Source organism: Miniopterus schreibersii (assembly GCF_964146895.1).
Source record: "Miniopterus schreibersii genome assembly, chromosome: 19".
Classification (NCBI taxonomy): Eukaryota; Metazoa; Chordata; class Mammalia; order Chiroptera; family Miniopteridae; genus Miniopterus; species Miniopterus schreibersii.
The window spans coordinates 26,012,459-26,148,210 of NC_138119.1; the positions used below are offsets into that span (position 1 = coordinate 26,012,459).

The 135,752-nt window shown below is 41.5% G+C and overlaps 3 protein-coding genes and 1 pseudogene across 5 annotated transcripts; 2 read left to right on the plus strand and 2 right to left on the minus strand.

Moving 5' to 3' along the window:
* Positions 1 to 9,120: 9,120 nt before the first annotated feature.
* NENF (neudesin neurotrophic factor) lies at positions 9,121 to 18,240 on the minus strand. Its single transcript, XM_081120800.1, has 4 exons — positions 17,964 to 18,240; positions 11,401 to 11,461; positions 10,561 to 10,664; positions 9,121 to 9,659 (listed from the first exon to the last, which is right to left on the minus strand). The coding sequence occupies exons 1-4, from the start codon at positions 18,186 to 18,188 to the stop codon at positions 9,483 to 9,485; spliced, it is 567 nt and encodes a 188-aa protein (XP_080976926.1). The 5' UTR covers positions 18,189 to 18,240; the 3' UTR covers positions 9,121 to 9,482.
* A 5,623-nt stretch (positions 18,241 to 23,863) lies between these two features.
* On the plus strand, positions 23,864 to 54,138 carry PACC1 (proton activated chloride channel 1). 2 transcript variants are annotated; one of them, XM_081121789.1, is made up of 8 exons: positions 23,864 to 24,039; positions 28,060 to 28,156; positions 46,125 to 46,334; positions 47,323 to 47,474; positions 48,895 to 49,037; positions 49,374 to 49,518; positions 51,985 to 52,092; positions 52,585 to 54,138. In XM_081121789.1, exons 1-8 carry the CDS (start codon positions 24,004 to 24,006, stop codon positions 52,744 to 52,746), a joined length of 1,053 nt encoding a protein of 350 aa, XP_080977915.1. In that variant the 5' UTR covers positions 23,864 to 24,003; the 3' UTR covers positions 52,747 to 54,138. The 2 variants fall into 2 exon arrangements, with proteins under 2 accessions (XP_080977915.1, XP_080977916.1); XM_081121790.1 differs by lacking the exon at positions 23,864 to 24,039 and adding an exon at positions 24,144 to 24,297.
* On the plus strand, positions 38,346 to 38,830 carry LOC308549280 (large ribosomal subunit protein uL11 pseudogene; annotated as a pseudogene). The gene has a single exon. The product of its transcript is annotated as a large ribosomal subunit protein uL11 pseudogene (transcript).
* Positions 54,139 to 55,047: 909 nt separating the features above from the next.
* PPP2R5A (protein phosphatase 2 regulatory subunit B'alpha) lies at positions 55,048 to 120,955 on the minus strand. Its single transcript, XM_081121808.1, has 13 exons — positions 117,822 to 120,955; positions 86,997 to 87,193; positions 84,235 to 84,336; positions 75,241 to 75,333; positions 73,372 to 73,502; positions 71,994 to 72,053; positions 70,945 to 71,053; positions 70,249 to 70,302; positions 65,231 to 65,281; positions 64,878 to 64,997; positions 64,671 to 64,798; positions 63,822 to 63,923; positions 55,048 to 56,207 (listed from the first exon to the last, which is right to left on the minus strand). The coding sequence occupies exons 1-13, from the start codon at positions 118,000 to 118,002 to the stop codon at positions 56,075 to 56,077; spliced, it is 1,461 nt and encodes a 486-aa protein (XP_080977934.1). The 5' UTR covers positions 118,003 to 120,955; the 3' UTR covers positions 55,048 to 56,074.
* Positions 120,956 to 135,752: the final 14,797 nt, after the last annotated feature.

Genomic DNA, 135,752 nt, shown 5'->3' on the forward strand with positions numbered 1-135,752 from the left:
TTCAGCATTGATTCGGGCAGTTCTGGCAGGAACAGAAGCACATGCAAAACAGAGGGGCTGACGGGTTTGACGAAAAGACTCTACACAGAGGCGTGGTCAGAGTCAGGGACCAACAAGGGCTGATAGGCCCCCAGCAAAAGCTGTGCCTCCCTAGGCCTGATGGGATGAAGAAAGGGGCAGTTTCCAGGATCTGGTGTGCTGATGCCCTGAGAGAGGGCTGCCAGTGAGACCTGGGGGTCTTCGGGAGAGAAAGCAGCCACTGCCACCCCAGCTCAGCAGGCAGGGAGGCAGGGCTGTAGACACTGGGACCTCCTGTCACCCAGCTGAAGCCAGAAGAGGGGAAGCCTCCGCTGGTGCCGCTTCAGGCCAGCTTCCCAGGGCTGACGCAGGGTGGGGAAGGAAGGATGGGTTAGCGGGGCGATGCTGAACAGCATGAGCATCTTCCTCGAGGTCATGTAGCCAGTGCAGCCGGTGTCACACTGGTTCCCATTAACCTGAAGGCAGGGATGTCTGGCCTCCTTGCGCTCCAGATCATTTCATGCTGCGGAGTCCCCACTGCAACTTTCTCACCAGTGCCCCTGCCAAAAAATAAAGCACCTCTGGGTTCAGGCTGTCCACCCAACTCCACTGCTTGGTTTGAACTCAATCCAAATTGGACTGCATTTCATCCAGGTGCAGGTGTGTCTAGAAGATGAACTCTGCCACAAACAGGAACTTGTAAAATCAAACTGTGCAGCCCACAGTGACGAGAACTGCCTGGAGTTCATCTGTTGCTTTGGGTCATCTCAGTCAGGTGCCCAGGGTTGTGGAAAACCAAGCCCTGAGTTTATTTTACATGCTTGGAGTTAGAGTTGGGGACTGTCACATGGAAATGCAAGGCCCACACCCACAGGTAGAAGGACATGTAAATAAACGTCCTTGGCTTTCCCAAGTTCGGAACTGTTTTGGGGGTCTGACTTCAAAAGGGGCCAGAGGCGGGGAGAGAGGAGACTCTTCCTTTCCTTTGTGTGTTTCTTGCTTAAGCTGTTTTTTTCCAGTAGGAATGATTTCTGTGACTCAAAGCTAGTCCTAAGACACCCAGTGTTCAGGCAGCCTGGGGCTCGCTGCCCTCCTGACCCCTGTCCTTTGTAGTGTTGACAGGCCTTCCTGGCGGGCAGGTGAGGGTGTGGGTGGGATGGGAAGAGGAACAGGCTAGAAGGGACTGCACGTCCACAGCTCCCTTCCTGGGACCTGCAAACCTGTTGTTCCACATTCCTCAGGCAGGTCACTCTGACTGTGAGTGCAGCTTCCATCCTTTCCTGCCTCTCAGGTGCATTTCCCACCCCACCACTAAGGAGAGGTGTCCCAGCTTCCCCTGTCCCAGGCCTCCCACTCAGCTGACAGTCCCAGGCCAAGCAGGCCACATCTGGCCCTGCTTTCCCTGGGACAGAGGCCTCCCTTGGGATGAAGGCTGGGTCTCGTGCCAGCCCTCAGGTGTCCAGACGGAGGAAGACGAGAAATGATTCCTGTGCTAGGAGTTCCCAGTCTGATGGGGAGAGTCGGGGGTGCAAGCAAACACACACACACACACACACACACACACACACACACACACACACACACAGGCGCACAAGCCAGTCCAAAAGAGAAACCCCATACCTGCAAGCCCAGGCTCCTCCAGCTGTGCGGAGCAACACAGCTCCATGAGTGGCTGCTGGAGTGAAGGCAGTGGGGGAACCCAGGCATGTCAGTCCCCATGTCCTCAAGGGAGAGGCATGGAGTGAGACAGGCTGCCCCTGCTACCAGGAGGGCAGGTCATACCCCTCAGCCAGGGCCAGCCAGGGCCAGGAGAAGGTTGGGCAGGCTGTGCTTGATGCCTGCGGTGGGATGGGGCACTTCACCCAGGTGGCCCCTGAGATGGTGGTTTCAGTGGGGGGCTGTGTGTGAGGGGAGTAGTGGGGACCTGGCAGCCAGCCAGGAGGGACCCACAAGCAAAGGCATCAATTTGTGGCAGGAACCAGCATGTACCCAGCCCCTGGTACACTGCAGATGTTAAATAAGTGAAGTTTGAAGGCAGGAAGGAGGAAGGAGGCAGAGAGAAGAAGGGACCCATTTAGCTGGGTAATTCTTGTCCTAGAGGGAGGGAAAACAAACATCAATGAAGAGCATTTAATTGAATCATTTTACTGAATAACCTTTCGAGCCTGTAAATATTAAACCCTCTATGAAGAGACAATGAGGTGAAGTTTGGAGAGTTTTGTATGTGTCACAGTTCCTGACAGGCTCTGAGTAAGCTCCTCACCCCCTGCCCCCTCACCCTCCCTGAAGCCACAATAGCCCAGCGACAGGGCTTTCCAGAAGGCCACCTCCCCTCTCACCCACATAGCTGGGAGCCTAGCGAACTGGCAGGGTGCGCAGGACCCTGTGAGGACAGGCCCAGGTGACCCGCAGGCAGTGACTCTCAGTCCTGGAATGCGAAGCGCAGTCCACGACCCCCTTCCCTGGGCGCAGCTGCGGCCGGCTGACTGTCACCTCAGCAGGAAAGTCCTGGGCCTACCCGGGTGCTTGCATCAGCCACCAGCCACCTGAGGCCATTTCCCAGGCTGCCTGGAGGCACCCACGTCCTACTCTGAGCCTGAGCTCAGCGCTTCCCGGAGCTGCAGGACTTAACTGTGAACCCTGTTTACCCCTTTAGAGCAGGCTGGGTCAGGCCTCCACCCTTTTCTGTCAGGTGGCAAGCAAGGGATCAGGTCAAACCAGGGTGCTCCTAGTGCAGAAGGCTGACGTGCCTCTAGTAAGCAATGTGCGTTAGATAGGCTTCAATCTCACGTAAATCAAGGGTGTGTATTGACTGGCAGTCTGTATCTTTTGGGCCCCACCCCGTTGCTGTGTCCACTGCTCCTTCAGCTGGACGTGAGGGGACCTGCAAGCAAGAGTGTCTGAGGAGGTGGGGTGTTCAGTCCTATGTCAGCTCCAAGAGGAAGAGGGGGATCCAGCAGACCTAGGGTCCCCGGCTTTGCCCCTGACTGAGAACTTACAAAGCTGGGCAGAGTTTGGCCTCAGCTTCAGGTCTAACATGGGTTGGGTAATACACCCCCACCCCTTCAAACACTGTGAAACTTCTGCAGAGCTGCTGGGGTCTGCTCCAGCCCATGCCCGTCACCTTAGAGGATGTCCACGACAGAGCCGGCAGCAGGTGCAGGGAGGCATGTGGCTGCAGAAGGCCCCCCCCGGCCTGTCCTCACAGACCTGCTGTCCAGTCCCTGCTTCCGTCCCCACCCCAAGATGCCTGCACCCCTTCCCCACTGAAAACACTGACCCTGGTTGTCACCCCACCTCACAAAAGACAGACATCTCCCTGCCTGCCCAGGACACCTGTCCTCACGGTCCACCTGAGACTACCCTTGAGGGTCCCAGGAAGAGCAGTGGGGACCCCTGTTCTCAGCCTGAAGCCCCAAGCTTTGTGAGGAAGCTTGCTGGGGTGGGGAGCTGTGGTGAGGGCCTGGGCCTGGGCTCCGCGATGCCACCGCTTTGAGTGTGAAGCAGGCCTCTGTGGCCCAGGCTGAGAACCAACCCACCACACGATTTCTGTGGGTAAACCAAATTCTGAATCCTGGCCCCCCAGCGTGCAGAGGTGTGGGAGCCCAGGATTGGTAGAGATTTGGGTCCTGAGGGGAGGGCAGAAGTCAGAGCCCAGAACCTGCAGTGGCTACTCGGCTGGCTTTGAGGCCCTCCATGGGCACCAGCCCAGGCTGCTCCCCTGACCCTCCATGGCAGCCCCCTCGCCCCTCAGTCTGTCCTCTGTGCCTTCCATCGCCCTCCCAACTTCTGCAGCCAGGGGCCGTGAGACCCAGCATGTCTCTGGGCAAACAGAGCTTCGAAAACACAATCAATCCCCACTATTCCTGGATTTCCTACTTGCAGATTCACTTGCTCACTAAAACTTGTTACCCCAAAATCAACACTCGGGCCTTTTTCATGGTCTCTCGTGGACACAGGCACAGTGCTGAAAATTTGAGTTGCGTGACGGGACATTCTCAGCTGAGGTCACAGGTGACGCTCTGCCTTGTTTTAGCTCCCATCCTGGAAACAAGTGTCCTTTTCACGGTCTAGTTAGTGCCTTGGTTTCCAAATTCTTGTGCTTTTTCTTGGTGATTTCGCAAGGGTAGTGCTGGACTCTGTTGACGGTCCTACGCACCAGAGGCTGTGATGTGTGTTGCGGGGAAGAGATGAGTGTTAGATGAACTGGATTGAGGCATGAGTTAGAGTGCTGCTGGGCAACGTTCATGAAGCAACGAAGTGTTTAAATAAAGGGTCTTCAAACAGGAGCACACATAAAACAAGGTTATGTATTGATCAGTTAATGAAAAGTTTGTGTCCAGAGGCTAGTGGGAACCTAACTCTGCATTTCCCGTAGGGGCAAAGGCTCGGTGTTTGCCAGAGCACGTTCCCGTTGACTTTATAGAACCTAACTGCCGTGAATGGTGAGAGTCTGCATCCAGGTGCACGCATGGGCCCCGCTGGATCTCCTAGGCTTGGGCCCTGGCATCTGTGTTTTCCAAAGCTCCACCGGTGATTCTGATGTAGGGCCCGAGTGGGAGCCACTGCAGACTTGCATGGCTGGGGAAATGGAGGTCCCAGATGCTTGAGAATCTACTGAGTCGGTAGCTATGAAAGATTTTGAAGCTGTGCAAAAAGAGCCTGATGAACACAGGGTGTTTTATATCAGTCCTTTCAGAAATGCCCTGGCAGGGTGCCTCCTCTGTGAGCCCGAACCCAGGGGATCTGTGGGCATCTCTGCAGTGAGCCTGCCCGTGGAAGAGGTATGCCCACTGACCTCCAAGGACAAGCTGGCCCTTCTTTCTCAGGGGAGAGCAGTAACTACCCACCTGCAAGGTTAGAAAAAACAGCTTTGGTCTTCCCTGGGCCCAGGACACAAAAGGCCTCCAGAGGCCCAGAAATGCTTTAGGCCTCCTCACACTAATCAGGGAACCCTGAGCATGTATCGTGGAAGGGGCAACTGCGGGGAGCACCACCGCTTCAGGGCCAGTGAGGCAACAAAGCAAAGCTTTGGAGTTACTAAAACTTAGAAATGGGAGCATCCTGAACTGGATGGGACATTTGAAGTGAGGGCACCTGCCGGCTGGTGCTGACGTCTCTGGAGTGAGTGGGGGCCTCGAAGTTGGTTCTATAAATGTTGGAAAACTGCAAAGTGAGTTTAGCTGCCGCTGCGGGGACGGAGAAGTGCTACAGGACCGCTGGCAGGAGGGAGGTTCACAGGAGCTGTCTCTCCTCTCGCACTTTCCAGTCCTCTTCTAGCACCTCCTGCTGGCAGAGTCTAACAGAGCAGCTGGCAAAGCCAAAAGTGGTTGCCCAGTGCCAGCCCAGCACCACAGACAGGAGACGAGAAGGAAGACCTGTGCACCCATGGGCTGGAACTGGAGCCTGCTCTTGTGCACATGTGCACACACACACATAAAGATATACTCACACAGATATACACACAGGTACACACACACACACAGAGAAATACACAAATACACAGATATACACACAAGTACACACACAGACACACAGAGACACACAGAGATACACAGAGATATACACACACACCAGGACCACAGACAGACTGGATTGTGAGTCCTGCCCCTTAGGTGTTAGAGCTAAGTGAGCAAACCTCGTGGCCCTGACTGGTGGCACTTCACTGAGTCTGAACCACCAACCCTTGGGTCCCACAACCACCCCACCCCCAAACAGCTCCTGGTTTGAGATTCTTCTGTGCAAAGGAAGCTCAAAATTCTCAATCTCTGAGGGCCATCTGGGCATTTGCGGGCATGCACATGGACCATACACAGTGCTGGCCCCCCTGTCCTGGAGGAGAGTCTCAGAGCTCAGAGAAGAGCAAGCTCTGCACTAAAGCGCTGGGCATGCAGGAAACACAGTAGAACTCCTTTACCAATAGAGGTTCACGCCAACAAACGTTCTTCCAGGCTCCATTCAAATGTCACTGCCTCAGAGAGATCCTCCCAGCCCACTCACCCAGTTAGGTCCCTTGATCACCCTACTGTTCTCCATCACTGTGCATTGTCATTTCCCTCAGAGCGCATGTCATGTGTGCAGTTCTGTTTTCCCTTGGTTCGTTTATTGCCTGTCTCCTCCCATAGAGAGTAAACTCACAAGAGCAGGGCCAAGCCTGCTCCTTCACCTCGACAGACTCAGGACCTGCCCAGGGCCTGGCGCATAGTAGTCCCTATAAGGGTTTGTCAAATAATCAACTTAAAAATATAAAACGGTTCTAGACAAGTTGTGATAAGCGATGGACGATGGATCTCTGAATTAGTGGTGGATGTGGCATAACAAACTGAGAAGAATGTTGTGGAAGGCAGCTCCTCTCCTCTCCTACAGAGGAGAGCATCGCAGGCGGGAGAACTATCTCCCCTCCGTGACCCTTCTGCTGTGCTATGGTCCTGGAACCATGGGGATTAGGACCTAACCCAGGCTAATCCCTCATCACAACTTTGCTTCCTGACCCTGTGAAGTCATTGGGTCCATGGAATGTTAGAGCTGGTGGGACCCCATGGGTTCCATCACAACCACCTGGGGGAACATTTAAAGACACCAGTTTGTGGACCCTACCACTAGTTTCTGATTCTTTTAGGTCTGTAGTTCAGTGTAACATAGTGGGTGTCCAGGGACTCAAGCTTAAGCCCTGACTGCCACAGACTGTGTGAATCTGGAAAAGTTACTTAACCTCTCTGTACCTTGATTTCTCCACCCATAAAATGGAAATAATAACATCCCAACCTCAGGGGTTTGTGGTGAAGATCTAAGTCAACAATGTGCCTAAAGCTCTTGGTGCAATGCCAGACTCAGAGGAAATACTGAATAAAGGTAGCTATTCTTGTAATTATTGCCTCACCACTAGTTAGCGGCTGACGTGGGGCGGGTATCCAAGCCTCCTGATCCTGGATCCAGTGTTCTTTCCAACACGTCACTCTGAATGTGCACACAGCCTTCCCTCTGAGGCCAGACTCAGTCCTTGGCAAAGAGAGTATGTAGCCGCTGCCCTGGGACTCTTTCATCAAGCCCAGTGGAGAGGAGCCCTGCACCTGAGACCCAAGAGCAGCTCTGAGCTCTGAAGCACAGATAGCTCGGAGAACAGGGGAGTTCAGCAGTGCAGTTTTCGGGTCCTTTGGGAAGCCCTCTGGCTGCTACTACTAGCATTTCATTAAGGAACTACTGGGAACCAAAAATAGAACTTCTTAGGGGAGCTTAATCCTCTGGGCTTTACAAAATAGCCTCTGGAGAATTCCAGGCATCAACCACCAGAGGGCACTGTCGTCCCATGAACGTGGTCGCTGATGGGCCAGAAGTGTTCAGTAGTTTCCATGAAAATCCCAGCAGCCTTCAGCAACCTCATGCCCCAGCCTTGTCCTGCTCAGAACTCTGTGGCCGGTCCCCGCGGATCACCAGCTCCTGGTCCTAGGGAAACCTCTGGCAACTCAGCCCACTGCCTCCCTCTGGGGCTCAGCACCTTGAACCCCATCGCACATCCCTAGTCCAAAAGAGTCTCTTTCAAGAGAGGTTCAGGATTTGAGAGTCTCTGCCACCAGCCCAGCATGCTGCGTTCTAATTCCTGCCCTGGGGTGGGCCTCCTCTAGCAGACTCCATCTTCGAGTGTAATGAGGCAGAGTGGAAAGGACATAGCATGGAAGTAAGACTTGCATTGGATCCCAGCTCTAGGACCTATTAGTTGTGAGAGGCATGGTTTCCCTCTGTGGCAGCACCGATCCCACTGCTCTGTAATTACATTTTAACTTGTCCCTCTTTCCATCAGGCTGGTATGCATTTGCCCTGTTCGCAGCTGTCTCTCCACCACCTAGCACAATGCCCAGCACCTCCTGTGTTTGATAAAATGAATAAATGAACAAATGAATGGATTGGTGCTCCCATACCCAGGTCACCCCTCCGTTTGTTGGCCTCCTTCCACCCACACTCAGGGACGTGGGTCTGAATCCTGGGCCTCTTCCTGGGCATCACAACAGCTTCCACCCTCCTGCCAAGTCTCCATTTGTTTGGGGGGCAAAATGTCCTAGTATGGAATACCGTGGCTACGTGAACAACTTTGGCCTGAATTCCAAGCCAGAGAATCCTGTCTGATAAGTTCTAGGCGCATTAGTCTTGGATGGCCATCAAGCTCTGAGCCTCCTCGGTGGGACCCAGGAATTCACCCTCAGACTCTCTAGTCTGGAAACCTTAAAGAGTAAAGCAGAAGTCAAACCCGGTCCTCAGAAAGTTCTCCCGAGGGAACTGGTAAGGCAAAAGGAGGTGTTTCTCCAAGTACCTCTGGGCCCATCTGCCACCTGGGAGCCCATTAAAAATGCAGATCACAGGCCATGTTCTAGAAATACCTGGGTCCCAGGCATCAGCATTCTGAACAGTCACCCTTGGAGAGTCTGCTGCTCAATGTACAAATTCTCTCTTGGGGGTAGCTGCTATTTATTTTAATAAAAGACTAAGTTTTATGTCAAAGAAATTCATCTCTACTGTAAAATCTCCAGGACGAGTCTATGACGCAGGGATCCTCAACCTCAGCACAACTGATATTTTGGACCAGATAACTGTTTGTTATGGAGGGCTGTCCTGCGCACTGCAGGACGTTCAACAACATCCTGGACACTGGAGACCAGTAGTATTCTATAGCTGTGACAACCAAAGATTTAAAAATATCTCTAGACGTTGGCAAATGTCCATTAAAGGGGAAAATCCTCCCTCAAAAGGGATTTCCTTATGAAATCTGACCTGAGCCCAGTGTGCTGGGTGTCCTTCACCACCCTGGGGATGACCTCCAGGCCAGGCTCTGCCCATACTGGACCCCGGCCCTCCTCACCACTTTCCAGGTACAAGTGGGGCTGAAGCCAGTTCACACCATCACTGTCTCCTGGCTGTGGTGGCAAGCCAGACCCTTTCATATCTCCCTCTCCCTTTCCCTTTCTCCTCGGGCTCAGCCGCAGCACTTGGGTGCCCCTTGTGCTCACCCCCCCACAGCAGGGGAGACAGACAGCAGGAAGCGGGACAGCACAGGGCTGCCACTTATAAGCGGTGCTGATGAGGCTCCAAGGAGAGGGCATATGGGAAGAATTCTCCTTTTGTGAAAATAAGTTTATTTTTGTGTTCATTCTAAAGCAAACATAGTCACAGTAGGAAATTTGGCAAGTACAGAAAAATATAAAGAATAAAAATCATTCGTTAATTCAGTCACCCAGAGGGTCAGTGTTGACCCCTACAAGGCTGTTACTACCACCCAGGCTGGTGTGCAGGCAGGATACCCAGGTGGATAGAACGCTTGACCAAGGACAATAAAGGCATTCGGCGTTCCAGGTCAAACGTCTGCTTTATTCAGACCCGGGTGACCAGAGACCCAGGCAGCCTAGGTTATAGATTTTGGCCCCAAGTGTCTCCCTGCCTCTCCCTCCCAAGAGCCTGCTCCTACAGACAGAACATCAGAATTCATCCTTTATGTCAAAATGGGGCTGGTCTTCAGGCTTGAAGTCCAGGTTGGGGCTGCCATCCTCATTGAGAATCCTTCGGGCCGTGTAGCCAACGATGGGATATTTGGCTTTGTACACTTTGGTGAAGACATCATCCAGGGATTTCAGCTCCTCAGCCGTGAGGCCCGTCTTGAGGAGAAAAACCCAAGAAACACAGAGGGTGGGGATGAGGGAATCACGCTTGGCACGGCCTCTCGCCACCCCCACCCTACTCTCCCCACACCCTTGGGGCAAGAGAAGAAATACCTCAACAAGTCCAAATAATGGACAACTGACTTTTTAAGAAACAACCCTGTGGGGTAGGGTTGGGTGGGGAGTGATGTAGGGGAGCAATGGCTTTATCGTGTTTTGCTGTTTAACTGATGTAGGAATTCAAGACTCCAGAAAACACTCAGCCTGGGACGGGACAGGGGTGCACCGATTAATTCCACTGCTCTCTACACTCCTCTCATTATAGATGTATACACCCTCCCCACTCCTAATTTCTTAATTTGTTTCTGTAATGTTGGGTCTTAAGAGTCTGACTTAGCTGAGCACAGCTGGGGTGAAGGCCAGCCTTGCTGTTGGGATTAGACACTGAGGTGTTTTAGTTCATGCTTTCTGCTCCTTCACAGATATATGAGCATGGGGGAGACTCGGCTTCTCAACCCTGCGCTTCCGAGAGTAGCCTGGGGAGTGGGTCACAGGGGCTAACAACCGATCAGCAAGAGGCGGGCGTGGCAGGTACAGACGGTAAGAGGGCCAGGGCTGCCCACGCAGGTTGGAGCCAAACTGTGAATGAAGCTCCCTGAATCTCATCGCAGGTTCACAAGAGTTTGGCCATGACCCTGGGGAGCCATGGAGGGTTTTGGACTAGGAGTGGCACCGTAGGATATCTACTTCAAGAAAACAGTTGGCAGCCACACCAAGGGGACTGGAATGTAGGCTAGTTAGGAAGCTTTGCTGCTGCCCAGAGGTTAAAAAAAAAAAAAAAAAAAAGGCCATGGCCAAGTGTGTGGAACATTTGACAAAGGCTCATAATCTGGCTCACGGTGTCATGGGTGAGGTCTGCAGGATCCAGGGACATCTTGGCTACCCCTCTGGTGGAATCCTTCCCGGTCAAGGCATTGTAGGGGGCTCCTCGTCCGTAAAACTCTGAAGTGGAGAGGAAGGAACAGGATGTGAGTGTGGACATGCATGCAGAGCAGCCAGGAGCCTGTAAGTGGCGGCAGCCAGGGGATAGGGGATGGTGTCTGAGATCCAAGCCAATCCTAAAAAAGGCTCCAGGCCCTAGGAGAGGGAAGGCAGTGAAGATGTGAACTTACATAAGCACCAGCTACCAGTGTGGATTCCACGAATTCAGAATATGGAATGAGTCGCACATGCTGGGCTGAGAAGTGATTTTTAAAAAATAATCTCTTAATAATATTTAAAATCCAAACAAGAAAAATGTTTATACTTCTTAAATGTTGGTAGAAGCTAAGTTTATTTCCATTAGACATCTTTTGTTTGGTATCAGACAAAACAATGAACCATTACAAAACTGCTTCTATCTCATTTGTAGTTACCAGTTGGGAAACCATGAAATGGAATTAAAATGTTCCATAATGTTCTATGATCCCAAATCTTTGTGACACTTTTCCCCTCACTGATTCAACAAGGGTAAATCATCAAATATGAATTTGATTCAATAGGAAACAGGAGCCATGGAAGGCTTTGGAGTAGGAGCATGACATTATTAGGAAACAGCTGTACAACACTGACAAAGATTGTTCACTCCATCTGCGGGAAAAGAACTTGCCCAGAGTTCCCTCCCTTTCCTCACCCCTCCAGTGCCCACTCTGGCTGCTGAGCTCCCCAGAAAGCAGGACTCATAAAGTCAAGCACTTACCCTTCCCAGAAGTGACATCAAACACCACTCCCTTCACCGCCATGTAGATGGGCTGATCTTCCTAGAAAGCAGGAGAGAAGCTGTGAGGAGGAGACGAAGAGCCCGGCTTGTGCAGCTCAAGTTAGTAAAACCTCCCAGGCGGGCTGTGCAGAGCGCGGTGGGAGCCCCAAAGCAGCCTTCCACAAGCCGGTCCTCGGGGGCTCACCCGGCCTGCACAAGGTGCCCACGCGCAGAAACCTGGAAAAGTTAGAAATATCCCGACAAGCCCATGGCTATACCATTGTTTTTTAAAAAGTCAGGAACTGAAAGAAGTCTATGTAGATGAAAATTCAAAAGAATATTAAATGGGGACTTATTTAAATCATTCCAAATTTTCTTTCATCAATGTACGTACCTGGGTGTAATCAGTGTAAGCGATCTATTTTATGTTTTGCTTCTTTTTAAAAATTTTATTGATTTTTAGAGAGAGGAAGGGAGAGAAAGAAAAAGAGACAGACAGACATCGAATTGTCGCTCCACTTATTCATGCATTCATTGGGTGCTGCTTTTATGTGCCCTGACTGGAGGTCGAACCCGCAACCTTGGTGTATCAGGATGATGCTCTAACTGACTGAGCTACCTGGCCAGGGCCTATTTTGCTTCTTGTAGGTAACATTACTTCATATAAACATCTCCATGTATTGAAATGACCAAAATGGCTGTCACTTAAACAGCTACATTTTGTATTCGTGATACTGTGCACCTGTCTGTTTAGCTGTTCTTCTATTTTGGGTATTTGGGTTGTTCTCAATTTCTTAGAACTATAAACAGGAGCATCATTAATATCTTTCTACAAGTTACTTTCTAATTTGGTGAGTTGTTTCCTTGAGGCCTATTTCAATATGTGGAATTCCTGGGCCAAAGTATATGAACATAATCATCTTTTATACTTTACCAGTTTTTCCTTCAAAAAACCATTCACTGTGCTAGAAAAATACAACTAAATGCTATTTTCCCACAGTCCTAAGAAAGTGTAGAATTTAATTTTTGCTGTATTCTTGGGTATACAATGTTGCCTTAATTCCCTCCCAAAAGAGAGCCCGGCTTGAGCAGACGGTGTGGATTTCCTAACTTCCACGAAGTTGGGCTTAGGTTGGGGCGACAGGCTGTTCTAGGATGCCCAGGATGTGGTCTTTCCATTGTTTGAGCCCCATCCAGGTACAGACACCAGCCAGGTGAGGGGAGGAGTCACAGTGGGTGTATAAGAATTTCAGAATCTTCAAGTACATGCTGCTTGGCCTTCTCTGGGGTGGGCCTCAGGGTTCTTGCCCTCATGGAGCTTAAGGTCAAGTGCTTTCATGACCACATTTAACAGATAGAGAACCTGGGGCTCAGAGAAGTTAAGCAACTAGGCCAAGGAAGCATATCTCACTGTCACATAACTTTTTAGGCCTCAGTTTCTCTAACTGTTAAATAGGGGTAACACCTACCAACCTTGCAGATGCTGAAGGAAGGTGTGTCCGTGAGCAGAGCAGCACAGCACAGAAGCCCAGTAACGGGTGGTGGTTATTTCCTAATTAGCTCCCACAAAAAGTCCCAGAACTTCTGTTGACTTGATGGACGCTTGCTCTACCTCGTCTTGTTTTACATGGCACTACTTACCCAGCTGGCAGACTGCATTTTTCTTTGGGGTGATTTGCTGCCTTTCCTTCACTTTGATTATCTGTTCCCCAACTTCGATTGCTTATCAAGTGGGATTATGTATTTGTCCAGCATTACAGAGCCAGTGAGAGGGAGAGCAGATTCTGGAGCCCGAAGCCTCGGAACCCAAGCCTCAGTCCACCTTCTGGGCTGCCTTACCAGAGGACACACAGCACACAGACAGCGCGCTTGTCTGTGACCGGGACATGGGGGGTGTGCCCTGGAAAATTCTTCCGAAAGACCCAGGACCATGAGGAAAGACACAGGGAGTGGGTCAGAGGTACCCAATGGAAGGGAGTCAGAGAACCACCTGCAAAACGGAGCAGGTTATCTTTCCTCTGGGTCTTAGGCTTCCCTTCCCATCCGGCTTTCCTCCCTGCCTGTCGTCAAGCAGGGCCACATGTGCGACCATGACAAAGGGATACAAGAGCAGCAGGCAGAGGAAGGAGGGCTTCTTCCACAGCTGGGAGAGAGAGGCCTGGAGCCTGGGTGCAGGCAGGAAGGCGGGGCCCAGCAGCTGGCCCTCAGACTGCACCAGGGACCAGGGACAGAGCAGAAGCTCCTCACTGATGACTTTTCTCCTTGGGAAAGAGGAAACCTGCTGTGGATGGTTTCTTTTCTTTTAAATATTTTTATTGATTTCAGATAAAGGAAGGGAAGAGGAGAGAGAGAGAGAGAAACATCAATGATGAGAGTCATTGATCGGCTGCCTCCTGCATGCCCCCTGCTGGGGATCGAGCCCACAACCCAGGCATGTGCCCTGATTGGGAATCGAACAGCAACCTCCTGGTTCATAGGTAGATGCTCAACCACTGAGCCACACTGGCCAGGCATGCCGTGGATGTTTTCTTCCACAAAACTAACTGGCCCTCCGAGGGCCTAAGGCCAGGTTTTGTTTTTGTTTTTTAACTTACGTGGGCATTGGTAACCTATTAATAGACCATGGAATCAATGTAGTGATTTATCCAATAAGTATTTTTTAATGAAATAGAAAAAAAGTTTAAAATAGAACAGAAAATAGAAAACATCAGAGTTCATCACACATAGAAAGAATAAGCCCTGTTGCATGGAACTGCCGTTTCAGCATCATGTGTGTCCTGGGGTACGAGGCCTGGCCAACAGGTCTACAAGCCGTCCTTCTATTGTATAACTGGAGGGGTGGTTCACCTCTTTATTCACCTGCCTCTACCCAACAGCCTTCACTGTATTCTTTGTGGAGGAAGTACAGTCCTACTCTTCTCTACTGTTCCATTTTAGAGGGGCAGAAGCCAGTGTAGTCCCATTCCCCCTCCCCGGCCAGCACAGATTCTAGGAGAGCGGGTGACTGAGCACAAATTCTGGGACAATGGGCTCTGAAGAGGTACCAAGGAGGCCAGATTTTCAGCAGGTATTCCAAGAGGACGCATTTATGTCAGAAGGACAAATATAGCTCCTGCCTGTGAGTGACTCAGGGAGCCACGCTGTGGATCACTCTGAGGACCTAAAAGGCCCCAAAGGAGGAAACTGGGTCAGGGCCCCGTGTGGAAGATCCAGAACCAAGTATGGCTCTATGAAAGGCCCACGCCAGGCCCCCGTCTTTCATGATTTACAATCTGGAAGCTTCCACTGGAGTCACTATGCAGCTCCCCATGTGGGTGCCCCAGCTCTGACCACAAACCACACAGCAGAAAGCAGGATGGCACAGGTGGGTCTGCCTGCCTTGGCTCATCCAAAAAGGTTATAGTAGAAATAAGACATTCACTGCTAGATGTTTCAGGAAGACTTGTTATTCAGGTCCACGATCCCATAGCAGAAACTCTTGGGGGTCAGCTATGTTTGGGAATTCAGAACTTGTCAGATTTTAGAAAGGTATTATGGGGCACAAACTATGACAGCTACAGAGGGTCCAAGGCAGCACCCCATAATTAACTATATTAGTATTTCCACATAAAGCATGAACACACATATTCACACTAAGTAGGATAAATCAGACTATAAATAGACTTGTGTTGGCTCCAACAAGGCCCCATCACCAAAGGAGTTCAGATGAGGTCAGGTTTTGTTGTCAAATGACTCACTAGAAAAACCTTCTGGTTTTCAGAGCTTATTCAATTTCTGAATTGCGTAAGAGGACTGTGGACCTGTTATACTGCCTCTTGCTTATATCTCTAATAATAAGCTAATAAAAGTAATAGCAGTTAAGATTTATTCAGGCTTACTATGCTAAGACTACACCAGGTCTATGCTAAGCACTTTGCAGATCACCATCTCAATTTATTCTCACAAAAAGCCTATGTAGAGTAGGAATTCTTACTGTAGCCATTATGATGGTCAGTTTTATGTGTCCAGTTATTCAACCAAACACTTATCTAGGTGTTGCTGTGAAGGTATTTTGTAGATGTGATTAACAACAATCAGTTAATTGTACGTAAAGGAGATTGTCGTGGATAATCTGAGTGGGTCTGATCACACTGTTGAAAGGCCTTAAGAATAGACTTGAGCCTGGCTGGGCGTTGCTCAATGGTTGAGCATTGACCTAGGATCCAGGAGATTACAGTTCGATTCCCGGTCAGGGCACACGCTCGGGTTGCGGGCTTGATCCCCAGTTGAGGGCCTGCAGGAGGCAGCCGATCACTGACTCTCTCATCATTGATGTTTCTCTCTCTCTCTCTCTCTCTCTCTCTCTCTCCCCCCCTTCCTCTCTCTGAAATCAATAAAGATACATTTAAAAAAGAAAAAAGAAAAAGAACAACAACAAAAAGGAACAGACTTGAGGTTTTTCTAAGGAAGAAGAAATTCCACCAGTGGACTGCAGCATCAGCTCCAGCTCAAGGTTTCGGGCCTGCGCTTCCCACAGCCTGCCCTACAGATTTTAGACTTGCTCAGCCAGCTCCCACGATCACATAAACCAATTTCAACTGCCCCCTCCCTCCTTTCCTCTCTCCCTCTCTCTGTCTACAGACATCCAATGGGCCCTATACCCAAAATATTCTTTCCTTACCCTGTTTCAATCTCAAGCTTCCCTCTCTCCTTCCCTCAGTTAAGTATCAATTACATCAGCTTAAAAAACCAAAGATCTTTTCTCAGCCCCCATCCTGCAGCCCTTAGGTTCTGTGCTGGGGGCCCCCAAGATCACCCCTTTGACTGGAGATTCACTAGAAGGACTCAGGCGTCAGCATAAGTTTGTAATCAGATAGGACTGATTACAGTGATGTAAAGGTACACAGCCTAGTGTAAGGACAAAGGACACAGGCGATCTCAAGTAGCTGTTTTCAGCCTGTTTCATCTCGTGGCACATCAACTAGTAACTAAACTTATGTGGGACACCAAAAAATACATATTTTTGCCAACCTGACAATAAAAATAGGTATAATTCGGATTCATTCACACCAGACAGTTATTGCTATGTTGTCTGTTGTCATTTTTTTATTTGGCAGCCTACGGGAAAAGAGGTCAGTGCTCCTGACTAAACAGTCAGATACTGCATGTTTTAAAAATGCCTGTAGCACACCAGTGTGCCTCTTGCGACAACACGGGTTGAAAATCACTGGTCTAGAAGGACCTGTGTGCAGACTTCCTTATGCCTTCTCCCCCCTGGAAGGGTCACACAGAACACACTCTCCCCCAGCAAAAAATGCAGCAACACGTGTGCCACGTTTCTGCCCAGGGAAGCCCATTAGAGACTCGAGCCCAAGGTTCTTACTGTGCCTTGGCCATGTAGGCGCTCTGCCTGTCAGTGTTCATCATAAACACGCTGTTCATAAAGAGCCCAGACTGAGCCACCCTTATCCTCTAGGTAAGTGTGGAACACCTGGAAATCCAGACACCACCGAAGAGCCACTTCTGAGGAGGGCCAGCCTGTTAACTCTTTCTTGCAGATTCCCTGACCCTATACCATCTGAACATCTTGTCATCCCTGTCTCCCTCCCTGTGTTCTCACTGACTCAAAGTTTCTTCTAACCCAACCTCTCTTTACAATGATGCCCAAACTAGCATCACTGTCTAAGGGTCAGGTTTCTAGGTCGCCTTTCAAACCTAGTCTGTCTAAGGCTACTTAACTCAGGGGTGAGGGAAAGCCCCGGCCAGAGAGTTTTAACAAAAGAACACTGGCTCTCTTCCACATTCTGCGGCGAACTGGTGGCACCCCTGAGTTTCCTCATGAGTAAAAGCAGGAGGATGGTTTTGATCAACTCTGAAATGCTATGGTGCCATGATCTCCCACCCAGCTGTTCCCCCATGGCCCTTCTCATGTGCAGCATCTAGTTCCCACACTTCGAAGCCATCGCACTGGGCCCTCAACCCAAATGGACAGGTGATTGTGAGGCGTTTCCTAGACACCTCCAGACTACTGACTGATGTGGGTATGTTGGGGGAATCTGTCTCTCACCTCCATCTCCCCCCCCCCCCCCAAGATCCTGCTCAGCCCTATGGCACAGGAGGGTTTGAGGAGTCAGCTGCCGAGGAGGCCAGGGACACAGCAAAGTGCAGGAAAAGCCTGGATCATCCCTGGGCGAACCCCAATTCCCGCCTGACCCAGAAGCAGGTTTTGCTTCCCTCCCTCCCTCCTCTGCCACTCCCCCCAAAGAGAAGGCAGAAGTGTCTACCCCCCAAAATTCTGAGGTTCCTTACAGGTCACCAGCCAAAATGCGTCTCAAGGGGGCAGCTCGAGGGGAGAAAGGGAAGCGCGGGGTGGGGTCTTCTGGTTTGGTGAGGAGGGAGGCAGGGCGCCCCATTGCTGAGGACTCCTCTTTATTCCTGGGCGGCCATCGGGGCCTGGAGAGAGGTGGCCCAGCAGGCCGGCGCCCAGCTCCAAGCTCGGGCTCCGGGAGGGGGCGCCCGCCGGGCCCCGGCCCCCTCCCCGAGAACGGACGCGCCCCGGGCCTCGGCCCGCGCTCCCCGCCTACCTCCTCCCCGCCGTAGTGGGCCAGCTCCTCCTCGGTGAAGAGCCGCACCGGGGGCCCCCGCTCGGCGGGGCGCGGCGTCTGCGCGGCCCGGACCGCGGGCAGCCCCGGGGCCAGCGCCAGGGCCAGGGCCAGGGCCAGGGCCAGGGCCAGGGCCAGGGCCAGGGCCAGGGCCAGGGCCAGTGCGGCCGGCGGTCGCAGCCGCCGCCCAGGCGCCGGGCCCGCCATGCTGAGCTCGCCGCGCAAGGCCAGGGCCGGCCCGGGTGGCGGGGCCCGCGCGCGCCCGCGCCCGCGCCCCCGCCCCGCGCGCGCCCCCGCCGGCGGCCCCGCCGCCCCGAGCTGGAGGCGGCCCGCCCCGCGCCGCTGGGAACGTGAACCGGGGCCGCGGCCCCGCGCGCCCGGCTCCACGCGGCGGCCTGAAAGTGGAGCAAACAGCGACGCGGGCCCCTCGATTAGGTCCATAGCTGCCGCGGCCCGACGACCCAGCACCTGGGAAGGCTTACACGTTTACGAACGAGGGCTCGGCTTTATTAACCCGCCTGTACCGCGGGCAGATTCTTTTTCTTCCCCGTTGTGTTTATTTTTATTTATTTATTTATTTATTTATTTATTTATTTATTTACTTACTTACTTACTTATTTATTTATTTTTTATATATCTTTATTGATTTCAGAGAGAGGAAGGGAGAGGGAGGGAGAGATAGAAACATCAATGATGAGTCATTGATCGGCTGCAGCCTACAACCCGGGCATGTGCCCTGACCAGGAATCGAACCCTGATCGCCTGGATCCTAGGCCCATGCTCAACCGCTGAGCCACGCCCAGCTGGGCTTCCCTGTTGTGTTTAAATTTTGGGCCCCCAAAGGGATTTTTGCAAAGGGTAGGGCGTGGCTCAGATGTGCACTGAAATAATAGTAACGAACATTTATGCAAGGCCTTCATGAGTTTATTTAGCAAATACTTTCTGAAGCCCCTGGGGACACATCCCTGAGCAGGATTGATCCATGCCCGCATGGAGCTTCCATTCTATGGGCCAGATAGACAAGATTAAGATACATAAGCAGTGTGTTAGATGACAACGAATACTAGGGGGGAAATTAAACAGGGCAAAGCAGTAGGGAGCACTGCGGATTGCAATTTGAAATTGGCTGACCAGGCAAGGCCCCACTGAGGTGGTATTTGTATAAAAATCTAAGGACGGGGAAGGAGATGGTCTGGAGGGGAGAGGAGTCCCTGGGAAGGGAAAGTCGTGTGCATAAATGCTGAGGAAGGAGAGTGCCCTGCTTGATGGAGGAACGAGGGAAGAGGGGGGAAGGGAGTAAAGGAGACACAGGAGGTGGGCAGATCTCAGGGGGCCTCACGGCTTGTTAAAAGACTTTGGCTTTTATGCTGAATGACTGGAACAGAGGAATTAGCTAAAATGTTAGCAGAATGACTGGTTGTTGTGTTGAAAATAGACTGAAGCAGGGGCCTACCGTAATAAGCCAGATGAGGGATAATTGAACAGGGTGGTAAAGGGGGGCAAGGGAAAAGTGGTTGGATTGTCGTATGTTTTAAAGGTGTGGCTGATAGGATTTGCTGACCGATGAGGCTTGGGTTCCGAGACACAGAGAGGAGTCAAGGATGACCCGAAGGGTTTTGGCCTGGGCTACCTGGGAAGGATGTGGTTGCCACTTACTGAATAAGGAGTGATGGTAGGAGGAGCTAGTTTGGGGGGAGAAGATCAAGATCAGGCTTGTTCCGTTAGAGACACTTAGATATCTAAGTGGAAGTGTCAGACTGACAGTTGGCTACATGAGTCTGGAATTGGGGGGAGGCGTTCTAGGCTAGAGATATAAATTTTGGGATCACTGGCGTATAGAATGTATTTAAAGCCATAGAATGAATGAGATTGTTAAGGAAGTACATGTGGATAGAGAGAAGGAGGGGACCGTGGACTGAGTTTTGGGGACCCGCCAGCGTTTTGTGGTTGGGAAAACTGGCAAAGGAGACCAGTGCAGGGCTTACTGTGTGCCAAACACTAGTTCAGCACTTTTACATGTATTAACTCATGCCATCCTCACTATAACACTATGAAGTAAGAACCATTATTATCACCCATTTTACAGATGATGAAACTGAAGTACAGAGACCTTAAGTACCTTGCCCAAGGTCACACAGTAGGTGATAGAGCCAAAACAGAGCACAGGCCTGTGTCCCAGAGTCTGCCTCTAACCAGCAGGTGACAACCCCCCTCCCCCCTCCCCCCCCAGAACTGCCCCAAGTTTTCTTATTCAACAGAATGGGCTTCTCAGGCAGAGTGACCTAAACAGGTCTGTCCACAACCCTCTGAATCTCAATTTCCACATTAGTAACAGGCTGGCCTGCCTCCTTGATAGGATTGTGTTGAAACTAAAAACGGAAATGGATATGAAAGGCCGCGTGAGCTAGGGTGTGCAGTATCTATGTCACACTGTGTCTCAGGAGCTCCCGGATAGAAGAGGCCCTTCTAAACCGTGAATAGAATACCATCCCCTTCTTGATGCATCATGCTCCCGGATAACATCCCAGGCACACCCTGTGCTATTTTTCTGCTTGAGCCCTTTCTCCAGTTCTATTTGTTAGGAACCCCTTTGAGCCAAAAGATACTCCCTATAATTTCTACTGATCAGATCTAGCTTCCTCCTCCCTGAGATGCTGAGTCCAAGTCTGTAATTTAATAACATGCTCACATGCCCTTGGCTTCCTCCAGGCATCTCCCTGATTGCTCTTGTCTATTTGAATCAAGGTTCATTTTTCCAAACAAATCAGCCCCCTGCAAGGAAAAATAGAAACTATTCTGAGTAAAACCGAGTGGCTATAAAGCAGGGAGTTGGTTACACAGGTGACAGAAGAGGTTGAGAAGCAACCCTGAGATTAGGAACGGGGAAGATTAGCAGCATCCTGCCAGTGGAAGGGAAGAGGTGATGATATTGGATTCTGGGGGTCTGGGTCACCTGGCTGGAGCTAGAACCACAGAAAGCCTTTGCAGCAGGGTCTGGAGCCATGGAGGGAAGCTGCTGGGGCAGACAGCAAGGGAAAGAAAAGCCTGGCTTCTCCCTCACCCTGACCCCCTCCAACCTCCCAGCAGTGCTTCCTCTTGACTGAACCCAGTGGAAACCCAGAGCTGAGAGGCGAGGACTGGATCTGAGAACAAACATGCCCAGGATCAGCACAACCCAGCCTCCACCATCTAGCAGCTGTCTACCCCTCTGACTCTGTCTCCTATGTGGCCCTCCATTGGTCCCCTCCAGCCACCTTGCTTTTTGCTTGGGTTCCAGCCTGGACCTTTGTACTGTACTGGTGCCTTCTGCCTGGGGTGCAAGTAGTCATGTGCTGGTCCCTTCTTGTCATTCAGGTCTCAGCTCACAAGTCACCACTACCCTGAGGCCTCGCTTGACGCCTGCGAGATAGAGCAGCACCTCTGCACAGTTGCCCCATCACTATCGTATATCCTTTTTTATTTTCTTTAGAGCTTTTTTCACTATGTGGAATTATTTTGTTTATTCAAATGACTATTTAAGTACCAATAAATGTCAGGCATTGTCAGAGGCACTGGGATACAGCAATGAGTTAAACATGTAAGAACTCTACCTTCATGGAAATTACCTACTAGTGGAGGGAGACTGGAAATAAATGAAAGTCAGAAGGTGGTGCATGCTCAGGAGAAAAATAAGCAGGGTAAGGGGATGTGCTGACAATGGGGCTTGCTGTTTTAACCGGATGGTCAGAGGAGGCATCACTGATAAGGTGATATTTAGAGAAAGAACTGAAGGAAGTGAGGAAGTGAGTCATATAGATACCCAGGGTAAGAGCATTCCAGGGATAGGGAACAGCCAGTGCAAAGGCTCGTAGGCTCAGCACATTGAGGCTGAGAGAGGGAAGGGACGAGTAATAAGAAAGATGGGGGCTTCGGGACAAATCCTATTGGGCCATGTAGGCCCCACTGTGAGGACTTTGGCTTTTTGGGGTTGGAGCAGAGAAGTGACATCATCTGACTTTGTTTACTGGCCGCTGTGCTGGGAATAGGCCGTAGGGTGCAAGGGTGGAAGGAGAGAGAGCAGCTAGGAGGTGACTGAAAACGCTGGTGGTGTGTACCATCACCAGGGTGGTGACAGTGGCGGTGGTGAAATATGGTTAGATTCTGAATTAATGTTTAAAGTAGAGGCAGCAAAATTTGCTGATTTAGCTGTGGGGTGTCTGACAAAAGAGGAACCGAAAATGACTACAGCGTTTGGAAAGAGCAGATTGGATGGAATGTATGCGAAAGACTGGGAGGGGAGCAGATTTGGGATTGGAAGATCAATGGCTCCATTCTGAGTGGTGCTTGGGGGAATGGAAGGAAAGGACCTGGGGACAGCACCTACAGAAAATTCTACTTGTGCTCATGGTCTGTCTCTCTACTCTCGCACAGAAGAGCCATAAGAGCAAGGACCTTGGCGCATCCCATTCATTCGCTCTCCTGGTGCCCCGCACATTGTATCTATTAAACCATGCTGAATACTGTGCTAGTCAGTATCTCCTTCAAATACAGGGGCCCATCGTGTTCCAGTTTGGCCATATCAGCAAAGAGTAGAGGGAAATGATAGGGCTGGGCTAGATTTCTCTGGTTCCTCCCAGCTCTAAAATTCTATGATCGTGTGACTTGTTCCATCATTCACCCTTGTATTAATACAGTAAGGAAATTAATGGTTGTTTGTTATTTGTTTTGGCAAGCAAGTGTTAAATGTAATGGCTAGAATAAGTGTTCCAGTCATAAATTTAACAAATGTTTGTTGAGTGCCTACAATGTATTAGCTGCTATATAGATTGTCTCACTTAACAGACCTAGGAGAAGAGAGCCTGGGGTGGGGGAGGGTGGTCAGGAGAGGCGATGGAGGCCTTTCACTGCTAACTCTCTGGGAGGTCCAGGGTGCTCTGATGCGGCTGGTGCTTCTGTGGTTGCGGCTGAGGAGGGAAGAGGCCCTGAGTGGCCTGGGTGCAGCGGGTGGCAGAGCTGCAGCTGTCGGTGACACAGAGCAGCGTTCGCCAAGGCATGAGCAACCCAGGGCGGCCGCACAGAACAGCTGCTCAGGCAGCGGGGAGGAGGGGGAGATGTGGTTCTCAGGTCCACCCGCTGCAGGGAAAACACCCAGTCCTCCACCACGTTCAGGGCGCGAGTCTTCTGTGGTGAAGGGCCCCTTCGTTTTTTTCTGTCAGATCTATTTTGGTTCTCTTAAAGCTCTGTGAAGCAGGGCAGGGGTAGCTGCTGCACTCTAAGGCGAAGAGAGGAGCGCTCAGAGCGTTGCACCAGCTCTGGGAGAGGGCCAGAGCCGGGACTGTAACCTAGAGGTTCTGAATCCAAGTGTCTGCCCAGGAATAGTGGAAAGAACTGGGACTCTATAGTTCATTCCTGGATTAAATAATCTTCACTTGACCACTGCCTTTCCCGACATCCTTTCTGAAACAAGGCACCTCAGTTTCCTCATCTGTAAAACAGGGAGAAAAATGCCCCCTCTTACAGGGGGTCCTTGCAGGATCAAGGGCATTATGTGCGTGAAAGTGCTTTTAACCTATGAAGTGCTCTCCAGATACTTACTACCGTTATAAACCACCAGGGCAACCTTCCTCTTGCCATTACAGATTAGGCTCTCCTACCCATCTGATCTTGCCCCCTTGTTCCACTTTCCACTAATTTTCTCCATTCCTCCCCCTTCAATAAAACGAGGAAGTGAGAGATGAAGAGAGCACGCGCTCCTAACGCCGGGTTAAGCCCCGTGGTGGGTGAGCGCCGGCTTCGCCCCTGCTCTGCTGCTGAGCAGCGCCCTCCGCGCAGAACTACACTTCCCAGCAACCCTTTCGCAGTTCCAGCCGCAGCGGGAGCCAGGCGCATGCGCCAAGGGCCGCCCAGCTGGGTCTCGGCGCCGCCCCTCCGAACCCTGGAGCCTCGCGGAGCCGGCCGGTCGGGGCGCAGCGGCTGCGGTCCTCGCCCCGCTGCTCCTCCCGGGCGTGGCGGGCTCTGGTGCGCCTTCGCTCCGGTCAGTGCCATGATCCGGCAGGAGCTCTCCACATCCTACCAGGAGGTACAAAGCTTGGAGGCGGGGCGGCGGGGCACAAAGTTTCCCGTGAGGCGGAGGAGCGGGGTCCCGGGAGTCCGGGCGGGAGGGGTGCGGGGTGCGTCGGGTCGCGCTTGGGAGGAGCGGGTGAGCGCGTCCGGAGAGGGGTCCCCGCGCGCGGAGGGGCTGCAGCGCAGGAAGGAAGCGGGGCGCCCAACCTCCTCCGGATGCTGCCGTCGCTCGGCTGGAGCTCGGGCCCCCGGAGCCGCGTTTCGTGACCAGCAGGTGAATGATTAAAGCCTCGTCGGACCCGGGCAGCGCGGGCGGGCGGCGCGGACCCCGCGTGGCCCTCAGGACCGGTGTTGTTTGCCACAGGGGGAAGCGCCTGCGCCCTGCTCGCGGCGGCAGCGTTTGCGCGGCGGGCATCAGCCCTCCCAGCCCCGGGCCTCGTGGCCCCTGCAGCTGTTAATGATAGGGATAATTACATCTTGTTTTGGTGGTCGCCTGACTTGGAAAATATCCTTCACCGACATAGCTCCTCTCGCTCCACTCCGTCTTTCTCTCCGGTCTCACCTCCTCCCACGACTTTAACTATCACTTTCCAGTTCTTTGTCTCTTTCCTGTCTGTCCTGAGCTACAGGCTGCGGTGCCAGCTTTCCCCTCAGACCAGCTCTTCCTTCTGACTCCTGCTGCAGCTGGTGAACTGCTCTCCCCCTCCTCTCGGGTCCCAGACCTGGGTCATCTCTGGTAACCTTACTCCTCTGTGCCCCTCGCCGTGCCCACCTCACTTGCCAAGTTCAGGCAGCACCACATTCCCAGTCCTCCGGCCTGTGGCCCTGCGTCTGCTCTAACCACCTGAGTGTGACCGTCACCACCTCTCTCTCGGGTCTGTGCCCACGCTGTGCAGATGCGCTTTGAGGCCCTGCCTCGATCCCGGGGCATTCCTTTTTTTCATACACCTGATGCCCTTGGTCTACTGAGAACAGTCCAGACTTCTCAGCAAGCTTCTAAAGCTCTGCACAGCTCAGCAGCTGTATCCCCATTACTTCACCATCTCCTCGCCCGCCTCGCTTCTGGCTACACTTGGAAGCTCACTCTTTAAAAATGTGCTGCTTCTTGGCCTCTCTGCCTGTGCTCACACATTTCTTCTCCTTTAACCCATTCTCAGCTCCATTGGTTAAACACCCCCCCCCCCCCCTTTATTGAAGAGGAGAATCTCAAGTCCCACATGTTCCATGAAGACTGACTTCCCAGACTAGTCTAGCATTCTGCTTGTCCTTTTCGGGTAAACTTGCTGTCTTGATCAATCCCGATCTGCATGATGTACATTTCTCCCTTTGTCAATGACAGTATGGAGTATACAGAACAGGTGGCTTAGCTCCACAGTAGAAGGGGAAGCTGAATTGGAGTCAGATGAGATTTGCTTGAGGCTGGCTCGCCATTCTTTAGTGTAGGACCTGGGCTGGAATTTGACTTTGGGACAACTTTTTATATTTTTATTACCATCTTCTTTATCCCATTTCTTTATTCTATCCAAAAGGAGCCTGTGATGGGGTTTTAACCAGTGCTGTGGATTCTGTGGCCCTAGATTTCATGTCCTGTACAGTGGGGGGAACCTTGGGGAATACATTGTGTCTTTCCCTGACTCTGAAAGTTTTCAGGTTTATAGGGAGGAGACTATAGTGGGTAAATACTAGGATTTTGAAGTCAAAACGCCCATTTCTATTCAGGCTTTGCCTCTTGCTGTTTGTGTGACTTTTGTCAAATCATTTAACTTCTCTGAGCCTCAGTTTCTTCATCTGCAAATGAAGGTAATGATAGGCCTTATCACCTAGGATTTTGAGGGTTAGATGAGCTGGTATGTGAAGAGTGCTTAGCTCAGTGCCTGGCAGGTGAATGAAATAATAGCTCTTGTTTGTTTTCTGTTAATCCTCACCGGAGGATATTTTTTCCATTGATTTTTAGAGAGAGTAGAAGGGGGGGGGGAGAGAGAGAGAAACAGCCATGTAAGAGAGAGACAGTTTGATTGGTTGCCTCCTCCATGCACCCCGACCAGGGCCGGGGATCGAACCCGAAAACTAGGTACATGCCCTTGACTGGGAATCGAATCCTCGGGCTGACACTCTAACCACTGAGCCATGCCAGCCAAGGCAATAGTAGCTCTTGTTAACAGGGTGTGTGCAGCTCCTGCTTCTAGGGAGCTTTCGTGTCCCTGGTTTACAGGATCATGTCCCTCACCATCCACATGTAGCCTGCAGTATCTCCTCACCTAGCAGGGCCCCTAAAATGTTTATTAAAATTTAGGTGGTTATCTTCTTTGCAGGGCAAGGCCAAAGGTGGAGTCAGTTGGTATTTGGGGGCACCCCCACGGTTCAAGGCACTGGAAAGACCCCTCCCCTTTCTTTAGTGGCCTGTCCTGCAGTGCCTATCTCGCTTTCAGAAGAAGGCAGCTGCAAGAAAGAGTGGCCTGTATCTTTCTTGCCTGAATCATTCTGAGAGTGGACCAAGCTTAGAGTTAGGTTTCTTTGCTGAGTGGGGATTTCGGCTTCAGGGGATGGGGCGTGCTGAGAATTTGGCTTGGGCAGGCCAGAAGGTGAGTTCATCACAGCTGCAGGTAGTCAGGAGGGGAACGGGGTGAGGAGAGTGTTGCCATCTGGGTTAGGCTGCACCTAGGTGAGGTTTGGATCAGAGAACTTTGGACCTTCCTGGGACTGACATCCTCTCTCCCCTTTGGCCGTTGAAAGCTCCGAGGACCTCCTGATCTGTGCTCCCACCCTTCTTCAGCCTTCCAACCCTCTCCCACTTTTTCTTTTGGGACTGGAGGGCTTTAAACTGGGTTTTACCTGATTCTAAGGGGGCAGGAGTGGAGGCATAGAGGGGGACCTGCAAGAAAAATAGATGCATAAGGCTTTATTTAACTCAAATCTTTTGGAGGTGAATTTTTAATGAAAATGTCTTGACACCTTAGGTATTTCCAGTGTGGATCTAAGAAAATATTTGGGATAGTTTTCCCCTCCTCCTTTCATCCCAGTGCAGTGATAGCTCTTCCCGTATCTCTGGTCTTGCCCACTCCTGCCCTCCTCCTTAGTGCCACAGAGACTTGTTGGCTATCATCGTATCCTTTCTGCCCATCTGCTCCCCTCGGTAGCATCATTTTCCCCATTTGACAGGCCAGAACACTGATGGAGTGTGGTTGAAGTTGCCTGCTTACTGGCTGTTAATTAGTATCTGTCTCTGAAATGGACTGCCCCCCCCCCCCCTTTGTTCTGCCATTTGCAGCCTGAGTCGGTGAACTTTAGCCAGAGTCCTGGAGAGCAGAGACACCCACGTCACTGTGCCCTCTTCTTGCTCAGCAGACTCTAAGCCACATTTCCTCTTCCTTTGGGAAGTGGTTAAGATCATGGGCTTTGGAACCAGACCAGCTTGGGTTTGACTCCTGCATCTATGGCCATGGAAAGTGTTGTGTTTAGTTGTGTCCCCCCTAAAATAATGTTGAAGTCCTAACCCCCAGTACCTTAGAATGTGACCTTATTAGGAAAATAGGGTCATTGTAGATGTAATTAGTTAAGATGAGGTAATACTGGAGGAGGGAGGGCCACATCCACTGTGAATGGTGTCCCTGTAAAAAGATGACCATGGAAGATGGAGGCAGAGATTGAAGATTGGTGCATCTACAAGCCAAGGAATGCCAAGGATTGCTGGCCATTACCAGAGGCTAGGAGAGGGGCATGGAAGAGTGTCCCTCACAGCCCTCAGAAGGAACAGCCCTGCTGGAATGGAACTCTGAGGGAATAAGTTTCTGTTGTTTTAAGCCACCCAGTTTGTGGTGCTTGTTACAGCACCTCTAGGAAACAGTTATATAGGAAGTTACTTGAGCTTTCTGAGCTTCAGTGTCCCCATGTGTAGAATTAGTGTAACACCCTGCACCATGTGATATGTGTATGTGTGTGTCGATTAAAAGAGAAGCAGCTTCTGCTTTCTTATTCTAGTCTGGAAAAGCAAGGCTGATGTAGCTGACCTGTTTGCCCTCTTTGTTTCTCCTTTTAGCTGAGTGAGGAGTTGGATCAGGTGGTTGAGAACTCAGAGCGGGCAGACGAGCAGGAGAAGGAGACAGTCAAAGTCCAGGGTTCAGGCATCTTACCAGGTAAGTGGGTTCAGTGCTAGGGTGGAAGGGTGGCAAAATGGTGCTGCTGCTGCAGCTGGAAGCCCCAGCCAGGCACCTCGCGATCGGGTGGAGAGGAGGAGCCTTGCGCCTTGGTGTCAGATCTCAGGCAGTGCCCTAGTTTTAAAGCTATACATATTTAACCAGCCTTGGGACAGAGGGTGCGCCCGGCTGGTGGCTGCTCTTTTCTGTACTCCCATTTGAGCCAGTTCCTGAGGCCAGCCCTTTGGATACAATAGCAGGGCTTTGGGTGTCTGCTCTTCTGTTAGATTTTCCCTCAGAAGCGGGTAGCGGGTAAGCCTCTAATATCTGGATCACTTCCCAGAGCCTTCTGGAAGAATATCTAATAGGCATCACTTTTCGGATATCAGACCTCCAGTATAGTTGCCCAGCTGGGTGAGCAGAGTCCTGTCAGACAGGTGGCATCTTATGGAGCCTTGCAGTAACTTTTGACACTGTTGACCACTCCTTCCCCCCCTTGCTCGCATGTACCTGCCATGTTTACATTCTAGCTAAGAGGTGCCTTATAAACCCGGACTTATGTATCCTGTGTATCCAAATGCCTGGGTGATAGCTCTGCTTAGCTCTTCCAAAGGGACCCTAAACTCCACACACCCAGAATTGCCTCGTGATCTCCCCACTTGACCCTCTTCCAGTGTTTTCTGTTTCCTGGAATGGGACCACTGCCCACCCAATTGACCCTGGGAGTTATTCTTTTTTCCTTTCTTCCCTTCATCATTTTCTCTGCCTCTTAGTGGTGCTGCCTTCTTTTATCCTGCTCTCACTCCTTCCCACCATAGGAGGGAATTCCTAAGCCTGGAGTTCTCTTCCCTCTATCACCTAGTTAATGCCGAATTATTCTTCAGCTCACTCATTTTTTATCTACAAAGCCTTTTGTGACCTCCCAGCCAGATCACTTTCACCCTCCAACGGTGTCACTTGTATAGCCTATGCACCTCTCCCTTGTAGCTGTCGCTGATGGGATGATGTATTTGTTTGCCTGACTGATTGATTAATGTCTATTTTACTGGAATATAAGCTCCATGAGGGTAGAGACCATTCTGTTTTGCTCACCACTTTAACTCTGGCCATGCAATAATGATTTGTTGAATGAATGAACGAGTGAATGGAGGCCCAGTCAGACTCCAGCTTCTTGGGTGGACTGAGGGAGGTGGGATTCTGCTCCTCTTGATTCCTGTATTTGTAGGGGAAGAGAATGGGATAGGAAATTCTGTGACTGTGCCTAATCCTTGGAGAAGACTGGAGAAGGAAGGAGGCTGGAAGGGCAGCTGATGTTGACTGACTGCATCCTCTGGGCCAGGTGCTGTCAGAGCCATTGCCCCAAGGTTAAAGTGTGGGAAGATCACGTGGCTGGTAAACAGACAGACTGGGTCAAGCTCTCTCTGACCTCACACTCTTTCTGCTGCACCAGTGACTTTTAAAAAATATGTAAAGCATCCTTTTACTAAAGCCCAATATATAAAAGGTAGTAGCATGACTGCCCCCCACTCTGACTCTGGGCACTGCCCTGGGAGAACAGTTTAAAAGCCTTGAATGTTAGTTTCTATGTTTCTGTAACAAATTACCACAAACTTAGTGGTTTAAAACAATGCAAATATGCCCTGGCCAGTGTCGCTTAGTTGGTTGGAGCATCGTCCCCTGCACCAAAAGGTGGCAGGTTCGATCCCTGGTTGGGGCATGTGCAGGAGGTAGTGGATCGATGTCTCTCTCTCTCTCTCTCTCTCTCTCTCTCTCTCTCAAAAATCAGTAAATAAATTTAAAGAAATAAAAATGTTTCATTAAAAAACACACACAAATATATTATCTTACAATTCTTGAGGTCAGAAGTCCAAAATGGGTCTGACTGAGCTAAAATCAAGGTATTAGCAGGCCTGCCTTCCTTTCTGGAGGCTCTAGGGGGATAATCTGTTTTAGTGGATTTTCCTTGGCTGTTGGCTCTTCTTTCATCTGCAAACCAGCAGTGGCAGATGGAGTCTTTTTCACATCTTACCATTCAGCCATTGACTTCTGCCTCTCTCTTCCACATTCAAAGAGCCCTTGTGATTACATTGGGTGTACCCATATAATCCACGATAATCTCCCTGTTTTAATGTCAGGTGATAGGCAACTTTAATCCCATCTTCTGCCGTAATTTCTCTTTGGCATGTAACGTGACATATTTACAGGTTCCAACAATTAGGACTTAGACTTATCTTTGGTGGGCCATTACTCTGCCTACTGTACCCTGTATTGCCTGCCCTCTTGCCTCTAATTAGAATAGGAGAGATGCAGGCAGCAGCAAGAAGAGGGAGGGCAGATGTTGAAAGATGAAGTTTTCTTTATAGATAAATACACAGATGATTGATAAACATGAAAAGATGCTCAGCACCGTTAGTCATCAGGGAAATAACAGATTTAATCCACAAGGAGATACTACCTCACACCTACTAGGATGGCTACAATCAATAAGATGGACCATAACAAGTTTTGGTGAGGATATCAAGAAATTAGAACCGCCATACATGGCTGGTGGGAATGTAAAATGGTGCAATTGCTGTTTAAAACAGTCGGCAGTTCCTCAAAAGGTTAAATACAGAGTTATCTGTGACCCAGCAGTTCCAATCCTAGGTATATACCCAAGAGAAATGAAAACTTATATCCACACAAAAAATGTAGAAGAATATTCATAGTAGCATTATTTATAATAGCCAAAAGATTGAAACAACCCAGATGTCCACCAACCAATGAATGGATAAATAAAATGGTATATTAGTATAATGTAATATTACTTGGCAATAAAAAGGAGTGAAGAACTGATTATGCTACGACATGACTGAATGTTGAAAACATCAAGTGAAAGAAGTAAGACACAAAAGGCCACATGTTGACTGATTCTGTTTATGTGAAATGTCCATAATAGGCAAATCCGTAAAACAGAAAGTAGATTATTGGTTACCAGGGACTTGGGGGAAGGAGGAGCGACGACTAAAGGGTATGGAGTTTCTTTTTGGGTTATGCATATGTTCTATAATTAGGTAGTGGTGATGGTTGCCTACCTTGTGAATATACTAAAAACTATAAAATATATTTTAAAAGGATAAATGTTATGGTATGTAAGTATATCTCAAAAAAATCACTAAAGAGAAAGAGATAGACCAAGAATTCATTCCTTCTTTGCATTTAGAATGCATCTTTGCCCAGTCCTTTCTGTAAGGTTGGGTTTCACAGGGTTGTGATAGTCAACCAGTTCTGAACAAAAGACCCAGGTAGTTTCAGAAACTGAATTGCTCTTCACAGATCCTGTTAATGGCCTGACTTACAAACTGGGGCATGTGTGGGTTTTTGAAGCAGTTGTGTTGTAGATTTTGTAAAACTTCTAAGTTAACCTTTTTCAAGAAAATCTTGTGCATTATTTTTGTCTTTCCACTACGTTTAGTATGTATTCATATAAAGGATATCTACTTTTTTAAAAATTATTTTTCTATTATAGTTTGCATTCAACACTATTTTGTATTAGTTTCAGGTGTGCAGCAGATAGACATTCATATAGGTTACAAAGTGTTCCCGTACGTAATTCAAGTGCCTACCTGGCACCATAGGTAGTTATTATAGTACTGTTAACTATAATCCCTATGCTGTATCTTATATCCCCATGCATGTTTTGTAACTAGCAATTAGTACTTTTTAATCCCATCACCTTGTTATACCCTGCCCCCCAACACTCATCCCCTTTGGCCTACGTCAGTTTTTTCTCTATATAAGTGTTTCAGTTTTGTTTGTTAGTTTATTTTGTTCTTTAGGTTCCACATATAAGTGATTTCATATGTTACTTGTCTTTCTCTGTCTTGCTTATTTCACTTAGCACAATACCATGTAGGTCCATCCGTGCTGTTGCAAATGGTAAGATATCATTTTTTTTTATGGCAAAGTAATATTCCATTATGTTTATATACCACTGCTTTTTTATCTATTGGTCTATTGATGGGCACTTGGTTGCTTCCCATGTCTTGGCTATTGTAAATAATGCTGCACTGAACATAGGGGTGCATATATTCTTTTGAATTAGTGTTTTGGGTGTCTTCAGATATATACCCAGAAGTGGAAGCACTGGGTCATAAGACAGTTGTTTTAATTTTTTGAGGAACCTCCACATTGTTTTCCATAGTGGTGGCACCAGTCTGCATTCCCACCAACACTGCGCTAGTGTTCCCTTTTCTCGCTGTCCTCGCTAACACTTGTTTGTTGATTTATTAATGATAGCTTTTTTGACAGGTGTGAGGTGGTATCTCCTTGTGGTTTTAATTTGCATTTCTCTGATAATTAGTGCTGTTGAGCATCTTTTCAGATGTCTACTGGCTATCTGTATGTCCTCTTTAGAGAAGTATCTCAGGTCCTCTGCCCACTTTGTCATCAGGTGGTTTGTTTGTTTTTTGGTGTTGAGTTGTCTGAGTGGCGTGGGAGAGGGACCCAGCACAGGGACACTTGCTGCTGTCACTTAAACCGTCTACCCGCAGCCACACCACTCAGTCTTCCCCTGTATGACTCTGGTCCACTCCTAGCTGCCTTCCCTCTGCAAGAGCCCCGAGTGAGTGCCATGACGGAGATTCTGTGTACTGGCCCTTCAAGAGAGCAGTACCTTTCTCACCAGGGCAGGCGGAATCCCCGCTGATTTTCACAGTCAGATACTATGTTGGCTTTTCTTCCCCCCTGGCTTTAGTGCTCCAGCTAGGGATCCAGGCTTGGGGCTGAGGCCCCTGGCTCCTCTGCAGGGACCTCCTGGGCCAAGATACCCCTCTGGATTCTTAACCGCAGCCCATGGGTGCGGAGCCAACCCCTTTTGTGTGTCTGCCCTTCCTGCTGGTCTGATGAGGGTTCCTCTGTATCCTTAGTTCAGCTAGTCCAGATAATTATTGGGGTTGATTTTTCAGTACTTTAGCCTCCACTCTGATATGATCCTGGGAGGAGGTGAGTGTAACTTTCACCCACGCTGCCACCATCTTGCTGTCGGGAAGGGTATATACTTTTAAAATACATTGATCCAGCTTGCCAGTGTTTGCTTTTCTGACTGCAGAGTGCATGGGACATTTTGTCAAATATCCAGCATCTTTTTTTTTTTTTTAAATGGTAAAATGCAGTGGTGTCTAGTTTCAGAACTGGAGTGACACTTTTAGCACATGTGGATGATAGTTTTACAGTTTTTATTTATATTATATATGAATTTGTGGATCAAGAAAAGGCCTGTAAAGATGCTATAAACTTGGCTACTGTGAGTGAAACAGAGGAGGAGACTCATGGCCAGTGTTCCCACGAGAGTAGTTTGTCCAAATACCTCTGCTAAACAAACGAATCCAAGTGATGCAATTGTCATCTGACCCTTTTGTGCCTTAGATTCTTAGAATTTTCAAGAACATGGAGGGAGAGAGCCATTTCTTTTCCTAACCGAAGGCATCTTGAAGGTAGAGCCTTTCAAATCATGTTTATCCGGCTTATGGTAGAGTGGCCCTTGCCCACAGATGCCCATCATTGTTTATCTTCATTATGTGATTCAGCTGAATGTGATACGCAGTTTGTCTTAAAAATGTCCCAGAGTTCTACTTGTTAATGAAGTTACATTCTTTCAATCAGATTTTCTTTTATCGTCATTAGTAACTGGAATCTTCAGTACTAACACTCACCCTGTCATGCACGGAAAGCATTGAGTAGGAGTCAGGACTCCAGGACTCTTAGTCTGATTGCGCCAGTTATGGGCTGTGGGACCTGGATCACTGCATAAGGAACAGGGTTGGACCAGATGGCCTTTTAGTTTCCTACCAGCTCTTAAAAATTCTATTCAGATGTTATGCACCAAATCAGTCACTTCGGAGTTCTTTCAGTTTCGTGAGCTTTTCAAACCTTATTAGAATGTAGCAACCTGGTACCTGTGGCCACTGCAGCTATGAGCAGCTTCTGACAGTGAATGTGCCATGTTTTAAAGTGAACCCTTGGTCCCACATGGATCAGGGGAGCTGGGACTGCCTTCCAAGCAGAACAGCTGTGGTAGGTCCCTGTGCTCAGACCACCGTATTTTGGGTCCTGTGGCCCTGTAACCCTGTAGCTTAGTTACATGTAACTGGTCAGCACCTGAGCCATCTATGGACTGGGCACGAAGGAGGGCCGTGTCTTGTGACATGTCTCATGGGGCACCCTATACAGGATACTCTGGGAGGAGATCTGAATGCAAGACTCATGGGGAGGGACTTAGTAAAATGGAGTAGGGTCATGAGAGAAGCATGGAGAGAAGGCAGATGCAAAGCCCCGAGGGATCAGGAATTGACACAGTCCCTAATAACAATAACCAGCAGCAGAAGTAGTATCAGAGACAAAAGTTGAAAAAGAGAATTGCTTAATTCTTTTTGGAGAATTAGAGCTGCTGTGTACCTTGGTGGCTTAGCTCTCAGCTGCCCAAGGGGTTTTCTTGGGGCTTCCTGGTTCCTCAGTTTTCTGTGTAGCTGTAAAGGAAACGTCATTGCCTACAGTAACCTGTTCTTGCGGCCTGAAGGAGCCTCACACACACGTCTGGGACTTTGCACTCCTGTGTAAAGTAAAAACTTTCTAGAGTATTTTGCCAGAAATAGCAAGACACACCAATTTGTTTATAGTTTTACATGCCTGAAAGGCACTAGTACTCTGACAGATTAAGAGTAGCTAGTTAGCATTGCAAGACTTAGTTCATCTGTTATGTGGGTTATTCATTCATTTAACAGACATGGAAACACTGCATGCCTGCTGTGTGGAATACACTGTATTCTGCCCACCTCCATTTTATTTTCTCTCTCTATTTTTTCTAAGTTATTATTGAGAGATTCTAGTGCCACTTGTGGAGCTTCATCATTGAGGGCTTCTCTTTTTTTGTGGTGTGGAGGGTACTTCCTGTTTCTTCAGTAACAGTAATTCACTGAGCAGTCACCCTGTACTGTGTGCATTCTCTCCTATACTTCTCTGAGGCGTCCTATAAAATTGAAATGATTGTTTCCTTTTCATGTGATGAAAGTGGGCCTTAAGAGTATTGGGTGACTTGTCCTGGGTCACAGAATAGTAGCAGAGCTATAACCCAAATCACCCTGACTCTACATCTCATGCTTTTAACCACTGGGCTAGATACCTGGTCTTTCAGTTCAGAACATGAGTGAAAATGAACACCAAATTACTTCTTCCTCAAAAATCCTCCTGGTGCTTTAGGCACAATGCCATGTGCCCTCCTCCACAAAGCCTTTGCTGATCTCTGCCTTTCTCCACACACTCTCCATTCTTCTGAGCAAAGGAAGCCTCACGCTTCACATCCTCGCATCGTTCTGAATTCTCTAGCAGTTGTAGCATCAATCCTTGTCTCCCGGTATCTCCCTGAAGGGCCTAGCACAGAGTCTTGCATATAGAGTTGGTGCTTGATGGGTGTTTGTAGAAGGATAGAAGAAATGATTTCCTTACCTCCACCAACCCAGGACACTGATCTGTGCTGATCCTGCTTTTGTGCTTTTAGATAAAATAACATGAAATAATTGTGACTAATACTAATATCTTTAAAGTTTATATTTTCAAATTAAATTTATTAGGGTAACACTGGTTAATAACATTATATAAATTTCAGGTGTACAGATTCATAGTATGATGTGTGTACAGTATTGAGTGCTGGTTTCCTGTCACTGGGTGTTTTGCCCCCTTTACCCTCCTAGTCCCCCCTCCAGCTCCCTTCCTCTCTGGTAACCACTGTTCTGTTGTCTACATGAGTTTGCTTTTGTCTTTGTCTGTTTCCTCTTTGTTTTACATCCCACATGAGTGAAATCATACAGGTCATGTCCTTTCCCTTCTGACTGACTTCACTTAATACTCTCAAGATCCATCCATGTTTATTTTTTATTTCTAATTTTGTTGATTTTAGAGAGAGGAAGGAGGGGAGGGAGGGGGGAAGAGGGAAACATTGATTTGTTGTTTCACTTATTCATGCATCATTGGTTGATTCTTGTATGTGCCGTGACCAGGGATCAAACCTGCAACCTTGGCGTATGGGCACAAGGCTCTAACCAGCTGAGCTACCCTGCCAGGGCCAAGATCCATTCATGTTGTTGCAAATGGCAATATATACATATATGGTTGAATAGTATTCCATTGTATATATGTGTAATATATTCTTTAATTATCTGTTGAAGGACACTAAGGCTGTTTCCATGTCTTGGCTATTATACGTAATGCTACAGTGAACATAAGGGTACATACATCTTTACAAATAAGTGTTTTCCCCCCCCAATCGTTGGCTTCCTTTTTTTTTTTTAATTTTTCAATTACAGTTGCCATTCAGTATTTTACTAGTTTCAGGTGTACAGAATAGTGATAAGACATTTAAATAACTCACTAAGTGATACCCCTCCCGGTAAGTGTAGTACCCACCTAAGATCATACATAGTTATTACAATATTATTGACTATTTTTCCTATGCTGTACTTTACATCCCTATGACTATTTTGTAATTGTCAATTTATACTTCCTTAATCCCCTCACCTTTTTCACCCAGTCCCCTAAGTCTGTTTCTATTTTGTTTCTTCAGTTGTTTTCAAATTAGTGTTTTGGATTTCTTCGGATAAATACCCAAAAGTGGAATTGCTGGGTCATATGGCTGTTCTATTTTTCATTTTTTGAGGAGCTGCCATACTGGCTGCACCAATTTGCAATCCCACCAGCAGTGCAAGAGGGTTTCCTTTCTCCACATTTTCGCCAACATTTATTGCTTGTTGATTTACTGATAATAGCCAATCTGACAGGTGTGAAATGATATCTCATTGTGGCATTAATTTGCATTTCTCTGATGATTAGTGATGTTGAGTATCTCTTCATGTGTTTGTTGGCCATCTGTATGTCCTTTTTGGAGAAATGTCTATTCAGGTCCTCTGCCCATTTTTTAATTGGGTGGTTTATCTTTTAGATGATAAGTTGTATGAGTAGCTTATGTGGTTTGGATGTATCATTGGTGAATATCGGCTCCCATTTAGTAGGTTGTCTTTTTGTTTTATTGATGGTTTTATTTGCTGGGCAAAAACTTTTTAGTTTGTTGTAGTCTCATTTGTTTATTTTTTTGTTTATTTCCCTTGCCCAAGGAAATATCCAAAAAAAATATTACTAGAGCGATGTCAAAGAGTTTACTGCCTGTGTTTTCTTATAGGAGTTTTATGGTTTGGATTTAGATTTAAATCTTTAATCCATTTTGAGCTTATTCTTGTTTATGGTGTAAGAAAATGGTCTAGTTTTATTTTTATTTTTGCATATTCCTGTCTAGTTTTGCCAATACCACTTATTAAAGAAGAGATTGCCTTTGCCTATTGCATATTCCTACCTCCTTTGTCATAGGTTAATTGACCATATAGACATGGGCTTTTTTTCCTGGGTGCTCTGTTCTGTTCCAATGATCTATTTGTCTGTTTTTATGCCAGTGCCATGCTGTTTTGATTACTATACCCTCATAGAATAGTTTGATATCAGTTAGCATGATACCTCCAACCTTGTTCTTTCTCAAGATTGCTTTTGCTCTTGGTCTTCTGTGGTTCCATATAAATTCTAGGATTATATGCTCTAGTTCTATGAAAAATGCCATTGGCATTTTGATAGGGATTGCATTGAATTGCTTTGGGTAGATGGGCAATTGAATTATGTTAATTCTTTCTCTCCATGGTGTATGCTTTCATTTATTTGTATCTGTCTTACAATTTTCTGAGTACAGGTGTTTTACCTACTTGGTTAAATTTATTCCTAGGTATTTTTTTTTACTCAATTGTAAATGGGATTGTTTTCTTGATTTCTCTTTCTGATAGTTTTTACTGATATTAAAAAATGCAACTGATTTTTGAATATTAATTTTGTATTCTACTTCATTGAATTTATCAATTCTAATAGTTTTTTTAGTGGAATCTTGAAGGTTTTCTCTCTGTAGTAGTATATCTGCAAATAATTACAGTTTTACTTCTTCCTTTCTAATTTGGATGCCTTTTATTTCTTTTTTTTTTGGTCTGATTGCTGTGGCTAGAACTTTCAATGCTATGTTGAATTAAAGTGGTGAAAGTGACTTTGGGCCTGGATAATTCCTAAGTAATACAACTTTCTTTGGGCATCTCAATTCTGGGTTCATCCAATATCCACTGCCTCCACCATGCTGCTGAAGTTCATCCCCAAAGAGATCAAAGTCATGTACCTGAGGTGTATCCGTGGGAAATTGGTGCCATGTCTGCCCATGTCCCCAGGATAGGCCCCCTGGGTCTGCCTTTAAAAAAGGTTGGTGATGACATGGCCAAAGCAATCATTGATTAGAAAGGTCTGAGGATTACAGTGAAACTGACCGTTCAGAACAGACAGGCCCAGATCAAGGTAGTACCGTTTTCCTCTGCCCCATCATCAGAGCCCTCAAAGAACCGCCAAGGAACAGAAAGAGGAAAAAAACATTAAGCAGAGTGGAAATACCACTTTTGATGAGATTGTCAACATTGCTGGACAGATGTAGCATCAATCTTTAGCTAGAGAACTCTGGAAACATTACAGAGATCTTGGGGACTTCCCAGTCTGTGGGCTGCAATATTGATGGCTGCCCACATCATAGATGACATCAATAATGGTGCAGTGGAATGCCCAGCTAGTTAAGACCTATCAAGGAAAATATTTCAATCAAAGATCACTTGACAACTGAAAAATAAATAAAGTGGTAAAAGCTTGTCTTGATCTTGAAGGAAAGGCTTTCAGCTTTTCACAGTTTAGTATGATGTTAGCTGTGGGTTTGTCATATATGGTCTTTGTTATGTTGAAGTATGTTTCCTCCCCACTTTGCTGAGAGTTTTTATCATAAATGGATGTTGAATTTTGTCAAATGCTTTTTCTACATCTACTGATATGATCATATGACTAATATGCTTCATTTTGTTTATGTGGTATATCACATTAATTGATTTGTGGATATTGAACCAACCTTGCATCTCAGAGATAAGTCCCATTTGATTGTGGTGTATGATCTTTTTTTATTTATTGATGAATTCAGTCTGCTAATATATTGTTAAAGACTGTTATATCTATGTTCATCAGTGGTGTTGGCCTATAATTTTCTTTTTTTGTAGTGTCTTTGTCTGGTGGTGTTATCAGGGTAATACTGGCCTTGTAAAATGAGTTTGGTAGCCTTTCCTCTATTTTTTGAAATAGTTTGAGAAGGATAGGTATTAATTCTTTTTGAATGTTTGGTAAAATTCACCTGTGAAGCCATCTGGTCCTGGACTTCTGTTTGTTGGGAGTTCTTTGATTACTGATTTGATTTGGTTAGTAGTTATTGATCTGTTCAGTTTTTTGTTTCTCCTTGATTCAGCCTTGAAAGACTATGTTTTTAGAAATTTATCCATTTCTTCAAGGTTGTCCAATTTGTTGGCATATAATTGAGTATTTCCTTATAATCCTATGTATATCTGTGGTGTAGATTGTTAATCCTCTCTCATTTCTGATTTGTTATTTGGGTCCTCTCTTTTTTTTCTAATGAGTCTGGCTAAAAGTTTATTAATTTTGTTTATTTTTTTCAAAGAACCAGCTCTTGGTTTCATTGATCTTTTCTATTTTGTAATACTTTAGTTTATTTCCACTATGATTTTTATTTTCTTCCTTTTACTCACTTTGGACTTTGTTCTTCATTTTCTTAAACCTTTAGGTTTAAGATTAGATTGTTTAGTTGAGTTTTCTTGTTACTTGGGGTAGGCCTGTATTACTATGAATTTCCCTCTTAGAACTGCTTTGACTGTGGCCCGTAGATTCCCGCCTCCCTTTGGTTTTTATGTTTTCATTTTAATTTGTCTCAAGATAGCTTTTGACTTCTTCCTTGACCTCATTATTAACCCATTTATTGTTTCATAGCATGCTATTTATGTGTTCTTTAGTTTTCTTATAAATGATTTCTGGTTACATGCTATTGTGATCTGATAAGATGCTTGATATGATTTCAGTCTTATTAAATTTATTGAGACTTGTTTTGTGGCCTAAAGTGGTCTATCTGGAAAATGTTCCATGCACACTTGAAAAGAATGCATTTTTCTTCTGCTTTCGGATGAAATGCTCTAAAAATATCAGTTAAATTCATCTGCTCTAATGTGTTAAGGCCACTGTTTCCTTGTTGATTTTCTGTTCAGATATTCTGTTCATTGATGACAAGGGGGTGTTAAAGTTTCCTACTTTGAGTGTATTACTGTTGATTTCTTCCTTTATGTCCATTAATATTTGCTATGTATATTTAGGGCCCCAATATTGCGTTTATAAGTGTTTATAAGGGTTATATACCTTTGTTGGATTGATCCCTTGTCATAATGAAATGCCCTTTAATCTTGTTACAGCTCTTGCGTTAAAGTCTATTTCGTCTGATATAAGTATTGCTACTCCAGCTTTTACCCCCCATTTAATTTGCATGAAATATATTTTTACAACCCTTTACTTTCAGCCTTTGTGTGTGTTGATCTGAAATGGGTCTCTTCTAGGCAGCATATATACAGGTCTTTGTTTTCTTATATATTTAACCACCCTATGTCTATTGATTGGAACATTTAGTATATTTACACTTAAAGTAATTATTGATAGGTATGTAATTACTGATAAGTACGTAGTTATTGCCATTTTATTGTTTTCTGATTGTTTTTGTAGTTTTCTGTTCCTTATTCTCTTGCTCTGTTTTCTTTTATGTTGACTACTTTCTACAGTTTTGTATTTATTTCTTTTTCTTTATTTCTTGTATATATTTTGTAGATTTTTAGTTTGTGGTTACCATGTGCTTCTTATATACCAAGCTGTGTTTCTAGCAGTCTATTTTAAGTTGATGATTGCTTAAGTTTGAACACATTCTAAAATCATTACAATTTTTACCTCTCCACGTTTGTTTTTTTCATTTTTTACTTATTTTGTTTATCTCTTATTTTATTGTTGTAATTACTCGTGATCTTCCTACTTTTGTCTTTTGACCTTTGTATACTAGCTTTTTAGTTGGTTGATCCACTGCTTTTACTATTTGCCTTTGACAGTGAGAATTTTCTTTCTTTCTTATATTTTCTTATTCATACTTTTGATCTTTTCTTTCCTTCTTAAAGAAGTTCATTGAAATACTGGTTTAGCGGTGATGAATTTCTTTCACTTTTTCTTGTCTGGGAAATTATCTCTCTTTCAATTCTAAATGATAGTCTTGCTGAGTAGAGTAATCTTTCTGAAAGGTCTTTGTCTTTTATTTCTTTAATATTTCACGCCATTTCCTTCTGGCCTGCAAAGTTTCTGTTGAGAAATCAGCTGACAGTCTTATGGGAGCTTCCTTGTATGTAACTCACTGTTTTTTTATGTGGCTGTTAAGATTCTCTCTTTGTCTTTAACCTTTGCCATTTTAATTATGATGTGTCTTGGTGTGGGCCTCTTTGGGCTCATCTTGTTTGAGCCTCTCTGCGTTTCCTGGACTTGTATGTTTTTCTTCACCAGGTTAGGGAAGTTTTTTATCATCATTTCTTCAAATAGTTTTTCAGTGCTCTTTACCTTCTGCTACCCTATGATGTGAATGTTGGCATATTTGACATTGTCTTAGAGGTCCCTTAAACTCCTAAATTTTAAAAATTATTATTTTTTTCTGTTCTGATCAGGTGTTTCTCACTGCTTCTGCTTCATCTAATCTGATGTTGATTCCCTCTAATGTTGTCTTCATTTAAGTTATTGTATTCTTCATTTCTGACTTTTTTAAATGTTTTCTGTCTGTCGAAATTTTCGTTGCGTTCATCTATTTTTCTCCTAAATTCATTGAGCATCTTTATAACCAGTGTTTTGAACTCTGTATCTGACTTTTTGGTTTTGATAGAAGAGCTCCTTTAGGCATTTCTTGTAATGCAGATCTTGTGGTGGCAAATTCTCTCAGCTTTTGTTTGTCTGGAAAAGCCTTTGTTTCTCCTTCATATCTAAAGGATAACTTTGCTGGATATATTATCCTTGGCTGATGGTTCTTTTCTCTCAGTATTTTGAATATTTCCTTCCACTTTTTTCTATCTTGTAATGTTTCTGCTGAGAAATCTGATGATAATCTACTGGGAGTTCTTTTGTAGGTTAGTCTTTTTTACCCTGGCTACCGTGAGAATTCTTTTTGTCATTAATTTTTGACAGTTTGCAAAAAATGTATCTTGGAAAAGGTTGTGTGTGGTTTTTTTTTTTTTGCAATGATATAATTGGGTTATGTTTTTAGCTTCCTCTAAAGTCCATTTTCTTTACGTAGGCTTGGGAAGTTCTCATCGATTATTTCTTTGAGTAGGCTCCCTGTTCCCTGCTCCCTCTCTCTTCCTTTTGGTATACCTGTTATCCTTAGGTGGTTCTTTCTAATGTAGTTAATTCTCATAGAGGGGTTTTTTCTTTTTCTTTTTTTTTAAAACTCCTAGCTCTCTCTTTTCTTCCACCTGGGTCATTGCTGGGCTTCTATCTTTGAGTTTGCCGATCGTCTCTTCCATCTGACTGCTGTGTTTCCAGTGTGCTCTGAAGCATTCCTGATCTCATCCATTGAGTTCTTCACCATCAGGATTTTCTTTCTGGTTCTTTTTTATAGTTTTAGTCACTTTGATAAAATACTTCTTTTGCTCATTAATTTTATTTTTTAGTTCACTGAACTGCCTTTTTGAGTTTTCTTGTATATTTCCTTGTATAGTTTTTTTTCGTAATTACAACCTTGAATTCTTTCTCTTGTCATTTAAATCACAGTCTTCCATAACTTTGAGTTTGGTTTCTAGAGTCTTTTCATTTTGTTTCTGTGTTCCCAAGTTACCTTGATTGATTGTGGTATTTGATGGATTGTTTTCCTGTCTGTGCATTTGAGGTAGTGATCTCTTTTTTGGGTAGATACTGTTTTACTCAACAATTCATCAGGTTTATAGGTAGGGTACTTTCTTTTGTTTTCCAGTAGATGGTGCTGTAGCACAAGTTTTTTTGGTTTTTGTTTCATGTGTTTTTTTTTTTTACCTGCACTATTTGTGATTCTGGGATCACAGTGAAGTGGTGTTTTGGTTAAGGAAAGTACTGTGTATCCAATGGGATGGTGTTGTCCTCTCTGTGACCAGCTCATTTTGGTTATGGAACACTGCCACAGTGTTGGGGGAATATTGTGGGTGTTGGAGAACTGTGAGCTACCTCCTTTCTTCTCTATTTTTGTCTTTACTGATCTCTGCCAAGGCATGTGGGAGAGAGGAGGCAGGCTGTTAGCTCCACTGTTTTGTTTAAAGCTTCCCAGCCACCTCTACCTGGTTCTGCCACAATGGGGAGATACCTTTCTGGAGGGAAACTGCTTCTGCCCCTCTTACACTCCAGGCCATAGTGTTAGGGCTACAGCCCTACTCCTCCCCTGCTACCACACTTTCTAGAGCCATGGTGGACACCTACCTGCATCTGCAGCATATTTGTTCTTTCCTTCTCCCACGTGTCTTCCCTGCTTGTTCCAGTATGCCCATCTTCAGACATCTGAATGTGTGGATTTTTCAGGCGTGTTTGTGTGTTGAGCAGGGATCTTTTCTTGAGTTATAATTGTTCAGCTTGTAAATTTAAGGGAAGAAATAATGGAGTCTTCTCACTATTCCATGATGCTGATGTCACTGAAGTTCATTTTTTATAGAGAGCATGTAGTTGGATCTTGTTTTTAATTCGGGCTGACAGTCTCTGCCTTTTAATTGTAGTGTTTGTTTTATTTACATTTAGTGTAGTTACTGATGTTGGATTTGGTTCTTTCATTTGCTGTTTTTTGTTTGTCTCATTTTTGTTTCTCTGTTCTGAATTTTCTCAAGGTACAAACTTTACGATATTATTGTGTATTTTTGCTTTAGACAATCTTAAATTTAAGAAAATATAGCTTTTTATATTTACCCACCTATTTAACATTTCCAGTGATCTTTATTTCTTACTATACATTTGAGAGTTACCATCTAGTGCCATTTCCCTTTACCTTTCGGAATTTTCTTTAGAAGGCCTTGTAGAGCAGGTCTGTTGGTGGTTTATTTCTTTAGTGTGGGTCACATTTTCTTGCCTTTTACCTGTCTAGTGATTTTTGATTGAGCACTAGACGTTGTAAATGACGCACAGAGCTTCTGAATTCTGTTATGATCCTCTGAAGAAGAATTTTTGTCTTAGCAGGTAGTTAATGTGGGAAGACTGAAGTTCGACACTTCTATGTCCTCTGCATTAGCAGCAGCTGAAATCTTCCCTCAGTTTTTTCAGTTATCACCTGCTGCTTTTTTGCTGGGCCCCCTAGAGTCTCCAGTCAAGAATTTAAACATTTTATTTGCAGGTTTGAGGGTTCACTCCCATGTGTTTCCCTCCCTTTTCATGTTTCCCCCATAATTGTCTGACTGCTCTGCCAGCCCTGAACTCCTGTCTACTGTTCGTGAGTGCCCTCAGGCAGAAAGCTGCAAATTTACAAACCTCTTTCCCCTCCCAACCCCCTCTTTTCCCTCCCCTTCCCCCTCCTCTTCCTCCTCCTCCTCACTTTCTTTTCTTTCAAGCGTAGATTGTCTTCCAGTTTCTGCTTGCTTTTGACCATTCTCCAGTGCCTTCAAATAACATTTAACTATTTTGTCCAAGTTTTGTAATTGTTATCTGTAGAAGGGTGGTGTAGCCAAGCTCCTCTGTCACTGGTGGAAGCCATAAGCCGCCCACACATCTTTCTGGACTTACATTCCAGTTCCCCATCATCCTAAACCTTGTGCTCAGCTGCTGGAGGATACAGGGCTTTTCCTTGGGGAGCCAGCCTCTCCTGGGTAGAGGAGCATGGAGCATGGTGGGAGTGTCTTGGTCAGCTCAGGCTGCTGTAACAAAGTACCACAGGCTGCGTGGCTTAAACAAGTTTTTTCTCAGTTCTGGAGGCTGGAAGTACAAGATCAAGGTGTTAGCAGATTTGATTTCTCCTGAGGCGCCTCTTTTTGGCTTGCAGATGGCAAACTTCTCCATGTGTGTGTCCTTATGTGGCCTTTTCTCCGTGTGCTTGCATCCCTGGTGTCTCTTCTCCTTCTTATAAGGACACTAGAACTGCTGGATTAGGGCTCCACCCATATGACTTCATTTGACCTTAATTACATCCTTAAATACTCAATCTCCAAATATAGTCACATTGGGGGTTAGGCCTTCAATACATGAATTTTAGGGAACAGGACACAATTCAGTCTATAACAGAGTAATCAAGACTGGGAATGGTTTGAGAGCAGGCAGAGCTGTGTTATAGGGATGGCATCAGAACACAAGTAATGAATCTTTAGTCATTCACCATGTAAACGCAGAACGCTTGCTCTGTTCCAGGTACAGCATCGAAGGGCTAGTTCAATATGGACAAAACTAGCCCTCGTCCCCACCCTCATGGAACTCAAAGCCTAGGGGGATCAAAAGACATGTAGACAGTGACATTGCAGAGTGCTGATAGGGGACACATGGGTGCCCTGGGATCTCTGAGGAAGGGGTGCTCAAATAAAGTTAGGGGTCAGGGAAGGCTTCCTTGAGGGAATGCCTTTCTAAACTGGAACCTAAAGGATGATTGGGAGCCAGCTGGGGGAGAAAAGTGTTCAGGCCGGGCTTCAGCGTGGAGGGCGCGCTGGCGGGACAGGAGGTGGTTTACTGGTGCTGGGAGGCGGAGAGGGGAGAGCTGAGGGCTAAGGCCAGAGGGTAGGTTGGGGCGGCTCCCTTGTTGGAATATAACTGTCTGTCTCTTGAGAGAGGAGCCTCCTCCAGCTCGGGTCCCCTTGCTCACAGAGTAGGTGCGTAGTGAATGTTGATAGGTGCCGTGTGTTATGATTTGTGGGTGGAGGCCGAGGTGGGGAGGTCAGATGTGCAGTTACCTTGCCTCCTTGCTAAAGCAGGTAAGGGCCTGGAGGCTGCCCCCCCCACCTGCCTCTGCGCTCTGGGTCACGTGTGTGTCGTTGTCCTTCAGCCCTTGACAGCGAGTCTGCATCCAGCAGCATCCGCTTCAGCAAGGCTTGCCTGAAGAACGTCTTCTCGGTCCTGCTGATCTTCATCTACCTGCTTCTCATGGCCGTGGCTGTCTTCTTGGTTTACCAGACCATCACAGACTTCCGCGAGAAGCTCAAGCACCCCGTCATGTCTGTGTCTTATAAGGAGGTGGATCTCTACGACGCCCCAGGTAGAGCCTGCTAGGACAGGCATTAGGGCCCAGGTTTGGGGCACCCATGTGCAATACTCCCTGTGCTGCCACTGCACTCTTAGCCCCATGTTGAACGCGACGGGCAGGGTGGAGGAGTCTGAGCACCGTCTGGGTGTGGGGTACACACCCAGAGAGCTGCTGTTGGTACCCAGTCTAGTGTGGCCTATGCCAGGGAGGGAGGTGGACAGAGCCTGGAGTGGCCCCTGTAGAACTGGGGTGGGCAAGGAGCCCTTTGCACAGAGGCAGGATTTGAGCTGGCCTCTGACAGGTGGGAAGAGAGTTTTTCTGGGAGGAGGACCAGCAGGGGCAAAGGTGAGAGTGGGGAGGTTGAGGGTTTCTCTGAGAGGCTGAGTCTAGCCTGGCTTTGCTCTCTTTATCTATAGGCTACTCTGTTTCTGGTTTCCTGGTCTCTCTGAGCTCTGCCTGGGTCTGGTGCGTGTGCTCCTTGCAGTGTTTCTCCCCTGAGGTTGGAACAGCTACCATCAGTAGAGACATGAATGAGGGCCCTTGACTGGGGCGAGGGCAGGACTGTTGGGAGGTGCCTTGCACATGTGGAGCCCCACGCAGAGCAGGAGATGAGGGACAACATGAGATCTGGGGGCCCCACGGTGGTGGCCTCCCAGTCACTCCACAGGGAGGGTGCCAGTCCTGGGGGTTTGGCTCAGTCTCGGAGGCCCCCTTGGTGCACAGAGCAGGGTTCTGGTGCAGGCCCAGGGGAGGCTGCCTCACAGGCCAGGAGACAGGCTTCTTGAGGAGGGCTTGTGTCCTTCATTAGAGTAGGGCTTTCCAGGGCAGAGGATGTGGCTTCTCACCCTCTGTAACCTTTTTTCCTCCCTCCCCTGCAGTTACCCGGGGAGTCCTGAACTTAGGCTGTTGATGGGTGTGAAAAAAATATATGTGACTTGATGTTAGGAGTGTGGTCAGGGACTGTACCTTTTGACATTCACTTTTTCGTTTGTCCCCCCAGGTATTGCCCTGTACCCCGGTCAGGCCCAGTTGCTCAGCTGCAAGCACCATTATGAGGTTATTCCCCCTCTGAGGAGCCCGGGGCAGCCTGGAGACATGAACTGCACCACCCAGAGGATCAACTACACGGACCCTTTCTCCAACCAGACCCTGGTAACTCTCTGGGCCTGTGCAGCGTGCTCTGCCAGCCCACACCTGAGGGCCCCCGCTGCTTTCTGCCAGTGGCCTCTGCCACATTGTTGGTGTGGGCCTTTGGCTCCAGCAAACACGAGGCTGTCCTCAGTGGGTCGTGGCCGTGCCTGGCTCACCTGCACTCAGTCAGAGTGACTTTGGGGCATTCTGTCCCTCACGGAAGGAGGACAGGCTACCCCAGCAGGGTGGCTGTGTTCTGGGAATGTCTGGGATTGGGGAAGTGGCTGTAGGTGTGCGGGAGGAAGTGGATAATGGAAACCGAGGACAGTTAGCATTCTCAGCTGCCACTTACCATGCCACGGAAGGGTTGAGACTAAATAGACGGGCAGAAAGAGATCTCTTGGGATAATGCAACAGTAACCAGAAGTGGAGTGACAGTGTTAACCTCAGTCAGAAAGGAATTTCAGATGCAAAGGGTTAAGAGGGATGTTTAATGTGGATAAGAGGGTCAGCTCCACCACTGTCCACTGAGAAGATTGAACAGTCATCAATCTATCATTATGTGCAAAACAGCACACTAGTTGTATATTTTAGCCAAAACCTGTTGGAAATAAAAAGCCCCATTCCTGAGAGCGTATGTAAGCTCTCAGAAATTCACAGGTCAGGTAACGGTTGAAAAGCACAAAGCGCTTGGAGCGCGTGTCTCACTTAGCGCCTGACAGAGGACTCCCTCCTCAAATGTCTTTGAGCGCCTGAAAAAGTCGATGTTAAGATATTTTCCCCAAGTTAATCTGTCAACCTGGTATTATCAGGTTAAAGTCCCAGTTGATTTTTTCATGGAACTTAAGCTAGCTTTTAAGGGCATGAGAAGAGCACATGTACAAAAATAGCCCTGCCAGGTTTGGGGTGGGAGCAGGGACTGCAAGGGCCCTGCTCAGCCCGAGGTCACAGTGGGAACCCTCAGGGATGGTACCTGCATCTCCAATGTGAGGGGAGTGGAGTCAGACCCCTGTTTACACCATACACAAACTACCTGAGTGTGAAAAAGGTTGAAAAAAGATGCTATAAGGAAATACAGGAGGGTATGGCTATAAGTTGGGTTTTCGTTAGCAAGCAAAACCCAGAAGCTGTGAAAAAGGGATTTACAGATTTCACATCAAGTTTAGAGCTTCATAAAACAAATGACATTATAAGCAAAGTTAACAGGAAAGAGACCGCGTGGAAGAAACGTTTGTACATGTCACAGGGAAGTTAATATCCTTTCTCACAAAGAGTATCTATAGCGCAACGGGTGAGAAGAGTGGCCGAGGCGCGGCCCGGGCCCCCGGAGCAGGCGGGGTGGCCGGCTGCCCCCTCTGCCACCTCTGGTGTCTGGGCCTGAGGGTCAGGAGCAGCCAGGCAGCTCGCCCACGCTGAGGTGCTGGCCTTGGTGTGTCTGCAGAAATCCGCCCTGATCGTGCAGGGGCCGCGGGAAGTGAAGAAGCGGGAGCTGGTCTTCCTCCAGTTCCGCCTGAACGAGAGCAGCGCGGACTTCAGCGCCATCGACTACCTGCTCTTCTCTTCTTTCCGGGAGTTCCTGCACAGGTGGCCTCCCGGGCGGCGCGCCACCCCCCGCTCCAGCCTCGCGCACCGGGCGGGGCGGGCCCTCAGGACTGCCCGAGTCCCGAGTCCCCTGAGCAGCCCCGAGAGGAAGGGGGCCTTCTCCCGTTGGGGGCGTGGGGACCGGCTCCTGCCTTGAGGGGGCGACCGCTCCCTCTCCATTTGGAAACCGAGCAGCAGAGCTTGGAGGAGGCGGGTGGGAAGCATCCTGGCGATGCCAGCAAAGAAACCAGTTGAAGTAGGGGCTGGAGCGTGAGTGTGGCCACCTCGCATCCTGCCGTCGGGTCTCATGAGCTTGGATCTTCCTTCTCTGCCCTCCAGCCCAGACAGGGTGGGCTTCATGCAGGCCTGCGAGAGCGCCTCTTCCAGCTGGAAGTTCTCTGGGGGCTTCCGAACCTGGGTCAAGATGTCCCTGGTGGAGACCAAGGAGGAAGACGGGCGGGAAGCAGTGGAGTTCCGGCAGGAGGTGGGTGGCGCTGGGTCTGCTTCGAGCTGCTGGTGTCGTCCAGCTGAATGTGGGGTGGGAGCTTCGCACGGGAGAGGGCCTCTGCACAGGGTCTGAAGGCTGAGAGTGGATCCACGCAGGCGTTCGCGCGTCTGTAGGCAGCGCCCGTGCCTGAGTTACCTGGGCCTCGAAAAACACAGGGAAACAGATTCCTGTGCCGTACAGACCTGTACCTGAGCCCGTGTGCTCAGCCCTGAGTCCACCCCAGTGTGGCTGGAGGCCACCTAGAAGGTTGACTATTTGCAGGGAAGAGAGACTAGATATAATGGCCTCTGAAGTGTCCTGGGCATGATGATCCGTTGGGACCAGGAGTAAACTACTAGATACCTTCCTCCCTCCCTTCCTCTCCCTCCCTTCCCCACTCACTCTCTCTCTTTCTCTTATAAAAATACATTGTTTTTATGCAGGTTACTCTTTTTTAAAATGTTTTTGTTGACTTGAGGGAGGAAGGGAGAGGGGGAGAGAGAAACATTAATCGCCTCCTGTACTTACCTCAGCTGGGACTGACCCACAGCTTGGGCATGTGCCCTGACTGTAATTGAACCCACAACCTTTTGGTGTCTGAGATGATGCTCCAACCGAGCCACACAGCCAGAGCGAATATTTTATTTTTTGATCAATTTAAGAGAGAAACATTGACTCGTTCCACTTACTTATGCATTCATTGGTTGGTTCTTGTATGTGCCTTGCCCGGGGGATTTGACCTACAACCTTGGCGTATCAGGATGACGCTCTAGCCATCTGAGTTACCTGGTCAGGGTTTTTTTTGTTTGTTTTTTAAAGAGTTTATTTGAGTCAAACTGACATGTCAGGGAGCAGGATCTCAAATGCTCCCTCTCTTTGTATTTTTTAATCTCATTTTTCTGTTTTTCAGTGTTTTATAATGCATGCAACATTAGAACAATAATGATAATGTTACATCACTCCTAAAGTTACAAATATGTTGGGTGCATGCTCAGAAATTTTCCTAATGGGAACTGTGATCCTAAAGCTTTCAGCCCTCTGGCCTGGCACCAGGAGATATTGGATCTCCAGCCACAATCCCTGTGAGAGACTAGAGGACCTTAGAAAAAGGCATGGCAGTGGGGATCGAGGGGTGAGAGGCCTGTTTGTCAGTGACCACCAAAAGCACGGCCACGCCCTGCCTTTGGGCTTCCATCGTGGCAGTGGCTCTCTGCCTCCTGCCTGAATCCACCCCCAGAGCCTGAATCCACCCCGTGTGTCAGTGGCTGGAGCCTGTAGAGGCAGCGAGGAGACTGCCAGGGCTCACACCCTTTGCTCCTTCTTGGAGGAGTTCCCTTTGGGCTGGGCTCGGAGGGACAGTGTTAGGAGGGGGCTGGGTTGGAGTAGAAGGACCCACTCCAGTCGATGGGGCCGTCGCTGGCCAGAAGCCACGTGCTAGTCCAGGTCTGACCCTTCCTGCGCCTGGCTCCTAGGACTGCTCCAGGCAGAGCTTTGGGGAGGGCATAGAGCCAGCTTTCTTCAAGGGGACAGGCTCTTTTCCTGCCTTAGGATGTAACAGCTCGCATCGCATTAAAATATTCGTATTTTGTAAGGTAACTGTCATCTCCTGAATTTTCATTCCACACTTTTCTCCAGGAACACCAAGCCTTTCTCGTCTGGCCCCCTAGCAGCTGAGAAAGGAGCTTCCATGTGTGTCCCCCCCCCCCCAGCTCTGAAACCACAGAGGCCCAAACCCCAGCCAACCTCTATGTTTCACAATGTTTTATGTGCTTTTTATTATAGTCTCCTTTGGAAGTCTTGGCAGGGCACACGAACTCAAAACTTTAAGTGTTTTTGTATCGCGTTTTAAAGTTTAAGATACTTTCATACTTTGATCCTCACGTCCTCAGAGAGGTCGGCATTTTGTCCCTGTTTTATGGGTGGCGGAGCAGAGGCTCAGTTCAGATGATAAGCCCAGCCCCAGCCTGAAGGTTTGGGTTCTGGGGCTGGGCTTCTGCCTCTGGAACCTGTGCGCTCTCCGTGACACCACACAGACATTCCCATCTTCCCAAGCATACCTACCACCTGTTTACACCTTCTGTTTACAGGGACACGCAGCAGCGTGGACCCGAGACTGCACTCTGTTCCTATAGACTCTAAGGTTAAAATACTCAGCTCTTAAAATTGAGAATTTTGAAATTTAGGATTTTTATTGCTTTTGTGAGTCTTACACAGTATTTTGAACATAGTTTAATCGGTGACAATCCAAAACACTTACTGTACATCCCACATCCTGTTCATTTCCCCAAAGCACTATGGAAACCAGGACAGGGCCTGGGCTCTGGTGCCAGTTTCAGGGTGTTGTATATATAGGATTTGGGGCTCTCCTTCCAAGATGGTGTGAGGAGAGCCAAGACCTGAGATCCCCTAACCATGCTTTCCTGTGGCCCAGGCCAGGTGACACTGCTTTCTCTCCTGTTCTAGACAAGTGTGGTTAACTACATTGACCAAAGGCCAGCGACTGAAAGAAGTGCTCAGCTGTTTTTTGTGGTCTTTGAATGGAAAGATCCTTTCATCCAGAAAGTCCAAGATGTGAGTATTGAGATTGAGAGCAGACTCCCAGCCCTGAGGCATGTGTGCTCATCCCTGCAGGCTCCATCTTTCCTAGCACAAAGCAGTTTGTCATTTGTATTTGTGACATTCATATTCTTTATCATTTGTTGTTATTTGGTCGTTTTCATCACTAGACTGTGACCCTAAGGAGGTAGGGACTTTGTCTTTCGTTCATCATTTATTTGGTGTCTGGCACAGTGCTTAGTACAGAGGAGCTGCCTTAGTAGTAATGTTAATTGAGTGAGCTAAGTAGAAGGCATTAAATGTTTTTTTCTTTCAGAATCACTTTATTATGGGGAGGGCTTAGTATTTTCCTCCTCAGACTGAATTATGGACATTAAAGTACGGCTGAAGTGTAGAGTTACGACAATTTTGGAACCCAGATGTTTTTCTTGTCACCCTAGTGATACTAGTGTGACCTAAGTGAAAACTGAAGCAAACTAATACACTTGAGTTGGTTCTGTTTTGCAGATAATCACAGCCAATCCTTGGAACACAATTGCGCTTCTCTGTGGGGCCTTCTTGGCATTATTTAAAGCAGCAGAGTTTGCCAAGCTGAGTGTGAAATGGATGATCAAAATTAGGAAGAGATACCTTAAAAAAAGAGGTCAGGCAACGAACCATATAAGCTGAAGTCGCCTTGTTCATAGAACTGCCCATGTTGACCGAGGGTCTCATCACTTCCACTTTGAGAAACTGAGCTGCCAGCACTCCTGTACTCACCTGAAGCTGCCCGCCCTGCTGGGAGGCACAGCCTGACGGGACAGATCCAGTGGATAACCTCGAAGTTATTTAAGTACTTAAATTATTAATGAACAGTTTTTGACTATGACATGAGTAGAGTTTGCGGATGATGGAATTAGACCTGGTTTCTGAAGGTTTGTCGAAGCTGCCTTTCTTCTTTGGCTGGTGAATAGTTCAGCTCTAACAGGAATTAAGGCTTTGTATTTACCTTGGGTTTTTCCCCCGAGGGTTTTAAAGTGGATGGGAGAGTGTGTGACTATCCAGATGTGTAGGTCGAGCTTTGAAACCTGTGCATTTTACACAAAGGCAAACAAACACCCTTAGTCTCTGGCATTGTCTGCCATCTGTGTCATCCAGTCTCTGACAAGCTTTCTCATTTGTTAAATGAGACACTTAAAGTCAATACAGTAATTAGATATCCTGTGGACTGACTAGCCACCTACCTGTCTGGTTGGAGTTCTTGTTGATGTAGGTGTAAGAGTTTAGAGTGATTAACACACAAAAGCACTAGTATGAATGTAGAGTAGGTGCCTATTCAATGTATTTTGATGACTTCATTAACAGGTAAATAAAAGCTAGGTTAATACAAAAGGAATCAGTGTGCCAGTATGAATGTGTTAAATCAGTAGGCACCAGTACACTTTCATTCAGTGGCCTCCAGATAAAAGGCAGCCTGAGCCTGGACTCCTCGGATCATCTGGACTCCAAGGCACGTCTAGACTGTGCCCAGGGAGGGGAAGGGTGGCTGGACAGTAGATGCGGGTGGTCAGGAAGATGGTGCCTCAAGCTCCATGAATGAGCCGTGGCGACTACAAAACCACCCCTCTGAGTATTTTTCACATGGTAGCCACAGGCTGAGTGAAGGTTATGAAATTGCTCCCAGAGTTTTATATTATTGACAAGCCCTTTGCATCCAAAGGAGCTTGGTAACATTTCCTGAATTTAACCTGCCTTTAGGTAACTTGGAGAGAAACTCAAATGTGTGAGTGGTTTGTTGTTTTTTTTTAATCTCATGTCTAAGCAGCAAGAAACTATATTTTTTGGTTGAATTATTAAAAGGGAACTTGTGTAAAGAAGTCGTCCCTGTTGCTCTTCCATGCTGTTAAGAGCATGCAATTCAAACTTTAGCCTAGGTCTCATCTCTCAAAATCTTGCTGTAAGGCAAATGCAGAGCCAGGCATAAAAGCATACATAACAGGTGTGTATTTGCAAAGGATCTCTAAAAATAACACACCAGTTTAATATTTTTATTAAATGCTTCATAAAATTTGCTCCAATGAACAGTCTAGAACTGTATTTTCTATATTGTGGAAAGTTGAGACCTCTTAATTGTGCTTTAGAGTAAGTAGATAATTAGGAAGTGAGCACTTTTAGCTCATCCAAAGAAAGAACTATTGGCTGCAACCTGCCAAATTCCACTCTGGCTGCTGTTCAGTGGAAGACGTGTGCGCCTAAACCCTCCGCCACACAGGCCTTTCGCCCCGACTTACTTTCACTTTCTGGAAAGGGAGGAGCTTGCCTTTCGTTCTGTCTGCAGTGGCTCACCCTCTGCCTGTCGGCCGAGCTGTGGGCAGCACCGGCGGCCTCGGGTCAGTGTGGAGGGTCCGGCGCGGGCCCCTGGATGTGAGGGCTCAGGTACGGGGCCGGCTGTTGAGAGCACCAGTGAAGCCCGGGCCGTGCACTGAAAGGAAGCGGTTCTCCTGGAGCCGCGGCGAGCGAAAGGAGTTCCTTTCCGTGGCCTCGAGCACTGCAGAGCCTGTGCTAGAGCTGCGCGTGTGAAAGGGTGGAGTCGGACAGCAGTCGTTGCAAACTTGATGAGAAAGCCTGACTTCTGGCTGCTGCGATCTCCCCGCCCCTCACGAAAACAGTGCTGTCATTACAGGTTTTGAGATTTACCCTCCTGGGTCTATTTTAACAGTTAAGGTAAGTTAAATCCATCCTCTGAACATAAAGGGACGTGAAGGATATCCTAGAACTTAGAATTTTATGCAAATATTCTATAAAACAGATATACTTTAGAAAATGGCCAGGACACTCAATTTGGCACAATCTTCCTATTTTTTAGTTAGTATATGTGTCACAACTTGCCTTAAAGTTTTCTGTATATACACACATATGTAAGTATATATATATATGGGGGCAGCTTCTTCTGAATGCCTAAACTTAGAGCTGAAAAAAGCAGTGATGAGATAAGGCAAAATACAAACATAGACTTTATTAAATGCTGCTCAATCCCCCAATGAAGATCTTTCATTACAAAACTGTTTTCCACACAACTGCAAGAGATTGGAATGGTACTCTGATAACAAAATTTGTGAGAAATACTTGACCAAGTAAAAACATACAAGACTCCTCTATAGTCAACCTTCTTAGAGCTCTACAGAAGCCGACTGCAGTTCCTTTAAATAAAGCTAGGCAGTGACAATGAACACTCTGCGTCACCACACTGTGGGACTCTTAAGCCTCTGTCCCTGGGTCAAGAGGGACTGGAAGGGCCCTGCCTTCAGCCTTGGGGGGGATGAGCAGAGGCAGGCTAAGTCTTTACCTGGGCTGCCTCCGCTCATCTGGGCTCATCACTCTGGGGAGTTGCACATTAAGGAGGATATTCATGAGGAGCAACCTGAAGAATTTGGTTTACTTTCCCAGCTTTTATTTGTATTTTGTGCTTTAAAAAGCCTGGAGATTTAAGTTTTTTTGCTCAAATTCCAGAGTACAGTAATATTTCTAATGAAGGCAGGCTTAGGGCAGGTAATTCCCCCATCATATTTCTGAGAGGGACAAAGGGGAAGGTAAGGGTTATACCTTAGTTTTATTTTAGGAAATACTCTTTTTCTCCTAGGATGTAACTAAGGTCTGCAGCAATGTGAAAAGGGAAGAATATACAGAGCAGACTACATCTATGTGCAACACAATCAAAGTAGAATTCAAGTCATAATTCTTACCACTCCCATAATTATCTCACTCATATTATAGATGATCAAGTTCATTCATTTCTGTGAAACTTCAGATGTGACACAATAAATCAATGGTTAGACAAATGTTACAATATACTGTGGCCATGATATAGCACAGGGCTATGTTTAGTCCACATATTTTTTCATTTACAGTTGCCAGAAAAATATTGGCCTTTTAATTATACTGATGAGGTTTCGTAATTTTTACATATTTCAAAAAAGTGTACAAAACTGTGCCTATCCAACAGAGGTGGCAGGCTTTTTTATTCATCACTTGTATTGCTGAGAATACTGTGCATGTTGTAAGCGCTGTTCTGGTTTTCTAGAGCTTTCTTTAGTTTTAGCTCCTCTAATTTTTTCCATAATTCTTCACGTTCCAATTCCTTCTTTTTCTCCCTGTAAATAAAGCAAAATTTTATTTCAGAACCTGAGGAACCTGCTGTTTGGCAGTTTGCTAGAAAACACATTGTTCATCCACATTTCACTTAAATCCCTCTACTAAGGTGTTTGAGGACAATTACCTGGAGCACCTTTACTCCTTGTCACTCTCCTGCATCTGTGCGTCTCCTGTACCAAATAAAAGTTACTACTTGCTTTCCCTCCTCTACGTATCACCTGTACCACCGCCATGCCCACTATACCACTGGTGCTTCATGGCTGACAAAATAAATTGAGGAAAAAATTTTAATTATTAATTACAGTTGACATACAGTATTATATTAGTTTCAGGTGTACAACAGTGATTGGACTACAAATAACTTACGAAGTGATCAAGCCGGTAAGTCTAGTACCCACTGGCACCACACGCAGTTATTGCAGTATTACTATGTTCCCGTAACTGTTTTTATCCTGCCCATTGTACTTCTCAGTCCCCTCGCCTTTTTCACCCATCCCCCAACCACCCTCACATTGGGCAAGCACCCATTTGTTTTCTGTATCTGTCAAACTATTTGTTTTTTAGGTTCCACACATATGGGGAATCAGCTGGTATCTGTCCTCTGACACAATTCACTCAGCATCATACCCTCTAGGTCCATCTATGCCGCAGATGGTAAGACCTCACCCTTTTTATGGCCGAGCAACATGCTACCGTATAGGACGCCCTTTTCCGTTTGTCTGTCAATGGACACGCAGGCTGCTTCCACAGCTTCACTATTGTAAATGCTGCCGCATTGAACATAGATAGGGGTGCATATATCCTTTCGAATAAGCATTTTGGATTTCTCTGGATACTCGAAAGTGGAATTGCTGGGTCATATGGTAATCCTGTTTTTAATGTTTTGAGGAATCTCCATACTGTTTTCTACAGTGGCTGCACCACGGTTCCCTTTTCTCCACGTCACATCCTCTTCAGCATTTGGTTGTTGACTTATTGATGACACTTTCTGACAGGTGTGAGGTGATACCTCATTGTGGTTTTAATTTGCATTTCCCTGATGAGCATCTTTCCTGTGTCTTGGCCATCTGTATGTGCTCTTGAGAAAATTTATATTCAAGTTCTCCATCCATGTTTTAATCAGATTTTTTTGGGTATTAAATTGTATGAATTCCTTATGTAGTTTAGATAGTAACCTCTTATTGGGTCTATCATTGGCAAGTATCTTCCATTCAGTAGGTGATTTTTTTGTTTTGTTGAGTTTCCTTTGCTGTGCAAAAATGTTTTGTTAAATGTTTTGTTTTGTTCCTTTTATTTTTTCTTTTGTTTCTCTTGCTAGAGGAGATGTATTAAAAAAACATTACTAAGGAAGTAAACCCTCTGACATTGCTCTGTTTTCTTCAAGGAGTTTTATGGCTTTGGGTCTTAGATTTAAATCTTTAACCCATTTTGAGTTTGTTCTTGTATATGGTCTAAGAAAGTGACCAGTTTCATTCTTTTGTTGTGTGTGTCGTTTTCCCAGTATCATTTTTTGAAGAAAGTGACATTACTCCATTGCAAATTCTTGCTTCCTTTATTATAGATTGGCCATATAAGAGTGGGTTTATTTCTGGGCTCTCTAACCTGTTTCTTTGATCTATGTGTCCGTTTTCACGTCAGTACCATCCTGTTTTAATTACTATAGGCTTGCAGTATAGTTTGATATTAGGCAGCGTGACACCTCCAACTTTATTCTTCTCTCTCAAGATTGCTTTGGCTATTCGGGTCCTTGTTGTATATTAATTTTAGTATTATTTGTTCTAGTTCTGTGAAAAATGCCAGTGGTGTTTTGATAGAGACTGCTCCTCTATGAGCACAGTATATCCTTCCATTTATTTGTATCTTTTTTCAATTTTGTTCTTCAATGTCCTAGTTTTCTGAGTGCAGGTCTTTTACTTACTTGGTGAAATTTATTCCTAGGTGTTTTATTCTTTTTGATGCAGCTGTAAATGGGATTTTGTTATGCAACTGATTTCTCAGCATTTTGTATCCTGCTACTTTAGTTCCAGTAGTTTTTGGTGGATTCTGTACGGTTTTCTCTATATAGTGTGTCATCTGCAAATAATTGTAGTTTTACTTCTTCCTTTGCAATCTGGATGCTTTTTATTTCTTTGCTTGTCTAACTGCTGTGGCTAGAACTTTCCAATATTATGTTCAATGAAAGTGGACATCCTTGTCTTGTTCCTGATCTCAAATAAAAAGCATTTAGCTTTTCGCTACAGACTATGATGTTAGCTGTCAGTATGTCACATATGGTCTTTCTTATGTTGAGGTATGTTCCCTCTAATCCCACTTTGCTGAGAGTTTTTATCATAAATGGATGTTATATTTTTTCAAATGCTTTTTCTGCATCTATAGATAGGCATCACTTTGCTTATGTGGTGTATCATTTAGATTGATTTACAGATATTGAACCATCCTTGCATCCCAAGGATGAATCCCACCTGATTGTGATGTATAATCTTTATAATGTATCAGGAAATCCAGTTTTCTATTATCTTGTTAAGGATTTTTGCATCTATGTTTATCAGGGATTTGGTCTATACTTTTGTTGTAGTGTCTTTGTCTGGTTTTGGAATCAGGGTAGAATGCTTGCCTCATCTTCAATATTTTGTAATAGTTTGAGAAGGATTGGTGGCAATTCTTTTTTGAATGTTTGGTAAAATTTACCTGTAAAGGCATCTGGTCCCGAATTTGTTTGTTGGGAGTTTTTAATTTTTTTTATTACCGCTTTGATTTCATTGGTTGTAATTGGTCTGTTCAGATTTTGTTTCTTCATGATATACGCATTTCTTCCAGGTTGTCTAATTTGCTGGCATGTAATTATTCATAGTATTTTCTTCTTTTGAAGATTTTTAAAATTGATTTTTAGAAAGAGAGGGAGACAGAAAAACATCCAATTGGCTGCCTCCTGCACGCCTGCAACCAGGCTTGGACGCTGACTGGGAATCGAACCTGCAACCTTTCAGTGCATGGGATGACGCCCAATTGATCCACACCAGCCAGGGCTGTAGTATTTTCTTATAATCCTTTGTATTTCTGTGGTGTCAGTTGTCACTTCTCATTCATTTCTGATTTATTTTGGGGGTCCTTTTTTTTCCTTAATGAATTCAGTTAAAAGTTTATCAATTTCAACCAGCTCTTGGTTTCATTGATCTATTTTTTTTAAAAACTATTTCACTTATTTCTGCTCAGGTCATTATTTCCCTCCTCCTACTCTTTGTTCTTTTTCAGTTCCTTTAGGTGTAAGGCTAGACTGCTTATTTGAGATTTTCCTTGTTTCATGTGGTGGACCTGTATTGCTATGAATTTCCCTTAGAAGTGTTGTATCCCATAGATTTGGGGTCACTGTGTTTTCATTTATCTCAGGGTATCTTTTTTCCCCTTGATCTTGTTAACCCATTCATTGTTTAATAGTACTTTATTTAGCTTCCATGCGTTGTTTTTTCCAGTTTCCTTCTTGTAACTGATTTCTAATTTCATACCATTGTGATCCAAGATGATACTTGATATTTTAATCTTATTAAATTTATTGAGATATGTTTTGTGTCCTAAAATGTGACCTATCCTGGGAAAGTGTTCCATGTGCACTTGAAAAGAATGTATATCCTTCTGCTTTGGGGTGAAAAGCTCTGAAAATATTAGTTAAATCCATTTGGTTTAATGTATCATTTAAGCACTGTTTCCTTGTTGATTTTCTGTCTGGATGATCTATCCATTGATGTCAGTAGGGTGTTAAAAGTCCCCTATTATGACTCGGTGGACATAAAGGAAGAGGTAGTAACAAATATTTGCTTTATACATTTAGGTGCTCCTACATTGGATGCAAAAATGTTTACAAGTGTTATATTCTCTTTTTGTACTGATCCTGTTATAAAATGTCCTTTGCCTATTGTTACAGCCTTGGTTTTAAAGAAGTATCGCTACCCCTGCTTTTCTACATTACCATTGGCATGAAATGTCTGTTTCCATTCCTTTCCGTCTGTGTGTCATTTGATAGAAAGTCGGTTTCTCATAGGCAGCATTATGTATAGGTCTTGTTTTCTTACCTTTCAGCTACCATGTCTTTTGATTGGAGGACTTAATCCATTTACATTGATAGCTATGTGGTTATTGCCATTTTATTTATTTTTGATCCCCCCATTTCAGAAAGAAGTTCCTTTAAACATTTCTTGTAATAATGGTTTGGTAGTGATGAACTCTTTCAGCTTTTTGTCTGGGAAGCTCTTTATCTCTCCTTTGATTCTAAATAATAGCCTTGCTGGGTACAGTAATCTTAGTTGTAGGTCCTTGCTTTTCATCGCTTTGAGTATTTCGTGCCCTTCTTGTCTGCAGAGTTTCTGTTGAGAAATCAACTGACAGTCTTAAAGAGCTCCCTTGTACATAACTCACTGCTTCTCTTAAGATTCTCTTTGTCTTTAACCTTTAGCCTTTCAATTATGTCTTTAAAAAAAAAAAAAATTCTCACCCAAGGATATGTTTTGAGTTTTTGAGAGAGGAAGGGGGAAAGAAACATCAATCTTTGCCTCTTGTATGGGCCCTGACAGGGGATTGAACCCACAACCTTTCAGTGTACAGGACACTCCAACTGAGCCCCCTGGCCAAGGCTATGATGTGCCTTTAGTGGGCCACTCTATGTTCATCTTGTTTGGGATACTGGAACTGGTATGATTATTTCTTTCACCAGGGTAGGGAAGTTTCCAATCCCTGGCTTTCTCTTGTCCTTCTGGCACCCCTATGATGCAAATGTTATGTTTGATGTTGTCCCAGAGATCTCTTAAACTATCCGTAAAATTTTTTGTGTTCAATTAGGTACTTGTTGCTGTCTTCCAGGTCTGATTCATTCCTCTGCTTTTGCTAATCTGGTGTTGATTCCCTGTAATGTATTCTTCATTTCTGACTGGTCCCTTTTTGTGTGTACTATCTCCATTTTTGTTTCCACTCTCTCTTCTGAACTTCTCAATGAGTTCATCTATTCTTTCCCTAAGCTCATTGAGCATCCCTTTTACCAGTCTTTTGAACTCTGCTTCTGGTAGCTTGCATGTCGCCATTTCATTCTTTACTGGAGTTTTGTCCTGTTCTTTCATTTGGTGTATGTTTCTTTGTCTCATTTTTGCTGACCCTGCATATTTCTTTTCATTACATCAATCTATTACATCTCAGTCTTGGCAGAGTGACCTATGTAAGTGTCCTGTGGGGTCCAGTGGTACAGTCACTCTGGTCACTTGAGATGGATGGTGCAGGGGTTGTCCACTCTGTGGGTTGTGTGCCCTCCTGTTTCATTTGAGCCTTGATTGCTGCTATGTTGGGGGAGGTTCTCTCAGGCTAGCAGTTACTACAGTGGACAAGCTGCTGTGTTGGTGCTGATTCCATGTAGTGGGAGTCACTTTAGTGGGGCTCTGGGTGTGAGCTAAATCTGTCCTTCAGGTGTGTCTTTTGGGGAGCTGGTTGGGTAGTGCTCTGGTTTGACATGAAGCTGGCCAATAGGTAGACGTGTTGGTTTGGGAGCCTCTTGGGAGGGGTTCCAGTGCAGGCCAATGTTAGCCACCATTTGTGCCCAGCTTGGGGTTGTCTGGTGGGAGCTAAAAAGTGACTTATGGTTGGTTGCCACTTGTGCTGGGTTTGGAGGCACTTGGGAGAGGGTATGCAGCAAACCAAGGCTGGCTGCCAGTAGTGCTGGGTTTGAGATACTTTGATGGGCACCACAATGTGAGCTGAGGCCAGCTGTCACATTGGCCAGGTTTGTGGCTGCTTACTGGAAGCTATGTTCTGAGCCATCATGACCACAGCTTATTCCTGGCTTGGAGCCGCCTAATGAGATGCAAATTGAGCTTGTTCTGAGCTTAGGGCTGTTTAGGAAGAGGTACAGGACACTCTGAAGCTAGCTCTGCTTGTTGAGGGTTTGTGGAACTTGAAGAGATTTGAGGAAAAGCCTGCAAGTCAAGGTAGGTGGCCTGGGCCACACTTATGAGCTAGATGGGTCAGAGTTTTAGGGACTCAACAAGGTGTTAGCTAGGTTAATGGAGAGCTCAGATTTGGCACCTGCCAGGGCTTCCATTTCAGAAAGCCGCCCTGCCCCTCCAAATCTTGCCCTGTAGCCAGTGAACTCAGTCCCTCCCTCTGTCCCAGGTGCTTATTAAGCTGTTGCCCATAAGCTGAAGCCCACAGCAAGTGAGTCTTGGTGCAGGCCTCTCAAGAGGAATGCCTGGGACTTCAGCAGTCCTCTCTCACTTGGACGTAATCCCTGCTGGTTTTCATAGCCAGATGTTATGGGGATTCCTCTTGCCTGCACGGGTACCCTTGGCTGGGAGCTGGAACCCCTCACCCCTCAGGGGTACCTCCACAGTAAAGATATCCCTCCCATCAGTCTCCTTCTTGTGGCTTCTTTATATCTTATAACTAAAGACTTCTATTCAGCTAGTCTTCAGGTGGTTCTCGATGAATGGAGGTGAGCACAGTGTTGACCTTGACTGGAAGTCTTGACCAGAGTACTTTTACATTCACATGGACCTCTTGCAGTTACAGAAAGCCTGGCCATGAGGTCAGTTTGGGGCCATTTACAGGGGAATATACATCCTTTGGTATCACATGTCTAGGCACTAATCTGTCTGTAACTTACTATCTTATCTCTTAACATTGAATAATCTCTTTCTAAAACTAAAACTCAAACTATTTTATATGTTGTTTCATCTACTTAATTTCAATTCTAAAGAAAACATTTCTGAATAACTTGGGCTAAATTGTTCTGAAGTTATATATGATTTAAGGGGACAAAGGCACTGACTTATGCAGATTAAAATATGATTACTCTTAGTCACGTGAAATATACTTTTGAAATGTAAGTTTTATATGATACTAGTTATGTTTTCTTTCCATCTGTTTCTTTCTAAAAGAGGTGCTATTTAGAAGAAATAACGCATTGACTTAGTTATTGGTGGAGTAGGATGGCCTTGAAGAACTATTCTGTCTCTACTTGCCACAAGAAAACCACGACTAATTGAAATAGATCAGCTTTTCCAAACAGAGTAAGTAATATACTTAATTAGAAGTAAATGGTAGCTATTATCCTCAAATGACAGGTGGGCTCAAGTACAGTGGTGACTGCCCACCTGACGTTTGAAATATATGAGGAGAGAGTGATTTTTAGATTTTGCGGTAATACATGTAATTCTCAAAATAGAGGTAATCACTAAGCCAAGTTCTTAAATGCTATGTGCTACCATTTATTCTTTAAAAAAATATTAATAGTACTGAGCCATAGGCATATCATTATGTGAGTTCAATATGAAAAGTCAAATTGTATAAAATAGTATTTAAAATTTAGTATAAATTGTATTTTGCAATACAGATGCTACCAAACTGATGAAATCTAAGGCTCAGAGTGAAACCACCAGAAGATTTATGATTCAGATGAAAATCATAATCTAACCATTAGGGGAAGTTTACCTGGAAATGACTTAAGTGTTTAGAGACTTTTAAATTGTAATGTTTAATGTAATTGAGTTCTCAAACATTATATTTCTAACTTAGAGAAAATACCTTATTATACTGAATCACAATCAACTAACTTAAATGTAATCAAAAGTATCAAATACCTTTGTCTTTCAGCTTTGTAGGAGCTAGTAAGATCATCAAAAAGCTTGCCATTCATCTCCATTAGGGTTTTCAGCACATTGTAGACCAGCGCCACGATGGTCCTGAAATGAAAAATGCTGTTATTGATGCCACTAACAGACATGTAACACTATCATCTCTGAAATAGGTTAAATGTTGGCTGATTCACTCGGTCTGTTTTAGAGATGATAAACTGAAATGCAAGAGGTTTTAGTAATTTGCTCCTGGTCAAACAGCCAGTGGTGGTAGAGATGGTCTGTCTGATTCCAAACACATGTCCTACCCAATGTACCATGCTCAGATCATCTTCATGTCTACTCTCTAGAGTCTCAAACCCTGAGTAACAGCAGCATTAAAAGACTGTGAAAAAGATCCAACTACCATAAATTGTAAGTAAAAAGGATAGCATGTCACAGAAGTTAGAATATATGCCATCTAAACACCACTGATATGACCCTAAGCACTTTAGCTTTTCCCTGACATCTGCAGAGATAAGACTGTTACTGGCAGCAGGTCAACCCAACTTGGCATTCACACAATCATTTGTGCATTCTCCATAAATGTTAAGTGATCCCCACACACACTGGTGCAGAATGTCACACCAGGTAGTCCTTCCTTCAGGGAGATTTGTAATTTTAATTGAAATTAACAACATACATATTTACACCTTATAAAGCTATAGGTAGGTAAAGTGAAGAACAGAATAAAACTATGTGATGTTAACCTTGGAATAAGTTCCAAATCTGTATAGGTTTCAAGTATGGGTTAGGAGAGCAAATGATAAAAAGGTTAAAAAACCGAACAATACAATCAACATAAAAGACACTTACGGATTCCAGTGTTCTTTGGAGATTTTGTACAAACTACCAAACATAATTGGCAGAATTTTATCAATATTCTCCTCAATCAAACTAAGAATATATTCATTATTCCAGAAGTACAATGCCCTTTCTGCAACCTAAAAGAAACATTTATAAATGTCAAAAACGAGAGAAAAATAGTATAAAATAAAAATGGCTTTACTGAATACATCATACCTGAAAATGAGAACTGGATACACACTTAGATATTTGCTTAAAAAGGGGCTCTTCAATTTTTTTGAACTGTGTTGGTTCAATGACATCTAAGATTTCTTCAATTTCTCCTAAAAACATCACCTAGGTTAAAAAAATTTTTTTTTAAGAAACATGACAAATTATATGTTAATATAGAAAACATAAAAACGAGAAGGTTAATCTGCAAATACACAGTGGACAAAAAATGCCTTGACAGCTATTCTACCAAGTCTCTCTAACCCCCATAGAACATCTCCAGCGACAAGAGAAACACGGTTTATAGCCCTGATTCAGTGTTTTAATAAAATGAACTATTTTTGTTGAATAAAACCCACCTCTTTCTGGCTGCATGTTTTTGGCCAAAATTTCAGCAATCCTCTGATCACCTGCAAAAAAGGAAAAGTTTTTAGTATGGATTAAGCAATGAAATTGGTTAATCCTAGGAAACTTTAATTATATCAATATTCATTCTGAAGAATTCAGATCAGTATTATTTGATATCTAAGTGTATCCCCAGACTTTATTAATTTAATAAGTATTTACTGCCTTTGTACCAGATACTGTTCTAGAGGCTGATGAACTAGATAGATGAGGTCCCAACATAAGTTATCAATTAAACATAAAATAATTTCAACAGTAGTAAGTACTATTAACTACTAAGAAAATAAAGGGGAAAAAAATAACTGCTGGGTTGAGGAGCATAGGTTATTTTAGGGAGAAACTAAGGGACAGATTAATTCCTGTTATCTAAAACTTATGAAGCACCAAAAAAGCCAGAAAGTTCCCCAATTTATTTCATAGCTAGCACAATCTTGATAACCAAATTAGAACAAAACAAGGGATTATGAATTTAAGTGAACATAAACAGTTGTAAAAATTTGTAATACAGTGAATATAACAGCATATTAACAGAATACTTATCTGACCAATTACAATTTTTTCCAGAAATTCCAAGATGGTTGGTTCAACTCAATATGGTTATATTTCAAGAACTTTTGAACAGTTATTTGATATTATTGATTATATATTCTGATAAAAATTTAGTAAGCCAGAACTAAGAATTTATCAGAAACTAGCAATCACCTTATACAATGCTTTCTTAAAAATAGGCTGTAAAACCATTTGGGCTGGTGCTTTTATGGAAATAGATCTTTGATAGCCTTTTTGGGTATTTTATAGTTATTGGTCTGGTCCAGTAATGAACACTCATTCAAATTACAGTTGGGGAGAACACTGTTTTGGAGCTAATCCAGTAAGATGAAAAGTTTCTGATGAATAACTTTGGAAAGGAATATGAGAATTATACTTAAATTTAAGTATATATTATACATTTTATAAACTTTAAGTATTATTAAATGAGTAAAAAAGTTCAGTATATGGTCAGATAAAAATCAATATACCTTTATAAAACAAAGTAGCAATAATCAGATGAAAATAAAAGTACCTTTCATAACAAGAACTAATGTACATAAAGAATAAAATTGGTAAGAAATGTTTTAAGATTTATATGATGAAAACTATAAAACTTTATTGAATATCATGGAAGTCTACAAGTAGATGATTCAACATTAAGTATAGAAGAAATATCTATAATCTATAAATTTAGTATTTCAGTCAAATACCAACTGAATTATTTTCTGAAACTAGAAACATTTATTCTAAAATCCATAACTGTAAGCAAATAACCATGAATGGGGCAGAGGGAATATTAATGGAATGGAACCTGCACTACTGATACCAGCAATTGGAACAAGATGGTATTAGCACTGAAAGTGACAGAAAAGACATGAAATACAGGAGTAACTACATCAACTCATGTATATATGGGGTTTAATATATGACAAGGGTGACATTTCAGTTCCATGGGAAACATGAATTAGTCAATTAAGCGGTGGTACTTGGACTGGTGGCTCACCATTTAGGAAAAAACAATGTCGCTCCTTTGGCAGGCTGACTCCTAAAATAATCTCCCATGATTTTTACTACTTGAATTCACTCTCTTCTGTAATCCTTATGTGTGGGCTGGCCTAGTGACTTCCATTTCACTAGCAGATTCTACAGCCTTCTCATCTTGCAGCTTTGATAAAGCAACCTGCTATGTATTTGGAGATGCCCACATTGACAAGGAATTGAGGGTGGCCTCTGGCCAACAGCCAGCTAGGAACTGACGCCCTCAGTCCAACAGCACTTGAACTGAATTTTACCACAAACACATGAACTCAGAAGCAGATGCTTCCTCATGTGAACCTGACTGAGGCTTCAGCCCTGGACAACACCTTGGTTGCAGCACAGGATCCAGCTAAGTCATGTCTAGATCCTGATTCACTGAAACTATGAGATAATAAATGTTTGTTGTTTTAAGCCACTAAATTTTGTAATAATTTTGCAGCTCTAGAAAACTAAAACAGTGCCTTACCCTTGGAACATACAAATTTCTATTTCAAATGTGGTGTGTGTATATCCTAATCTCTAGAATCTGTGAATGTGATTTATTTGGAATCTGGGTCTTTCCAGATATAATTAAGTTAAAGATTTCAAGATGAAATCATCCTGGGTTATTTGGGTGGGCCCTAAATCCAGCAAGTGTCCTTGTAAGAGAGACACAGAGACAGAAGAGGCAGCAATGTGAGATTGGAGTGATGCAGCCACAAGCCAAGGAACACCTGGAGACACCAGAAACTGGAAGAGGCAAGGAACGGAATCTCCCCTAGAGCATCTGGAGGGAATGCAGCCCTGCCGACACCTTGATTTTGGACTTATGGCCTTCAGAACTGTGAGAGAATAAATTTCTGTTATTTTAAGCCACCAACCAGGTTTGTGGTAATTTCGTCATGGCAGCCCTAGGGAATAGTTATAGATGGAATAAAGTTTTTACAGATAAAAACTAAATCTGCAAAATAACCAGAATGTGATAATACAGAATATTTTTATAATCTCAAAGGGCATAAGGATTTTTCTTAGCATGACAGCAAGGCCGGAAGCCATGAAGAAGAATACATTTCACTACATGAAATTTTTTTTTAGTTCTTTAAGAAAAGATGAAAAACTCCAAATGGACAAAAAATATATGCAAAATACAGGAAAAGGGTAAGAAGCAGGCAGAGGACAGAAGTGTGACTAGTGACCATGTAAAAGGATGGCTCAGTCCCTGCAATAATGGAAAAAAAGCCAATGATAATACTTCATACCTATTAGACTAGCAGACATTTTTTAACTTAATATTACACTTGGGTGAGGGAAAACAGGCATCTTTACTCTCTGGATTAGAATATTAAAATCATTCGAACTCTGTGGAAGGCAACTTGGAATATGTTAAAATTTCCACGTACTCTTGGGCCCAGAAACATGTTTTTATTTTTAATAATTTGGTTTAAAAAATTTACTTACAGTAAAATTTTTATTTTGGTGTACAGTTCTGAGGGGTTTTATACACACACTTTTTTTTTTTTTTTTTTTGTATCCAACACCCTAAAACATCCCCTCACCCAGCAACATGTCTATAACCATGAAAACTCCAATAATTCAAGTGCCCATTAAGGGAAGATGGGTAAATGTGTCAGGCTAACCCATAATGGAATCTGATGCTACCAGTGAAAAAATGATGCAGGTTCACAGGGAAAGATATCTACATTCTATTTCTATTGAGAGGTGAAAAAATGTGGTCAGCACTGTCCCACCATTTGTTTAACCTACATATAATTATTAGAAAAAATTTCTAGAAATATATTCACTTATAAGTGGTTACCTCTAGGGGATAAGATTTCAGGGAACTTCCTCCATGTTGTGCTTTCTGATTTTGTATTGTGTGAACCAAATTAACACACATTACTTTCATAAACAGGAATAAGTCATTTCCATTTCAGAAAATAATTTCAATACAAAATTTAGATACATATAGAATGTAATAAAACTAGCCAAAGCTCTGACTTATTTATAATTTTTAGGAAACTTTCATATGAATGCCAGATTTCTAGAAAGGCTCAGACCCAAGTAACATGGCCATAATTTTGGTGCTGGAATAGCCTGTGGTAGAAACTGCAAGATCTCTTATATCTACAGATCTTTATGAATTGAAAACATTTCTTTGTCAACTTACACGTTTACATTACTCTCTCCTCATCCTGCTTCTATTTCCATTAACCCAACTCATCTAAGACACATTTCTGGCCATCATCCCTCTTTAAAAAGAAATCACTCATCTCCCCTAGCTATCCCATATTAATTTAATATATTTAAATTACATCTGTTTACTATTCACCGAGCATGAACCATCAGATATGTTATGGGTTTTCTTTGTCTCAATTCTAATGAGAATTACGGATTTGTATTAAATTTTCATCCACTTCAGAAGCATATGTGGTTTCATGTAAAGCCTGGGCTTTCTAATTCTCCTGATTTGTCTTTAAAAACTGTTTTCAGCTGCTTCAGAACTGAGAATCCAAAAGTCTAGAAATTCAAAATATAAGGGAGTGGGAAAAATCTCTTTTCCTTTACACAAAGGTCAAATCAGAGGGAGAATACGAAATACATACGTTTTCCAAGCACCCCTAGGGATAGCCTCAGAAAGTTCATAATATTTATTAAAAAAGTACAGCTGAAATCCTTCAAAATTTTTGCAATGCTTCAAGAACTCTTAGTTTAAATATTCAGATTGAGGGTATCTAGAAAGTACTCTCAAAATTTTTAGTTCACCAAGGTTAAAGTTTTTTTCTTTTATACTTTGCTATTTCTCCCTATCACCTTTTGTTTATCTTGAATCTTCAGTTAATTTTCATAACATTTTTATTTTCTTCTGAATTTTCATATTATAATCAAATAAGTAGAATTCAAATACTGAATTGCTATGCTGATTCATAAAGTAAACAACCTTTATTCCAAGATTATATCTTAAGCTCCAAAGGCAAGGAGATGTTTTCAATCCCTATCATGTGGTTTATCAATAAGAGGGAAAACCCTATTTCTAAAAACAAAACAAAACTCAAGGGAATAATTTTGGGACTTCCACAGTATGTTTTAATTTTAAAAGGTGAATGAAGATTAAAAAGATTATCAGTGAAGATAATATGTACATAAAATTTCACTGTAGTCATTTGATCCTGTCATCACACATCTCAACTATTATGTTAATATTACTCAATATTTAAGTTATTCAAGACACATAACTCATGAGAACTCCCCTTCCCAACCCCATTCCTTGACTGTAGATGAACCTCACATTCCTTGTTAATGATTTTATTTTAAAGCACATTACTACTACTGTTTGATAACTCTGTAACGGTATCTAACAGTATAAAGAAAGGTACAATGAAATGCTCCAATGTAGACCAAAAATAAAAATAAATAGACCACTTACTGGTTCTGTTAGTGTTGTATCTTTCTCCAGGAACTGTACAACACAGTAGGCTAGCTAAAATGGAAGGGACACTTTATAAATATTACGGAGTAAATTAATATTTAGTGATGCAAGGGTTTTATACTGAGCTAACAAAAATGACTACCTCATTTTGGTCAATTTTACTCTAGCTTAATCTCAACACATAAAAATTAATATACCCACAATTGTGTAACTGTGTAATCTTCAAAGTAACTTCTAATTCAAAAAAAGATTTTTTTTCAGTAGTAACTTCTGAAAATAAAGTTAACTGAAATAAGACTAGAGCTAACATTTTACTTTTTCAGCATGTTTCTACATGTATGCCTATGCTGATATGATATTCTCTAAATATTAATAGAGGAGACTGACTAGGTTATACTGCAGCTAAACAGAACACTGCAGTTACATGGGATTTATTCAGTGCCACTTAATTAGATCAGGGCCTGGACTAGAAAAGAGCTTGATATTTTCTTTCCTATATCTGTACTCAATGTGCATTGACCTTATTAATAACACTAAATATATTTTAAATTATAATAACTTGTTCTGGGCAACTTACAAAGCAAACTGCTTAAATCTACTTAAATTTGCCACCTCAGTATTTCTCAATTTCTCTGCCTTTATATCAGTATTTGAAACAATATTCATCTCCTTTGAAATTTTTCTGAAACTTACCTGAGCATGGAACAAAGCTAATCCTTTTGCAGTATGCATAGGAATAAGAACCTTCATTAGAAATTGTTTATGTTCTGCTTTCAGTGGCAATGCAAAGCCATTGATAATACTGGAGGGAAAAAAAGGCAGGGGGAAGGGTTAAGTAGTTACTACTTGATTTCTGAAAGTTGTTATATCCATGAGTACATAAGGAACCACACTCTGCTTGAATCCTGGTGTTTAATTACTTGTGCATCTTCAAACTACTTTAGACAGACAATTACTATGAAGTCTTTTAGTCATTCAATGATTCCAAAAGACTAGGACTGCCAATTAATGTCCCAGTAAGTAATTTCTATCTTTATTTTCTATAAAAACCTATCACTTTATTTACGTATTGTTGCCTTTATTTTTCCTCCCTAAAGCCACGGGAGAGTCAGTATCACAATATTAAGAATTTTCAATATTTTCTGAAGTAAATGGGTAGTTTCTCTTACTTTACTGAAGGATCTTAAACTAAGAAGTAATTCTCTCCATACTCATTCTCTACTAAAAGAGGCTCAAGTCCTTCTCTAGTACAAAAATTGGGGTCTCACTTCTCTCAAGTTAACAATGCTGCGTGGTGAGTAAGGAAGGAAAAACGTTCATGTAAACTAAAATCAAAGGCTATAGATTCTTCTAAAAAGAACAGATGGATTAGGAATGGTCTGTCAACATATGAACGAGAATTCTGTAACTTCATACAAGATTCACTAGCTTATTTCATCTCTTCCCAATAAGATCCTATAAATTTCTGAGATAGTCTGGCAAGCTAAGGCATAAAACATGCCACAGCTTCAAAAGCAGGAAGCCTACTCTGAAACAGATGTCTTGCATGGCAGAACTTTAATATGCTGACACTCCAAAAAACTATAATAAGAATTCAGTTGAGAAACGATGTCTTGCGCTCTATATTTAAATTCTAAAATGTGAAGTAACCTCTCCAACCCCAGCTAAGATTTTTAACACATAAAACATTCCAAGTTACTTAATTCTTAAAAAGAACAAAACAAAACAAAAAACTGACCTACCTTCCTAATATTTCCAGGAGTTCAGCAACACCATTGAAATGTTCTGTTTCATATATAAACCTGAATTTAAAATATAGATGTAAGGAAAAAAATCAAACATCAGAAAACTAACAGAAAGAGGCAGGAAGGTAAAGAAATCAACCCCAAGGGTAACTGTAAGAACTCTATGAGCACACTGGAAGAATTCCTTGTAAACTATTTTGCCCCAAATCGGTTACTTCTTAGCAATCTTATAAAAGCAGCTCTATTTCCTACTAAATCAGATACTTTAAAAAAATAAAATCCTCACCCAAGTATATGCTTATTGATTGTAGAGGGAGGAAGGGAAGAGGGAGAGAGAAACTTCAACTGGCCATCCCACACACACACTCCCTGACGGGGGATGGAACCCGCCCGACCTAGGTATGTGCCCTGACTGGGACTCGAACCCACAACTTTTTAGTATATGGATTACACTCCAACCAACTGGGCCACCTGGCCAGGACTAAACCAGGTACTTTTAAATATTTCCTATTTAAGCATATACTTTTGCTAAAACTTGCTAAATATTAAGATAACAATATAATTTCACCTGGACTATTTTACTTAAAATTTTATGAGAAAGATGGATTTCCTCAAGGAAATACTTTTTAAAATAGGAAACCTCTACTCAGGAAAACCCAAGAGAAAAGGACTATATGTTATAAAGCCACCTTTACTCAGAGTTTCTCAGCGTTTCTCTAAACCTAAACTACACAGGCTGCCTGGCTTTCCAAGATTAAGATCAACCTTTAAAGCAGGGAGTCAAACTTGGAGGAACACAGGACAGGGAGGGGATGACACAGAACTGGAGAAAGATGCTCTCTGTAGTTGTTACAATGTGGAAGTGCTAGCATAATTTGCCAGATCTTCAATTAAAACAAACACAGCAAACCTGAACTGTGGGTATTAAAGTAAAATCTACTTTAAAGCAACTAAAAAGACTATCACTTATAAAGAAGCCAAAAGACAGGCCTCGGATAAATTAGCTTTGTCAGAAAATCAAATGAAAGTACTTGCAAGAGCTACTGATTTAAATAGTACTTACAAATTTTTTAAACAAAAAGCTCAAAGAAATAGATAAATTCTCCTCACAATAAATCTTACACATGAATGACATTAGCATTACCTATTAAAAACTTCATTATTACTATCCACTTAGATGAAAAGTAGGTTATAAATTTCTACAAAGTTAGATGCAATCAAATTGATGTTTACAAAATGGGCTAAAAATTATTCATATACTAGCAGTTAAATTTCCAGATTTCAGGTATTAAAAGTTAACCTAAAGGTACTGGAATAAAAAGAAAATATGAAGGGTGGAGGGAAAGCACCATATATGAATAGATCACCAATTTACCTGAGGAAAATGTTGTTAATTTGTTTTCTGATGAATGCTCTTAATCCAAGAAATTTCCCATAAATTCGATGCAGAACAGTCTTCAGGAAGTCACGTTCTCTGGGATCTTCACTATCAAAAAGCTCCAAGAGCTTTAAAAAAAAGCTGAGAAATTACTTTTTAAAAATAACTGAGCTAAAACTTCACTTTATTCTAATATTGATTTTAAGATAACCCATGAAACCTTTAAAAAAATTTTAAAGATTCTGCTTTATCAGATTTTTTTCTTGCTAACTAGTGAAGCTAAAGAAAAGCTTAGGAAGAATTTCTTTTCACTTATTTCATTTCAAAAAAGGACACAATAATATAAACACTTCAAAACGTGCATTTATTTTGCCTTGTCACTCATTTTAAAATTCTATTCCACTCTTGACTACTAAACATGGCCCCTAAGTTTACAGTGTTGAAATTTAAGAGATTTTTAATGCTTTTTGATAGTAAAAATTATATACAAAAATCTTAAAGCTTGTAGATTGCAAGTCATTAAATAAATGAAGTTAAAATACATGTGCACATGTGTATTTCCAATTTACTAGAAAGATTTATATAAACCAAGGCTTTTTTTGTGATCTTACACTAAAAAAACTTGAGTTAGCATGCTAACAGCTCAAAAATTAGTATTCAGTTAATCTTGTCAGATACATGCTAACAGTGTAGATCATTCATGAAATAACACTGAAATAAAAGGACCACAGGTTTTTATTCAAAGTCAGCTTAGGTGGCTCAGGTTGTTCAGCTGGTTGGAGCGTTGTCCCATACACCAAAAAAGGGTGCAGGTTTGATTCCAGTCGGGGTGCATATGGGAGGCAACAGATTGATGTTTCTTTCTCACATCAATGTCTCTCTCTCTCCCTTCCTCTCTAAAATTAATAAAAACATATCCTCAGATGAGGATTAAAATAAATAAATAGATAAGTAAATAAAGTCAGCTTAGCAAATGGCTGGAAAATTTTAAACCAGTTCAAATTGGCCAAATTGTCATTTTCCTATACCTTTACACACTCTTCAGCAAAGGCAGAATAAAGAGATCTTCGAAAAATTTAAAGTCAAAATCTCAAATTTGTATTTTAAAGTGGTAAAGAAACTGAATTTCTTCTGCTGAAAAAGTATTACTGTATTTTAAATAACACACTGGAGTTTCTTAGGAAAAAATATAATCTCTCTTGAAGAATGAAGTCATCAAGGAATTTTATGTTCTGTCCTTTGGTAGTGACAGTTACAGTTAAGACAGCAAGCTCTGAACCTCATCAGAAATCTTTTCCATTCTGTCTTGAATTATATGTAATTGTTTACATACGTATCTCTTTCCACTAGAGTGGATATTTTTTGAGGCTAGTGATGCCTTTTGTCGTATTTGTATTCCCCTAAACAAGTGTCTTGCTTAGTTTGCATTCTTTGTTCACGAGGTTATGAATTTGATTCGTTTCATTAGAAGCTAATCCTTTCTTTAGCCGGGTGTGGCTCAGTGGCTGAGCGATGACCCAGGATCCAGGTGATCGGGGTTCAATTCCGGGTCAGGGCACATGCCCGGATTGCAGGGATCCCCAGTCGGGGGAGTGCAGGAGGCAGCCGATCCATGACTCTCTCATCATGGATGTTTCTCTCTCTCTCCTTTCCTCTCTATGAAATGAATAAAAACATTAAAAAAAAAAAAAAATACTCCTGTAGTCCCAAAGCTACTTCATTTTTATCTGAGTTGTCTGGCAAGAATATTAAGTGCTGTTAAATTGAAATAAACCATTCAAGTTTTGAAAGACTATTTTAATCAACAAGATAATAAATCATTGCTAAGATGAACATAAGAAAATTTAAGACATAAGAATTCCTTACCTGTTGTACAAATTTCTGATCAATGTATCGCTTTGCAATGCTAGGCTGGAAATCAGGGCTCTCCAAAAATCTTAAGAAGAATTCATACACCAACTATGAGAGAAAGTCAAAAGTTAAGATGATGCCTATAATATTACCCTAAGTTAATGTCACACCAAAAACACACCTCCCTTACCAACAAGTAGGGAAATTTCATATTTCATTAAAAAAGTAACAAGTTGTAACAGTTTTTTAAAAACTAAATATACACAATTTGGTCTCTTAAGCTGGTAAATTTTGAGAACTGTTTGTTGTTTTACATCACTCAAATGTTAAATTACAGGAGCTAGAAAATAAAGAGGGTGCCTAGTAAATAATTAAGAAGACTATTTTGCAGTCCATATTCACTGGGAAAATGTCCTTTCTCCAGTGGACCACTGAACTACCTCAATTTAATCTCCAGAGTTTGTTAAATACAGAATCAAAAAACCTCCATCCATACAAGAATAAAATGGATTGTAAGGGGCAGGGTATCAATAACAATAAAAAAAGAAAAACTTCAAGTCTTAATTTAAAACTACAGTGGAGGAAAAGAATTAAACTGAAACTAGCATACCTTATCCACACTTGGGAAATAACGAGCCAAATTATATAAACACGGGGCTCAGGAAGGAATGTCTGTGCACCACAGTGAATACACTAGATGTCATAGCAGGCCTTCTACTTAAAAAGTGCCAGGATCTTGAAAAAAATAACAAATGTTCACTGGCTGCCACAAATCAGAAAAATATTACTGAGCTCAGCTTGCCTCCTTTACACCCTTCCCTATCAAGGAGAAGGGCAAATACACTAAGGTTTTTTTATTGTAATCTAACGGCTATAAAAGGCAGGAAGGCAGGAGTATAGCCCAAAATGTGCCTTCATTTGTTAGCTATTAATACCCTAAAAGTAAAAAGGATTAGATACCAAAGTAAAAATAGTCATTCAGTAAAAACATGTAGGCCACATATAGAAGGGAGAGGGGAAAAAAAGACAAGAAAAGACAAGACTGCTGCAATAAATTCAGAGACCTCACAACATACAAAAACACTACCAGACTTGGGCCGTCATTCGCCCACAGGGTAACACATTTTTAGTACTACAAATTCATTAATATTCCAAGGCTGTGTCAACAGTTTTGGGATCTGAGTAAATACTGTTTGTTTGATGCATCTTTGCCCAACTATGCAAAAGGAGTGGTGCCTAGCTAGTCTAATTATCATCTAGCGTTTAATGTTCAGTATGAGTTAAGAGTACAAGATATAAGTTAATATCAATTAAATTTTTACTTATAAATTTCTGGTTAAACAACTATTACATAATTCACTTTGGGGTATACACATGTAAAAAAAGATATACAGAAGTAATCACAGAGTCCTGAAGAGTTAGTACAGGCTCACAGACTGCTACATAGTTTCACTGGCACAACTTGCTCAGGGCCCATTTTCATGTTTAATACTGGGATACTGTGGTATAATAAAAACATATATTTGATTTTAATTCCTGGTTACTGGCACAAAACTCCTAAAACCCCTGGAATTTCCAGAGTGATAAGGGTGAGACAAGTATCTTCTGTTATTCACAATAAGCCCCTTTCAGCCACGCTGAGTTGACGCTAATGAGGTGACTCTGGGAGGGTGAAGACTGGTTGTCCCAGAACTAATCCTATGATTAGTGTTGGGACTGTCAGCCTCAACCCCCATCCTCCAGGGAGAGGACAGGAGCTGGAGATACGAGATCAGTCGCCAATGGCCCATGGTTTAATTAATCATGCTTACCTAAGGAAACCACCATAAAGGGTTTGGAGAATTTCGGGACTGGTGAACACATCGAGGTGCTGGGAGGGGTGGTACAAGAAAGCTCCAAGCCCTTTCTCTATACTTTCACCCTGTGCATCTCCTCCATTTGGCCGTTCCTGAGTTGTATCTTTTACAATAAACTGGTAACAGCAAGTAAAGTGTTTCTCTGAGATGTGAGTCATTATAGCAAATTAATGAATCCGAGGTGTGGCCCAGACTCCTGACTGCTATCTGAAGTGGGGGGCAGTTTGGTGGGACAGAGCCTCTACTTAACCTGTGGAGTCTGTGCTAACTCTGGGTAGTTATGAGTAAGTGTCTGCAGAGAACTGGAAAATTTCTCGGTGTAGAAAATCCACAGATGGTGTCAGAAGTGTGGGCAAAGAAACACTTTTCCTTTAGTTATGTATCATGTGAATAGATACAGGCACTGTACAGCTCCAAAAAGCTCATTCACTTGTTAGAGAGGTAAGACAAAACTAAAAACATATAAAATGGTATATAGACAAAAATCATACAGCACAGACTATGACTGCAGGAGCCATTTAAAAGAGGCCTGTAACACTGTGGAATAAGGTCAGTAAGGAAAAGTCTGAAGGAGGACATGCACCTTGAGTCCTGCATTCGGTAAGGCTTTGGATGAGCCAAGAAGAAAGAGGAGGGCCTTTATAGAAATGGAGGCCATGTCTTGAGAAGAAGGTGTGTAAGGTATGAGTTGCTGGCTATGGAATCAGAGACTCACAATCTTTATGCAGATCCCAGTTCAGCAGAAGTTAAGATGTGTGGTAAGGTGCAACCAGGTTAAACATGGGCCAAGTACGGCATGTGCAGCCTGTATGCTCTACCTCTTAAGCTCTGAATCAGAAATAGAGGATTTAAGGCTTAATAGGCATATACTTCAGCAGACTTACATGGTGTCAAGCTCCAGATCAAAATGAATCCTCTAAATCACATATTCTGTTGAAACCTGTGCCTATCAGACACCACATACTATTTCTTACATAGTTTTCATCGGCATCATTTACCTGACAATGAGCATTAAGTGACCAGTCAAGATTAGCAGCAATTATGCAGCCAACTCAGCACCACTGAAGAGATGACGACAAAAGGTCATCTAAATACACAGAGTAATCCCAAACAGAAATAGAAGAAACACTAGTGATCTACAGATCTAAAAATCTTCAATATGGCACAATTACAACTATGCTTCTATAAATTGCACCCTGACCCCACTGTCACTCCCTACACCCTGTCCTGCATTACTTTTTTCCTGTATTTATCACACCCTGACATAGTATTATCTATTTTATTATTATTTAATCAGGGACTCTGCTTATTAGTTCAATACTTGACCCTCAATATTTACAAAAATGCCTGGAACACAATAAATGCTCAATAAATATTTAGTGAATGAATGAAAATCATAGTTGTTGAGAAACTACTTCTGTAGTTATTGAAATTTTTCAATGTTCTTCTGTATGAATAAATAAATTGTTCCTAGAATCTAAGAAACAGTGCTGCAAAGGATACTTCCAGCAGTGGATTCACTTCTCTAATAAAATAGCTAACTTCATATGTGTTCAATGTATGGCTGGTCTTCCTACTTCTGTAAACCAAAAAAAGAATAAAAAACCCTAAAAGATAAAAGATAACTTAAAAGTGCAGGGACATAGTGTGGAGAAGGGGGTGCGGGGGCGGGTGGAGGGGATCAATGAGGGGAAGGGAACGTCTGTAATACTTTAAACAATAAAGATAATTTAAAAAGTGTAGGGAATGGAGGATAATCTTACAATTCTACTCAGTATGACCATGTCTTTCCCAAGGTAGTTAAAATATAAAAAAATTTTGGTTTTCACAAATAAAAGACTCTAGAACATACAATAGAAACTAGTACAGATGATTAAAGTATCTGAAAATAAGACCTATACAAAAAGCTAAAGGAACTGGAAATGTATGGCCCAGAGAGGCAAAGACTGAGAAGCAACTTCAATGATCTTCAAGTACACAAAACTCTCTTCAGGGAGTACAGTGACTGAATGTTTTCCAACCTCTATTAAGAGGAAACTAATTTAGCCCGGCCAGGCGTGGCTCAGCGGTTGAGCGTCGACCTAGGATCCAGGCAGATGGGGTTTGATTCCCAGTCAGGGCACATGCCCGGGTTGTAGGTTCGATCAATGACTCATCATTGATGTTTCTATCTCTCTCTCTCCCTCTCCTTTCCTTTCTCTGAAGTCAATAAAGATACATTTAAAAAAAAAAAAATACTAAATAGTCGTAATTTAAAAAAAAGGTCAAAGTAATAAAAATTTCTCAACCTCATAAAGGATAAAAGATGTTCTTTTTCTATTTCTCCACATTAATGTTAGTGCATTAGGCTATGATCTCTATAATTTTTTAATTCTTAGAACAGGCAAAAATCTTAAATACAGTATATCTGGCCAAAAACTACTTGAATGTGAAGGTGTACATTGTAAAATATGTCTCCAGTTTAAATTTCTGATTATACAGATCATAAAGAAGAGCTCCAGTCACTAACATACAGATTATTACTAAAAAGGTCTATGTTCTAGTCAGTATCCTTTATAATTACATCTTAATTATCTGTGCCACTTAAGAAAATAATTGATAAAAAAGAATGAAAATACTGCACCATCTGCCTGTATTCCAGGCTAATAACGGCAGGCAGCCAAGCCTTCCTAATTATCTAAAAGGTATACAGAAAATTATGTTTTTTATTGATTTTAGAGAGAGAGGCAGGGAGAGAGAGACATTGATAAGCTGCCTTCTGTATATTACCTACTGAGATTTGAGTAGAGGTCTGTCACCAGATTCATTTCCATTTCACCATGCTTTATAATGATAATTCTCTTAATTGTTAGAATTTATACATATAAACTTTTGTTCCATTTAACTAAGGCACATCTGTACATGTATAATTATACCTTTAGAAGCTCATTTATTAGGTCTAAAAAAGAAAGTTATGACTAGTTGAATTATTTGGAAGATCTAATTTATTGTTATGATGAAGCTCAAAAGGTATGAATTAAACCTCATGTAAGAATTTGTATGTATCTACTTTAGGGCCACAGACTATACCTAGGAGAGAGTAAGTTTTAATAAGAGCAAGGACTTTTGGTGTTGAGTTGTAAACTTGATTCTGCCACTTACTATTTGTTGGGCAGAATTCTTAATCTCTTTTAGCTTTATCTAAGCTTATCTATAAAATGTAAACAATACTTACTTTATAGTGCTACTACTGTAAGGATTAAAGGAGATAATGTATGTAAAGTAGTTGCCACTATCTCTGGAACGTGGTAAGTGCTCAATAAATGGTAGCTATTGTTATTACTGTTAATATAATTCATTAAACATGATCGGTAGTCTTACAAATAAATGCCATTGGTCATATATAGGCCAATACATTAAATTCTCTAGAAAAACACTTCTTTGTGCTTGCCTACAAATTTTAGGTCATTAATATCATCTTAAAAATATAAAAGTCATATTTGAAGCATTAGGCAACAGTCCTTTGAACACGGTGACTTTTACTTTTTCTCTCAAAACCTTGCTTATTTTAAAAATAAGAAAATACCTAAACTGAAAGTTTCATTTGAGTACTCTCAGAGCATTTTAACTAGATATTTGAAGAAACAAAAATAAAATCCAAGATATATAGTAAAAAAACTCAATGATCATCAAGACTAGATATATACGAACATGTGCAAAAGAAACACTAAACACATGTGAGTATATTTACAGCTATAACTGAATCTTTAGAACAGTTTTCATAGAAGAGCATAAGTGGTAGAAAATGAACTACCTGAGCCAATCTAAAGAGCTCTAGTTACTCAAGTATCAAGTGAGATAGTGCCAATCTGATACTATTGAGCGAAGCCTAGATGTTATTAATATTAAAATAACATATTTGAGGGGATGTTTGAATAAAGCAGTTACAGCTAGATAAAATTAGTTTTGGTCCTGCCCATACAAGAGATTTTTATTACCAATTTTCCAATGATTCTGAGGAGTGAGTTGTCACTCAATGGCATTTAGAACAAGAAGACTACCTTTTCTTAATCTCAACTAAAAATATGTGCTCTAGAGATGGACTTCTGGAATGGCAGAGTGAAGATCTTGGGGAAAATGCTGCCTCCCCCTCCCCGTGCCAAGAAACCAGTGAAGAACAATTTGGGCTAGAAGAATGAATAAGTGAATGTGAAGATAGGTCAAGAGAAATTATCTAGATTGAGGTACAAGAAGAAAAAAGAATGAATAAAAATGAAGAGCTTCAGAGACCTGTAAGACACCAACAATAATACCAAAATACAGATACTGGGAGGGTCTCATAAAGAAAGGAGAAAGCGGCAGAAAAAATATTTGATGAGATAATGGCTACAAAAAACTCATATTTGATGAAAATTATTACTTTACACAATGAACTCTTAATTGGAGCTCAATGAACTATAAGTAGAATAAAGTCAAAGAGATTCACATCTAGACACATCATGATCAATTGAGAAGTCAAAGACACAGAGAAAATGATCAAAGTAGCAAGAGAAAAATAACTTACCACATACAAGAGATCCTAAATAAGATTAACAACTGACTTGTCACCAGAAAACCATGGATGCCAGAAGACCAGTAGGATGACATCTTCAAAGTGTTTAAGGAAAAAGGCTGTTAGCCAAGAATTCTATATTCAGCTAAACTTTTCTTCAAAAAATGAAGGGCAATTTAAGACATTTCCAGAAAACAAACACTGAGAACATTAATCACTAACAGACATACCCTACAAGAAATACTAAAGAGAATCCTTCAGGCTGAAATGAAAGGACACTACATATAACTCAAATCCACAGGAAGAAATAAACTACATAGGTAAATATAACAAACAGTATACATGTATTTTTATTTATAACTTTTATTATGTTTTATAAGACAACCACATAAAGTAATAATTTAAAAAGTGTATTGGTGGGCATATAATGTAATAAGAACTAATTCGTATGACAATAATACAACAAAGGAATGGGGTGGGAATGGAGGTATACTGGATCAAAGTTTTGAATATTACTGAATTTTAAGTTAGTATTCAACCAAACTAGATTGTTTTAAGATGCTAGTTGCAATCCCCAGGGTAACTACTAAGAAAATAAATAAAAAACTATAAAGAAACATGAGAATTAAAATAAAATGATACCCTAGAATAAATACCTATTTATTTATTTTTTGTTTTTTGTGTGTTTTTTTAAAATATATCTTTTATTGATTTCAGAGAGAGGAGAGGGAGAGAGAGAGAGAGAGAGAGAAACATCAATGATGAGAAAGTCATTGATCGAGCCTGCAACCCGGGCATGTGCCCTGACCAGGAATCGAACCCCGATCGCCTAGATCCTAGGTCGATGCTCAACCGCAGAGCCACACCCAGCGGGGCTAAATACCTATTTAATATAAAAGGCAGTAATGGAAGAGTAAAGGAACAAAAAGGATGTAAGACATATAGGAAACGACAAAATGGAAGATGCAAATCCCTCCTTATCAGTAATTACATTGCATGTCAATGGATTAAACATTCCAGTCAAAAGAAAGATATTGTCAAAACTGATTTAATAAAAAACCATAATCCTAACCCATGCTATTTACAAGAAACACAATTTAGAGTCAAAGAAACAAACAGATTAAAAGAATGGAAAAGATATATCCTGCGAACAGTAACCAAAGTAGAACTGAATGGCCATACTAATATCTGACAAAATAAACAAAGAAACTCTTACTAAAGGTTAGAGTTGATAAAAGCTATCCATAAGGAAGATATAACAACTATAAACATATGTAGCTAACAATAGGGCCCCAGAAATACATGAAGCAAAAACTAATAAGAATTGAAGAGAGAAATAGACAAGTTAATAATAACAGAGACTTCAATATCTCACTTTCAGTAATGGATAGAAGTAAACAGAAGATCAACAGGGAAATAGAAGACTTGAATAACATTTCTACCTAACATTTCTACAGAACTCTCCATCCAACAGTAACAGAATATACATTCTTCTGAAGCATACATGAAACATTCTTCAGGACAGACTGTATGCTCTGCTCTGCCATAAAACAAGCCTCAATAAATTCAAAAGGACTGAAAACATTCAAAGTATATTTATTATCCAACCATGTGGAATAAAATTAGAAATCAGTAACATAAATGTGGGAGTCACAACTCTGTAGAAATTAAACATACCCCAAAATAACTAATGAGTCAAAAAAGAAGTCACAAGGGAAATAAAAAATATTTTGAGATGAATGAGAACGAAAACACAACATATTGCCCTACCAGCGTGGCTCAGTGGTTGAGCATCTTTGACCTATGATCTAGGAGATCGAGGTTCGATTCCTGTTAGGGCACATGCCCGGTTGCGGGCTCAATCCCCAGAGGGGGGCATATAGGAGGCAGCCAATCAATGACTCGCTCATTATTGATGTTTCTCTCTCCTCTCCCTTCCTCTCTCTGAAATCAATAAAGACATACTTAAAAAAACAAAAAACATATCAAAACTATGGACCACAGATATTAAAACAAAAACCTGTACATGAATATTCTTAACAGCTCTAATCACAATAGCCAAAAGGTAGAAACCACCCTAATGTCCATCAACTGATTAATGGATAAACAAATGGAATATTATTCAGTCATTAAAAGGAATGTATTGATACATGCTACAACACTGATAAACCTTTAAAATATTATGCTGAGAGGACCCAGACACAAAAGTTTATATATTATATGATTCTACTTATATTAAATACCCAGAACAGGCAAATCCACAGAGAAAGCAGATTAGTAGTTATCAGGGGCTGCAGAAGGATACGTAGTGGTGGTGGAATAGAATGTGACTGCTAATGACAAGGGAGGTTCCATTTGGGATGATGAAAAAGTTCTGGAACTAGATAGCAGTGAGGGTTGCAGAGCATTGTGAATGTACTTAATGCCACTGAATAGTACACTTTAAAACAGTTTAAATGGTAAATGTTAAGTGCATTTTATCACAATAAAAAAAGTGAAAAGCAGTATTTTGGGAAAAGAAAAAAATAAAGTTAAAAAACTTAGACGCTCAGATCTGAGAGCAAGCCATGATTTCAGCAGAATATCATAAATATAAAAACAGTCAATAATGATGTTCCATACTTGTATGTGAGGCCAAGAGGCCTCAAGTGTGGGCTCATCCTCCTCTGGATCAAAATCTGGATTATCACTTGGAGGAAGAGTACGGAAGATGTTAGCACTGATCTGTAAAGAAAAATAAATTTAGATTTATGTTCTTTGTTGTATAATTGAATTCAACAATGCAAAATGAACTATTTTAAAGATAACTTTAAGAAAAAAGTTAAATTGTGGCTATAAGCTTAGTTCAAACCTATAAACCTCTTCAAGATATGAAGGCAGGCATTTGTTTTTCTCTTTTCTCTATCCCGTAACTGACTTCTTCAGATGCCAAGCTACTGAAGATTACAGATTACCTGTGGATTCCTCTTCCTTAAATTATAAGTTGTTCTTTCCAAGTTTTGCTTTTAAAGAAGTTGGGAAAGGGAGGGATATTTGGGGGAAAAGCATAAAGTTCTTAACTCGACCTATCCCTAACCTGATTCTTTTCACCTTTCTACAACTCCCCCCTTATTCTAACCCAGCCATTTACTTATAAACCAAAAAGTTTAGTAAAATATTTCCATTCATTCATATATATGTGTACACACACACACACACACACACACACACCATACACTAAGGAAGAGGAAGGTGGCAGGATGTCTTCACTACTATTACAGATATAGTTTTTAATACCTCATGATGATTTAACTTATTGTATTTCATCTATTCTGAGCCTTTTAAAAAAAATTATCTCGGAAATCAGGATGTACTTTGAGAGTTTTCATTTTAGATCAATGAAATACAGTATTTGTAATTTCATCTTTCACACTGTCTGTCTCAGTAGCAAGGTAAACTACATAAATCCTTTCTCTCTAGCGAAGGATCGATGGGGGCTCCAACTCACAATTCTTTGGAGAATGATGAACAAACTAATAGACCAAATGGTTTAGTCAACATTTAAGGTCATACTACTGAGGGATTGGTCGTTTGAGATAAACGATTTGGGGAACAGAGGATGAAACAAGGGGTATTTATTTGGTGGTATAAGCAAATTTCCAACTTTTCTTAAGAAGTGGCATCTATGGTAGGTGAAATAACTGCTAACAGTCAATTACTATAACCATAGACTTAGAAAGTAATAAGGTACTATTTGATCTGCTGGAAAATGAACTGTATATAATAATAATAATAAGTACACCAAAGAGCTTCCAAGGACTATACAGGTGAGCTTACTTCACTTTATCTAGAAATTAAGTATCCAGAAGTTGAAAAAGAAACACGTTTTACTTGGGAAAAGAAATTAAATCCCAAAATTTATTAGTATATAGCAATTACAGAATAATTTGACTCAAATATTTGAGTACTTTCAATACCTAAGTAAATCAACAACTTCGTAGAGATAAAGTATCTTTCCTGGGACTTTCAAAATTCCTGAATACAAGCCACTTGAAATCAGTGGAAATATTGGTGGGAATATTGTTTTTCTCCCTAAACATTTTTTAAATGATAAACACAAAATAAGAAGCCTATCAATATTTACTATTTATATTCTCAAACTGTCACTTACCTTTTATTGTCTTTGGGAGTTTAGAAAGCCAATCTCATTTTGATTAATGTTCTCTCTACAGCAATTCTTTAAAAAATGTTAAGGCTGCCCGGCTGGGTGTAGCTCAGCGGTTGAGCATTGACCTAGGATCCAGGCGATCGGGGTTCGATTCCCGGTCAGGGCACATGCCCAGGTTGTGGGCTTGATCCCCAGTTGGGGGTGTGCAGGAGACAGCCAATTAATGACTCTCTCATCATTGATGTTTCTCTCTCTCTCTCTCCCTCTCCTTTCCTCTCTCTGAATCAATAAAGATATATTTTTAAAAATAAATAAATAAATAAAAATAAAAAATGTTAAGGCTTTTATTCACTTTAAAAAAATGCACCAAAATGTCCTACGTCCTTTTGGTCTTCTAGTAACAATGTGATAAAGAAAACCAACTAGTATATTAGGGTGAAATTTAACTTTCCTACACATTTTGCTCTTCCCCCAGAACATGTATTAGGAAAGGGGAAGGAAATGAAGGCAACTATATGTTATAGTTGCTATAACCTTCTATACTCTGGAAGCATTTAAGCTTAAATTATGTACTCAGTGACTCTCTAATTATTCCAACTGATTTTTTTTGTATTTTGTTAGTATGCATACAGAAATCACACATTCTAAACAAATGTCTACTGTCTGATGGAACAGTATCCTAAGCAATCTTACTTCAATAAAGTTTGCAGTATTTTTCACATCAGATATTTCAAATTTATATTATTTAACTTCTTAAAGGTCCTGAGTTTTGATTAAAATTCAAGTGTTACAGAATCTACAAATATGGTATTAAAAATGTCCTAAATAAGAATTTTTTAGACCTGACTCCCTTACCCACCACTGAAATGAGAGCCCCATAGTATTCCATTGACCTTCTCTTCCCCCTTTAGACTTTCTCTCTTGGTGACTATTTGGCCCCACGACATTAATTATCTATCAATCTGTATAATCTTGAGCCTACATCTTTCTCCTAAGCTCTAGATCTGCACTACCCAATATGGTAGCCACCAGATTTGTGGCTACTGAATTCCCCAACTATTATAAGCAATATCAGCATCACTGGAATGAATGGATAATCTTGCAAATGGACTATTTGAAAAAACACTTTTTTGAGTACATTAATTATTGTACATTTAAATAAGTCTCAATTCATAATTACACCTCAGATCTTACTTGAATTTATATACATCTGAGGAACATAAATCTAGAGGCTTACCATTTTTACTATATCAGAATACGCTGATTCAACAATTACACCACGATTAGTTGAAACATACTCAACCAGTTCATTCAGTGTTGCTCTTTTAATTTCTTTGCTCTTCAAGTCTGAAACAGAGTCCATGAAATCAAACAGTATACAACACTGTTGCAACTTCTGACAGAAGAGCTCTTGTTGTTCATTTGAAGTGGCATCTATAAATAAAAATAAAGAAAAACTTAGAAATAATCTACTCAGAAGATACCTTTATATGCTTATTAACTTTGTAGAAGCTACTTACATACATAAAACTTCTCTCAAAAACCTAGTGAGAAATTTACCCATTTAATCCCATCATTCATGCCAGAAACTGGGATATATACTGGACTCTTCCTCCTTGCTCATTACCCACAATCATTAAATGCTATTGATTCTGCATCTTTTACATATCTGGAATCTATCCTTTCCTTGTCATTTGCACTGCCATTTTAATGACTCTCATCTAGGTTACAGAAATGATATCCTAACTGCATCTCTTGCCTGGTACCATAACCACCACAACTACTAATTTATCCTCTCAGCTACCTCAAAAGCTAAGAGTTTGCTAAACTGAGAATCAATGTGATCATACTCAGTACTTTTCAAATATCCTCCAAAACTTACAGAATGAAGCTCAAACTTCTGAGGCTTGTATACAAAATGCAGACGTCTACTGTCATCTCGACACTTTCCAGCATGCAACTTCACTTCAGTTAAACCATCATCCTGGCAATTTCACACTTTTTCCTCTGTCTGAAACGTGCTTTTCCCAAATTCCCACCCTGGCAACTTTCTCCATTTATTACGTTTCAGAATAAGCATATTCCCTTCTCAGAAGCTGTCTCTATGCACTGAAGCTAAATTGGTTGGTTAATCTACTTTTACCCAAGTGTACCACAGGTGAATATCTTCATTTTAGTATTTATTATGCTTTATGGCAATTATATTTTACATGTGTGAGACTCCTTGAAAATATGAGGTCCCTAAAGACAGGAAACAAGTGTTATCTCTCTCTCTCCCTCTCCCTCCCCAACCTCTCTATACTATGCTAGATCTTGCATCTAGCATAGTATCTATCTTGCATCTAGCATAGTATCTGGCACAAAATAGGCATTCCGTAAATGTTTACTGTTTTACCTTCTACTTATTACAAAATCATGGGCACCTTATATTGACTTTATTGTTAACAAACGTATTAAGTCCTTTTGTTTCCAACATTCAAAAATAAGAAAACTTGAACTCCAAACTTTCAAATCTGTGAACAAGGACTTTCAATTAATTTAAATTTATTGAACTACTGAGATTACACTTTTTAAAATCATATATTTCAATAATACTGATATTTATTTTAGCTCATGATATACAAAAGTATTCTTTCATTCAAAATCAGTACCTATTTTATATAAGATACAGGTAGGAATCTTCATAAAAATGATAACTTAACCAAGGGTGCCTATGCTTTTTTATGTTTTTATTGATTTTAGAGAAGAAGGGAGAGGGAGAAAAACAGAAACATCAATGAGAGAGAAACATCGATTGGCTGCCTCCTACTGGGGATCGAGCAGGCAACCTGGGCATATTGCTCTAACCAGGAATGGAACCGGTGATCCTTTCGTACAAAGGAGGACACCCAACCCACTGAGCCACACTGGCTAGGGCAGGTGCCTATGCTTCTTAAATTCTTGGGGGACAGAAGCTAGTGAAATTACTGTGCAACTATATTCAAATTGCTGTCCCTATAAAGCCGATTTAGAGCTCTGGCTGGTGTGGCTCCCTCGGTTGGAGTGTTGTCCTGTACACCAAAAGGTCAAGGGTTTGACTCCCAGTCAGGGCACACACCTGGGTTGCGGGTTTGGTCCCTGGTTGGGGTGCAGAAGGCACCTGATGGATGTTTCTCTCTAACACTGATGTTTCTCTCTCTCCTTCCTCCCTCCCTCCCTTCTCTCCACATATAAGTGAAGGTGTCCTTGGGTGAGGATTTAAAAAAAAAGCTGATTTAGATAAAGTACTGCTAAAATGTAGTAGGTCAGATATCCTAAACCCGTCTTGATTGGTTTTACTCAATGATAATCAAAACCATTTTTACAATAAAACGAATGTGGATATTATAAAGAATGACAAAATGCACATGACTTCTGAAATAAAAATATAAAGATTCTTAAAATTTTTTATTTGCTGCAGCCCATTTGTGGCTCTGCCAGATATGTCCCTGTGGTAGTTCCACACTTACAAAGACCTTGTATAACACGCTCTGTTCCAGATTCAGCAGTGACCCTTTGCTACATGAAGGCTGAGGTCTACAATCCTCATACTGGCATCAGAGTCCAAGTAATATTAACAGAGTACATGAAATTTTTGATGATCATTTTAATAAAGTTTTTGATTTAGGATCACCTTTAATGAAACTGTTCTGAAGTGGGAACATTTTAATGTATCCTTTAAAAAAAAAGACCATTAAATTTGCAGTGATTTTTAATAGCAAGTAATACGTTAAACAGTTATCTTTACCCTGGAATTATACCTCATTCTTTAAGGGGTGAGAATGAAGCACCACCTGGCATACATACTGCATATAACCTTACCAGTCATATATTTACCATCCTTGTTCATCCCAAAATGATTCTTAGTCATTTAAGCTATAAACTGCTCATTCTCTGAGAAGTCAGCTGTATTCCAAAAGGCCTTTTTTTTAAATTCTCTAAGGCAGCGATTTTCAACCAGTGTGCCATAAGAATTTTATTTAAAACATGCAATACCTGATTAGTTAGTCAGGGACACTGACCTCTTTTCCTTTAGATTGTCAAATAAAAAAAATGACAACAGCCAACACAACAATAGCAGTCCAGTGTGAATGTATCAAAACTATATTTTTTTGTCAGATCAGCAAAAAATGTATTTTTTGGTATACTGCAGAATTATAGTAATTAGTTTGTGTGTGCCATGAGATGAAAAAGGTTGAAAATTGCTGCTCTAGGTGTTTTCCCCTTAAAGTTAAAATGGTGATATGGATTCAATTTCAATTAATAAATGATGTCCACTTAATACTGGTATTTAGTTGATTTCATTTTCATGAGTAGATGTCTGCTTAATACTAGTTTTAAAAATTAGAAGATGGACACCTCTGCTTTCTGTAAGGTTCTGAATTGGGCTACGCTTATTAGATTGGATGTGCAATATACACTAGAGAAGGGGTGATTATGTGAGCAGTAAGACTCACTCTGTACAGGAAATCCCCACGGTTCTCTTCCATTATAAATATCTTTACTTATAATAATATCTATATCCTTATTATATAGCTTTATATTATATCTTTATTATAACAAATACATATCTTTACATATAATTAAATTTCATTATAATGATGGTTTGGGGAAACAGGTGCCGTACCTTTAGAAGTTAACTCAGGCCTAACAGGTTTTAAATATTTTTTAGCTAATTTTCCTTATATTAAAAGCATTATAAACTCATACAATATCCCATTTCAGTATGTGCTCACCTGACATAGCCAGTCCTATTCTCTTTCCTCCCCCTACCACCTCCTCCATGTGAAATCACTCCTCTTCCTGTTCCCCAAAGGCCAGTATGCCTTTGTTCAAACTCTTTTCCCTACCTGAAATACCTTACCAGATTTCCTCCCGTGTTTCCAAATCCTATTCACTCTTTAAAAATAAACATAAATCTCGTATTCTCCACAAAACTTCCCTTATGTAGATCAGGATACAGTGATCCCTCCTCTCTTCTCTGAACATCTACAGCACTCACACTCTCAATCATACAGCTGAGTACATTCCTATCTTTAGGCTTGTATTTAACAAATATTTCTTTTATCACCCCCCTCCCAAAAGATGCAGGTTCCTCAAAGGCTAGGACCATTTACTGAGTAGGGTTTCCTTTTCATTTCTTTTACATCTAGCATAGGACATATAAGGAGTTGACAAAACACATTCGATGCTTAAGCTCTAGATTTAAAGAATAAAAGTTACACACTGAGGAAGTCTACAGAACAATGAAAAAAGTTCATAATTGGTGCTGGGTATTGAAATGGCATAGGATCCTGTCTATGCTTAAGAGTTATAATGCACTAGCCAGTGTGGCTCAGCTGGTTGTGTCCCATGCACCAAAAGGTCACTGGTTTGATTCCTGGTCAAGGCACATGCCCGGATTGTGGGCTTCATCCCCAGTAGCATGTGTACAAGAGGCAGCTGATCAATGTTTCTCTCTAGCATCAATGTTTCTCTCTCTCTCTCAAATCAATTAAAAACATTTAAAAAACAATTATTTATAACAATGACCACCTTTATCAACAACCTACCTTCACAGATTTAAATGGACTAAATGAGATGACAATCATGAAGGTGAGTGCATCACATTTCAAAATGGACTACAAATGGAAGGGCATTTTTCCCTTCACCACATGCTAACTACACCACATGCTAGCTAACCTATTAGAAGACAAAATGATTTTCAAACAGGATTGGAAAAAAGCAGATTCAGGAACACGTTACATGTAAAATAGTTTCTTCTTCTGGGTGCCTAATTCTTGAGTCTTTTCTAGAATGAAATGCATGCTTCCATAGTGCCTCTCTTCAGCAATCCATTCTTAGTCTGATGGTTCGTTTGAATTTGTTTACTGTCTTCTAGAACCACATCCGGCATTAACCAATGCTTGGGTGGGATAGGTCACATCTGGATCTTCCCAAACATCAGAAATACTTAGAAAGCAGTTAGCATTTCAACTCCTTTGGCACTGAGTTAAAATGGAAGTTTCTAATCCTCGATTAATTTTTAGATATTAGAGAATAATTTTTTTTTACCTAACCCTTCCTGTAAGTATATGTTCTGTTGTGCAGTCTGCTGTGCTATATAATAAATTATACTACTGCTAACATTAGTGCTTTCTTCATGCCAAAAACAGCTCTAGGTGTTTCATACATGTTAATTTATTTAACTTTCAGAACAATCCTTTGAGGTTAGTTCTAAAAGTTAGAGATGACTTCCACCCTCAACTGATTTAGAAGCAGGTTGGGAAAGAAAGGTACAAAACATAAAATAATAATGCTATCAGGCAATAAACAAATGTAAAAGGTAGTCATTTACCATATAGATATGACCAATTCTCTACATAATATGGAATTAAAAAGAATGTGAGAGTGCATACAAGATTAAATGTAAACATAACAATTAAAAATAAAACCATAATTAATTAAAAGCAGGAAAGTTATAGATATTACAAGGTATTTGACTTATATTTTAAGCACTTTGTGCTGAGTTTCTTGGCAGCGAAGGTGAAACAGGTGCGGAAGAGTAGGCCAGACTATAAAAGGTTAAATGAGAGAAGAGAGGAAGGTTACTGTTACCTATTGTTTGAAGGCTTACTTCAAGACATGCAACATTTTTATACAAGTGAAAATATTTTTATGATGGTTATCCTAGTAAGAAAATGTGGTGGTGATGGTTTTCATCGTTAAAAAATTATGAAACATTTTGCAGCTGTGAATGTTTAATATGTCCCAACTCTTAGGCACATTTCTGAAACATTTCAGTTACACTGAATTTTCTCATTAGAAAAAAAGAAAAAGAAAAACATATTTCAATAGGCTGAAAAAAGATCAGATTATGTTCTGGCTGTATTTCATAAATATGAATAACAATCTGTGAGAAAAAGTACATAATAATTCTGTTTGTTAAATATAAAAAACACTGACAGTATCTACACTGGCCACTTTATACTTCAACTTCACCATTACAAGAATGCTTGCAAATGAAATCTGTCATACTCCATGAAGTTTCAGTCTAGCAATATCTTACATTTAGGCAGTAATGTCACATATTGTTTTTACTTTACTATTTTTACTGAGCTAATGTTGACTATCCATTTGCCATTTCAATGTGGATAATGTCCATTCTGATTCCTATGGTGACAAGAATTTCACTTAGAGGTTTAAAAATAAAAACACACAAGTTCAAAGGGAAAATTCAGAATACCTTATAGTATTATATCACATAGCAACTGGAATGGTGGATGCTGACAGTGTAATTGTTTTGCATCATGCCCCAAGTACAACACAGTATTTGTTTGCTCAGTCACTTAGAAATTAATTACCAAGAGACCCAAAATTTTTGTTGGAGCAGTTTAAGCCAGGTCTTCCTGAAATGATGACATGTATCTATTTCAAACAGATATTTTCTTCCAAAACGTGTAAATATATCAGGAACAAATAATACAGTTACAATTCTAGTGACTGGCATTTAATAACAAGTCCTACACATAAACTTATTAGTATATTTTCACCTCCCGAAGTATTTACCTGGGAGCAATTCAGACCACTAGTTATTAACATAGTGTATCATATTCAACAATTTTAAATGCCTTAAGTCTCTTTGTTGCTTAAAAGAAACCTGATTACAATTTAAGAATATTATATAATGACCCGAAATACCAATTTATATTAATCTTTTCAATAACATCAGAGCTGAAGATTTACTAAGAGTGCTCTTCTAACAATATTACCAAATCCCCAATATAAAAAGCTCAGCATGAAAATTACAAGAAAACTGCAAAATGAAGGAATTATCTAAAAAACAAATGTACCTTACTTTGCAAAATATGTCATTAGTTTAAATTCGACCGGAAGATGAGTTTTTTAACAGCATCTTAATTGTATTCCACTTCATTATGACTGAAATTTGATCCCACTAAAAAATTCTCACCACTGTAGAAATCCCTGTGTGGTCTTAGGCAGAAGGAGAATCAAGACAACTCTAGGGAAGAAGTAAGGCATTTCATCTTTGGAGAATTATTAACATAACTTCTAAAACTCACAAAAGCCCTGTTCGGTCATCCTTACTTATCTCTAAATTATTAAGTTTTTTTCAATACCAAACCTGAAGATGTATCTGGCTTACACTTCAAGAAATACTGCTCTAGCCCGGCCGGTTGTTGCTCAGCGGTTGAGCAGCGACAAAGGATACAGGAGATAGCAGGTTCAGTTCCGGTCAGGGCACATGCCCAGGTTGTGGGCATGCAGGAGACAGCCGATCAATGACTCTCTCATCACTGATGTTTCTATCTCTCTCCCTCTCCCTTCCTCTCTCTGAAATCAATAAAGATATATTTAAAAAAAAAAAAAAAAAGGTGGAAACTTCTCAGAGGGCAGAGCAGTGGGACAGCCTGAAAAGGCCAAGCCAGGGAGAGGCTGGGGCCTCCATCCAAGCTTTCTCTGCAGGGCAGTGGTTGCTGGAAGTTGGGTTGCTGTGATGAGAAGTGTTTCCCTGTGTGTATCTGGTTTTTTTTGTTTGTTTTTTTAAAAAGAAGAAACACTGCTCTAAAGAACTGTTTACAAAGTGCAGGTTGCAACCCATTGATGGGTAGTTAAGTTTGTTTTACTGGGCCACAACCAGAAATTTTAAAAATATACAAAATATCAGCATGTTGCATATAAGAGTATTATTTCATAACAGCGTATATGAGTACTGAGTTGTAAAATTAAATGTTTCTTACTATAGTTTGCAGTAAAAAAAAAGTTTGAAAGTCACTACTGTATAATATGTAAAATACTATAAAATCCCACTACATAGCATGCCCAAAATCACAAAGCAAATCTGCAAAGAACCTGAGATTCAAATCACCTAGAATGCAAGAAAAAGTATAAACTACTTACTGTACTTGAAATATCAATTATTCCTTTAATAGCTATATTCTAAATCCTTACCCACTTAGAGATTCACAATTCATATTAGTTAAAAATGTCAAATCTATTCATCTCCTCCCGTTCCACTCTAAAATAAAAGTAAACAAACAAAAAGACAAAAATCCACAATAAAGAGAATAGAAGTATGGGGCCTTAGGCAACAGACTTCAACAAATTTCTGGGAAATTCAAAATACATAAAGAAGTGGTAAGTGACAAAACCAAAACAGTGGAAGTCATATCCTAGAATAAACAGAAAGAGAATTGTAGACAAGGTTCCTACAGAACTCCAGATTAGAAAAGCCTGGTGAAATAGAGGATGGGATTAAAACATAAGATGAAAATAGGGGAATTATATAAATTTATGTGCTAGACAGTCTACTATTCCACTCCAAAATACAGTTGCACTCATACTCCAGGCAAATAAAAGACAAAGGAAGGTTCTTAAAGAAAACGAATAGTCTCAGAGTCATATATTCTTTTACCTAGTTCCCTGCCCAATTATTCTAAGAAAAGCAGTCACTATACCCCATCCAACTTCTAAAGTAATTATTTCGTTCACTCATACATATTTAATAGAAAATAAAGGATTGCCAGACATTCAAGGAAAGCCTATAAGAAAGAAAACTAAATAAACAGGAAAAAATGACCCCAATCAAAGAGATAATTTAGCATATCACTGTGAAATTTCAGATGTCCAAGAGAAAAAACTAAAAGTTTTCAGATTAAAAAGAAAAATTACAACAGAACCAGAGGCAGATACCACCAAATTTATCAGCAAGAGTGATGCCAGAAGACAGCATAGCTATACCATTAGAATTCTAATGTCAATCGAGAACTCTGTAACTAGCCAATTACTATTAATAAAGCACTAAGTGTTCAATAAGGGCATTTTCAGACCTGCAAAAACAGCGCTTGGAAAATTAAGCACCCTCACAACCTTGCTTAGGGAATTACCTGAGGATATGAGCAGCGATAAGGGAAAAAGAGGAGGACTGGAATCCAGGAATAGGGGAAGCAACATAAAGCCTAGAGAGCAACTGGGCCATTTAGAGCAGCAGGGAAAAGGCCACATGAGAGTGGTCTCCACAGGAGGATGAACGGAGTGTCTTATACGGACATCTGGAGGGGGAAACTAAGAGTATGTTAAAGGTACAAGAAAAGAAAGAGAGACCCAATCAGAAATTCCAGGAGATCCTTAAAAATCTATATAAGAAAGGAAATGTAACAATACATGGCTCTGAAGTCTACACAGTCACACAACATAAATCTTGTTCACGACTTTCAACTTTCAGAATTAACTTATAATTTACAGAAAACTTAATTATGGCTATAGAAAATGTTACCAACCTTAAAAATGTAACATAAAGATGACTCAAGTTGAGGGTGAAAGAGAGGAGAAAAACTGAGTACTTACTTTCCAATTCACTTCCAATTAATCTCCTTTTATATACTATAATAACTGATACTTAAAGTTCCCTGAATGGTCTGTTTGCACATGCACTGGTTGGAATGCACTCTCCCATCATTATTCTTCATTCTCTTCAGAAGACAGTGCCCATCAAACACTAACCAGTAAGAAAAACTTAAAGGAACTGAAGTCTATCAGGACCACTAAACACAACTATATCCCATTATGAGAGAGAATCAGGCAGGATATTTTAGCCTAATACTATTAAATATTTACAGGACTTCCCTTGTTCTCAATCCATGCTTATCAAGTATAGTAGTTTTAAAACTTATCCACAAATTATTTGACACTCCTTTCTTCAAAAGGTGGAGTTTATTTCTATTTCTGTGAATGTGGGCTGGATATAGTGACTTGCTTCTAAGGAAGAGAGTCAATACTTCAGAAGTGATGCTACGTGACTTCCAGACCTAGGTCATAAAAGTGAGGCTACATGACTTGCAAGGCTGTTGCCTCCTGAAAAGATCCAGAGTCGCAAGAGTTCTCAAGGTTCATAGAATGAACTATTTGAGGAAAATAATACCTATGTAGTTGAGTGTATAGCTTAATGACTACATTGATTCATTTGATATTAGCAAACTTTGTAAAAAACTTCTGAAGTAAATTAAAATCTTTAGGAGAATATTGTAAGGACATTTAACATTGTGCTCTTTGGTGTCAGTTTATGAAACCTATTTAGGAAGGCTGTACATTAAATCAAGAAATCTTAGGTTTGCCAAGAAGCCTGATGGTCATGATAAATTTTCAAAGTCTGAGTCTATTCCTCTGCCTTCTGCACTCAGATACATGGTTTATTTTATCATACATAATACAAATCAACCAAGCTTGTAACAAATACAAATGCCAACTTATTTAGAATGAGAAATTATTCCCATGTACTATATTAGAATATTCTAATTATGTGTTCTGAAAGCAGACCTACAGGAAAAGCCAAATCATAATCACAATGATATCTTCTGTATTTTCTATTGCTTAGTAACAAATTATCCCAAATTTAGTGGCCTAAGACAACAGTAATTATTACCCATCATAGCTTCTTTGGGTCAGAGATTCAGACAGGACACAGCAGGGACAACCTTTCTCTACTCCAAAATGTCTAAGGCCTCAGCTAGAAAACTAGAGTCCGGCTGGGTGTGGCTCAGCAGTTGAGCGTCGACCTAGGATCCAGGCGATCGGGGTTCGATACCCAGTCAGGGCACATGCCCGGGCTGTAGGCTTGATCAATGACTCTCTCATCATTGATGTTTCTTTCTCCCTCTCCTTTCCTCTCTCTGAAATCAATAAAGATATATTTAAAAAAGAAAAGAAAAGAAAGAAAGCTAGGGGCTAGAATCCTATGAAGGCTAAGTCACTCATACGTTTGACAGTTGATTCTGGCTTCTGGAGAAAGGACTAAGTGAGGTTAGTACCAGAACATCTACAAATCATCTCTCTAGGCCTGAGCTTCCTTGTGATATGGATGACTGGGTTTCGGGACAAGCAGTTTAAGAGGTCTAACAAAAGAGAAGCATGACTTTTATGAAATATATGGAAGATATAAATAACAGAGATATACCATATTCATGAATGAGAAGACTCAATGTCTTCTCCAATGAATCTATACAGCAAATGCAACTTGGGTTGCAACATGGTGTTGCAATCAATCAACCAACCAACAGGGTGTTTTATTGGAAACTGAAGAGTTGCTCTTAAAATTCATTTGGAAAAATAAAGAGTCAAGAATAGTAAAGATAATTATTTTTGTTTTAATCCTCACCTGGGGATATTTTTTCCATTGATTTTTAGGCGAGAGAGAGAGAAACATCAATGTGAGAGAGACACATCAACTGGTTGCCACCTGCATGCACCCCAGATAGAGCCTGCAACCTAGGTACGAGCCCTTGACCAGGAATCGAACCCCAAACCCTTTGGTCCGTAGGCTGATGCTCTACCCACTGAGCCAAACTGGCCAGGGCTCAAGATGATTTTTAATAGGACAAAGAAGGGAAGAGTCACCTTACTACACAGAGTGATTAAAACTACATGACACGGTGCAGGCACAGATAAAAAGACCATTGGGAAAAAACAGCCCTTAGAAACATGCCAGTGCACATATATCGAAGGTTAATATATAATAGAGTTGGTGTTGTTTTTTTAAAAGTCAGTAGGGAATTTTAAAAATTTGGTAAGTGATGTCAGGACCACTAGCCAGTCATATAAAAAAATTAGATCCCTCCCTCATACTATTAACAAAAGTTAATTACTAAAAAACTAAATGTGAATAGGAAAACTGTAAGACACGTAGAGTTTTATAACTAATTCTGAATTGTTAGCTAGAAGAACATCTACATAAAAGAACATCTACAAATCCATAAAAAAAAGGTAAAAAAAAATCTATAGAAGGGTACATGAAATATAAATGGCCAATAAACACATGAAAAAGAAAAACAAAAATGTAAATATGTACAGACTATATATATGAACTTATGTATGATATGCCACACATCACATCAACTGCATAAGGATTACAAAAAAATGTGGATAAGACCTCTGCTTCTAGCAGACTAGCCCTCCCACTGTAAACTACTAAAAACTGGAGATCAAGGCTACTGAGGTGGCTGAAATTTGCATGGAAAAGTACTAGAGAGAAGGGAACTGTACAGAGAAGAAATTTTCTATTTTTTTATTTATAATGAAGTGATGATATGACTTTTCTCTTTTATTATGTTTATGTGGCAAATCATTTTTGAATACAAAACCAGCCTTAGATTCCTGGCGTAAATCCCACATGATCATGATGTATCATTTTATTTATAAGTTTCTAAATTCAATTTAATATTTTGTAAAAGATATTTGCATCTATGTTCATAAGGAATATTAGTCTCTAATTTTCTTGTAATGTCCTTGCCAGTGTTTTTAATTAGGATTCAATTATATAGATAGAAGATTTACTCAGATTTTTGTTTCTTCTTGTGTCGATTTCAGAAGCTGTTTTATTCAAGGATTTTCTCAATTCCTATAGGTTTTCAAATTTATTGGCATGATTTTATACCTAAATGTTATTAATTCCTAGATAAGATTAAAGTACTAATTATCACTACAAAACAAGCTAATATTTTAGTCCCCTGGGAGACTGACTTCTAGCAGGACAAGGTAAGAAGTCCCACAGCTCTGCTCTCCCCAACAAAACTAATGAAAAGTTTTATTTTCGAAACCACCTTTTAAAGCCTCTGGAAATGGTCCTAAGGCAAACAGCAAGTGAGAAAAACATCTATCCAAGAATATCTATGAAAATTTGGTAAGAAAAACAAGTCTGTGGTATAAACTAAGACAGCTACCTCCCTCCTCCCAGCTCAGTTGGGCAGAACCTCCACTAGGGAGAGGTGCACCTAAGAACACAGGACCCCTCTACCTCCTGCTCCCAGTCAGATTTCTTCAGGTAAGGAGGAGGCATTTCTCATTCTGCCCACAGCTACCTGTTGATGAGGCTAAGTTCTAGGCCAATGCCATCCAGGAGTCCCCTTCTTCTTTCTGCCTAACTTCTACTGGTGGGACAGAGACTTTGGTGTAGCACCAATGAGAATAGTGAGGTGTGATTACCTTAGTCTTAGCCTGTAAGGCACTGGGGTTCCACACTGTAAAAGGCAAGCCAAAAAGATCTCAGGTTACTACTGCCCTGGCCAGGTGACTCAGTTGGTTGGAGCATCATCCTATACATCAAATGGTTGTGGGTCCAATCCCTAGTCAGGGAGCATATGGGAGGCAACTTATTGATGTTTCTCTTTTGCATGGATGTTTCTCTCCCCACCCCCCACCCGCTCTGCCCATCCTCTCTCTCTAAAAAATTCAATAAAAAAAATACATATCTTCTGGTGAGGATTTAAAAAAAATCATTGCCCGGCCGGATGTGGCTCAGCGGTTGAGCGTCGACCTAGGATCCAGGCGATTGGGGTTTGATTCCCAGTCAGGGCACATGCCCGGGTTGTGGGCTCGATCAATGACTCTCTCATCACTGATGTTTCTATCTCTCTCTCTTTCCCTCTCCTTTCCTCTCTCTGAAATCAATAAAGATGTATTTTAAAATAATAATAATAAAATAAAATAAAAATCATTAAAAGATCACAGGTGTGCCCTGGTCAGTGTGGCTCAGTTGGTTGGAGCATTGTCCTATGCACTGAAAGGTTGCCAGTTCACATACCTAGGTTGCGAGTTCGATCCCTAGTGGGGGTGCATACAGGAGGATGGATGGTTCTCTCATACATTGATGTTTCTCTCTCTCTCTTTCTCTCTCTCTTCCCCTCTAAAAAAAAAAAATCAGTATAAAACATACCCTTGGGTCAGGACTGAAAAAAAAAAAGATTTCAGGCTACTGACCCCCTTCCCCCCCTCAAGCTCAGCTCCTACATGAGGAGTCACTCAGAGAGAAGCATGCCATTGTCTCCACTCCCAGCTCCATAGCCCTGACCCAGAGACTTTGCCTGGGGGGAGAAGCAGCCATAAAACAGTTCTTTTGTCTCTTCCCAAAGGAATTGACTTCATGTGCAACAAAGCATGGAAAAATCCAAAGGTGGCTATTCTCATTAGTGCTGCATCAAAGGTAGACCCTCTGTCCCACCAGTGGAGGCTGGCCAGAAAGAAGAGGGGAACCGTCTTCTTAACTGCACTGCCCCGAACTTAGCATCAGCAACAGGCAGCTGTGGGCAGGATGAGAAATGCCAACATCCTCCTCCTCACCTGAGTATCTCAAAACACAGAGGGGTTATAGGGAAAGCCAATAGGGAGATTTGTAGAATCAGTGAGGATATAGGCTCTAGACAGTGAGTTTACAAAACACCAGGAAACGAAACAGCTTGGAGAAGCTCTCCTGGTGTCACAACGAACCTCAAACACTGACCTCGGGGACAAGTCTTTCAAAGGAACCTGAATTTTGATACTATTAGTCTGTAGAACAATCAATGGCCCAGGGCATTGTTGAAAGTAAGCAAGCAATTAGCTGAAAGTCGCTAGGATTAAAGCTGGGGAGGGTTAAGAAAATACAGAAAGAGCCCTGCCAAAATCATAGTCATCTCAGGGTGACTACTGGCATGCCCAAAGCTGCACCTCGCTGAGGAACATTAGAGGCTTAACACCATGCTGGGGGGAAATTTCACCCAGTCACTAAACAAACAGCAAGCCCTGAGAGGTTGGTCCAATACCTAGAGTTGTCACAATATACATATATCTTCAAATGCACATGGTAAATTCTCTAGGACAGACCATATGCCAGGTCATAAAAGAAACCTCAAAAAAACTAAAAACATAAAAATATACAAAATATGTTCTCCGACCACAAGGAAATGAAATTATAAATCAGTAACAAAAAAAATTGGGGAGGCTCACAAATATGTGGAAATTAAAGACACTTCTAAATAACTAATGGATCAAAGAAATAAAAAAATCAGAAAATACTTTGAGACAAATGAAAATGAAGACACACATACCAAAACATATGAGATATAGCTAAGGCAGTATTTAGAGGGAAATTTATAGCTACAAATGCCCATATAAGAAAAAATAAAAATCTCAAATCAATAACCTAACCCTTGCAATTGCAAGTGATTCAGAATAGCCAAAACAATCTTTAAAAAGAAATACAAAGTATGAACACTCATACTTCCCCACTTCATAATGTACTACAGAGCATTGGTAATCAAGACAATGTGGTTCAAATAAAAGAATAAATACATACAATTAATGGAACAGAAATGAGAGTCCAGAAATAAAAAATATGTGCCAATTGATTTTCAACCAGCGTACCACGACCATTTAACGGGGAAAGTGTAGTCTTTTCAACAAATGGAGCTGGAACAACTGAACAGCCACATGCAGAAGGATGAATCGATCTCTTATGTCACATCCTATACAAATATTAACTCAAAATGGGTCTAAGACCTAAATGTGAGGGCTAAACTATAAAATTCTTAGAAGGAAACATAAGGGCAAATCTTCATGACCATGGATTTGGGAAAGGATTCTTAGATATTATACTATAAGCATGAGCTACAAGAAAAAGGGATAATTTGGACTTTTCATCAAAATTAAAAACATTTTAGCCTCAAGTGACATCATTAAGAAAGTTAAAAGACAAAGGGATTTATATCAGACTAGAGAAAGAATTATTACAACTCAATGATAAAATGACAAATAATTCAATTAAAAATGGGCAAAGGATCTGAAAAGCCATTTCTCATGAAGATATATCAAATGGCCAATAAGCACATTAAAAGATGCATGACATCATTATTCATTAGAGAAATGCAAATCATAACCACAAAAAGATACCACCTCATATCCATTATAATGGCTATAATAAAAAAGTCAAAATAAAAAGTATTGGTGAGGATATGAAGAGTTCAGAACCCTCATAAACTGGTGGTGGGAATATAAAATGATGTGGCCACAGTGGAAAAGTATGGTAGTTCCTCAAGCAATTAAACAGAATTATCATATGACCTAGTAATTCTGCTCCTAGGTATATACCCAAGAGAAATGAAAACATACATGCACACAAAAACTTACAAATTTTTATAGCAACAGTATTCATAATAATCAAAAGGTAGAAACCCAAATGTCTATCAACTGATAAATGGACTAATAAAATACAGTGCTAAAGCCATACAATGGAATATTATGAAACCGTAAAAGGAATGAAGTACTGACACATGCTACAACATGGATGAACCTTGAAAATATTATGCTAAATAAAAAGAAGCCAGTTACAAAGACCATATAAAATGTCCAGAACAGGGTAATTTTTGGAGACAGAAAGTAGATAGTGGTTGCTTAGGGCAGTCGATAGATGGGATGAGGGAAGAGGGGGTTAATAGTCAAAGGGTATGGGGTTCCTTTTTAAGATGATGAAAATGTTCTAAAATGGACTGCAGTGAGCCCAAGCTGGGTGGTTTAGTTCGCTGAAGTGTCCTCCTGTACACCAAAAATGGTTGCGGGTTCAATTCCCAATCAGGGCATGTGCAAGAGGCAACCAATCGATGTTTCTCTCTCTAAAAGTCAATAAAAACATATCCTTGGGTGAAGATAAAAAAAAAAACTGTAGTGTTGGTTGCCCGTTATCTGTGAATATACTAAAAGCCACTGGATTGTACACCTTAAATGGGTGAATTGTATGGTATGTGAAAAGTCTATCTCAATAAAGTTGTTAAAAAAAATTTAGTCCCATCTGGTCTCTAAAATAGTTTCATATCAAATACTCAAGACATTTCTGAAAGACAGTAAAAGTTTAAAGAGCAACTGAGGTTTAAAGATCAAATGCCACTAACCAATAATAATACAAACTTTATTCCACCACAAATGTGTACACAACACATGCCTAGAATACCCTTATTTGGTCTTTGTCCTGCCTGTTTATAATACTAAATGTGACAGAAATGTTCATGGAACATGTAAATGAAAACCCAAAAACCACCACATAAAACAAGAAAGAGGTAGAAATATTTTATCAATACAGCTATGTAGGGTTAGTTTAAGAGTTCACTGAATTATTTTAAAAAATCAGTAAAGATAATTTGGAGTTTTCCCTGGTAATGTAGTTTTGCTGGTACTGTCTCAAATGCATCTTACCAGAAAATCTAATCTATGTTCATTTATTTCAAGACTTCAAATACCAAACAGGAGAACACTGAAATTTTAATACAGTCATTATCATAAAGCCTTTTTCTTCTTGCTCATTTTCTTGAAAGTCAATGTAATAGACTAAACTTAGGGATAATCAAATTATTTCAAGTTGTTCATTGTTAATACTCTTTTTTACATCTAAGAACAGTTTGAAGTATCCAGATATCATAATCTGTAACAGAAATAAGTTTTATAGGTATAATTTTTCTTAAAGGAAAAAGATACCATATTCCCAATTACTGCTGCTTACATATTTGAAATCTGAAGTAGGATCTCATATAGGATTCACGCTACAAATTATAGAACAAGCACCGTATCATAGCAACCCAGCAATACCACTACAGTGACAGGCTGAGGATGCGATCCAAGATTCTAATTTAAGAAACTGGCACAGAATATAGGACATGTAGCTTTTTTTGGAAATACCCCTAGAACGTTAATAACTAAGAGAATAAAATCAGCTTTTATTTGAAATTTTAAAGGCTCAAACTATTATAAAGTAACAATGGAAACATTTATTAACAAATGATTCACAGCACTGTAACTAAATATGACTTAGTTAAGAATCTATGACTTCATTACAATTGAAAATTGTAGTAGACACATTTTAGGAAATTCAAATATATACACCCTACATGTCTAATATATAAATGTATATTGTTTTAAGAAAACTTCCACAATACTATCTAAAATTTACAAAAGCATAAATACTTTCACACTTTACTATTCAAATGAATATATTGACAACTACTGCATCAGAGGATTAAAATGTTCAATTTTTATTTCAAAAGAATTAACTGTGTTATCTTTTGTATTTAAAAACCACTTTTGTTAAGGTAGGACAGAATAACAAAGAATGAAGATTAACTAACTGGGGCATGTTATACCAGGAAGCAGAAAACTGAAAAACTAAGTCTCCTAGTAAAATAAAATAAACATTTGTGTCATCTGCTTAATTCAACTTGAATGTAAAACCTGCTATTCATTAAATAAGATAGGTTTTTAGAACCATCCTTTTTTTCTCATTTGGGACTTTTGGTGAACAAGTATTAAAGAGATCTTTATAGACAGAATGGAGGGCTATAGCTGTTTTCAGTTTTGATGGCTGTGGTTAAGGTTCCATCTTGCAGCTACTCCTACCCGTAACGCCTAAGAAACACCTACTACCATGTTAAGGAAATGGACTACGTACTTTAACAATGTTTTTCAAGTCTCTAAAGCACGGCCAAAGGCCTACAAACACCCCACTTCCCTCCACCAACAGACCATAGATGGGATTCAAGGTGGTGGTGGTGGTGGTTGGTAGTGGTGGTGGTGAACCCAAGAACCCTGAAATTATATACAAAGTATTGTATATGATATTTTCTGAGGTGATACATTCCTTTAAATGAATTTTCTAAAAGATCCACATATAACCCTAAAATAAAATACCAGTACTCCTATAAACTGTTTCCTCTCCGTTTAATATAAGTAATATTTATAATCAAGGTTTAAAATAATTTGATTCAGTATTTCTAAAAATAAAAACTTTATTCAGAAATAATTCTAAATTGATTTTATTTTTTCTTTCAGAAATATGCTACTTATAATATTCTATTAAAGTAAAAACAGTAAGTTTACAAAACAGCATTTATTATATGATCCCAACGATGAAAAATACAGAAAGATGCTCAAAATTTTAAGAGAAATTCCCCCTGGCTGGGGGTTTTTATTTTCTATCTTTGTAAGAGTCTTTTTTTACTTGTTTTTAACAGTGAATCTATAAGTTTTTACAAGAATAATAAAGCCATTATAAAAGAAAAAGGATAGTTAAGAATACGACATTTTTCACTGCATAGTCTTTAAATGAGTTTATTTTAGAAAACCATGAAAACTGAGACTCACTCATGACTCAGAGCAAGTATTGTATCCTAAAATAGTAATTCCTATTCCACAGGAGAAGATACTTTTCTAGATCTTAAAAAAAAATTAGCAGTTCTCAAAAATATGTTACGTGTATGTAAGGTCACCCAGGTGGTCCAAATTAAAAACAGAATATCAAAATATCTGAAATACCAAAACCAGTGCCTAGGTATTCAGTAGTTAGGTAAAAGTTGAGTTATTTTTACCTTTCCTACATGAATGACAGAACTTTCCTACAAAGACAATATGACTGAAAAATTAAATGCACCTTAGCTTAAAAGCACTTCATTGTTACATTTGCTACTTTATTTCCACTTTGGATTCAAATTTAGGCTGGTTCATTCACTGGAAACATGAATGTATATAGAAAACTAAAAACAACTTAAGGAGATAACATGTTGTCTAATTTCACTTTTTCTGGGGGTTTTAGCAGGAGAATACAATAAAGTGATAGAATAATTAGCCCAAAACAACTTAAGGAGATAACATGTTGTCTAATTTCACTTTTTCTGGGGGTTTTAGCAGGAGAATACAATAAAGTGATGGAATAATTAGCCCAATTGACTTTTATACCCAAGTCATCTTGCCCCCATTTATTTTCCTACCTCAAATTGGGAAATAATGATCAGAAACGCACTGCTATGCTAACATGGTCATAGTTTTTTTTAAAGTGCCAAAAACTGTACACACAGCTTGTGTAAAAGGGGACTGAAATATACCCATCATTTCCAACAAAGAAGCAAAAATAAGTAGACCTATCAATTCTTCACATTCCATAATAATTCCTCAAAATCGCTAATTACAGATTATGATTTCAACTGAGTGGCCTCTCCAAATCATAAATCTAGTTCTGACACAAATGTTCTGAGTGATTAAAAGTTCACTTCATCTTCTTAGTACTCATTCATAAAACAAATATTCTCCAATAAAATTTTTAATTACTTAAAAAGAGAGGAACAGTGTTAAAAGATACCCCCCCAAAGAAGATCAATGAAACATTTTTGTATCAGAAGAATTTAAGAAATAAAGATCCCATCCTTTAAAGGTTCTTTAAAAACCCATTATGTTCAATATTGGCCTACTTGCCCAGGACCTAAAAGAAATCAGTACCTTGGTAAGGTTTTCAATTACAAATATTTCTCCTTTGCACTGCTAGAAAACACAGTGCTAATAGTGCAGGCAATACATGTCTGCAATTTAATATTATAGAGCAGGGTGTAGAACCTTTTTTCTGCCAAGGGTCATTTGGATACTTATAACATTCGCAGGCCATACAAAATTACCAACTTAAAAATTAGCTACGAAAAAAGCTCCTACATTTACTAAATTTTGAGTCCCATCTTGCAGCTGCCTTGGCAGGGCTAGACCAAATGATTTCATGTGCAGTATAGAGCCCTCGGGCCACAAGTTCCCTACCCCTGTTACAGAGAAATAACCAACTGAGAAGATATTGAGCTATAAGTGATTTGCACAAAAATATAATTTAACTGTTTTGGTTTCTTTATCAACAAAATGCTAAGTTTGGGTCTATATGTAAATATTACTCAGTTATAAATTATAAAATTGTGAATTATTGCATGACACAAAATGGTATTTTTCTTTAAATCAATTTAATAGCTTTTGCTTCATTATTTCATTCAGTAAACATTAAAACCAAGCACTGACTACTTAAATGCTATGGAGGAAAATATGGATCTCCAGTGTTTAACTTATAGTATAATGGCAGAAAACAGACAATTAAGTAACTCTAAATTTATGCAGTTGTCCCAACATATTTTGTGATCCACTCACACTTATGCCATCTGGGGTACATAGATGTTCCACTGAATAGAGAATATGAATTTGGCCAGAAGACCAAGTGGCCAGCATCCCAAACTATGGACATTTTCTAATAAATATACTTGAAAACCTATAATTAATGTTTAGAAGTCGCAGAAATTACCAAATGGGCACTCTGTGATTCACAAATCTAAAAGTCTATTTGATATTTATACCCAGGTTTCCAAAAGACACCTCAAATTTTAAATTTCCAAAATGCAACTCTGGATTTCCCCTCTACATCTGGTTCCTGTCTCTAATTTTTTCTTTCTCAGTGGTTGGTGGTAGACCTGTTTACCCAGTGGCCCAAGCTAAAATATCTGGAAATCATCCTTGATTCCTACCTTTCCTTCTCCACCCCCTTCCAAATTCATTAGCAAGTCCTATCTGAGATGTATCTCAAATACATCTCTTTGTCTCCATCTCTACTGCTACTACCCTAGCCCAAGCCTATTGTGTCTCACCTAGCCTATTAAAATAACCTACTAACTGATCCTCCTCCTAAAAATCTTGTTCTGTTAAAATCCACTCGCCACACAGCAGCTAGAGTGATATATATTTTTTTAACTGTCAAGTTTCCTGAAAGAGATGCCCAAACTTACTGACTTGGCTTTCACAATTTTCATTCACTTCTCACCTTACAGAAATTTCAAGCCTATCAATTCTATAAAATACCTCTGAAGTCCCCAATGTTGCCTAAAGACTACCAAACCCATAGAAACTTTTCAGTTATTTAACTTGTCAACAGCTTTTTTTCAGTTACTAGTCCCGGCCCCCATTTTTAAAACGATTCTCCTCTCTTCTCCCTTAACTGCCTTGTCTCTACTGTCTCCTGTCTTCCCTTGCCTCCTCTCAAGCGTCTCTCTGGCCTGGTGGTTCCTCCTTTTCCTTGATTGTCACCTAAATTGGCGGTACTCCTTGGCCTCTTCTCATTCCACACATTTTCAGTGGGCAGTGGCTTCTATTTGCATTGCTTCAAACGCCACCTTCAATATAAAGACTCCCAAATTATCTCTAGCTGTCACAGGTCTTTCTGTTTAGCTCCAGACCCAAATATCTAACTTCCTACTTGAAGCTTCACTTCAATTTCCCACAAACACTTCAACCTGTCCAACAGGGAACCATTATTTGCTCCCAAGTCTGATCTTTTTCAGTAAAATTGCTATGATGCCTCTAGCTGCCCAAGTTGGAAATGCATCATCATTGATTCTTCCCTCTCACCAAGGCCTGCATGTGATACCACTCCATCCCCACTCAGGCAAGGCCACCTTCATCTCTTGTCTGGATTTCTGTGCCAGCATCCTAACTTATGTTCCACACTCCTATTTCTCAATACACTCTTCATACTACCGTCAGGAATAAAAGCACTATGTGGAATCAAGACTATGACCTAGCTCCTAATTGTTGCTCCAATCTCTTCTCTAGCCAGTTTCCTACTATAATAGCCTCTATCACATCCACAGAGGCTGCTGGCAGTTCCCCAAATATGCTATGCTCACTTATTTCTAGGGCTGCACATACTGTCCTTTAGCTGGACCTCTTAAACCAAATCTGTCTTGTAGGTTTTAGTTTACCTTTCACTTTCCCCAGGAAGCTTTCCCTGATCTTTCTCCACACATACCAAAACTGGGTTGGGTCCCACACAAGCTCCCCTAGCCTCTTATTTTTTACTCTTATCACAACACTTTTCATATTAATTTAAACTGCCTGCTTGTATGTCTATATTCCCCACCAAACTACAATCTAATCTCCTAAAGACATTTAATTCCAAAAGAAAATATATTCATCATTTTAGTCCCTTTATTAAGTTTTAATCTCTACAATGGTTCACCTAAATTTTATGCACTATGGACACCAAAGAGAAGAAAATATTTCTGTACTAGGTTTTGAAAGCGAAGTATGTATCTAGTTTTATGGCAGGCAAACAAAGTCTTTTTCCTGTGGCCAATTAAAAGAAGAAATGGCAGTACACATTTTTTTAAAAAGCAGATACATAAACTTACAAAAGTTATCTTATTTTACTTATGACTTCAACAGATATTTATCTCTAGAAAAGCTATCTGAAAAATTATGTTTAAAAAAACAGTTTGCTAAATCAAAATTCAGAGTTTACAACACTAACTGTCTCACCTTTTCACTTTATCAATTTAGAGGCATTGGATTAACAGTGAGTTCGAATAATCATCAACTTCTGATAATAGCTATAATTCTAGAATAATCTTTACCAATGAGTGTGAAACAAAGGCAAAACCAATTAAACAGAGAAAATGAATAACTTCAAAGCTATATTTAAGATTTGGTATTCCTGAACTACAAGTTCTAAGCCCAGTCATTAAAAAGTCCTTGTTTCAGACATTTAATCTTTTTAGCTATTGTCTATACAGTTTGTTCATTAAGCAAAATCTGAGAGTACCTGAGCTTAAAAATTTTGTACTTTCCTCCCTACCTTAAATAAAGCTTCACTGATGAAATGACAAGACAGCTATTAATTTAGAACAAGAGTGAAACTGATTCCCAATGGAGGTTAAACTAGAATGATTTCTGTGGTTCCAAGACTCAACTAGATAGAACATCACAGTAAGGTTAGAGTAGGTGCAATTAACATCACCACTCCAGTAGGAGGAGTGTGTTCCCAAGAAATCCCTTGCCTTTAGGATTGAAGTTAGAAATACGTTCTCTGAATTTTATCATGTGAGCCCATCATATTCAGCAAACTACCCCCACACCTCCCCAAAAATCATAATAGGTTTCTTTTGGAAGTCTGATAAATATTGCAGGATTTCTAAAATTCATCATTACTCACTCCAAAAGCCTATGTAAACAAGTTCCTTCAGGGAAGAGTACAACAAGACATGCGTAAAAAGTAGGTTTGAAGCTGCTTATTAGTCAATATCCTGCTCAGACAAGTAAGAGTTTATTTTGCATAAACCCAGCCTGTCATGTAAAATTCTTTCAGCAAAGGATTTAGCTTCCTTGTTACATAATAAAGCAATAAATGATATATTTCTAATCTCCTTCAAGGACATCCTTACAAATAAAGACTGCACCTCAAATTTAGAAATTACTGCAAACTAATTATTAAGTATTCAAAGTTTATATACACATGTCCACATCTGGGAGTCAACCCAGCTATTACTTTCCACACAACCCTTACACAATACCTTTCCTAGCAAGAAATCTATCAATAATGTTATACATCACTTACACCAGTTATTTGCAAAGCACAAAATACAAGAGCAAACAATTCTTTGTTTTAAACCTACATTTACTATTTTCTATTGTAGTATTAAAAACCTAGAATTTATTTCCTTTAAAATCTTGAACCAGATTTAGGCACAAGTATATTAAAACAAACAAAAGAGAAGAGAACCAATCTGCTGGAAGATAGCATCAACATCACTGAAAGAAGCATAATAAATAACTAGGGGTGGGGAGTGGGGAATAGTAAAGGGAGGAGGGCCAGATGACAACCAACAGGTAATTCCTTCATCAAAAACAATGATTCTAGCCCAGCCAGTGTGGCTAAACGGTTGAGCATCGACCTATGATCCGGGGAGATCGCGGTTCGATTCCCCGTCAGGGCACATGCCCGGGTTTTTGGGCTCGATCCTCAGTAGAGAGTGTGCAGGAGGCAACAGATCAATGAATTTCTCATCATTGATGTTTCTATCTCTCCCTCTCCTTTCCTCTCTCTGAAATCAATAAAGACATTTTTTAAAACAAACAAAAACAATGATTCTATCTACATGACATTTATTACGCACAGTATTCAGTGTTTTGTAACATAATGGGCTGTGAAAACACAGACGACTTCTTTCACAAAAATTTTACCATCTTAATCTGTTAATTCACTACATTAACAACTGAATACGACTCAAAACAACAAATACAGGTATTAATCAAACTGATCAGCAGAAAGGCCAAAAACAAAATAGGGATATGGATGGAATGTAAGTGGCCCCAGGTCCTCGCTGCTCTACCTTCGATAAAAAGCTGTGGTAAAGATGTTAGCAGTGAAAACACTAACATGATATTAGTAGTGAAAACACTCTAGAGGAAAACATTTCTTTAAAAGAAAAGTTTTTATTGATTTTGGAGAGAAAGAGGAAGGGAGAAAAACACTGACTGGCTTCTTCCTTCATGCCCGCTACTGGGGATCAAGCACACATCCCAGGCATGTGCCCTGACTGGGAATCGAACTGGCCACCTCTTGGTACACAGGACGACAACCAACCAACAAAGCCACACTGGCCAGGGTGAGAAAAACATGTCTTAATGCTAAATAAATACAATGCGTGACCCAAAACAGTTAAATTCAAGAATAGTTCATTTAATACCTGATATTCAACACACAGTAGTAGTAATATTAGTTCTAAATCTTCAAGAAGCAGAAAAATGCTTCGAGCATATAGCAAATATCAATTTCACACTCCAAAGTCGTTGGAATCATCATATTACCCTGAATGATGGGATTAAAATGAGGGAAACCTCTATCATATGTTCCCACTTTTACTTGACAGTTCAGCCACAGCTCCAAAAACCACAAAGGAAAAAAAACCTGACCAACTAGTACCAAATGATAATAGTCGGGTTTTAGAATAACTACAGCAAAATCTAACAGCATCATGTCATTATACCTAAAATTCCAGAATCTTGGGACAGCACTATCCCCCTTCAGGAAAGCAGCTGGTCAGCCACAGGGGGCAGCAAAGTTAAGAGAGTGAAAAGTAAATAGCAGGAGGTTAAGTGTGGGCAGGAAATGTTAATAAGGTGGGTAATGAGCCATGGGTATCGAAGAGAAAAGGACAAAGTCTTAATTAATGAGTTAAATCAATAGACAGATATTGCTGAACTAGTGATTCTCAACCCTGGCTGCACAGGAGAATCACCCCAGGAGCTTTTAAAAATACAACTGCCTGGATCCTACCTTAGACCAATTAATTTAGAATCTCTCTAGGGGAACTATTTTTTAAAGCTTTCCAAGTTTGGAGCCAGGGTTGAGAACCAGAGTGCTAAACACATAAAAATGAAAGTAGGTTGGTCTCTATGCCCAGCTTTTTACAAATTAAAAAAAAAAGTATTTAAAATGTAAATCACAAAAATCCATTTCCCAAATGTATTATTTTTGTTGATAAGGCTTTGTCATCCAAAGAGGGACAATAACTCATTAGGGATTAATTCACCTTTGTAATTTTATCACGGGAAAATATTCTTCTTACCAGCAAAGATGATTAAACTGCAGTTCAAAGGGGTTAAACAACTAGCCCAAAGCAACTGTGAGACAACAATGATGCAGGAAGACAACTCAAGTCCACTATTTGACAAGTGGTGCTCTATCTCAATGATAACACTATTTTAGTAAACACACTTTACTGGGTTATCGCTTTATTCAATTAGAGATTTCCAAAAATAATTCAAAATTCAATTAAGAATAAGAAGATGTAATAAAATTGGGAGAAAAGAAATTTGACCCTAAATAGGAATTCTGAAGGTACTAAATTAGACAAACAAAAAAGTCTTTCCTTCACATGAAAACCAGCAATGGACACTATATCAATTCTCTAAGAAGTATTGTATATCCCAAAAAAGTTTTAAGAAATTACAAAATAAGTCTTCCAGAATAAATATAACAGTACTTCCAGAAAATAGTCCTAAAATGATATATCCCTTTGTAAACAAACCTTTTTCTTAACATATTCCAATGAATTTCAACTCTTGTTTAATGCCATCTCAATTACAAAAAGGGATATGGACCTTAGATGGAATGATACTAAATTTGAGGAGATCTACAAACCTTAAATGTTGAGTTAGTATTTCCCTCTGACGAAAAAGTTAAGATAGTAATGAAACTTCAGATCACGTTAGTGTTCTTGTTCCTGTTACCCTAAAAGACCACATAACTCGCCCTGGCTGGTTTTGCTCAGTGGTGAGAGCTTCGGCCCAAGGATTAAAGGGTCCTGGGTTCAATTCTGGCCAAGGACACATACCTCTTGCAGGCTCCATCTCATCCCCAGTGGGGGGGTGTGCAGGAGGCTACCAATCAATGTGTCTCTCTCACATGGATGTTTCTTTTCTGTTTCTCCCCCCCCCCCCCCCACTCTCTGTGAAAAAGCAATGGAAAAAATATCCTCAAGTGAGGATTAAAAAAAAAAGAAAAAAAAGACCACATAACTCAAGGGGGAAACAATTTTTTCCCCTAAAGGTAAGCAAGGCACTTCAAATCAGCACCACTACTACTGGCCTCCATAATTCCAGTGGGACCCAGTCTCTAAGAATATACCAACAAAGAATCTGAGTGATACTTGGAAGTTCTTCACCTCATCTGAAGGAGACTTCAATCTCAAAACCAGCTTCAGTCAGTTCTTTGTTATTTACTGGCTGTCTCCTATGAGAAATGCACATCTATAAACTTCTACTGGTTAATTCAATATCTTTGGTAAAAACTTCTAACCACAGCTTTCAATATTTAAAGAGTCTGACTCCACCCTACTTCCACTTCCACACTTATGCTGAAAAATGTCACAGCTTCACTTGACATAAATTATATCTGAAAACTGATTATAAATGAAATCATACTGTAAGTACACTAGAAAAGTTACAATTTATGTGAATCCTTCTGGATTTTCAAATATTAAAGAGAAAGGAAGCTAACATTCTTTGACTGCCTATTTTTAGGCACTTTAATTACATTATTTCACTTAATCATCACAATCCTGGGGAGATAGAAGGTATTATCCACATTTTACATATAAGGAAAACTCAGACTAAAAATCTGCCTGTGACTCAGGACTGACCCCACTGACCCAACTCTATCATACTGCTTCAAATATTCATAAAATAGGTTAACAGCAAAAATACTGAAATCATTTGACCTGGGTACCAGTGTCAGCTGCAACACCATCCAGATAAATTACAGGCCTGAAACTAAGCTGTTTAAGCCTCAATTTTCTCCTGGATAAAATGGAAATAATATTGGTCTTGCACAGAATTACTGGAATGACCCAATGAAATACAACGTTTATAAAAATACATTCAGCTGTGGATTGTCACCCAACAGTAGATGTGAAACCTTAGTAGGTGTGAAAAAACAAGAAGTACCAGGGATGAGGAGTTACACACCTTTGGACTGTTTCACTTAATAAAGTGTAAAATAATTTGTAAATGCTACATATTCTAGAAATGTAAGACATCTACTACTCTACCAAGCCAACCCTTCAGACTTAAAAATAGGTTAAACAGACTGAAAAATTTCCTATTGTAAATAACAAATTTTTGAAAAATTAAGTTTCCGAACTGGTGGTTACCAGAAATTTAAGGTAGAAAAACTAAGTCATATACTACCATAAATTTAAACACAGAAAAAATGATTGATAAGATGTTCCTACTTTTGTTTTCTGGTACCTTGTTGTTAGAGATGCCAACAGAATTAACATAACAAGAAACTTAAAGTGTTTTGGAAAAAAAATTTAAGTTATACAATTTAAGACAGTTTAATTTCCAGGATCCACATAATAATAGTTTCTCATTTAAAAAAAAAAATTCTTTTGCCTGGCCAGGTGTGGCTCAGCGGTTGAGCATTGACCCAGGATCCAGGCGATCCGGGTTCAATTCCAGGTCAGGGCACATGCCCCGGTTGCAGGCTTGATCCCCAGTTGGGGGCGTGCAGGAAGCAGCCGATCAATGACGACTCTCTCATCACTGATGTTTCTATCTCTCTATCCCTCTCCTTTCCTCTCTATGAAATCAATAAAGATATATTTTTTAAAAATCCTTTTAACAAGGCTTATTAAATACTTTATAGCAGAAGAGCAAATTTACTTTGAACATTTTCACCATTAAAAACCTGCAACCCACTTACTAAATGATTTTGCACAAATAAACTTCTTATAGATGAAAAAGTTGTATTATTTAATTCTTACCCACAGTATGCTCTGAGGAAAATAGCAGGCACCTTTCCAGTTTAGATCCATGTGGACAAAGTGTAACATAAGCAAGTTGGTAAAAACACTTGAAAGATCTTGGATGTCCACAGATTATCTGGATTGCTCCACAGTAAGATTATATTTCAGAGCAGGAAGAAAAATTCTCTTTCATACACATACTAAAGGACTTTCCACTGGTTTTTGTTAAGGCCACAAATGGAAAAAAATACTACTGACAGAAAAAAAACAACACTGTGGTATCAAGTACACTGCCAAAGTACCAAGTGAAGCAACTGAGTTAAAAAAAACACACACACAAAAAATCGCTTTTCAAGCATTTTGGCATCTGGAGTAAAAGTAGTTTTTCCTATTAGGGGTAATCCAAGTAAGGTTCTTAATTTCCTCAATCAAATTTGCATATATTATATTTTCATGCAAAATACATAGAAATAATCTGAAGTTCCACTCCTCTTTTTTTCTCTACTAGTGACCAAAATACTATAAATAAAACATTCAATGGCACCATCCACTTGTTAAACTATATACCATATAACTTAGATGACTACTGACTGCCTATTATTGCCAGGCTTTTAAAAAAACAAAATGTATTAAAGCTGCATCTCTTGGCTTGAACCAACCATGTTTAATATTCAATTATTTGTATTTAATGAAAGTAAATATTATACTAGTAAGAACAATACTAAGGAACTACAATACCGTACTAAAAAGCAAATTAAATAAATATGAAAGAAAAATACTAGCACTAAACCTTCAAACTGTAAAAACACTTCAACAATTTCAATGAAAAAAATCAATATAGAAGTAACTATGATGTTGTAATTAAGTTTAAGATTTAAAATCCATGAATAGCAAGTCAACGTCCTAAGAGGTAAGATGATACTCTTTTATAGCTATGACATCACTCAAGAATTAATGTCTTGGTAATGCCTACCTTGGTTTACTATTGACTACTACAATATATGAATTTTAACTATTTTTGTATGCCAAAAAGCAAGTGATAAATGCAATAACACAGGCCCCACACATATTTTAAATAAAACCTTTTAAAACCAGTTTGATTCTGGCAGTGGATGCTCTTAACTTAGTAGCACCCCAAGAGGCAAGGGCCATGTACAGTCTGAATGGGGTTCCAGAGCTATTGTATGTAGGTCAACTGTGATTTGATCTGGGGTTTTCTTTAGACTCCTAGCCAAACTAAGGCTAGATTCATAGGCCCAAAGACAAATCAGAACCAGATTGGCCTTGAAGAGGCTAAATGGATTGAAAAATGTGCTGAACATTTATCTATTTTAGTATAAGCCTTTAATTTCCTAGCCTTGCAAAATAGATGATCTAGATTTCTCTCGGGTTTCTTTCGTCAAAAAATTGTTTTAACTAGGAGCATTATCATCTTGTTCCATGATGATTCCGATCTCACAAAAAACGAAGCCATTAAAGTAAAATTAAAAGGTGGTAATTCACAAAGATTAAACTAGAACATCAGGAAGCAATTTATTAAAAATCCTCTAAACTTAGTGGGAAAAGTAAGTGAACCAAGTTCTCCTGCAAGGCATTAGGCACGGATAACAATTTGAATTCCTGTACAAACCGACAAAGTCCCTGGAATCACTGCTCGGCAAACTAAGTTCTCATTCCATTGCAAAGCAACACTATCTTACGCCTTTACCCCGTCTCCAAATTTACCGCGTACATCTCCTTCTCAAGGTATTTTAAGTCCTTCCAAGACTTTGGGCCAAAGAATAACATTTAAACCTAACGACCCAGTTAATAAAGACACTGTACCGGTGAGATTTTTTAGGCTTTTTCTTTCTCAATATATCTAAAGGCCAGGTAACTCTTAACCGTTGTTTGCATTAGGATTTCGGGTCTGTAGGACTCAGGAACAATCAGTGGGAGGGAGTTGAGAAGGTGGGTTCGTACAGACGCTTATAATTGGGAAAGTAAAGGACTAGCTAAGCGTCGGAAAAGAGGAGGTGGGTCTCGGGAAAGTGAAGGTCGGAAGGTTAGACAGGTTGTTAAAGCAAGACGGGGAAAGGCAAGCCTGGGGGAAGAGGAAAGAACACCTCGCTGCACGCACTGGGAGCGTCCCAATAACCAGGGCAGGTGAGCCAGCGCGCAGGTGGGGAGGGCTGTTTGCCTGCTCGCAGATGGTAAGAGTTAAGGGGAATCAGGAAGAAGAAAAGCGGCAAGACTCTGAACAGCAAACCTGTTGGAGTCAGAGGGGGAGGGGGGCGCCCAGGCACCGTGGGGAACGCGACTCGCTCTACGAGCCCCAGCTGGGCAGAGAGCGCCCCAGGAGGAAATGGCTCTGCGGGTGCTCCCCGCGAGGTTACCTTTGAGTTGGGGCAAGGGGTGCAGCTCCGCCTGGCTGCCCTGGCAGCGGAACTGCGACGAGCCCTGGGAGCGCTTCTGCCTCAGCGCCTTGCGCACCGATTTCCGGGTGAAGCCGTCCACTTTCTCCGAGGCCGAGATGGCGGCGCTGGCAGCCCCCGCCGGCGGCGACGACGACGACATCTCCGCGGCCCAGGCGCTTGCCAGCTCCGGCTGCTGCTTGCACGGAACGGGCAGCGGCAGGAGGAGGAGGCGGGGGTGAGGCGCGGAGCGGTCGCGCCCCTCCGCCCCGTGCCCCCGGCCACACCGTCTTCCCGCTCCCGTGCGCCGCCGAGCTTCTCCTCGCTGCCCGCCAACGCCTCACGACCGCATCTCAGTGCCGGAGGTTCCTGGTCCCCGCCGCGCGGCGGGCTCCCGGGGCTGACGGAGGCAAGGGCGGGGGCGGAGGGGGGCGAAGAAGTTGTTGACTCCGGGAGCGGAGGGCGGGTGGAAGGGAGCCTGAAGTTTAGACAACTGAGGCGAGGGCGCCGGGGTGCGGACGTGGAGCGCGCCTCTCCTCCCTTCAGTCCAGGTCGCCGGCCAGCCGGACAGCACTTCAGTGGCCGCTGCCAGCGCAGCCCGCCTTCCCTGGAGCCTCCTCCCGAGGCGCTGCCATCGCGGGTCCCTTCCGAGCCTCCGCCGCGCTGCCCGCTCTTCCCTGTCAGCGCGGTCCCTGCATCTCCCGTGGCGGTAACCCGCCGCCCGGGCTCTGGGCGCGCACACTCGCGCTCCTCACTGCGGAGCTCTCCGAGCCCCCTCCCCCACGCGCCCTTCCGCCGCCCACGCAGAACCCCCTGCGAGCGTCCGCTACAACTTGAGAAGGTGGTGGGGACGCGCGAGGGGGGAGTGTGTGTGCGTGTGCGTGTGCGTGTGCGTGTGCGCGCGCGCGCCGGGGCGTGAGGCCCGGGGGAGGGGCCTCGCCAGGGGTGGGGAGGGAGAAGATTGACAACTTCCGCGGGGTCCCGCCAGCCTCTCGAAATACTCTGGAGGGAGGGCTGGGTGGGAAAGCATGCCAGCCCCCTCAGCCAATCGCAGGGCTAAGCGGCAGTAACGCGGTGAGGCGTGGTCTTCTGGAAGGTGTTTCCAGCCGAGAGGTTAGGCGAAGAATGGGGCGTGGTTTTATGATGGACTTTGGTTATAGCCAATTGTAAGTGAAGACGGTGAGCGGAACGCCGCCTGCGTCACAACGGCGCAATGAATTTTTTGGGGAGGGGAGTGCGCCCCCCCCTCCCAGGGAGCATCTTTGCACGCTTGCGCCGCTGCGCCGGGCTATAATTGCTCTCCTGACAGCTTATTAGAAGATCGGGAAACTAGAAGGGGTAGTTTAGAGAGCAAAGTAGAATGTCCCTTCCCGTCCCTCTCTTCTCTACTGGCCAATGAGGAACTGAAGCGACTGGTGGAGAGAGAAGGCTGGCGCGGGAAACAGCGCCCCGTGTTACGTCACCGAAGGGGGCGGGGCAAAGGTAGGGTGGAGAACCAGCAGTGTGATTGACAGGCGAAGGAGCCCGGAGAAGGCGAGCAAGTGAGTTCGTCCAATCGGAGGGAGGTCCTGGGCTCCTGGGCGGGCCTTGGAGCCTCGCTGCCCTGAGCCGCGTAATTGGTATTTGCCGAGTAAATTTGGAACTGCAGCGGCTGTGACACCGCGCAGTTCCGGAGCACTGTTCTCGCGCCGGCCTTGGGCAATCTCGAATCGACTACTTCAAAGATTTCTCCAAATCTACACCCTCCAAGAAGAGGCTCCTCATATCAACTTAGTATCCCACTAATTTTCATGCCTTCAGCCAAAGGCCTTCAACTACTCCAACAGAACGAGTGCAGATGAGCTGATCAATGGTTTGTGGATTTGGGGCTTGCCATTTACTCTTACTGGGATCTCTTCATTAGAGATTCCGTCTGAATTTTATTTTATTTTTTAAAAAATATCTTTATTGATTTCAGAGAGAGGAAGGGAAGAGGGAAAGAGAGAGAAAAATATCAATGATGAGAGAGTCATTGATCGACTGCGTTCTGCACGCCCCCAACTGGGGATCAAGCCCCCCAACCAGGGCATGTGCCCTGACGGGGAATCTAACCTCAATCTCCTGGATCCTAGGTTGATGCTTAACGGCTGAGCCACCCCGCTGGGCTCCATCTAAATTTTAAACTTCTTAAGGACAAGGACAGGTCACCTAGTTTTTAGTGCAGTTTTCCATATAATGATGCTTAATAAAAGTGAGTGTTGTATAAAAACATGAAGAGAACCAAAGTGTTCTCTCTACCCTATTATAAGACCCTCACTACCCAAAGTACAGAAAGTACTAAACAAAATTCAGAAATCGATTTGTTATTTACATAAAAATGGTTAAACACTTGTGGGGTAGAAAGAGTATAAAAATTATTAAGCCTAAATTTAAGCCTAGAAAATAAATAAATGAGCTGAACAGTCTGTCTCCCTTTTACTTGGCAGTTTTGCACTGGGGGACCCAAATCTTCATTGTTGGTAGGAATGTGAATTAGTACAGCCACTATGGAAAACATTATGGGAATTCCTCAAAAAATTTAGAATAGAACTACCATGTGATAAAGGTATTTTACTTCTGGTTATTCGAAGAGTGTGAAAACACTAATTTGAAAAGATAACATACAAACTTATGTTCACTGCAGTATTATTTATAATAGCCAAGATACGGATACAACCTAAATGTCTGTTGAAGGATGAGTGGATAAAAATGTGGTATTATATACAGTGGAATACTATGCAGCCATAAAAAGGTGAAATCCTGCATTTGTGACAACATGGATGGACCTTGAGAGTATTATGCTAAGTGAAATAAATCAGATGGAAAAAGACAAATACAGATTATTTCATTCATATGTGAAATATAAAAATAAAAATAAAAAAACAAACTCAGGGGCAGACAACAGATCAGTGGTTACCAGACTGGGGGTTAAAGTGAGGGTGAAGTAGGTAAAGGGGGTCGACTGTATGGTGACGGAAAAAAACTAGATTTTTGATAGTGAGTACAATGTAGTATATACAGATGTCAAATTATAATGTTGCACACCTGAAACTTATGTAATGTTATAAGCCAGTCTTACCTCAATTGAAAAATAAATTAATTTTAAAAACCACCACTTTTATCTTATTGGCATGTTTGAAGAACCACCCAGCACCTACAGAATAGAGTCCAAAATTGAGACTCTCCTCAAGCTAACTTTTAGCTGTCTTTCCAGGCATAAGTCCTACTAGGTTCCTACACAAATTCTTTTTTTTCAGTTCAAACATCATTCCATATACTGATCCCCTAAAAGAGGTTGTTGCACTTCCTTGACCCCCAGTCCTTACTGTTCCAACATCTTGAAATAATTTGCCTTTTTCCTATCTTGAAACCTATCTTTTCTTCAAACTCCAGCTCAACCCCTATGTTTGATGAAGCCGTTCATGATGATCTGGCCAGAAGTGATGCCTCCCTTCTTTAGATTACTATAGTATTTATTATCTATATCACCCACAGGGTCTGCCATCACATACCATCAGAGATGGCACTACCTCTTTCTCCCCTGAAAGTTGTAAACACCAAGGGAGAAAGAACTCAGTTATTTTACATCTCTGTATCCCCTACTGAGCACAGGATAGATGTGCAGTACATAATCTAATTTTTCAGTTCTCAAGGATAGGGTTTCTGAAAGTGTTGTCACTGGATTGCCTACATCAGAATCCTCTGAGGTGTTATTTAAAATGCAGATTCCTGGACTTGACCCCAGACACACAGAATCAGAACCTATGTGAAAAGCACTGAGCGATCTATTTTTCATAAACTCCTTACATTCTTATGCACATAAAAGTTTTTAGCTACCATTCTCTAGTCATTTGGACATTATTAAAAATAGATTATAGGCATCTAGAAGTCAGGGGAAGAGAATTTACATAGGATAAGAAGGTGAAATAAACAGCAGAAAGCAAACTAATAGATTAAAGCTAAAATTCCTACTGAAATATGATAGATAATAGATACTGGAAAATAGATACTGAATAAAATAGATAGAAAACAGATACTAGAAACAAGTTGCTGGTGGGCCTAGAACCAGCAAAACTGTCTGGGCTTTCTGAAATGGCTCTTGGGGAAGAATTTTGAGCACAATTTTTTAAAAAAAGAGTGAGTCGAAACCTGAAAAGAGAGAGGGTTGTCATTCCAGATTCAAATCACCAAACATTTGGGGGGAGATGGAAAGAATGATAGCCCACAAATAAAAAATTAAAAAAAGAATAGAAGACCATCTAACAAGAACTGGATCTCAGTACCAACCTGTATGTGCTCCTAAAGTCCTGCCTCTTCCCATCTGTGAAGACCACCAGTAAACTGATTTAGAGGCCAAGGCTTCATCACTGGCAAGTCCTTTGGATTGGTTTGTCCTCACATGACTTGATTTCCTTGATCCATAAACATAACTATGCTTACTGATCTCATTCCTTTATTCATAATGTTTAGCTTGCTGGGGAAAATAAGCAATTTGTGAAACAATAATATGCATGGCAGCAAAATCATGGTCCTTTAATGGTTTTAAAAAGTGCATCTGACTACATACAGGTGCAAAAAATATAACCTCTTTTGCAACCCAGAACTCATTGTTCAGTATGAGTTTTGATACATGTAAGAAGGAACATGGGGGGGAAAGTGCATCAGAGACAGTGTTCTTTTCAAGTCACTGTGAAATTCTCTAAAACAAATTCAAGCACGTTTTCCAAACTGCTCCGATAGAACACCAGACAACGTGCTTTATCTGTAGAATCAAATAGTAGTGGTATTTTCCAAATTTACAAAATTAAAATTTCTCCTTTGTGTATTTCTTTAAAGCTTGATTCTTACCACCACTTTACTATATTAGAATCTAAATCAAGATAGTATCTTATTTATCCTAAAAATGTTAATTTTTAATACCTCACTCCTTTTCATTTAAATACATTCAAACTATTTAAAATTCAAAAGGAGTAAAAGGGTAACAAGAAAAGTCCCATTCACGCTCCTGTCTCCCAACATCTAGTTCCCCTGCTTGAAGACAAACCAATGCTGGCAGATTCTTATATGTGCTTCCAGAGATACATGTTTTCTTCCTTAAGATTTAATAAAGTCACAGTTTTAAGAAGCTCCCCCAGAAGGTAAATGATTTATACATATTTCATCACCTGAACAAGTTTGGAAACCACTGCTCTAGACGTCAGGAACCTTCCAGAGTTCCGAGTTCTGACAGGTTTATTCATTTCCATTCATTCACTCATTATTTTGTTCATCAGTTCACTCATGTAACACATATTTACACGCATGCTGTACATCAACAGAACATGAAAGTTGCAGGAGCCTTAAAGGCTGCTCAGTACAGGTTTGGTCAAGTTCGTACCTGACCCCAGAAGGTCCTTTTCTGAGGCCTCGAAATGATGCAATTTGGAAAGTCTTTTTTTTTTTCTTTCCTTTTTTTTCTTTTACATATATTACAGGAGACTTTTGTTTGAACATACAATGAGATCTTCTTACTAATAACGTGTTATGAGAGTCATCAAAGCTTACTGAAATTTGATTTTCATAAACCAAACTCACCACTTTTCTAGATTCTTTTCAAGGACTTTAATTCCGTGCTGTCTTCTGGCCACCGTGCAAGCACAAGTGTACGTCAAGATGATTCAGATTCCTGAAATTTTCAGGAAGGGCCCTTTGTTAACAGGGCAAGATCAATAGTCATGGTTTTCAATTGTTACCATTTTTGCTTTTTCATGATAAGCTGCTTTTAGTTAAGCTTATCGTTATCAAATCAGTTTGTTGTGGGCTATTGTACAGGTTACCGTGTTGATCAGCCAGGAACTTAGACGAGGTCAGTGGCAGTAGAGATGGTTAGGTTAGAGATTTATTTTAGAGGAGCACCTAGGACTTGCAGAGGGATTGAATGTGGGCTGTTGGCACAGCAGAGGTATTATTAACTTTCCCAAAACATGGTGGTATACTTATACTTTATGATTACCACTGAATCTTTTTTCCTTAGCGGTGATGTCCTTTGCCCCATCTAACTGAGTTATAATCATAAATGTCCAATAACCCCTGGTGTAGCCAACCCTTTACCTGGGATATAGTTTGAAGGAGCTCAGCTCCTGCCGTATCTTCTGGTCCTTGCAGAGTGGGACTAAAAGGCCTGATGTTGACAAACTCTCCACACTTGAATTCAACCCTGCAAGCGTTTTTTTTCAAGTGCTTTCTTTGCCAGGCAATATGCCAGGCACTAGGAATGAAAAGATAAATAAAGTGTGGACCTTACAATCTAGTGAGGAGGGACAACATAAACAAATGATCAAAGACTATATTGTAAGTGTTTCTCATGGTGTTGTGTAAAAACAGTGGAAAGAAGATCAAATTCGGTTTGGATGCAAGAGTCATAGAAAATTTAACAAGAAAAGTAATGCTTAAAGTGAGTCTTGAAACAAAACAAAGTGTTCATATGGATAAGATTTTTAAAAAAATCCACTTCTCATTTAAGAAATTAGCTTACCCACATTTCTTATTTTCATATTTTGGTCAATGAATTGACTTATTTCACATAATATATTACCAAAAAAAAAAAATAAAAAAATCCATTGCAACAGCAGAATTATATTTTGTTCCACCTTTTGTCAGAATTTGACCTGTGGGCAAAGAAAAATCGACATTAAATTAAACACATGGCTGCCCTCTGGGTATATTTTGAGGAGCAGTGGTTACAAAAATACTATTTGCTTCCTCAATGTTCTATTCATATGCAGATTCTCTATAAATCTAAAAGAGGCCTGTCATCCTCCTGAAGGAAGCATCTAGTGGGTTTTGAGGTAGTACCCGTATTAAAGCACCTAGCTGCTGCACGCTGGCAGGGCGTTGTCTCTTATTGATTTGCTAGTTAAGCTCACACCTGCAGGAGACAATCAATTTGAGAATCCAATAAATCAACCTTATATTTTCAGTGTCAGGTAGTATCTATGGCTTGAAAAAGCAGTATTAGTAGTACTTTAGGATTTTCAGGAATTACTGAACTGGAAATTCTCCAGTGTTTTCAGATCCTAGCCTTTGACTTCTATTCGAAAGGATATAGCTTTTTAAAAAACGTGTGTGTGTAGATATACCCACCATCATAAATTTAACACCTACTGTGTAATATGCATCATTCATATAAAGAATCTGGCGGACCCCTGGCCAGGTAGCTCATTTGGTTAGAGCTTCGGATATGCCATGGTTGTGGGTTCAATCATTGGTCAGGGCACGTATACGAATCAACCAATGAATGCATAAAGTGGAACAACAGATGAATGTTTCTCTCTCTCTCTCTTTCTTCTCCTCTCTCTAAAAATTTTTTTTTTAAATCAATCAATTAAATTAAATTTTTAAAAAAGAATCTGGCAGAAAGAAATCAAACGAGATCTTCTCTTAAAGTCTCTCTCATCTGTGTGACACTTCTTTCTGTTCCCCTGGAAGTTTGGTTCCAGTGACTCTTGTCATGTTCAGGAGCAATTTTTTGTTTTCTAGCATCTCTGGGATCCTCTATTCTCCTCTTGTAAAAATTAGTGTATACTCAAGCTCTATTCATTTTATACAAAAGCATTCACACAAAAAATGAAATAGAATGGATTGGGCTGTCACTACCATAAGCTTGCCTAGCACTGCACTATTTTGTATAGGTGGAACTATGAAGTCCTGTTACCCAGAAGGAAAATGTGATTATCACGAGATATAATGATGCTCAATCTTTCTTATCCATTTGTTCAGAAAATATTCATTAACCTCCTATAATGTGCTGGTCCATTTCAGGTGCTTGGAAAACAGCCATGAATGGGACAAAGTCTGCCTGCATGAAGCTCACCATTGGTGGGGAAAGCTCGCAACAACTAAAGTTCAGCTATGGAAACAAAGCAGGGAATATGTACCAGAGGAAAGCCTGTTGTGCACGCAGATGTCCACAAATGTTTAGGTAACCAATAGGGTGACCAACTTGTCCTGGTTTGCTAGGGAGTTTCCCAGTTCTAACACTGAAAGTCTCCTGTCCCAGGACTTCCCTACATCCTGGACAGATGGACACCCTGTGAACCAAACAAGCAACAACATCTAAATGTTATGGTCTCAACCCCTAAGGGAGCATGAGCTCTAGGGGAATAGACGAGGTGCGTGTTCAGGAAAAAACCTCTCATTCAGGTTGATATTTGATGAGAGCCAAGGCAATAAATTGTGAGGAGCCCACAGGTGGTGTTTGTGCCCAGGCGGAGGAGATGAGATTTAAGCTGGACCTGGAGGATTGGGCATAATTACATAAGTAAAGAAAACAAGTTGGGGTGGTGAACACACAATACAGTGTATAGATGATGTGTTGCGGAATTGTGCACCTGAAACCTGTATAATTTTGTTAACCAGTGTCACCCCAATAAATTCAATAGAAAGGACAAAAAAAGAAAAGAAGAAGAGGTAAGGGAAAACCCTACCCAACCGCTTACTGCACATCTCTCAAATTCAAACTGTCCAATGTGAATTTTGGAGACATGCAGTAAGCAGTTGGATAGTGCAGTCTGAAAGGAAAGAGATATGGGCTGAAAATAGAAATTTGAGAGTCATCAGCATACAGATAGTAGGTGGAATTCCAAGAGTCCCTTGTTCTCCTGGGCAGAGTGTGTAGAATGAGAGGGAAATAGGGTGAGAAAACCCCCTGGGTACCCGTGTTCGAGAAAGCTGCAGAGACAGAAGATGGTATGAGACTGTGGTAGGTCAACAAGTTTGAACTTTGCCCTGAGGTAGGCAGAGAGAATGAAGAGTGTTTGAATGGAAGATGTTATGTTGAAAGCTTTAAGAACACTGGCTGGAGAAAGTGGAAGCCAAAGAGGTTGATTAAAGGTGAGAACAGGTGTCCAGGTGATGCGGACATGACCAAATGGTGCTAAGCAGTGTGTCAGCATCACCTCTGGAGCTTTTTAAAGCTATACCAAATTTTGAAAAATTCCCAAGTGACAGTCCAACACCCTCTCCTACCCCCCACTCCCACCCTATCCCCCATCCTTGATGATCACTGGCTTAAACTAAAAATGGCCCTGGGAATAGGTGTGAGAGACATTGCAAAAGAAACCCCAGAGAGATCTGATTAAAGGGAGGTGGCAGGTCAAAGGGAAGACTTACGAATAATGGTAAGGGTTTTAATTGGGTGACCAAATGAACTGGAGCCTTTAACACAAGGTCCAAAACTGAGCCAGTTTTATTTTGTGGCAGAGGGAAGGAGAGTCAGAGAAAGGAAGGAGAAGGGAAGCAAAAATGGATGTGAGGTTAGACACACTTTGTTAATCCCATTTTTTAAGATCACTGAGGCTGGAGAGCTGGATCTTTATTTTTAAAAGGAGGTAATGACATGTTGTATATTAATTTGGGGAAAGATGAAAACTAGACTGGGCTGACAGCCTGGAGTAGGCCAGAGCAAAGAAGGAAATTCCAAATAACACAAGCGTCTTTTTCTCTTTAAGGAAAGAGATTCATAACAGAAACTAATGTGCAAAAGATGTGTAGCCTAAGATATAGATAGATATTGCTGTGTGTGTGTGTGTGTGTGTGTGTGTGCGCGTGTGTGTGTATTTCATGGAAATGAAAAACATCAGATTCAGAGATCTTGTTACTTCCTACGAGGAGGGTAGAAAGGGGTATACACTTGAGAGGGATACACTGAGGGCTCTAACTGTATCTGTAATGCTTTATGTGTACGTAAAGTTGGATGTTAGTCGGTGGATATTTATTATATTATTCTGTACACAGTTTGTATGTACTACATAATATATTTAATACACATGTATTTTTAAGTTTTGGAGTGGGGAATGTTGGGTCTCTGTGTTTTACAAATGGTGAGAATGAGCTGGTACTTGGGCACTTACAAAAGGGGAAACCCAGATAAGGAGAGAATCCTTCGCAACTTGCATTTGATCCAGCCAGCAGACAGACCGCCAGCCCTCACGCATCAGAGTGGGGATCCCCAAAAAAGAGCTGGATAATGGAAGAGAAAGAGCCTCAAGTACCACCTTCAAGGATGCCCACGCACAGGAAAAGTGACACTGAAGCAACACCAGCAGAGGGAAAGCTAGAGGAACAGATGGGCTGCTAAAACAAAAAACAAGAGAAATGCAATCCTTCAGATTCCTGGGGAGAAAGGAAGTAATAGCCTGTCAGTGACAGCAGGGAAGAAAGTTAGAAAGAGAAGACAGTTTTCCTTGTCCAGAAAAATATTTTTATTGACTTTAGCAAGAACCATTTTAGCAGTGCAAGAGGCAATTGTGATGAAGAAACTTCTACTTCCAGATAGGAAAATTAACTGGAACTGGACTTACCCTCTTACCGGTAAACAAGAAAACTGGGCAAAATGTATGAAATATTTGTTTTCATTGAACAACACACAGTGCAGAATTGTGATCCCAGGAAACAGAGAAACGAATGAAGCGATCCCTCCAATATTCCTGGCTTTCTGCCTGGAAGCACTTTCCAGACCGCAAGGAAGGAGGACCCAAGTAGATGTGACAATCTTGCTGAAATGAAGACCAAAATATCAGAGTTTGGGGAAGCTGAGGTGGCTGGAATTTTTGAGACAAAGTACCAGAGAAGAGGGAAGTATGCATAGAAAGAGCTCCAGAAATCTTGAGTTCTTTGAGTCTTAGGCTGAATACTAAGCTGCGTAGGATGCAACTCCATGAGACTCAGCAAAGAGAATTCCTAGGTTGCTATAAATTATATAGGTTCCTGAGCTGGGCTGGGAAACGTTCAAGTTACTGTAGGAAGAAATACTGGGAAGTCAGCGTGCTGATCTTGTGCTTTTCCAGTGCTCGTTGGTGGAGCAGTGGAGGACCTCTACAAAGATTTCTTGCACTGTTAACTCTAATTCAAGATTTTCTTGAAATGCAGGGAACACCTGCCGGATATTCAACAAAGACAAAAAGACAGCAGTGTGATTTCTGTCTTCTCACTGATATCACACTGCATAGGAAGGAGCGAAAATCTGAAGTTCCAAGGAAGGCAAAATATGTTTGTGATCTAGCTGGAAGGATTTCTGTTGAAACTGAAAATTTTCATAATAACCAGCTATGACAAGTTAACACATTTTTAACATGAGTTAATATACAGGTGATTTTTATTGTAAGCAAGAGCATTATGTAAATTAATTGCAAAAACTAAAGGGAAAATATGAACAACTATTAATATTGATGAACTTATAATTGCTTTTAAATTTATGTAACACTCCTTTGAATTCAATATTAATAATACTGAGTTTAACACAAGAATTAATGAATTACTTAGACAGTTTTGAAACTGATAGACTTTGCTTCAAAGTCAGATCATTTCTTCTAAAATTAAGGGAACATGTTTGACAATATGGATGCAAATATTTTTAAAATGCTTTTTGAAACTTGACTAAGCTACTGGAAAACTTTTAAGTATGTTTGTAATAACTTGGGTATGTGTACCTACTTTTTCAAATGCCAATTGTATGATATATATATTTCTGGTGCAAATTTAGCATTTGATTTGAAAAGTACTCTAAATTTAAAAATACACACTAGATTTAGAAGATTTCACACATAAACGTAAAATATATAATTAATAATTTTTATATTGATTACATGTTGAGTTGATAATATTTGGGAGATATCCGGTTAAATGAACATATTATTAAAATTAATTTTACCTGTTTCTTTTGTCTTTTTAATGTGGCTATTAAACATTTAACCTTACATATGTGGCTCACATTTGTGGTGTGCATTGTATTTCTTTGAGTTTCACTGAGCTATAATTTATAAATAACAGTGTATCACTATATTTTAATAAGCAGCTCTGCTCTAGGGTAGAGGCTTCAGGGGCTGAGCTCTGAAACCAGATAGCCCGAATTCAAACCTAGTCTCTGACACTTGGTAGTTGTGTAGATTGGGCAAGTTGTTTACCATGCTTCGGTGTTTCCCATCTAAAAGTGGGGAGAGCAATAGTGCTTACTTTATAGGGTGGTGATGAGAATACTTACATAGAGTCTAGCACATAGTAATCACCTTGTGTAATAGCTGCTGGTGGTATTATTATTATTAACCAAGCGACCTTGAGAAATTCCTTAACCATTATTTACTCATTTGTGAAATTGTGATAATAGCCTCTACCTTATAAGGTTTCCTCTTGAATTAAATGAGATAAGATATGAAAATTTGCTCACCACATGCTTGATGAATCTCCCAGATCTTAGCTGGTATTCAAAAGTCCCTGTTATCTGGCTCAGCTCACCATTCTTAAATTCAATAGTGTGTGTGAAAGCAGCTGTAAACCACAAGGGGTTCTTTAGTTGTTAAACGTTATTTTTATTCTCTGCTGCAACACTCCCCTGCGAGTATTTGTTTCCTAAACCCACCTCACTTAGAGCCATTAGATTGAAGGCCCACTTTTCCATGAGGCCCTCAGGGTAGACTCCAGCCCCAGTGTGATCTCTCTCTCCTCTAAATTCCTGAGCATCTTTTGTGTACTTGGTATTTAATCATATACTACCTTGTATTGTTTAAAGTAATCATGCGTATGAATCCCCGGTCAGGTTAGGATGAATGTTTTATAATTTGTGAATTCCCCACAGCACATAATTGCTCAAAAAAAACCATTTGGTCAACAAGTGGGAACATTTGGAAAAATTAAGCAGGGGAAAGAGTTTTAACTTGAGGTATCCAAGTATCCTTTACATAGAACAAAGAGTGTCACTGAAGAGATAAAGCTTTAAGCAAAAGTTTGAGACAAGCGTGAAAGGGTAGAACAGAGCTGATGTGGGAAGTGAGAAGGGCAGAGGTGGCAGCCAGGGACAGAGTGAAGGTCAGGGAGCAAAGTGGACACCCACCCTGCAGGACAGTCCTAGAACTGAAGGCAAAGCCTGAGTCATGCCTCTCCTGACTCCCACCATGCTGCCTCTCTTTCTCCTGACCAAAATTCACCATCACTTTGGAGGCACAAAAAATGCAAAACAAACTTGAACCTTGTGTTGAGAGTTAAGCCCATGAGTCATGGTTGAACAACAGCTTCTTTCTCTACATGTTAGCTGTGTTTTTCCTCCACTGTGGCTCAAACAAAAATCAGCCAAGTGACATTAATTCATTCAGTGGTTATGGAGTGCCTATTATGGAGCAAGCACTGTGTTTGGATTCTACAATGACCCAGGTAGTAAGGTATCTTCTCCTGGTAGGGGGATTTGTAAGTGCAGAAGGCAGGAGAGGAGGCAGGAAAGTGTCTTCATTCACTTTCAGATGATCAGCCAAGACTAATGCAGAGGGGAGGACTTCTAAACACCTTAAATACTGGGTGCGGGGAAGGCTCTGATGACAAGAGGAAGGAAGCTCTGGGAATAAGCTGAGATTGGCAAGAGAACCGACTGGGATAAAACCTTGGGTGGCTTTCTAAAATTGGATGAGGCTAGACATAGCTGTTAGGACTATGGGACTGTTGTCATTAGGCATGATCGGCCAATGATAATCATGACTAGAAGGGGATTGACCCTCCCTCCCCAGGGAAAGGGTTACAAATCACTCGACTTGGGGAAGTAAGACATCTCAAGTCTGGTTACTTTGGCCACCAGGCTCAAGGAATAGGACTAACAGAGACCATCATACATGGAGAGAGACAGAGCCATCTTGATTCCTTGCTCATGCTCTCTTTTAATTCACTCAGGTACAGCCAGTCTCTTTCTCTCTTTCTTTCTAACTTTATTCTCAGCCCCCATGCCAAAATCTGATTACATAATTAAGCATTCAGTAAGTCAGTAAGTGTGCTCTGATTATGGTTTTTAATGAAGCTGGCCAGTGCTGCTTCCTGTTTTGAAAGACACAAGACCATTTAAAAGGCTAGTCTGTGCCCTCAATACACGCTGCATCTTAGAAATCAAATGGGCATTTTAACTATTTTAGAGGAAAAATAATCAGGTGTAAATAGCTTAAAGTTCTCACAACAGAGAGGGTCCCTGTTGAAAAGGACAACATTGATAGCAGGATATGACTGTGATACCAAAACTAGTACTGGCCTGCAGATCTATCATCTATCTGTCTGTCTGTATCTATCTATCTATCATCTATCTATCTATCTATCATCTATCTATCTATCTATCTATCTATCTATCTATCTATCTATCTATCATCTATCATCTATCTATCTATATCTATCATCTATCTATCTATCTATCTCATCTATCTTACCTATCTATCTGTCTACCTATCCACCCACCCTACCTATTCTCAGATTGCTCTGGGCTAATATCAAAAAGGTCACAAATATGCTGACTCTATTTTCCTGAGATGGCAGGTAAGAGACATCTATAAGACTTTGGGAGGCATCTTCCTGGCAAGTCACTTCTCAGTCCCCTGGATACTTTTGGAGGCCACCTTGGAATGAGTTCTAGAAATTCATGTGGAGGCCTTTGAGCTCCGAACGAGGCCTGCTCACGTTCCTTAGTGGAAGAAGAATCAGGCTGCCCTTCCCAGCATTCTGGTGTGTGCACTGAATAGTACAAGTGGAAAAGGCAATGAGAAATGTCGGGGAGTCGGGGTGTTGGGAGAAACGGTGGGCACTGGGGTGAGGTGTTGTAGTTCTTTTCCATAAAGCTATTCTATCTTCTCACCCTAGATCCACGACTACTGACCACAGCAGGATTAGGCTCTACCACTATTATTTCCCTAATAAAATCTTTCATCCCAAGAATGCTTGCCATTGAACCCTTGGTTTGACATTCAAATTTGGTCCTGTGCAGTATCTTCAAATTCATTTCTCAACACTCCCTGTCACACCTCAACACATGTAATTCCCCAATGTGTGCTCTCCTTTCAATGCCTTTGTCCATGCTAAATTCTGTCAGGATACCTTTCCCCACCTTCCTCACCTTCCATTTTCTATTTGTTCTATAAGACAAATCAGGTGCCCCATCCCAGATACCCCCTTGAGCTTGGTCTCCCTCTTCTGCTATCTCTGGGCACCCAGGGAGATCTCTACCTTAGTCTTTAATTTTTTAATTTTTTATTTATTGATTTTTAAGGAGAGAGAGAGAGAAACATCGGTCCGCTGCTCCACCCATTCACGCATTCATTGGTTACCTCCAACTGGGGATCCAACCTGCAACTTGGAGCATCAGGACGATGCTCCAACCAACTGAGCTACCTAACTAGGGCCCTACCTTAGCCTTATTACAGGATACTGTAATCACCTCTTTGCTTTACTGTCTCCCTGACTAGACTGGACCATAAGCTCTTTGGAGGTAAGACTATGTACCAGCCATCACTGTATTTCTGGTGTCTTGCACAATTGCCTGTCACTTATGGAAGCTCAATAAATGTTGATGAACTAATTAGTTAGGTATAGAATGGAGTAGAACTATCCCAACCAACCGGCATTGGCGTGGTGCCATAGAATACAGCTGGCTTTGTCTTTGGTTCTCTCCTGGGCATAAGCCTTAAGCTCCTCAGGTACTCTCTGGGCCTTTTGTCCACATGCAGATTAAAAATTGTTCTCTCTAGACTTGGACTCTTCAACTCCAAGCTCCATGATCTCCCTCTTTTGGAAATCCCTGTTTAAACCCACTTGGTTATTTTTTGTTCATGTTCTGCCTCCCTCATCACGTGTGCTGTATTTTTGGGTGCATGTTTCTGTGTCTATTTTTGCACACATGGGTGTGTTCCCTTGTCTGCTACACTCAGGTCAAAGTTTTGCAGATGGCCATGGCTCTCCACCAGGCCAACAGCATGCTGTATGCACAGTAGAGGTTTGCCTCCTTCACTGATCCAAGGCCTGTTTGGGACAATTCAGAATCCCTACAGTCTACAGCCATCACTACAAGAGGCCAATTTGTATAACTTTCCCTGTAACTATTTATTTCACTGTGTATAGAGCCCTGCACTGGATCTGTGCTGTTACTAAGAGATTTCACACCTGTCTCAGGGATATCTGATGAGGAGGTGATGTATCATGACCTCAACAAGCTCAAAACAATTAAACAAAAGATGGTATCTCAACTGTACGGAAACACAGCTACGATTTCCCACTATACCTTTGAGGGGAGCTAGGCCTTTCAGGGATTGGGGTTCACTAAAATTCTGGGTCTCTGTTTCAAATAGAAAACATCTTTACATAAGGTTGTAACTCTTGACCATCAGTAGGGTATATGCTTTTATGATTTATTTGTTAATTTTAAAAAAAAGAAGAAGGTTGTGTTAAACTATTTTCCTTCTCATTTAGTGGCCCACACTTTAGAAGTGCTGGCCAAAGTTAGAAGTACCATCTGTGACCACAGGATGGATGGAAGTGAATTGGTCCACAAAGAAATCAGATTTGTGACGTTGGCCATATTACCCCGTTCACCAAAGTAGGATGTGGGCCCAGAGGCCTGGCTAAGCTGGAGCGTGGTGACTGCAAACTTGAGAAAGAGCAAGCTATCCTACAGATGGACAGTTCAGGTCCCTATGGCCTCTGGAGCAGTCTGATCCCAGATTTCCGGCGACCAGTCTCCTCCCCAATAGCTTCCTGTTTGAGATGGTCTTCCCCATTTTAGCAGGTGGGGGTAAGTCGAGCCAAATGCCTTTTAAGCAGTGTGTCAGGATGGTTAAGAGCAGGGCACTGAGAAGTAGGCATATCTGAGTCTGCATCCCAGCACTGTCACTTGGTTGCTATCTGGTCTCGGGCAGGTTGCTTAACTTCTCTAAACTTTATTTCCTTATGTTTAAAAAGGGGATGGTTACAGCACCTGCTTCATGTGTTTGCAGGGGGTTTAAATGAGAAAAGGCACATAAGGTGTTTAGCCCTGTGCTTGGCTTGCAGTTAGGTGCTCACTCAGTGGTAGCTCTTCTTTAGAGAGTAATAATATTCAGAATAGTAATAACAGGAAGTCATATTGAAAACGATTGCAGCAAGATAGGGCTCAGGTCGGTGTGCTCTCAGGCCACATCCCCAGGCACTCCTGCCTGCCTTCTGCCAAGGTGACCCAGCGTGGTGGTGCCAGCTCTGTCCAGGGTTGCTGAGTGAGGTAAGAATCTCGGCCAGGATCGGGCTGCCTGGGCATGACCCCTGAGCCAGCAGCTGTGAGAGGAGGAGCACCAGAGGAGAGGCAGGGAAAAATGGGGTGTTAGTGGGCAGGCTAGGACTCTGGGGAGGAAGTAGGTTTGTGGTGGGGAGAGGGTGAGGTAAAAAAGAGGGGATGGGCAAAGTCTGAGAGGTTTTTAGCAGGAAGGAAGGCAGTTGAGAAAAATAATCCACTTTGCGTCGCATTGACTTCTTTGTGTCGTTTTCTGGAAATGAAGAATCAGAACCAGAAACCAACACGAGGCTTCTAGGGTGTCAGAAAATATCAGGCCTTTCTTTGATTTCCTTTTTTTGGGGGGTGCCCTATCTGCACCTCCAAAAAGGAAAAATAGGCTGTGTTTTACAAATGGTCAGACTGTCAGACCAAGACCTAATGTGCCTTTTTCACCCTAAAAGTCTGTTGCACAACCTGGTGTTATTTCCACAGGCAGCTGAAGTAATTCGGCTCTTGAAACCCTGCCCTGTGTGACTTTTTTTTTTTTTTTCTTCTTCTTGTTTGTTTGCCCAGTAATTAAATAGTCATGACAGAACAGTCCCTCGGTTCTGTGGGGCATGGACCTGGGAGGTCATCCCCAGCTACCAAGGCATCTCCAGCAAGAACACGCTGTGTCCTAGGGCTGGAGTAACAGAACTGGTCCCCGCCCTCGGGAAGGGACTCCTGTCCCACAGCCATCAGCTATCCTGCTGAGATGCAGCTCAGCACGGGTGGGATCCCCCACCAGAGCCGGGCCCCTGGGAAGGTTCTGTTATCACAAACAGGAAACAAAACTCATAGCAGAGCAAGATTTCAAAAGCAAGGTTTCTTCAGTACCATGG

Excerpts from the sequence above, each read along its gene's own strand:
- PPP2R5A (XM_081121808.1), bottom strand. The coding sequence starts at position 118,002 with ATGTCGTCGTCGTCGCCGCCGGCGGGGGCTGCCAGCGCCGCCATCTCG. Across the intron at positions 87,194-117,821 it reads CCCCTTGCCCCAACTCAAAG|ATGCCACTTCAAATGAACAA; the intron begins GTAACCTCGCGG and ends TTTTATTTATAG. Across the intron at positions 63,924-64,670 it reads TCCAAAGAACACTGGAATCC|GACCATCGTGGCGCTGGTCT; the intron begins GTAAGTGTCTTT and ends TTTTCATTTCAG.
- PACC1 (XM_081121789.1), top strand. The coding sequence starts at position 24,004 with ATGATCCGGCAGGAGCTCTCCACATCCTACCAGGAG. Across the intron at positions 24,040-28,059 it reads TCTCCACATCCTACCAGGAG|CTGAGTGAGGAGTTGGATCA; the intron begins GTACAAAGCTTG and ends TTCTCCTTTTAG. Across the intron at positions 28,157-46,124 it reads GGGTTCAGGCATCTTACCAG|CCCTTGACAGCGAGTCTGCA; the intron begins GTAAGTGGGTTC and ends GTTGTCCTTCAG.
- NENF (XM_081120800.1), bottom strand. The coding sequence starts at position 18,188 with ATGGCGGGCCCGGCGCCTGGGCGGCGGCTGCGACCGCCGGCCGCACTG. Across the intron at positions 10,665-11,400 it reads TGATGTCACTTCTGGGAAGG|AGTTTTACGGACGAGGAGCC; the intron begins GTAAGTGCTTGA and ends TCTCCACTTCAG. Across the intron at positions 9,660-10,560 it reads CAGACCTCACCCATGACACC|ACGGGCCTCACGGCTGAGGA; the intron begins GTGAGCCAGATT and ends TTTCTCCTCAAG.